The 125,163-nt window shown below is 37.9% G+C and overlaps 2 protein-coding genes across 2 annotated transcripts; one reads left to right on the top strand and one right to left on the bottom strand.

Moving 5' to 3' along the window:
• Positions 1-9,165: 9,165 nt before the first annotated feature.
• Positions 9,166-114,458, top strand: ctnna1 (catenin (cadherin-associated protein), alpha 1). The gene is made up of 18 exons (XM_042738128.1): positions 9,166-9,474; positions 11,484-11,592; positions 11,685-11,880; positions 16,554-16,720; positions 24,084-24,203; positions 29,324-29,593; positions 38,451-38,654; positions 72,598-72,678; positions 72,900-73,052; positions 82,358-82,450; positions 82,750-82,906; positions 84,135-84,335; positions 86,358-86,509; positions 92,300-92,410; positions 94,902-95,083; positions 98,318-98,423; positions 112,783-112,917; positions 113,633-114,458. The coding sequence occupies exons 2-18, from the start codon at positions 11,488-11,490 to the stop codon at positions 113,921-113,923; spliced, it is 2,724 nt and encodes a 907-aa protein (XP_042594062.1). The 5' UTR covers positions 9,166-9,474; positions 11,484-11,487; the 3' UTR covers positions 113,924-114,458.
• Positions 59,757-65,311, bottom strand: LOC109082060 (leucine-rich repeat transmembrane neuronal protein 2). Its single transcript, XM_042738129.1, has 2 exons — positions 64,654-65,311; positions 59,757-64,114 (listed from the first exon to the last, which is right to left on the bottom strand). The coding sequence occupies exons 1-2, from the start codon at positions 64,964-64,966 to the stop codon at positions 62,493-62,495; spliced, it is 1,935 nt and encodes a 644-aa protein (XP_042594063.1). The 5' UTR covers positions 64,967-65,311; the 3' UTR covers positions 59,757-62,492.
• Positions 114,459-125,163: the final 10,705 nt, after the last annotated feature.

Genomic DNA, 125,163 nt, shown 5'->3' with positions numbered 1-125,163 from the left:
AAACAGACCCTGTGTCCCATTCAGAAGGGCTCTTCCCTATGCCCTAATCCCTTCAAAGGGTTTACCCTCCGGAGTGAGAGCTTCGAAGGGTTAAAGTGTGTGACCAAACTACTATTATTTGAAGTACCCTTCTGCATCATCATCCTGTGCCCACATGGAGGTGCCATCATCATGGAAAGAATCAGCGCAAAGAATCATGGGGGGCCAAAGTGTCCATCGGTTGTATCATCGAAATCCTTAATTCCAAAGGGCCCTTTGAAGTAACCAGTTTTGAGCACTTCAGTTTGGAACGATGGCAGCCATGATTGTTTTCACTCCGAAGTGGCCTTCGGAGGGTAATATATCGTTTGGAACGCATGGAGAGTTTTGACATGCTTTGATCTAGCCGCCATGCGGTCACGTGGTTCATGGATCTCTCAATAGTTCCAAACAACTCTGTGAGGTCAACATATTTGAATGGGTTTAATCGGGACAGACAGCAATTTCACTATATTTGCAGCAATGTGCATTGAAAACTACGCTTTAAAATAGCATTTTATTACTGTGGATTGCTTTAACTACTCAGAACACCTTAGCAATTGCATAGCAACAGTCTTGCAACTTCCAAAAACACTACAGCGACTGCAAAGCAACATGCTAAATTGTTCAGGACATCTCAGCAGCTGTATAGCAATGACCTTGAAACCTCCCTGAACACTCTAGCATACTGATAGTTTTGACTGGGCAAACACACCTTGCTTTTCCTTCAGAAATCAGTGGGTTTGTGACGCTATTAACAAACCGACATTTCTAAAGGATCGTTAAAGATGAGACAGAATGTCGTAACTTTTGTGTTACCTGTGAATGAAGCTTCGCATTTGATTTCCGCTGTTCTGCACAGAGATTCTATTTTAGCCACCAAGGTCTGGTTTTAAAAATCACCTTTTCTTATAGTGTGAAAATCTACCTCTTAGTACCTGACATTCATCTATGCTCTGCTACACATTTTTACCTTTTGTGACTCGCTGAACTTCACGCTGCTCTGCACCGATGTGATATATTGGCACATCGACAGTAACAACAACTCTTGATATTTACAGAAGCCAAAAACAAACCACCGGCAAGCAGAGTTGCGCTGTACTTCTCCATTATATGAGGTTTCCTCACTGAAAAACATGTGTCAAAGTAACGAGGCAGAAATTGAACACTGCATCTCCTCATTGTGGTCCGGGAGAGCTGTGACATTGTGCTGTTCCTCCTGACCTATGATTCACACCGTATCTGTGCACTCAACATGGATGACTGAATAGTGGAAGGAGAAAAACAGGTGGTTCTTGCTTCACATTCTCCGATAAACATTGAAAATAAACTTTGTGATAGGAATGCAAAGATAGTTAGGGGACTCAAATTGTATCAATAAACTTGTTTAGAATCGCAATATTGCTTACTGTAGGGATGAAAATATTCACTGATTTGCATCGGCATAAAAATTAATCGATTTAAAAAAGTGTGCATCGGATACAAGTTGGCTTTTGTATCGCGATGCACCATTTCTAACATATTTGTATTGGTTAAAACAGATTTATATATATATATATATATAGGCTAATTACTAGATGCGGAGGGCATTTAAAGGGTTACTCCACCACAAAATAAATTTTTTGTCATTAATCACTTACCCCCATGTCGTTCCAAACCCGTAAAAAAAAAATGGCGCTACACTGATTTGGAGAGACACAGAGTAGAGGTATTGTTGAATAAAGTCATTATTTTTGTTTTCTTCGTTTACAAAAAGTATTCTCGTCGCTTCATAACATTACAGTCAAATCACTGATGGCAAATAAACTATACTGATGATGGTTTTCATACTTTCCTAGACCTCGACACTGTTATTTATTTGGCAGTCTATGGGACAGTCTCAAGCCTAACGGTTTTCATCCAAAATATCTTAAATTGTGTTCCAAATCGTTTCTAAATCGTATTAAAATCAGATCACACTGCATGGTGAATGTTGTGAATTGTATCGCATCAGTAGCTGCTTCATATATCTTTAATGTATGGTATCATTGTGTCGAGATGCACATCACATCTCTGAGGCATTATGGAGATGAACATCAAATCGATACTTTGTATTTCAGTGAAATGAAATCACTCAAAAAAAAAAAAAAAAAAACATCTTACACACTACACACTAGCTTATTAAAATTCAATACTCTTATTTAGCACACATTAAATTGACTAAAAGTGACAGGAACAACATTATAATGTTACAAAAAGACAGAATCCTGAACAAAATGTATCATGGATTCCACAAAACTTTTAAATCGTAATAATATTTCACAATATTATTGTTTTTACTGTATTTTGATCAAATAAATGCAGCTTTGGTGTGTATTAAAAACTTTTATAAACATACTTTTTTAATTATAGTGGATATTCACGTATATGAATATATAGATAAATAAATACAAAAATATATAATTGGCAGAAATGATCTATTTATGTCTAAATTTGCTAATTTAGTACAAATCAGGTACTTATGCAGATTGAAATTAAATATCATTTAGCCCTACCTCAGCTACTTCCTATCAACTGAATCTTTCATGACACTTTTCCTGTTGAAAACAAAACGAGTTTGTATCACAATGGAAAAGCCACTCTTTTCCATAAAAAGTATATGTATGGCGATCACTGGCTGTCAAATTCTAACTTTGGTTGGTTAATAAAAAATTAGTAGGTCAGGATTTGAACCCAGGATCTCCTTGCATAAATAGTGCCTCCTGCTGGTATTTTTTGCTCATGTCTTATCTCATGAACTATTGACTGCGTGAGCTAAACCATTTAAACGCCACAAGCTCTATTTCAGTCTAACAGAGCTTGCAGAGTCACAACATGCCCAGCCCTTAGATTTGTGAAACCCTTTTTAATCCTATATTTTACAGAAAAAGCATGTCTTTTGTCTTGAGGTGACTTACAGGCTCATAATGGCCCTATTATTCAAATAATGAACCCTAGAAGTCTTCTAACAAGCCTGCTTTTGTATTGATACTCATTGTCATGAAGAAAGCGCATGACATCATGCTATCGTAAATACAGCGTTCTTTGATCCTTTTCAATAATTCTCTGCCATTTGCGTCGATAATAGGTTGAAGGAAGCAAAATCCCTGTGGAGTGGGTTTGATAGATCTTGATCACACTGGGCCAGTGAGACCCTAAATGAACTCAGACTTCAATATATTCACAGCCGATGTATTAATCCGCACTGACTCACCAGGAGCCCGTCAGAAACCTTGCATTGACCCAGCTCAACAGGAAATGAGTGTCTCTCTTCAACTCCAATCTTTTTTTTTTTTTTTCTAAGCCACTTGACTTCTAAATAGCAAAATACCTTGAGTGACAGTTTCCGTGGCAGCCTAGCGTGGAATGCGGAAATGTGCAGAAATTTATGACAGAGACATGTTGTCATTTAAATCAGTCCACTTCCTACATTAGTCAATGAGAAACTCTGGTTCCTATTATTGGGAAATCAGCGATGGCTAGGTCTGTTGTTAATAGCTCCATGCTCTGTTTGCTTCTGTATATACGCTTGTGACAGAGCAAATGGTGTCTGTAACCAATCAAAGACACTTTCTTATCAGGAACGCTGACAAGGGAACCAAGGGGACATGGAAAATATGACAAGTCAAAAGACTCAATGCATGTGACCCCTCCATAAATAGCTCATTAACTCCTTCCTTCTAAGTCAGAAGGGATATTAAACAACCTATAAGATCATTATCTAGCATATAGTCTATCACTGTGCACCAGTCAATGCAAAATACAATTAAATATCTGTGGCACTGAGCAAGAGTCAATTCAGAATCCTATAATAAGCTAAGCAGGGGAAACGCTATTAACCTCTAGGGACCTGTAGGAGGCGCCACAAAAAAAATTGCAATGATGGTTTATATCAAGTTTCATCACAGTGTTTTAAACTCTCTCGCTCACCTACTTCTCAATCTAGCTCCCATGTGGATCATATAGTAAAATGGAACAGCTCCCAAGTGACAAGCTTTACAAAATAGGGCTGTGCGACAGATGAACCTAATAGCGGAGAGAGCCGGAGGCACGTTAGCGAAGAACAGGCCACAGTTGATAAGTCATTGAGTGAAAGTCTTATCCATGCATGAGAAATTATGTCAAATATTCCGTTTATCTCACAGACCCTAGAACAGACCGGCCAACTTCTATTAAATGTCACAGCTTAAATTGCTCATCACAACATGGTAGAACGGTATTTAAAGAGCATTTAGTTCAGTTCTTGTGAATGGATGGCTTAAGTTAGCGGGAAAAGAGCTGAAAAGTTGACATTTCCACGCTAAACATTTCGCGCTCCAGTTTTAAGTGCGCATAATTTCTCATGCTGCCTTTGCTTAGGAATGACATTTAGTTCTTTCTGATAAATCTGGGCTCTATTTGTAGGCCTGAGCCACAAGGTGGCGCTCACTGGAACCCTATCAAAGATTTCAGACATCAGGGCTTGATTCAGAAATGTCAGTTGGATGTTAAATAATGCAAAAGCATGTCAACATCGTTCCCAAAGGTTTGTCTGAACTGCCGAAAAACACCCAATCATTGCGTTTGCAGAATAGACTCTCTCCAAGGCTGTGTTTATCAGTCCACAATTGGCCTCATTATGAGAAACATCAAATCTCAGTGTGGACAGGATCACTTTATTATAATCATTAATTCCATAGTACTCTGTGTGCTAGTACTCCCAAGTTTCACTTGTATTTGTGTGTATGTTTGGGATGAAGCCCAGATTTTCTAAGGCTCTTGTTAGTGTGAAAGGCAGTACTGATCCATGTCTTCAGGGCTGGCTGTTAGTGATGTTCTCCCGAACACGGCCGCAAATGCTACTAATAACACAGCAGAGGAATGCTGTGACCATGGAAATGACTGTGCCATGTTGATAAGGGCTCCCACTGATGACATCATAGTAGTCTATGTGAGACTGCAGGATGACTCAGTAGGGTGTGGTGACTGAAGTCGTCATTACCGACCTTATCACACAAAAACCCCTTCCTGGGAAAAATTCTTCAGAGCCCCCATAAGGAACGTGGCATCTTTAAACTGTTGATTGCAACAGAGATAATTTATTATTCATTTCGAGTGACACAAATGTAGATTTCTTTAGTATAACAAGGAATAATTTATCACAAGCTGTGCCTTGTATTAAAAAATACACCCATATATACCTGTAACATATATTACGCTTACAGCCTCTTTATTAATATATTTATTATATAGGTTTATATAATATTAAACCTATGCAATAATAATCACTGAGTCTACAGTATGGACAGGTTCCTAAAAGCCAACGACAGTGAGCCTAAACTGGTTTGAGAATCAAAAGGTGTTTATCATACAACATTAAGGAATTGTCCATAAAATCAAACTCTTAATATAATTATGAACTGCAATAGGCCCAGCAATATGTAAAACGATTAACATGACATGCTGAAAAGGAAGCAGACAATTTTGGTTTCTAAAGGTCTCATGAATTTTGATGGTTTCATGCTCTCGGCAGCCAGTTATTCAATGCACAAATCACATTGTTGTTGGCACAAACCATGTTTATCCTAGCTGCGGGTGAACCCGTATTTAATGTAATCTGATTTTTTTTCTTAGCTTATGGAGTTTTGCATATGAGGTTTGACGATGAGGGATCTCGAGCAACCTGTCCATGTTGGCATCTTCTTAATTTGGCTAGCTTTAACCAAGTAACTGTTGATTTTGTGCCAAAATACTGTTTGAATGGATGCACAGCCTGTGATATCAAAAATATGGGGAGCACATTTCCTTCTTTTTTAAAAGCTATGCCTTTTTATTTTGCTGTCCTAACTAGGTATGATTACATTTGCAACATTAGCATTGATTTTAACTGATTTCCTTGATTGTATAAGAAGAGACCTGCAACCCAACACCTGAGAACCACTTAATATATATGAAGAAAGTAAAAGGATAAATTATGCAATGGAAGAAGAGGAGCTCATGGGTAAAAATGGCCACTTTTGTTAACTTCAGAGCAAGGGACATTACTGTTTTAGTATGCATTTCAACACAGCACACTCACACCTTAATGACTGGTCTAAGTTTGAAAGAACAAGCCTTTTAAGGATCCATATTAACAACAAACCTGAAGTTCTTAATTAATGTCTAGTCCATCCAACTAATTTAGTGAGCTTTTTCTTCCTCCAGTACCTGAAGAACAAGAAGTGGTTGTTGTTAATGGACTCTACCTTCCTTTGCCACTGAGTTTAGATTATTGTCTGTGCTCTACCACTAAAGCAATTTCCTCTGCGTATCTAATTGGTATTACAACCACTTGGCTTCTCCTGATTTGTCTGAGAGTTATTTATTTATTTTCATTCCAGGGAACTGCAGCAGTTTCCCAATGGGCAACAACCGTGAGATGCATAACCTGCGGAAAATATGAATTTCTAAGGGCGAAATTAACACAGCTGTCAATTACCCCAATGCTGTTTTATGTTCCCATAAAGAGAAAATTAGAAAATGCCATATGACACAGTAAAAAAACAGACAGACTAGATGCAAAAACAACATACCGAAGAGAATAAAACATCCGCTTTCATGCACCGTCATCTTTTCTGTATGGCCATTATGGGTGAGATGTGCTTGTTTATTTTTTAATACATCTGGCCCCATCCAATAACCTGCTTATTGCTCCTCCACTTCATTAAGCTCCAAGAAAAAAAAAAGAAAAAAAAAAACACTTGGGTCTGGCAGATTTGCTCATTATATTTCATAATGGTATTCAGGCTTGTAAAGAAAAAGTACTTGTCATCCACATTGCAGTCCCCTCCTCTGCCAAAATTGCTTAGCAGTGCATATAGTCTATGTCATATTCTCACACATCAGTTCACCTACCCTCCCCCAAATGGACTATCAAGCACATGAACACAGTCTTGTATGACACACAGTCAGTGGAGCTATATCATGCATAGATGTAATCATTTCCACTAGAGGTTAAGGTATGATTTTCATGATAGTTGTATTACTCCTTCACCAGAGTAGCCCCTCTCTCCCTCTGTTGACTGATGCTGAGGATAACTTGAGACCACCATTCAAACAGAATATGAGATTCATTCTGCTCCAAAGATGAATATGACAGTCTTGCATAAAATATAACTTCATTACAATTCCAGCTAAAGCCTATAACTCAAGGCAGAGAACTATTATGAATTCTTAGAAAATACGAACTAAATTAAAGCCGTCATATGACATTGCTAAAAAGAACATTATGTTGTGTATTTGGTGTAAAGCAATGTGTTTATGTGGTTTAAGGTTTAAAAAACACATTATTTTCCACATAATGTACATTATTGTTGCTTCTCTATGCCTTTTTGAAACGCGTTGACAAAGATAAGACAAAAGCAATAAAACCCATTACAAATAAGGCATTTGTTGCATCCAGTGGGGACATAATTACTGATTATAATGACTTATACTGTGTTTTTCCACATTGCAATCTGCTTCGATCCACAGCGCAAAGTTGATGTATTTCCTCAGCGACCAGCACGGATCAGCTCTAGGCATAACAAAGTGGATATCATCCACTTTTGGAAGGCCAAACAAAATAGTTTCGCTTTCACAATGAAACACACAGCATCTCCACAACATGGCGGCAGCGGCAACAACAATACTACAGCGAAAATAAAAGTTATGCCATCTTACTTTGTGTGAACATTTACATTTAGATTTTATCATTTAGCAGACGCTTTTATCCAAAATGACTTACAAATGAGGACAATAAAAGCAGTCAAAACTAACAAAAGAGCAGCAATATATAAGTGCAAATGACAAGTCTCGGTAAGCCTAACGCAGTACACGTAGCAAGGTATACACACACACACACACACACACACACACACACACAAAGAAAAACAAGTAGATAGAATAGAAAAAAATAGAAAGAAAGATAAATAAAGTAGAATTAAAATAGAATAGAAAGTGCTAGAGTTAGAGGGTCAAATAAAGATGGAAAAGATGTGTTTTTAGTCGTTTCTTGAAGAACATTTGGGCTGTGTTATGCAAATCTTCCCACACAGTGTTTAAACAAGGCGTTTTAGGAGGGCGTGGACAAGTCTTAACTTTTATAAAGAATATCTCTTTGGATTTGAGACTTTAGTCTTTGCAACTTCACAGATCTTCTTTATGCACCAAGACCTTGTTACACTCCAAAGAGAAAGAAAAAATTTAAATTGCATCATATGACCCCTTTAAATGACTATCATCCACTTGGCTCTATTGTAGAGCACTATGCCCTCCCCATATAAACTGCTGAAAATGTAAGATTATTACTATTCATGCTACAACTCGCCTGAGACTCACCTCTCAATAACTTCCTACATGAGTCAGACCCACTTGCGTTGCACTCACTGTGTTCTGAGGGAAAAAAATCTCATACCAGCTGCTCATATATTCACTGCATTTCTTATTCCCTCTTTTTTATATATAGATTTTTTTTTTTTAAAGGATGAATTTGACCATGAGATTAAGTATCATCATTAATAATGAGTAATCTAAACACAAAACAGTCTCCTAGCCTTTCCAGTCTGGTGTATGGTCAGCAAGCTGGTCTCTCAGCCTGACCAAACCGGTGTTCAGTTGGTTGGCAAACTGGCGACCCAGCTTGACCAGCTGAAATGTACCTCAAAATCTCCTAAAGTGACCAACAAACCATCTTAGGCTGGTCAGATATATATGTATATAGCTTAGATAGATAGATAGATAGATAGATAGATAGATAGATAGATAGATAGATAGATGTCGGTCTCCTTTTGTCACAAAATTATTGCTCATTCTTTGATTTTGCGTTTAAAAAAACTTATGTATTTGTCTTTCTTCATTTTACATTATAAATTTGTTGTTGCTTAGTTTGTGAAGCTATGATGAAAATGTAAAACAAATTTAGCCAACTGTTGTTGTAAAAAATAAATAAAGCACATGAACTGAGCTGAACTGAAACTGAGAGAAAGAGAGAGAGTATGCACATTTCCTCTTCAAATTTAATCAACAATCATGTAAAAACAAAAAAGTCTCTTCACCAATTTCGCCACATTTAAATATCCTTTCACACATTTGAATCTGATACCATTGTGTTTTAAAGTCCCCTACTGCGCGGAGTGCGCACTGAACTTTACTCGAGTATCGAGCCACTCCCAAACACACCTGATAACACTGACCGCCTGCTGGGAATCCGCCATCATCCTCCGCATTCAGGACACTGGAAAAAACGAAACTCCGTCTAAATACTTCACGAACTCGTACATTTATCACTCAAACGGGCTCTTTTAGTCAGGTTTTAGTGGTTTATATCTTCTGGCTTTGGTTTAGCCGCTGGGAGGGATTAGACCACGCGGAAAAACTTTACCACAGTATTTTAAGTGTCACCTCTCCATTTTGAATCTGACAGGAATTTCAACAGTTTGGGTGAGTATGTTTGCTTTTGTCTGGATAGTTTAAATGGCATTGTATTTTAATATAACTAATATAAAAGTGAATTTGCTTCATAATTTGCTCAATTTATGTCTATTTTGTGAATACAAGATAGCCAGAAAGGCGGAATGTGTGTTTGTGGCTACATTGTTAGCTCGTTTCCTAACTTCATGGAATGTTTGGGATATTTCTGTCTCTGTCGTTTCATATTACACTAAATGAACACCGGCCTGTTTCTTGTAAACGCTTTGTTAGTAATCTTTTGACGAATTTAGGAGGGCCGTGAAAGGACAATGGAGTCGAACACTTCTTAAGGGTATGAAAAAGAAACTATCCTGAAAACTTTGGTAGGGAATGCTAGTTAGCCGTTAGCTGCACGGCGGTTATCAGGACGAATGTGTCGGGAGTTTTTATTCTTAAATGTGTTTTTTAATCAAAACAGGGCCCGTCAATGTTATCGTATTTGTTGTTGTGGATGTTTTAATTTTTTTTAATCGAATATGGAGATGATAGTCTAAGGCATTTGAGAGAATAAAATCCATTCGAGGAGTTTAAGGCTCCGCCTAAACCACAAACTGTGGATGAGGCCCTTCCTGTGAGATCTGCCCTTAGCAGTGTATAATAATAGGCTACTGAATGCATACCGTTATTGAGATTTAGATAACAGTGTGTTTTCTATCTAAAATAACAACAAAGATGATAATATTTACCACTTTACCTGTTGATATGTAAGAGATAATGTACAGTCAGTTCGTTTATTGTGAAATAAACCCTCATTGGAATTATTTTATGGTAGCTGGCTGTACAATATTACGTTTTACAAGTGATTTATCAACAATGTTACATTTATATTTATACTACTAGCCAAATAAATAAATAAATAAATAACTATTACGTGGCCTAGATTCCATTTGAAATTATTTTATTAAGTGACCTGTACATTGTCTCAAAGATTACGCAAAGAAAAACGGTCTTTACAATGTATAAAACAATCGGTAATGGTTAACTGAGATACAAGATGGGGCTAGTTGCATTTTTGTAAAACAAGAGTGAGCAAACCTTGTGATGCAAGACAAGAATGTAGCACCGGGTTTAGTTGCCCAGATGACTCTATTCTGATTAGTTAGGCCATGTCCTAAATCCGCTATACTTTACTATACTAAAGCATATAACGTCATTAAAAACGTTGTTGCTCATAGCAGGTTTGTCTATAAGTTTAGAAGTAATTGTCAAAAATCAATTACTTTATGGAGAAAATTAAGTGGATATTTACGTTCGGAACCCCATTCTTGCAATCCATTGGAACGTAAAGAATTCTATTTGATGTTTTAATGTACACGTGTGTGTGTGTGTGTTCTTGCTTGTTCTGCCATTTAAAAAAAAAAAAAAAAAAAAAAAAAAAAATCTAACTAAAGAGTGATATTTCCCACTCAAATGAGCCTGTATATATGGAAATTATTCATTTAGTTTAATATCTTGTATTTTTTTTTTATTATAAAACTACTTATGAATTATTCAGTTTACTTGGGCCAAAGTTGAATGTCCCAACTTTTTGTAGGACACATTTGAATTCAGAGGTTTTATTCCCAGTATGTTGGTCATGCAACACTGACCTCGCCCACTTTGTCTGCATTCCCTGACCCATATAGCAAACAATGTCCATTTAGTCTGGCTGTCTAGTGCAGACAGACCCCTGCAACAACAGCAGAGCCCTCAGGGTAGGCTGATTATCCTTGTCCTTCAGTGCAAAATTGCTGATCAATACAACTGCAGTCACTGTTTGAATGGAAAATAGCAGAGTGGGCAACAGAGCTACTCAGACGGCATAAGTGTGGGTTGGTTTTGGTTAGCAGTGTCGATTGTTTACATCATTAGTGATTGCGTACACTATATATGAATCTGTCATGTGACATTTTATTTGATAAAAGACTCAGCCCCAGGCCACTTTTTTGTCTCTGTCTCACCTCTCCTCTTAATCCATTGATCACTTTTTCTCTCCTCAGAAACATGACGAGTATTAACACAGAAAACATCAACTTCAAATGGGATCCCAAGAGCCTGGAGATCCGGACACTGGCTGTGGAAAGACTGCTGGAGCCCTTGGTTACCCAGGTCAGACTGCTTTTCCAGATTTCACCCTCAAGTTGTTGCAATAATCACCAAAGGTCACTCTTTTCCTTAAATTTTTCTTGCACTATTTGCAGGTCACCACTCTTGTGAACTCTAGCAACAAAGGACCATCCAACAAGAAGAAAGGCCGCTCCAAGAAGGCTCATGTTCTGGCAGCCTCTGTGGAGACAGCCACCCTGAACTTCCTGGATAAAGGCGAGAAGATTGCTAAAGAGAGCCAGTTCTTAAAGGACGAGCTGATCGCAGCGGTGGAGGATGTCCGCAAGCAAGGTATGCAAAAAAGATAAGTGTGTTAACTAGGGTTGGGTTGACAATATTAAGTTTGATGAACCGATATCCGTTGTTAAATTCCAAGATCAGTTTTTTAGTTATGCTGTTTTCTGTTGTTTTTCTGTGTGAACACAAATCCATTACTTTAACTTGCCGTCTATCCAATAATCTTTTTTTGATGTACTGCTAGTTATAGCTTGAAATCAACATGAATGAACATCAGAAAGTATGTTCAAAGAAATGGTACAATGTACTGAAATGTTTCATGTCTCATGTATTCGCTCAATCAGTGATTTAGCCGCAGCAAGACGTCAGTAAAAACATAACGTTACATTTACCCCAAGAAATGCCCATAGCGCGTTAGCTAGAACAAATTACTCTGAGGAGCGTTTTACTAATAATCCATGAAATATACGGTAAAAAACTGGCAGCTGTGGTTGCCAGAATTATACCGTAAAAAATATGGTAACACCGTTTTAGGTTTAACGGTTTTACCTTAAATGTACAGTTTAATGTACACAGTTGATTGATAATCATTATTTCTTATTATATCTCATTATTATTAAGTTGAGAGACTGTTTTCCTAAAGAAAAATAGATGTGTACTGTACCTGATATATCCAAACAAATCAATATCAAATTTAGAGTTTTTGAATCTGAAACGAATGCATCAGTTAGTGCTATCACGGTATTAGATGTTTCACACCACAGTTATTGTGGCCAAAAGAATTCACAATATCAATATATATGCAATATCTATAGAAACCTTGAGGAACCAGCCAAATAAATTTTTACTTTTAGTTTTTCTTTTTACCCAATGAACATAAGGATACTGATAAACAGAGCACATGCATTTTCACTTCTTCTTCAGGTCACAGCTGACCTGAGACTCTGGCTTTCTCTGTCTTCTTTGAAGTTCCTTATGAAATGACAAGAGAAAATAGTGTCAAGTTCAACAGTATGATGAATAAATATTAACACCAAAACTGATACTTTAACCTGTTAACTTGCATACCTGTATTTTAATCTCTTTAACCTATAGTTAGTCATGCAGTTAACACTCTTCTAACTCAGTTTTAATGTGCGTCTAGAATGGCCGCAGATGAGGCTTTAAGTGCATGGCACTGCGACCAACTTAACATTTTACAGAGTTTAATGTAGCAATGTGGTCGCTCAGTTTTTCTAGATGTTTTATCCGTGTAATAGAATAAAACAAATAAATCACATGCTACACACATGTATTGGCCATGACTTAATTGCAGATACAAATACAAAAATTAGGCAAGTAAAGAAAACATTTATTTAAATATATGAACACAGGAAACCCCTGTCGTCGTCTTATTTGACAGGTGTCAATGTTAAGGTGCAATACTGACACCTGGGATGTCAGCCAGGTACTAGCGCTGGAGTAGGCTATTTGCATGTTGTGTTATCATAAGTGTCCTGTTCATTTTAAATATTTTGGTCAATACCAATACCGGTATATTGTCACACCCTAAATTAACACAATATCTATTTCATGATTTGAATATCACGGTTATCGGCAATACTGGTATATCACAACACCCCTAGCGTCAATACACAACCTCTACGTTACCTCTACGATAAGTTCAAAGTGTCTGCAGCCATTGAAACTATTACACGAAACGGTTGAGTATCCTAATTCGAGTAATGGCTTTAATCAGTGGTTTCATTTCCTGTTTTCATTATCTGTCTGCTTATCTGCATGTGCGGATGGATTTTTGAATTAAGAGGGCTTGGCTTGTGCTATCAGAGTTGCTGCTATCGTGCAATGGAGTGTGTACTCACCCCCCCCCACCAAGACTGTTGTCCTGTGTATCCCCTCACTCAATCTCAAGTTTTTTCACTGGTATCTCTGCCATGTGTCCTTACGGAAAGAGGGTAGAGAAGACAGGTTAATAGAAGAGTTATATCCCTGTCAAATTGCACAACTCCTCATTTCTCCATGCCTTGCTCCATGCATTTTTGATTAAAATCCTGCTGCTATCTATACGTGATCACTGCAATGCTCTAGTTAGCGCAAATTTTCGTTTGACTTAAGATGCAGTAGCCTCATCATATCAGCATGAGTTTAGAGGCCTACAGTTTATGGTGTAAATTTGCATGCCATTTTTGACACCGATTGCTAACTAATCCTGGGTATATGGCTATGCTCCCTTTGCTGAGTAGGGATTGTCACATTCATTAGCGAACAGCTTGCCCTGACTTGCTGCGCTGATCCTTCAAGATATTTTTATTTATGCTTGGTTGCCAAGAATGAGAAAACAAGAGCAAAACAACTTGCATATATGCCTGGAGTCTGCCAGTTGTCAAAGGTGATGTCAGATGTGGATAAAATGACGCTTTACTTATGCAAGACTTCAGCCCAAGTCTGTTGGCTTTTGACAGAAATAACCTGTAGCCATAAAGTCATCACCATACGTTCTCTTTCAAATTGAGTGGCTGACGTGAGCTTCCTTGGCCAGAATGCCCCCTTCTTCTGGAATTAGTGTGGCATTTCGCACTTCTGAGATGCAGAGTGCAGGCTCAAACCACTTATCACTTGTTGGAATAACATCTTTGCCAGTTTCAGACTAGGCACTCAGTGTTTATTGGCTTAGTTTGGACTGTAAAACCTGTCAAGCACCGGCCAGCACGCTGCTGTGATGCCGGGGAATGTCACATTGGTTTTGCTATGCTTTCATTAGATGTGGAATCCAGACGCTGTAGTTCGCTGGTGGCGGAGACTGTCAGCTATGCAGTTTTGCTTGACCATGCGTGGTTTGACTGATAATGCCACCATTGAGTGGGGTTAAAGCTTCCCTAGATTGAAAAGAGATCCCGGTACCCAGCTGTGGCTTACCAGCTGTTCTGCAAGGCAGGCAAACGTAATCGTTGCGTAATGCACGTTAGAAACCACCGAATTTTTGAACGATTTTCTCCCTAACAGCTCTAGAATTCCTGCTGCATGTAGACGTGCAACATTAGAATGTTTCCTGGGTAGAATGTGTCTTGTTTACCCTAGAAACCGATTTTGATTGCTTCGCACCTTTCGACGGGACAGATGAAGGATGCTGGGAATGATAATGCAGTCTGCCTTCCCTCCAAGGTATCTGGATGGTCATTGTGCCTTCTTTAGACATCCGCTTTCAACATTTCATCACAAGCCTCTGTGGTCCTCTTGTGAGCTCTACCTTAGAAGTGATAGATGTGAGTTTATTATGGGTGCTCTGATCACTATCAGGCCATTGAAAATGGTCTTATTGATTGCTCCCTCAGGAGGGAATGACAGTCCTAGAGATCTTAGTTCTTTGTGTGTGGTAGATGGTGGGGTGAATTTATTTTTAAGTGATGGGTAAAAATAGAAAGGTTCTTAGAGATGCTATTCAGTGTGTGGCAGCCACCGCTTGCGCAATAACCCAGAAAATCTTGTTGCTGGCATTCTGTGAGACTTGCTTCCTGTTACCAGGGAACACTGTGCACATTTTTCCAAACATCAACAAAGGAAGGAATGAGACCCCCCTCCTGAGCACAAAGCTCTTACTCACTGCCCCCTCAAATTGATTTCTCTTTCTTTTCATTGTCAATTTCAGTTGAGTCTAGTTATGAACTTGGCCATTACTTGCACTCTTGGCCACGTTCATTGCAGGCTTTTTTATTTTTATGTATGGCTTGAGTGGGATGTGGAGATCTGCATGAGTGCATTTAGTTCATTTGCCGACGCATTTGACAAAACCTGAAACTGTGTCGAATGGGAGGTTTGTGGTCGCACGGCAGTGCTTATTCATTTCAGTATTTTAAGCTGCTGTTAAAATGCTTTGCTTTGTCACATTGAAAAGGTTTCAACATGAGCCAACTGGGATGTGAAGGCAAGCGATGACACCATTTAGCAGGCGCATCAGATAAGACGTCAGTGTTATCCCAGGGACTCGACCTTCACTGAAAGGACTCGTTTGGGGTGCTACCATGTGTCACAGAGCTCTGGCTATGAGTAGACATGAATCGGGCCTTTGCTTTCACCACTATGTTTCACTGCTTCTGACTTGCCTCTCCATCTAGCATTTCACAAAATGGCATCCTAATGCAATTAACCCGTCACCCCCCTAACAACTGGCATTTATCCTTGAACATGAACACCCGCTGGCCTGGTGATTAGCTCTATATTTCACCTTGTGGTTCTTGTGTATAGTGGTTGGCTCTGCTCTTATGACAGACTGCAGCGTGGCTGAATCAGACCTACCACCTGAATTGTTAGTTTAAGTCTCACAGCTCACTTTGTAGCCCTTTGTTGCGGGGAATTATTGAAGTTTTTCCCCTGTTGTGCTCATTGTTTACTTGGGTTTGTGAGGACAGGTTGGCACTAAAGAACTTTCTGTATGTCATGTATTCGTGTTGTCTTGCAAGTGACCTTGGATGGTATTATCATGGGCAATTAACAAAAGCGGATTTCAAATCAAATCAAATAACGGACAATAATTAGGTCTCAGTCTTTAGCATTTCAAAAGGCCTTTTTGGAGTAATTGCATCTTCAGATGTTGAATTATCTGTTATGTCAACTTCCACATTGGGAAATGATCATTTCATTGACCTTGCTACTCTTGCATCATGAAGGCTATGGAAGGACGAATTAAAACTAATAATGAGACTCTGTCTATGACTCTTTTTTTTCTGTAGGAGAATCCATGAAGTTGGCCTCAGGAGAGTTTGCAGAGGATCCCTGTTCTTCAGTGAAGAGAGGCAACATGGTCCGTGCTGCACGTGCCCTTCTTTCTGCTGTCACTCATCTGCTTGTACTGGCGGACATGGCTGATGTGTACCAGCTTCTGCTTCAGCTCAAACTGGTGAGACATATATATACACACACACCATTTGAAAGGTTGGTTCACCAAAAAGCGAAAATTTTCATTGTTTACTCAAGCTCTCATACACTACCGTTAAAAGGTTTTGTCAGTAAGTTTGATACTTTTTATTCGGTCAAGCATACATCAAATTGATCAAAAATTACAGTAAAGACATTTATATTACAGTAAATTGGTATTTTAACTTGAATAGCCTAAAAAAATAAAATATATCATCTGCAATAATATCATAATTGTTGTTTTAAAGATGTGCAATTTGACATCAAGTATTTAGCAAAAACTAAACAAAACACCTACGGAGTGCACACATACATTACGTGATGAAGTCTAGTGGGTTAAACAGTGCACATGCACATTTAGAGTGTGTTCTTTCACTGTATGTTTCAGTCTATTAAAATGCATTAAGAATGATCACAAAATTCAAGATATGGGGACAGAAAGTGTGTGTGTGTAAATATATAATTTCATATAGTTACAATCACAAAAATTGCGTTGATTTTTACAAAACTCATCGTTCTGAAAAGCGAGGTGTGTTCTGATTGGTCAGTTATCCAGTACTTTGTGATTGGCTGAATACCTCAAGCGTGTGCCGGAAATGTTACGCCCCTTACCATATTGTGATGTCATGTCCCAGAGCGACTAGACATAAACATTAAAACCCATTATAAACGAGGCATTTGTTGCATCCAGTGGGAACATAATTACAGATTATAAATACTTATACTGTCTTTTTACGCAGTGCTACCCTACAGTGCTCAAAGTGTTTAAAACATCAGTGGCAAATTCTTTAAATATAAAAAAAAACGTACTTACAGGCTGTGATTTAGACAACAGTACTACAGCAACAACAATACTACAGTAAGAATGAAAGTTACACCTTCTTTCTTTGTGTGAACATTTGGGCAGCGTTATGCAAAGCTTCCCACACAGTGACGTAGAGATGTGGGGGCGTGTTAGAACGAGCCTTTTGGGGGCTTTTATAAAGAATATCTCTTTGGATTTGAGACTTTAGTCTTTGCAACTTTACAGATCTTCTTTATGCTCCAAGAGCATGTAACGCTCCAAAGAGAAAGGAAAAATTGAAATCGCATCATATGACCCCTTTAATAAAATATTAAATAAGATGTTCAATAAATGTTGGTATTAAGAGACTTATGTTTCAGATATTGCCTGATTTTGTTCCATTTCACCAACAAAAATTAATAATTTCAAACAGCTACATTGTTGATTCATTCAGAAACGAAACACCTTCATGTTGCTCATAGACACAAAACAGCAATTTAAATGATTCGGTTTAGTCACAGTGACTTGCTGCCACCTACTGGCGATTTTAATTTCAAATTTAAAGGGGTGGTTGATTGCGATTTTCACTTTTTTTTTTAAAGTTAGTTAGTTTGTAATGTTGCTGTTTGAACATGAACAATATCTGCAAAGTTACAAAGCTGAAAGTTCAATGCAAATATCTTTTAAAATTCTGGCAGTTTAATGCCTACAAAAATGGCTGGTAGGGAGTACAAGAAGTTACTTCCTGGGTTCGTGAAGTAACAAACCCTGATAAACCATGCCCTCGGGAAAAGGCAGCAAAGGGGGCATGGCCATGCTGCGCTGGTTTAGAGAAGAGGAAGAGAAGACTAGAGGTGCACATAAAAATCTATTCATATATGAATCGTGATTCTGTCTTCTAATGATTCTAATGGATTCACAAGTCTCAAAATCCATGTTCTAAAGCAGCGGTTCTTAATATTGTTCCTCACATCCCCCTGCTCTGCACATACTCTGCATCTTTTTCTCTCCCTCTCCCTCTCCCTCTCTCTCTCTCTCTCTCTCTCTCTCTCTCTCTCTCACTCTCATTCAGCTCAGCTCCAACAATGAACTGTTCGAATTATTCACTTATTTTCACATAGCTATAAGAAGCATTAAACATGAGCGCGTGTGCAGTTGCCGTACTGTATTAAAGCTTTAATCAGGATAAAACCATGTATTAAAAGCTAAAATAAGCATTTACAATTAACAGCATATCTAAAAGTATGCAAAAAAACCCCAAAAACATAGGTCTACCATTAAAAGCCATGCTTGCACAGGTTCTGCATGATCCTCTTCAATAATATTCTCTGCTTCTCAATTGGGCTCAAACTGATAAGTGATATTAACGACACCGTTGCTTACAATACAACCAGAGCACATGCAGCTGAGGTTAGGGGCGGGACGATTGAGGTGGTGAGGCTAGTGGCAGTTTGTTGGGCTAGCTAACCAATCAGAGCCCATCGCCTATATCTGAGGGAGGGGCTTCATAAAAGCAGGAAATGATCAGCGCGTTTCTCAGAGAAGGGACAGAGCGGTATGGAACTGATTATAGACTGCACCCAATAAATACAATAAGTACCACCCCTTTAAAGTATCTTTTAATTTTTGAAATAATTTCAAATATCAGTATTCAGTCTTATGTATAAAATATCTAAACATTCTGTATTTGTAACTGCAGTTTAAAGAACCCCATGTCCCTCTGAGCTGCATTAAACAGCATGTAAATACATCTAAATGCCACTTCAGATGCAACTTATGCAAAGATTAATTTTGTTGATACTGGTTTTATTTGTTTGGCAACAGCCTAAATGTCTTATTAATCTAATTGACTGATTAAATGTAACAATATGACTTAAAAGATGCACACTTTTAGAAAAAACATGGCTTTATTAAAGGTAAAATTGCCCATAAAAGGTAAAAATCAATTTAAACTTATATGAAAAGATGAATTTCTATCACTGATGTGAACTGACCACACAGAATATGAAGAATCGAAAAAATCCCAAAAAATATAGAGATGATTTTTTTTTCAATATCACACCCCCATAATAAGGCAGCACAATTGTTTTCAACATTGATAAAAACAAATGTTTATTGTTCAGCCAATTATAAAGATTTCTGAAGTGAATAATAATATGCAAATAAAATTTCTTTGGCTGCTAAAAAGAGAAATAAAATATATTTAAAAATGTATTAAAATAGAAAAGTTATTTTAAATTGTAATAATATTTCAGTGTGACTTTGTTTTTGGTCAAATAATTGGTGAGCATAAGAGGCTCCTTTCACAAACATTGGAAATCTTAAGCCCCTTTCACATTGCACATTGGTCCTGGAAAATTGCCGGAAAATTGTCGGATCGCCTCCTGTGTGAATGCAAACACATTCCGGGATCGATCCCGGGTTGGGGACCTAGTAACATTGCCGGGGTCAGTCCTGGAATGAGCTCTGTGTGAACAAAAGCCAGAACCAATGCCGTAAAGGGTGTCGTAGGGATGACGCGTGTTATCGTGCAACTCTTTTACCAGGTGTTTTGAAGGCAGATCAACGTTCACGACAAAAAAATATGTGCAAACTGTAATGAAGCAGAGATCAGGTAGTTCCTCACTATCTGCGCTGAAGCTGAGATTGTTCGCCAGCTTAAGTAAAAGTTAATGTGCCTAGCGTTTTCGACTCGTACATTACACGTCACATCCTGATGTCACGTGTCATAACGGGACCTTTACAGGCTGTGTTTGAACGCATGCACATATTCCGGCAAAATCACTGGCAGTGTGAAAGGGGCAAAATCTAGCGACGCCGGGACACATTACCCATGTATTTTCTGGAATCGCAGTGTGAAAGGGGCTTTACAGACCCCAATCTTTGGAACATTAATGTAGTTCCAGATCTGTGTGGAGATTCAGTGAACATCAGAAATGCTGTTTTCCATGATATATGATATATGGGCTTTCAGTCTTAAAAACAGTACCTATAAAAGAGGTCTGTATGATTCTCACCCTATACTACAAGTTTTTTGAAGCCATGCATTAGCTTTAAGTCATTTTATTCACTGTTCATCTCACCCTCTGCTGTAGCTCACAGATCTCTTTCATGCGTATGCATATTTATTTGCATGTCACGTTTCACTTGTAAGAAATGCCAGAACCTTTGGTGGCTGTCAAGAGTAAATGATGACACAATTTTCATTTTTGGGTGAATGATTCTTTTAACATTTTGATCTCTCTAGACATGCCTGGAGGGGTTGTGTGAAAATGGGCAGAGTTTGTGGCCAGCAATTTCAATTTCATTTTGGAGTGGCTTACATCATGCCAACCAGCAGAAACTCTCTGGCAAAGTATCAGGCTGGTCTTTTTGAAATATGACACTTTTTCCAAACTCATGTTTTGAGCTGGAAATTAGCCAAAACGTGTTTGTGCGTATAAACTGGTGCTAACATTTTCATTTGTAGTTGGCTGATCGCAAGGCTATTTTGAACTTTTGTGTCTTATTGTATCACTTAGACTTAGTCCACCACTGATTTTAAATTTCCTTTTATAACCCTCTTCATTATCTCTACCCCTCGTCAGTCTCTAGATCTGAGAAAAAGCTAAAGCCGAAGGGAGTAGCGCAGGGAACTGGCTTTGGTCCAGAAGGCTGGGTGAAGCACACAAAAAGATGCCTGAGTTTAGTCCTATTTACCCCCTTTATTATCTGCACTGGTGTCAGTGATTTTATTACCCTCTAGGTTTACTGCCCAACTCTTCTTGAACTTCCTCCAACAGTAATTATATGCACAGCAAACCCAGTTACTGAGCGTGTATATTAACACTTCATATTTAAAAAGAAAGCCCTGCATGGAAGCTGGATATTGCAAGCATTCCTGTAGCCTACAATTTGTGTTTCACATATGCCCAGGTTTTATATTAGATTTGTTTGCATTTAGTCTATAGGTTGTTGGCCCGAACTAGATTACATCCACTTTCTGTTTTCTGCAAGCAACGCACACTGTTTGTTGGATCTTTGTTTGTTTAGTGATGTAGTGTTGTGGGGTATAGTGGCATTTTTGCACAAAATGATTTCAGCCCCCTTCATTGAAAATATATATATGATATGATACAGGTGGATTATTTTTTTTTAGTGTTACAATTTAGATTTTTATGCCAGTTTTTTTTTTTTTTTCGCTTGAAGTTCATGATGGAAGTGGAAGCAGGAGCTTTCTTGTGAAAGAGTAGGCGCTGTTTTTCTTGCCTGTTTTCTTTGTAGGATTGTTCTGGGAGCTCAGCTTGAATGTTCAAATGAGAAGCTTTTTAGGTGTGCTTGTGTGACCATTAAAATATTTCTCTTGTCTGATTTTGACTAATGTACTAATGATTTGGCTAATGCATTTGTTGAATTAATTAGAATAAACTGTGAAAGGTAAAATCACGATAGAGTTGGACATTATTATTATTATTATTATTATTTATTTATTTATTTATTTTTTACGAGGTGCACTGAATATAGTTTAAATGTAGGTAGAAGGTTTTCTGGCTTACTGGTTGTCACTAATCATTTTTCAGTACAATAATTTCGTATTGATACATTTTCTATTGTACAGCTTTGTTTTCTTCTTATTTCAGCCCAGTGATCAATGCATTTATATATAATACAGGTGCATCTCAATAAATTACAATGTCCTGGAAAAGTTCATTTATTTCAATAATTCAACTCAAATTGTGAAACTCGTGTGTTAAATTCAGTTCACACAGACTGAAGTAGTTTAAGTCTTTGGTTCTTTTAATTGTGATGATTTTGGCTCACATTTAACAAAAACCTCAAAACAAATGGAATACTTCATAAGACCAATAAAAAAAAATCATTTTTAGTGAATTGTTGGTCTCCTGGAAAGTATGTTCATTTACTGTACATGTACTCAATACTTGGTAGGGGCTCCTTTTGCGTTAATTACTGCCTCAATTTGGCGTGGCATGGAGGTGATCAGTTTGTGGCACTACTGAGGTTGTATGGAAGCCCAGGTTTCTTTGACAGTGGCCTTCAGCTCATCTGCATTTTTTGGTCTCTTGTTTCTCATTTTCCTTTTGACAATACTCCATAGATTCTCTCTGGGGTTCAGGTCTTGTGAGTTTGCTGGCCAGTCAAGCACACCAACACCATGGTCATTTAACCAACGTTTGGTACTTTTGGCAGTGTGGGCAGGTGCCAAATCCTGCTGGAAAATTGTAATCAGTATCTTCAAAAAAGCTGGTCAGCAGAAGGAAGCATGAAGTGCTCCAAAATTTCTTGGTAAACGGGTGCAGTGACTTTCGTTTTCAAAAAACACAGTGGGCCAACACCAGCAGATGACATTGCACCCCAAATCATCACAGACTGTGGAAACTTAACACTGGACTTCAAGCAACTTGGGCTATGAGCTTCTCCACCCTTCCTCCATACTCTAGGACCTTGGTTTCCAAATGAAATACAAAACTTGCTCTCATCTGAAAAGAGGACTTTGGACCACTGGGCAACATTCCAGTTCTTCTTCTCCTTAGCCCAGGTAAGACGCCTCTGACATTGTCTGTGGTTCAGGAGTGGCTTAACAAGAGGAATACGACAACTGTAGCCAGAGACGTCTGTGTGTGGTGGCTCTTGATGCCTTGATCCCAGCCTCAGTCCATTCCTTGTGAAGTTCACTCAAATTCTTGAATCGGTTTTGCTTGACAACTCCTCATAAGGCTGCGGTTCTCTTGGTTGGTTGTGCAGCTTTTTCATCCTCACTTTTTCCTTCCACTCAACTTTCTGTTAACATGCTTGGATACAGCACTCTGTAAACAGCCAGCTTTTTTGGCAATGAATGTTTGTGGCTTACCCTCCTTGTGAAGGGTGTCAATGATTGTCTTCTGGACAACTGTCAGATCAGCAGTCTTCCCCATGATTGTGTAGTCTAGTGAACCAAACTGAGAGACCATTTTGAAGACTCATGAAACCTTTGCAGTTGTTTTGAGTTGATAAGCTGATTGGCATGTAACCATTTTCTAATTTGTTGAGAGTGTGAATTGGTGGGTTTTTGTTAAATGTGAGCCAAGATCATCACAATTAAAAGAACCAAAGAACCAAACTACTTCAGTCTGTGTGCACTGAATTTATTTAATACACAAGTTTCACAATTTGAGTTGAATTACTGAAATAAATGAACTTTTCCACGACATTCTAATTTATTGAGATGCACCTGTATATGTGTATGTACATTTTTATATTTATATATGTATGTGTGCATATACTGTAAATAACTCTAAATGAAATATTTATGTAGTATTTAGATGTTTTATTATATATTCAGCTAGTAAGGTCTGATCTTTCTCCCTCTCTCCAGTTCTTTCTTTTGTTTCTATCAATAAAAAGAGTAAAAGCTCACAATAAGTTCTAAATGTGAATATATCCCAGTAGGGCCTTTTAATAGAGTTTTATGGTGATTAAGAAATACAAAGCATGAACGCATGAATGATTTTCAAAGGTCACACTTAGAACATAGACTGTAGATTAAGACATTTTTCTTTAATGGTTTATTATACTTGACCCACAGGTTGAGGAGAGCCTGGTGAAGGTGCGCAATGCTGGCACTGAGCAGGACCTGGGTATCCAATACAAAGCTTTGAAACCGGAGGTGGACAAGCTGAACATGATGGCAGCCAAGAGGCAGCAGGTAAAATGCATCCACTCCTTGTACCCAATGTTCTCATAATCTGAGGAGATTTCATTAGTGGATGTACTGACTTTGAATAGCATTACATCCTCCACCCACATGTGCAATAAGGGGCTATGTAGCACTGGTTGAAGATTTGACGCGTGTAAGCATGAACAATCTTCTTTGTACCGGTTGGGGAGGGGAAAAGCAAGACTGGGTTGGAGCAGCTAGAGTGACAAAATCCATTTAAATGAAATGAGAATTGGGTCTTTGGGATTTTTTGTGGCTTATCAGGATAAGCAGTATTCACCAGTGATGGATTTCAGGATGAATTTTCCAGGTGAGCTCACTGATTAATAGAAAGAACGTTGTTTTGCAATAGAGAGAGATTATTATATCTTGACAATGCTAATTAATTCTCCATTCGAATATGTAGTGCTGTTCATTTTATTTATTCAGCATGATTTCCCCTCTCATGCTACACTGGGCCCTTTTAATATTATACTTTTGTGAATCAGTCGCATATGCTACAGCCTCACTCCCAAGGTCCAAATTGCTGTGGTATTATTTTTTATTTTATTTTTTTTTACTTCCATTTCAGGAGTTATGCTTTTTCCCACTGAGAACAGAAGTCATTTTCAGTGAGAGCTAGTCCACACTTGGGAGATCTCAGGTTTGACAGCAAAGATCGATCATGAAAGCACAAAAATTGTCTTTGCCCCCTCCCCCCCCATATCTTCAAAACATTTCACATAGATCAGAATCCTGTGTCATCTATATTCAAACTGGACACAAAGTGTTTTTTTTGGCTGTAACTTGTGTTTTGACAGACAGCAATTTGTGTCAATGCTGCACGCTGACTTTAAGTACGGGGCAGCAACAGCAACACTTTAGAGATTAGAGGGCGTTCACGCAGGACGCATTCCCTCTTTCAAACAGCTAGACGGAGTGCGTACGGAGCAGGCCATTGATTATTAACTTGACACGTCGTCTTAAAAATGTACCACTTATGGCTTGAAGAAAAAAAAAAAAGATTTCCCTCTAACTCATTTTTATGTACACTGGCAATAAAAAGAAAAGTAGAGAAATTACCCAATAGGTCTGTGCGATAAATCGAATCGCAATCGTGATATATGATGTTACGATTTTGCTAATAACGAAGCTTGTGATGTGGGTGTGATATTACTCTGTTCAAGAGCATATGCTTGACTGCCATCCTTGAGTGGCAGTCTTACTAACCAATAGAGTGAGCCCACCTCCGTTTTCCCCAATCAGCTCTGCTCTAGCCAACTGCGTAAACCCCACCATTAAAAACAAAAAACAAAAATGGAAAGTGGGAGAGAGAGTGTGTGTGTGTGATTATGGTGTCTACAGGGTCAGATTGATAGTTAGGCAAATGAATACTAAAGAAAAACTTATGTAATATGAGATTACTTCTGCTTCGAAATGACAGACACCAAACAAAAAAGGTGTCACAACACATATCAAGAGCTCCTTTATCGGTTCTGCTTTCAGTACTGGAGAATAAAAGATACATTCTTGGATGTTTTTATTAGTACATAAACATTATCTTGCACATTTTATCTTCCCAACAGGTTCTAATTTGAAAGAAGTGTATAATGCATGTTCGCTATTCCCAATTCAGAAGACCGCACACACCGCCTGTGTCTCTGAATGTTTCTCATACATGCTCCACTCTGCTGCGTCTCATGGAGGAGCCATTTAAACTTGCCGCACACATGCAGCCTGTCTCGTAATGCTTATTTATACTCTTGCACGTGTCTTTACCGCATGTCTCCACGAGCGCATCTGGCAATATGGACGAGGCCTGACACAGGCGCGCAACCTGTGTCAACTCGTGCCTGGCTCCGCGTTTTAAAATAAGTGTAAATTCAGTCTAACTGCTTTGCTAATTTCACTTGGATTAAATGAAACATTCAGCACATTTTCCACTTGTTCTTAAAATCCCAAATACTTAAAAATGAATAAATCAGCCTATAACCTATGTAATACTTTAATAATTGACTAAAGTAATACAGTTCCAGTGCTTCCCACACATAGACTTTACTTGGGCAGGCCGCCCAGGTATATCAACGGCCGTCCAAGTATATGGAGAAACATTTTTTCTTTTTTTATTTTTTATTTTTATCAGCCCAAAATAATGAAAGCATCCACGATCGATTAACTAGTGGGAAATCTCCCCTCATCCTACATAATTCGTATCTGCTCGTTCTGTGTGCGCGAGAACTGTTTCCTCCTGCTGACCTTCCCATGTGCCCTGCAGAGATGCGGCGGATATTTCACAGACAAAGACAGGCTCAACAGCGCTTGTTGGGCTTGTTTATGATTAAAAGTCACACGTTAAGTTGTTTTTTTTTTTTTTTTTTTTTTTTTTTTTTTCTGGGCATTATTGGTGTTTTGGTTACACAATTAATTATATTTAATTTAACTTCCAATTAATTCATAGTAAACTATTGTAGTTTCTGGCTGGGATGCTTCCCCCACAGGAAGGAACATTATTTGACATATATTATTCAATATATAGATTTTACAAGTATCAGTAAAATCTGTGTCCCATTCAGTGAAAGAGATACTGTATATGACAAAGTAAATAAAACTCTACCATTTAAATGCTGTAATTTTGCATACTTTACAATGCATATAATAATATTAGTATGTAATCAAATGTAATAGTAGCCTATGTAATTAAAATGAATTTAAATAAATTAAAATATTGTTAAAAATTACACCTGTGTTATTTGTCACATGTAGTAAACCATTTTTATGCCATGGGCAATAGGAGGATTTTCCACCTGGCTACCACCGCAAGTATATTTCAAACCTGTGGGAAGCACTGAGTTCTTTATTTACACAAAATAAACTAATCTTTCCTGTGAAATTCAATAATTAAGTAAATCCTGTAATAGTAGTAATACAATTATAATATTCCCTACTAAAATAAAAAAAACACAATAGAACCCTTCCCAAAACACAATAGAAATTTTAAGGGATTTAAGGGTTATAATGGGAAATATAGCTGCAAGCAGCAATTATGGGGCCATGCACTCCAGCAGCAAAATTAGGAGTTAAGCATGGCATGGAGCATCAGACCAAATGCAACAATGAGTAATAAAAGCAATTTTAGGATGATTGTAATTGAAATGGCTGAAAAATCATAAATTCAACCTCTAGTAATATGATTAAATTGCTTATCACTTTTGACCAACAGGTGGCGATGTAATCAAATCATCTTGGTGTGTTCTGTGTGAGGTGACAAAGGCAGACACAAAGTTTGTTGTCATAGTCAAAGCTTCGCAAAGATATAGCTTCAGACTCATTTTGGCGCCATGCCTAAATTTTGTAACGGTGCTTTACGAAAACAGTTTTGTCAGTCGACATGAAATGCATAACTTTTTGTCAGCACAGTCTGAATATGATCCGACTCGATTTTGGTGAAAATCGGACCAACAGTTGAGGAGGAGTTAGAAAAAGTAGGTTTTTAACATAACTCAAAATTGCGGACAGGGAGTTCAGATTCCCTCATCGCAAATTGGTATGTATGTTTTCTGCACGACCCAAGGAATACTTTGAAACCAGTTTCATTACATTAGCCTAATGCAATCAAAAGTTATTAGCATTTTTGGAAATTTCGTAATTAAAGGTTAATGAGTGGTTTATTACTCTTGGCCAATAGATGGCGCTGTTACTAAATTGTTGTACCGTGGTCAGTGTGAGGTGACAATGGCACATACAAAGTTTGCTGTAAATGTCAAACCTTTGCAGAGATACAGCCCTCAGATGCAGTTTGGCATCTTTCCAGCAAATTCGTTCATGCGCTTAACGGAAACCATTTCGTGTATCGACACAAAATCCATAACTTTTTGCCAGCTTGGTCTGAAGATGATCCGAGCCAAATTTGGTGAAAATCGGACCAACGATCTAGGAGGAGTTCGAAAAAGTAGGTTTTCAACATGAATCAAAATGGTGGACAGGAACAGAAAATGGTGCCCCAAACTTTTTGAGTAGCATGAGGGTATGGAGCTGAAGATTTTTGTAATTAGTTTTGTAATGATACGCTAATGCGTTTGTAAAATACAGCATTTTAGAACATAATTCAAAATGGCCGACGCCCAAAATGGTTGTGATGGGAAAACTGGGTATCATTCGATTTGGCATGATTGTGATTTTTGGCCAAAGCATTCAGAAGTTATGAGCAAAAATATGCATTTCTTCCATCTCCTGAAGCACTGCAGGTAGTGTTAGGTCATGCTTGTTATAACACACACCAAGTTTGGTCTCAATAGGCCAAACCGTTGCAGAGATATAACCTCACGTCCACTTTTGCATGCTTTTCGTAGAATTCGTTCATGTGCTATTCGGAAATGGTATGACTAATCAACTTGAGTTCCATAACTTTTTGCCAGCGTGGTCTGAAGATGACCTTGTTCAATTTTTGTGACTATCGGTTCAACGGCCAAGGATGAGTTTGAAAAAGTAGTTTTTACGAACAATTGAAAATAACGAAAAAACTAAACCTTACAAATTCAAATTTTACAACTTTCCCGCAAGCGGTTCTATGGGCTGCCAAAGACTTGCGGATACAATAGGTGCCTAATTATATTGCCTTTAATGTAAACTATAATGGTGTCTACTGGAATTTGATGGATTCTATATGTGGGATGTAATTTGGCAGATGGGAGACAATAGAACAACAATAATTCCTATTGGAACAATGCTCAAAACACACCACAAAAAGGAATTTTGTAATTGTTTTAATGGAAACCATAAGAATATCTGTGATGTTTTTTTATTGTTTTTTTTCAGCAGGGTAACGATACTCATAAGTTACTGTGCTGCACATTATTGACAATATTAAGCTGAAGCTTGACTTTACAAAATTAAAATCGTGAATCAAATCCCAATCACAATATCTGTCAAAAAAATTTCCCCCAAATCGCACAGCCCTATTACCCAATGTGCACACTTAACAGAAGTGATCGTATTTATTTTAGTTCCACATGGCACAAGTTTCTACACTGCATATTGGCCAGACTATGGTCATGATCTGATTCTCTCTAATGTCCTTATTATGACAGGCCTGTAACATCACCCCTGAATTCTCCCTCTTCATATGACAGGAACTCAAGGACGTTCATCACAAGGACCAAATGGCGGCGGCTCGCGGTGTCCTTCAGAGGAACGTTCCCATGCTGTACACGGCTTTGCGTGCCTGTCTGCAGCACCCAGACGTGGCTGCGTACAAGGCCAACCGGGACCTCATCTACAAGCAGCTGCAGAACGCTGTCTCCGGCATATCTAATGCAGCTCAGGCTGCCAGCAGCGAGGACTCCAGCTTCTCCCAGTCTGCAGGTGGAGGAGAGCTGGCCTACGCCCTCAACAACTTTGATGTAAGTCTTTGGGCTATTTGATTTCCCCCTTTTTTGGGCCAGTTTCTTTGATCCAGACAGAAGTAGCAAGCTAATAAGCTGTGTCAGTGAAGAATTGTCATTCAGCAACATGACCGAGACTAAAATGAGAATTGGCCTCCCTCTAATTAAAGGGAATGTTCTCTGTGAGCATTGTCATTTAGGGAATGGCCGCTTTTTTTTACCAGTTGTATTGGGACGGATGCCATATTGCATGCTGCATTGAGGTGCTAATCTCAAAAAGGGTAGAACAACAGGAAAGCTTTTGCACTTTTCAGTGAGGGTGTGAAAAGGCAGTGAATGGCTTGGTCCATTTTAAGGTATGGGATTATAGATTGTGAAATAATTAGAATTCATGGAAAAGGTTATATTGAAGAGTTATGAAATATGCAGCTCCTTGCAGACCTTAGGCTTGACTTAATGTGTTAAAAATTCTGTAATTGCTGAATCAATATTTCATCTCCATTAGAAAGTCTGCATAAAGATCAGGCTTTGGGTAAAAATGCAACAAGGCTTGATTTTTTTTTTTTTTAACTTTTGATCAGTTTCTGCTTTTGGGTTTGTGAAAGGCGCAAAGTTGTTTTGCAGCCAGCGATGAAGATGAGCATATTGTGTTAAGGATCTAACAGCAGTTGCATCACCCTCTGCAACTGCTCCACACAATTTTATCAACAAAGAGCATGAGAGCAGTGAGTTGTTGACAAATCCAGTGTGTGATTGAACTGTGACGAGGAGACGGTAATCCAGGATTGGATCAGATTATATTTGTATGTCCAAACAAAGCTGAGCTGCTGACCTCGGAGTCTTTCACAAGTTTGAACTTTTTGTTGCAGGGTTGAGTCAGGTCAACACCAAAAACTTATGGGAAATAACATGACAATTTGACAGTCTAAGCAGTACATGTATGTCCTGATGTTTCATGTTTTAAATAGTTCAGATCAGAGTCTCTAAATTTAATTTGAGGTTAAGGGTAGCAAGTGATCATTAGCTATCCTTCATTTATTTGCGCTTTGAACAGTTAGCCTCCTTCCGGAATAGGATGCGAACCATTAGTCTAACCATTTTTGGTCTGTTGCACTCTCAACATTTTAAACAATCAGTTAGTGAAATAATAAATTCAAATGATATGCACGAACTGAAATGTTGCCATAGAGATCTTATAAAAGGAATAAAGTAGGTTATAATGGTACCAGCTGTGTTTTTGAGCATAAGGTGCATGCACATATTACTTTTGAATTTGTTGGTCTAGCAAATGCAACCTGTACTTTTAAGTAATAGATATTGTTGAATAGTTTGTTCCTGATGGACATGGTGGGAAATGAACCTTTTTTTCCATTAGCCACAGTCACTGCTAAATGCAGAATTTTGGCAGCATTTTATTTTTTCAGCTCTGTATGCCTGTGAAAATGAGCAAAGCATTAAATCTCGACAAGGTTTTTTTTCTTTTGCAATGGTTAGGATATTTTCTAAAGAAGTTTTGGTATGTTACTTTTTAACGTTGAAAAGAAATGTAAAAAAAATAAATAAAAATTTGTGAATTGTTTTTATTTACCAAATTTTTATACTGGGGTGGGCGATATGGCAAAAATATCATATCACAATTAAAAAAAAAAAAAATCACGATTCATGATTTTATCTCAATTCTTTGTCATTTTGGTTTTACTAGTTTTGCAAGTTGTCTGAGCAGTACAGCCAAACAAATTTTTTCAAAGTTAGTGTGGACGAGCAACTGTTTGGTTACCCAAATTCTTCAAAACATTCTTCAAAATATCTTCTTTTGTGTTCAGCACAAGAAAGACATTAATACAGGTTTGGGACAACATGTGAGTGAGTAAATAATGACAGAAGTTTCATTTTTGGGTGAGCTAACCCTTTAATGACAAGCAGCAGCATGTTTAGTACTGTCCCTTTAAGACCTGCACGCATCTAATGCAGGGTTTTTCCTGCATAGAGAGTTATGAGGCGGCCGCCTCCGCCAAATTTTGTGCTACCTCTGGTTGTCGACAAAACTCAGGCAGGCAGTCATGTGCAAGCATCACTGAATTGCTTCCATTAGAGCTTTTAGAAAAATACTGATATTTTTATACAAGTTTACTTGATATTTATTTACACAGTCATAATTTCTATTAATTTAACAATTATTTACGTGATCTGATGATCATTAACTCATATTACGCGATCATTTCTCTGTATGAATGAATGACGCTTCGTTTACTACACACACACTGAAGCACTCGCGGTGACTTCAGCATCTGTCTTCTCACAAAATTAGGACATAAATACACAAATAACATCTCAAGAACTGCTCTGAGAGTCACTTCATGAGCATTTAACCATTTCATTTGAGTAAAACTAGCATCATAAGATATACACATAGAAACTTTCACTTTCAAATACAAAGGTATTCACAGCAACCCATCAAAATAAAAGTCTGTTTTAACTTGAATACATTGCAGCAGAAATATATTAATTTTGTTCAGCAGAATGTACATTGTACTACTGCTGAAATTATTAAAACTTTATTTTTTAAGGAATGAACACATTTCTTCCATGTTTTAATTTTAATAGTAAATCCCCTTTGTTTGCCAAAAAAAGTTTAATTTTCAATAATTTAAAGATAAATTAATGTTTTATACCTTCATTTGATAACCAGATACACAATACATAATTTCGGAGGAAAAAGAAAACATTTCATAAGGCTATTTTAAGAATAAATGTGAATATTTTTTTATGCACTCAAATAATTAGACATGCTACAACACAGAATTTGATAACAATAAAACATATGTTGAAAGAAAATAAAAGATTTCATAGGGCCCTGAACATGTAATTTTTGTCAAACGAACAAATCAATAAACTGATGTGACATTGTATAAATTGTAGGGATGGAACGGTTTGCAGAAATAAATAGAACCGTACGGTGCTCGTGTATAAAGTGCATGTGCACAAGTGAGACCTGCAGCACACGTTGATATCTGTGTTTAAACTGAACTCGTTTAAGCTTTGCCAGTTTAAACAATTAAGAACCAGAAGATGTGAGCTGGCACGTGCAGTGAGAAGATCTGTGCGTGCGCTCATCCGAAGCACATGAATGCGCCTTAGAGTGCGCGCAAATATTAAGCTCCCTTTGAAGTATCATGTTAAAATGTACAAATTCACACAAAAATGGTTAAAATGCCCATCTTGGTTAGTATCCTATAGCAGACATAGCCGGCTGAACGAAATGTATCAGTGCACCGGATCAGTGTATTCTCTTAAAGTGACAGTGCATTCTTAATATTAATCAAACTGTAAAAACAAATAAATCACTGCTCTTGATTGAATAGCTTTTGTAACTTTAATAAAGATTAATCTTTAACTTATACAGTCAAATATGCAATGATGTTTTACATTTCATTACTTTATTCAATTTCTGTAAATAAAAACTAATGTTAGACCTACCAAACCCCCCCACCCCGAAAATCACTGTTTATTTTATTTGTATCTTTCCTATATTGTATTTATTTGTGGTGTTGCTTGTAGTTAGATTATTCTTATTTTCTTTATTTTTATTTGACAATATAGTTTTTGCCTGCACATAGCATATACCGTGACTAAAACCGTGATACAAACCGAACCGTAAGTTGAACAGTTCCACCACTAATAAGTTCCATGATTTCAATTAATTCGACATGCTTTTTGATTAATAAAATGTAAAATGAAAGGATTCTAGAAAAATGAGAACAGAATTTGGGAAAAAATAAAATAAAACCGATTTCATAGGGCCCTATATTTAACACACGATTACAATAGTATATGGTTTGTATGTTATTTTAATGAGATTTTGGGTGTTTTCTTAACAATAAAGAATGTTTACATGAGAAATGCCAAGCTGGTAGCTTAGTATAAAAACTACAAATAAGTTATTAAAAACACTTGATACTGGTTTGAATTGAGATTTGAATAAAAGCTTACTATTCATTTTATAAAAAGTCTTAGCTTGGTGCTAATGTTAGCTCTAATGCACCTGTTAGCCTGCTGCGAGTGCATTTGATGATGTATCAGAAGAATTCACCTAAGGTTGGTAAAAATATATTTTGTTTTCTAGAAAGACACTTTAAGTGGATAAATGTATATTGGATCAATGCAATGTGGACCAGGAGCCTATAAGGAGTGGATAAAGATTTTCAGTTTCAAAAAATGTTTAATAACCTAATGTTATATGTTCAACTATACTACAAAAGGACCCCTTTTAGCTGGTATGTTTTATTTAATTTCACGTTCAACAGGTTTCTTTTTGTAAAATGTTATAAATTAACTTTATAATTGTCATTTTCATCAATCATATAATTATTATAGCACCTAAAATACATTGTGTGTAAAAAGTGTTTGTTTCAGCAAGTTAAAGGGTGGGTACATTGTGTGCGCATGATCAGGATGGTACCACCCCCACCTCATTTTGAGCCAGGAAAAACCCTGTAATACACAGGTATGCATCCGTTTTTATCAACTTTTTACTTTCACTTTAGACATAACCAACAGTGTTTATATGAAATCCTTGTATTATCCAGTATTAGCTCTATCAGACGCACAACTTAGTCCAGTAATTAGGTGCTTTGATAGGCTTTTTAGCGCATGCACGCTTCAGCTGTACACACTTAGAGAAAGCACAAGTCAGAATAGTGCTCGAATGAAATGTTTAACCAGCAACGCTTTAAAGCACATGCAAATAATGTACTACTGCGATTGTGAATAAGTGTAGTGTCCTGTGAGTGTATCTCTACCGCTAAGATAACATTTGATGTAAATTTGTCGTGTTGTACAGTATATTGAGACGGAGGTGCGCTGTAGCACGATACTATGATATTTCTTCAAAAGCAGATCGTAGAGACGTTTTAAGCATCCACGATCAAAAAGTGTCATATTTTATACACTCATTTTCTCCAAAGCTGACAATTTAGTTGCCTTGTCCAAAAAATAAAATAAAAATAAATTCTTCTGGTAGCGGGTGTTTAATTTCCACCCTGCTGATGGACAGCAGCATAAAAACATCTTACAACACTCTGCTGATCTCAAGTACAATTTGTTTGAATCTGTAGTTTTTGCGTTGACTGAAGCAGGTGCCTCTAATGAAGCATGAAGACGTTGGAGGAGTGTTTACAGACTGTTGCTCTTGATGTGCAGAAGATACTGTTTTTATTTGCTGCTTTGAAATGGATGCTTTCTGTCATAAAATAATGATGAGAGAAGGCTTTAAGAAATTAGCAGAGCACTTCTAACATCCCTAATTAGAGGGCATCTATTAGTCCAGCTCATATCAACAATTCTGTTATGATGTAGCATATATGTCTGCCTGGGCAGTATGAATAGTCAATTAGGTGAACCTCCTCAACATCCTTCTGTTAAATTTGCATCAATTCAGTCATCACCGGTACTTGTCTCCATCTCTTGTGGCGAGAGGGTTTGCTCATTTCTCAGTTTTGCACACAGTGGTGTCAGAAGTGGTGTCGCTCTGCTAAAGAGAGCACTCGCACATCAAATCAAACCCTATCACTCTGTTCTTTCACCGTTTGATTTTCTTTTTTTTAGTTTTCTGCAAAAGTGCGCACACATCCTTAGTTCTGGGGCCTTTAATTATTGAGGTAATGGGTTATTGTCTTTTTTCGTGAGTTTTTGTGCTCCTTTTGTTTCTCCAAACTGTCTCTGGGGTTGCTGGCTCTGAGCTCAGGGACTTTAGAAGGCTCTGATCTTCAAAATCTGCTGTCTCTTGGGCTCACATGCTCGGTTACCTACAAGGCATTTATATATATATATATATATATATATATATATATATATATATATATATATATATATATATATATATATTTATTTATTTATTTTAGTCTCTTTTTGCTTTCTCACTCTCATAGGATGAAGTCACCAGTTTTTTTTTTTTTTTCATCTTCCCACTTGACTGCGAATACATCTGGAAGTTGACAGATTAATGCAGAATTCATTAGTCATCTACAGAGCTGTAGGTGTAGCAGCATGAGTCAGTTTCTCTGTTCTCACTCTTTCTCTCCCTTCCACCCATCTCTTATTCCCTTTTTCCCTTTTACACGCTGCAATTATTCCTCATCATTCTACAACAATGAACTGACATCCTCTTTTTTTTTTTTTTCATTATTATTATTTATTTATTTTTTCTGCTTCTGACTGGAGCCCAAAATGCATTGTTTGTCACGTTTGTCGATGGACTTATCAACTGTATCAGTCCTCTTTGTTTTATGCTCAGGGTTGGATTCCACAGCATCAGGCTTTTGTCATTTGCTGTTCTCTTGTCCTTTTCAGCTCAAAACCATTAGGAAGTGATAATTTAATCATGTGAAGCCAGGCAGCAGGTTGCACTGTGAGACAAAATTGAATGCTGGCAACAAAATTAAGTTTATAGATTTTGCGTATGATTCATCAGATTGGTTATCTGCGAGAGGCAATTAATCTGAGCTGTTTTAAATGAATTAATAGTTTTCAAAACAATGCATTTGTGGTGACCCAAGGCTAACAGTGTAACATGGTTAATTGTAAGTGATGCAAATGTCCTGATTTTTTTCCCACTTCTTAGCCAATCAATACTCGGCACAAAGCACATCGAGATTTCTAGCAGCCTGCGGCTCTATCTGTACCTGCGGCTGCTAGAATTATCAGAACCCTTGGACATCCATTATATTGATTGTACTGTACTATGTGATTGGCCCAGTTTTTACACCTTGCTTGCTGCTTTTTTAGGGAATTTTAAAATGCTGTATAGAGCTCATCTTGTCAGATCAATCTACAGAAAGCTGATTTATTACTACCATACTACCTTCTTTCTTTAATGATTTTCAGTGATAAGACTCATCATAGTCTTATATTTGTATAATTGAATGTCAGCTAACTCTGTGTTGTCATTTGCCTTGAATAACTGATTACATTTTTTGGGTCTCCAGTTATTGTTGATGCAGGTGTCTTTTGCAGCTTTAATTGAGAGAATTAGATATTTTTCAAAGATAAGTGAAATCATAAAATGCTGAATACATACAAAAACTGAAAACAATTTTGAATTACACAATTAGCTCACTCTGTGGAGTTTACTTGCGTCTTGTTTTCCCTCCAACAACTATCTGCTAAACTCTTTAAAGGTTCGTCTCTAAACCCCTCTTTTCTATTTGTTGTGGAAGGCTGTTAAGTCAATTGCCCTTGTGGCTAACAGAATGAAAAAAATCACCAAGCGTCTTGAAGCATCACCAAGACTTGTTTCCCATAATTGTTGTAAAACCAGCTTTGCTTCCCTTAATCTTGGCTTTTTGGGATCTGTATTGCTTTGAATGCAACACAAAGGGCCCTGAGCAACAAAAAGCCCTGGTTAAAACTAAAACAATCATCAGAAAATATTGGCATCCATGTATAGTTTGGGTGACGCTATGGGAAATGTCACTTTAGCTTACAAAGGTTACAAAGTCAGTGCATCAAAACATTGCACTTTATATTTGTGTTAAAAAAAAAAAAAGCTGGAGATGTAGCTGCTCTATTCTTAGTAGTAGGCCAGACATCCTCACAAAAGAGAGGCGGTCCTCTGCCCAAACAGATGGCATCTGCTTAACTAAAAGAAAAAAAAAGTGGTTGTGAGTGTGCGCTCAAATGAGATGGGGAATGTCGGTACCTCAGATTATGTGCGTCCTTAATTTCCTGGTGACCGTGCAGAAACTTCTGCACACATGCACATTTTTTCCACATCGCTTCTTGCTGCTTAATTTGAAGCTGGAGCAACTTTGCAGTGAGTCAGAGAGAGAGGCTTGTTGCCATGCCAACATGACACGCAAGTAAAGGAGGTCAGATGAGATGAGGCTAATAAACTCAGATTCTAACAACTGAATTGTTGAATATTTTACCACGTATATGACAACAGATGGAGGGGATTGTCATGTTTTGAAGATTGACTCTGCCTGCCGCTGTTCCACCTTTTTTCTTTTCTTTCTAGGCAGCTATCACTTTTCTGGCACATTTGTCTCTCCTGTCTCTTTAATTGCACCCCACGTTGACAAGTTTATTATTTGAGAGCGGGAGTGTGATGTCCCCAAGTGAGTGTACCAAGCAGAGGACATGTAGGGACATCTCAAATGTCATCCTGGCTCAAGGAGGAAAAATAGCAGTGTTTTATATGCGCAACTGCATTTTGTTGCCCTAGGCTGAAATCCGATTGCTCTGCCGTTTAGGGTTAGTAGCCTTAAAGATGCATTCATACTAACTGTAGTGTTTACCAAAGCGGTTCTCTCTCTTGAAAACCCCACACGAGATGTGCAAGAGCCTGTGATCTTACATAATTTGCAGTTGAGCTTTTTTTTTCTTTTTCACTTGTTTTATTTATTTTTTCCCCGTTCGTCCCCAGTAGACAGTACAAATGGCTTTTAAGATGCCGTCTGTTACATAGAGTTGATTTAAAAGGAATTGCACAGGCAAGCTAATGCAGCCTCTGATTGAGCAAAAGCCATTGGCCTGAAATTGCATCAGGAGCCCCAGACCATCATCTCAGATCTTGTGAATTATTGATTCGTCCAGTTAATGAATATCACAGCTTGTGCTTCGGCGTCCAGGGAGATATATTCCAAAATCCTGTTCAGGCCTCACAGCCAATAATGACTGCCGTTTAACTGTCAAACTCTTGTGAAGTTGGATATTTGGTATGTGAAATCATAAATCTCACTCCCCCCGTTTTGCACAGAAATGCTGAATGGCAATATTTTAGTGCATTAATTCAGAGAAAGTGCTTAATCTTGCTGTCGTGCTCCTTCTACTTTTAATCATCTTATGCTTTATTATCTCTCTTTTTTTCCCCCTGCAGAAGCAGATCATCGTGGACCCGCTGAGTTTCAGCGAGGAGAGATTCCGGCCTTCTCTCGAGGAGCGTCTGGAGAGCATCATAAGTGGCGCCGCCCTCATGGCTGATTCCTCCTGCACGCGTGATGACCGGCGCGAGCGCATCGTGGCCGAATGCAACTCTGTGCGACAGGCACTGCAGGATCTGCTCTCAGAGTACATGGGCAATGTAGGTGCACGTCGAATACTGTTTTTCCTTTGTGTTTACTGCTTTTCCCCTTCCACAGTCCCACATCCCTGAATGGCGATGCTGAGTACCCACCTGCTATCTGAGACAGATGCTCTCCTGCAGGGAAGGAGAGGGGAGTTTTATTTCAGGGACAGTGCACGCATCACGTTTGCCGGGTAGTGTTGTATAAAGACCTCCAGTCTCTGCACAATTTGTCCTGTGCCGCCTAGCTTTTGGAAAGAGGGGTTCAGTACACACAAGCCCCCTTCTGTGATACTGATCTGTGCATTGAATTGTTTGACTGCTGTTGTTTTCAAATAATTCCCTTTGTTTGCTCACCAGTATTGGTTTTATTATTATTTTTTTTTTCAGTCTTTCATTTCATTTGTTTTCGCTTTGCTTCTCCATTTTTTATCTTGTAGTCGCAGATTCTTTTTTTTTTCTTCACAGAAAGTTCTGAGTAGTTTAAAGAAATGTTGGTTGAAAGCAACCGTTTTACACCCTGTGGCGTGCAGCACGGTGGGTGACATGATATGCTTGTGGTCCGGTGGGTAAATGAAGTAAGTTCTCTGACACATTTGGATATATTTTTCCCACACCAAGAGAAAATTGGCCACTTTTAGGCCAAACTGGTGTGGAGTGCAAAAGTTGATGGATAAATGCCATCATTCTAATAAGTAATTCAACAGTTTAAAACCCTACCTCATTTCTGCAGGCTAATTAATTATTTCGATTTCTAACACACACTGAATGTCATATCATCACTCTTTTTCTCTCTCAGTACATTTCCCTGCATGACAGATCTTTGTTTTAACCAACCTCTTTGCCCATTTTCGTCTCATTTCCAAATGGAGTAACTTTTCTGTTTCCAAGCAAGCCAATCAGATTTGTTGTTTTTGGCTGCCGTGGTACTGCATTCCATCTGTTTGTTGGAAATAACTACAAATCTATTGCTTTCTAAATATCTAGTAAGGGCTGCTCCCTGAGCTGCATGATTAATTTAAATAAAACTGAATTAAAAAACAAAAAACCTGCTTGTTTCAGAGTGAAGCATGGCATTATGTACATACACATAAGCAGATCATTATGCGCTTGTGATTGCAATGTCTCTTGGTTGTTTTTTATTAATTTTTATATTTAGAAATAATTAATTATAATTAATAACAATTATTTTGTAATAATAACGATGATGATGACATTGATGTAAATTATTTAAAAGCGCCCTCTCTCGAAAACCAACATATTTGTCAAATTTAACAGCCCTACAAAAAAGCAAAGCAAAAAATTAAAATTTATATATATATATATATTGATGTACTATGTGTATATATAATATCTGTGTATATATACTATCTGTGTATATATATATATCTGTGTATATATATATCTGTGTATATATATATCTGTATATTATATATATAGATATATATATATATATATATATATATCTGTGTATATATATATGTGTATATATATCTGTGTATATATATATATATATATATATATATATATATATATATATCTATATATATATATATATATATATATATATCTGTATATATATATATCTGAAAATTAATCTGCATTGTTAATCCTTTTGATCTTTTATTTAAAAGATTCCTAAAAATCTAACATTTTATTGGATAATAAGAATTTAAAATGGGGGGGTGGGTGTATTGTTATGCAATAAATGTTTTTCTCTAATACACATTGGCCACAATTAACGGCACCCTTTTATTCAATACTTTTTGAAAGTATTACATTTGCCAGTTTAACAGCTCTAAATTTTCTCCTATAATGCCTGATGAGGTTAGAGAACACCTGATGAGATCAGAGACCATTCCTTTATCACTCCAGACCCTTTAGATTCCCAGCTCCATGTTGGTGCTTCTTCTCTTCAGTTCACCACACTCATTTTCTATAGGGTTCAGGTCAGAGGACTGGAATGGCTATAGCAGAAGCTTGGTTTTGTGCTCAGTGACCCATTTTTGTGGTGTTTTTGAGGTTTGTGTTTGGATTATTGTACGGTTGGAAGATCCAAACATGGCCCTTTATCAGATTTCTAACAGAGTCAGTCACTTATTGATTTTTTTTTTTTAATCTGTTGGTATTTGATAGAATCCATGCTGCCATGTATCTAAATAAGATGTCCAGGACCTCCAGCAGAAATATAGGCCTACAACATCAAAAATACAGCAGTATATTTCATTGTATACATGGGGTACTTTTTATCCTTGTCCTTGTGTGTTCACCAAACCCATCTTGAGTGTTTGCTGCTAAAAAGCTTATTTTTTAGTTTCATCTGACCATAGAAGCCAGTCCCATTTGAAGTTCCAGCCGTGTCTGATAACTGAATATGCTGGAGTTTGTTTTTGGATGAGCTAGGAGAATTTTTCTTGAACCCTCCGAAAAAAACATGTGGTGATGTAGGTGCTGTTTGACAATTTTATTTTAAGGTTTTCAGTCCCCGAGACTCAACTATTATCTGCAATTCTCCTGCTGTGGTCCTTGGAGAGTCTTTAGCCACTCAAACTGACCTCCTCACCGTGCATCAGGACGATATAGACACACATCCTCTTCCAGGCAGTTTCGTAACATTTTCTGTTGATTGGAAATTCTTAGTTATTGCCCTGATGGTAGAAATGGGAATTTTCACTGCTCTAGCTCTTTTCACTAATTTGTGAAGGTTAATTATCTTTTGCTGCACATCTGAAATATATTCTTTGGGTTTTCTCATTGTGATGGATGATTAAGGGAATTTGGGCTTTGTTATCCCTCTTACTTATATTTCTGTGAAACAGGAAGCCACGGCTGGATAATTCCATGTTCATAATCATCCTGGAGTGCTCAAAATTGTGAATATGAATGGGAATATACTTAAGAGATATTTTACTCATAAGAATTTCTAGAGGTGCCAATAATTGTGTCCAACATGTATTTGAGAAAAACATTTCATAATGATATTTCCCCCCATTTTAAATTCTTATTATCCAGTGGAAGTTTTGATCTTTGTGAATTTTTTTTTATTTTTTATAAAGGATCAAAAGGATTAACAAAGCAGATTCATTTTCACAGCCTCCTTTGATCATATTTACCAAGGGTGCCGATATTTTTGGCTATGACTGTATATATGCGTATGTGTATATACACACACATGCAAACTGCTCCCCTTGTAATCAGTATTGTAATAAGTTTTTCCTGCTTGATGGCCTTACTCAAAGTTCAAATAAGTTCTTCGCCCCTAGCACACAGTAACATAATTTTTCTGTCACACGTTAATAGCGGTGTGTGGGCAGCCGAAGTGGTGTTGTGCCACAAACCACTGAAGATGATGTTCGGGGGGGGGCGATGTCTCGCAGGTGTCAGCGACTATTTATGTCAGTCTTACAAAACGTCAGGAACAGCAGGTCCTCTGCTCTGTCTGGAAGCACAGCAATGTTCTCGGGAACCTGAGCTGACGTGCTCCAGATGGCTCATTGCTGGTTCTGTGTAATTCCAGACCAGGATCGTGAGCAAGCGCCTCTGTCATTACAGTCCATTTTTAACACTGCGGTGCAAGAGCCTGAAAATGGTTGTCTGATAACCTCTAGCAAGAGGTTTGGCATGGATAAGGCACAAGCATTCAATAAAAGTCAAATTACACATTCGATTTCCAGTGCCATTTCAAGGGATCCTCGTGAAGAGTGCTCATGCCTGGAATGGAAAAATCATACAAGATTGATTCCAGCAGTGATAGTAATCACTAATATGCGGCTATCTGTGTAATAAGCTTGCCATGTCATCCAAAATTAGCCGTGCTACCATGACTGCATGAGAAATGCTAATATAATTGGACAGGACCTTTTATAGAAATCCCAGCTTATGTATAGACTTTTTTATGTCTCTGCTCAGATAAATGACATGGAGCAGTCCCATATGTCCCTACACAGATAAATGACAGAGCCATCTTTTGAATACAGATGAGCACCGTCCATGAGACGAACGTGTCTGCGATCGCTTTTTTGCTCATCCTTGGTGCTGCTGGTTTATTTTAGCCACAGATTCATCCAAGCATTGTCCGGGTCGTTTCAAAACAGGTTTTCTACTTGACTAGGTCCTCGCAGCATGTCTGCCCCAACACACAAAACACTGCTCCTCAGCCCTGAAGCGCAGCTGACATGACAGCGCTTTGGCTGCTCACTCGTTCAGACAGGAGGAACAGATGAGGGAGATGATATGCCCGTCTTCTCGACTACCTCTGGACTAAAGCCTCCTGGAGTCTCTGGATGCTTTGGCCGGCACTTTACCTGGCATTACCTTTTGCAAGCTCTCTTCCAAAACTTAGTGAGCTATTGCTTACATAGGCAGCAGTTGACTCGAGATTGACAATGTAAGGCATTCTTGCTGAATAAAAGCAATGTTCATTTTATTCAAATATTATTATGTTATATAGACCACCATCTTTTTATTTCCCTCTGAGAGAGGGTGACATAGAACTTTATTTGTGGATGGGTTAAAATGTTTATTTAATGTTTAAAATCTTAAGTTGCTTTAGTCATAGTGCTAACAAATGGGCATTTCTGGACTTCTAAGGCAGAAGAAGTCTTAACATCTTTTTATAGTCTTTCAGGATTTCCTTATCAGATAGAGATTTCTCCCTCAATCTTTCTTACTCTTTTATTCTTTGCTAAATGGAGGAATGTATTGGGTGCAAAAGGCTGGAATTTCGATTTGAGTAAGACAGATTCTGCTCCTCCTTCCTGTGTTTGAATGAATAACTAGTCTCACATCCAATTTATGCTCTGTCTGTGTTGTTAAATGAACTCTGAAGGCCTGCAATAATACAGGTTTAATTGGTGTCCCAAATTCAATTTTTAGCCATATGATTTCTCCTGGAATAAAGGAACTGCCTTGTTTGAAGTGACTTGGTTTGATAGAAGGACATATTGGCCAGACAGCATATGGGCTCTGTCACAGCTGAGTTTTGTTCTATAAACCTCTCTCTCTCTTTTTAGTTAGCTAGCATAGCAGTGGGTCCTTTTGTCTGCCTTTTACGTTTTCCAAACCACAAAATAAAACCACCAACTGGAACTTTGTGCTTATTAATTTTTTTTTTAAGCAAAATGATGCGTTGACATAATCGAATTGAAGAGAATGTCATCAAATATTTTCCTGCTTAAGGCAGTAATCAATTCATTCTAGTCAAATTTCTACAAATTTCTCTTTCGGATGAGAGGTTAGATTGGATGTGTATTTCGACAGCCTCCCACAAATCAGCTGTGTGAAACAGACTTTAATATTCTATAAATTAAATGAGAGGTCTCGAGAGGTTAATCTGAAACCCAAGTTCTGTAGTTAGAGCCTCTGGCAGTGGCTCTGGTTATGAATGTTTATGAAAATGTAATAAGAGGCATAATGTAGTTAAAGGCTGTTTCTGGGCATTATGTTGACCAAGCTAAGCGCTTAATGCATTAAGGTTTCTGAGTTTATAGTTCTTGAATGTAAATGATTTAAAGTTGCTCAAATTGGCATAAATTGTCTTTTTTCTGTCATCTCATGTTTAATATGCTTGCTTTGATTCTTGCCTTAGTCACATATTTAAATGAATTTTGAAGCAGCGCCTCAAAATAATCAAACCTCTATTCATAATTGATATAATCTTATGATGAATACTAACATTTTAATCACTGTTATGCGACCTGAATTTTACAGGTTTCATTATCTTTGAGCAGAAATGGTGCATGTAGGCAGAAAAGCGAAGACACGGTTTGAATTACAATGGACTGCCGCATCCCGTTTTCGGCTTAGGTTTTCAAAAGCGGTTTTCAGGCTGTTCAAAAATAGATTGTAATTAATTGCCGATTAGCACAGAGATTGATCAGGCCTTTGTTAGCCAGGAAAAGATGTGTAATTGTTACACAGGACCGTAAACCACGTGCCCCGGTTTGTGCTGTAACCCCGAACTCGGGCAGTCAATCTGGTTTCGACTTAAAAGTCCAGCCCAGACTGATTAGCCAGATGATTAACAATGCAGAGCACTGCTAAACAAACAAGCCTCTTCACTTTGCCGAGCACGAGCTCATGGTTTTGAGTGCTGTGGATCAAGTACGTATTTAATTATTCCACCCTCTCATGACTACTTCAGATAATGTGTCTGTTCTGAGCTTTTCCTCTGCATTTTATTAATAAAACATTTCGTACCCCCCCCTAGACTCTTGTTGTAGAGGTGATTGTACACAAGGCGAGCTGGCAGTAATAAGGTTTGACGTGAAAAGCTTTTGACATTAAAATTCTTAAACTTGAAGGCGAACATCTGAAGAATCTGTGAAAAGACAGATGCGAACTCTTCAAGGCCTTACGGAGGGGAGATGGAACAGGAGACCCACACAAACCCACACCTCTCTCTCTGTCTGTTCTCTTTCTCACGTTTTCCTCTTTGCCATGGGCATTCGGCAAGATTGACACCTGGTCTTGTTTCATGCCAATCCCTTCTGTTTTTTTTTAAGTTAAGTCTCTTAACTCGAACTGAGCCCTGTTTCTTTCATTTCTCTTCTTGTTCTTTCACCTAACAGTGTGCTTTTTAAAATTATTTTCGTCTTACCAGTCTGGAATAATTTTCCTTTTTCATAAATAGCAATAACATTTGAACAGTAAGAGCAGATCATTACCATTTGACCTTTTCGGCAGCAATTTTCTTCTTTTGGAAATTTAGTGTAGGGACACCTGCTTGTTAAAGCAGAGCCTTAATGAGTCCCTGCTAACCTGTTGGCCTACGGGTTTCCCAAATATTTACTAATGTTAATTAAGTTGGAGTCAAAGAGTTCCTTCAGCTTCTTTAAAAATTATTTGAAAAGCCAGGTCACTTTCAATGCATGTTTTCTCATTTACTTCAGGTTGCAAAAACTCAAAACTGACTTTGTCTCTTCCATTTTAACCTAATCTGAATGCGTAATTAATGGAATCACACCACATGCAGTGCATCAAGGGAGCACTTTACTGTCCCTGAGGCTTTTGCTAAATTTACAGCTCTCCATAAAAACGCAAATCTGTCACACATGAGCTGTCAGATGGTTTCCCCCATACCTGGTCCTTGATCATTTTGCTGTTAAAATCACATTCCCTGCTTTTCAGAGATGGATGAGGTACTTTTTTTTTTTTTGCTGAAGCAATTTTAATTGCATAAAGATTGAGACAGTTTGTCCATTTCAGAGGAAGCTTGCTGCACTTTTTTTTTTTTTTTTTTTTTTTTTTTTTTTTTTTACAATTTTGTTGTTTACAAATTAACTCATCCTCATGTTGTGCCAGACCTAAATGACTGACTTGCTTTTGTGAAACTTGATGGATATATATATATATAATTTTTTTTTCCCCATGCAATAAAAGTAATTGTGGTCCAGTGATATTTGGACACCAACACTGTTAAAAATATCTTGCGTTCTGCATAAAAAATATTATACAGATTTGGAATAACATGAAGATGAGTAAATGCATTTTCATTTGAGTGAACTATCCTGTTAAAGCAGTAGCCGCTAGAGATGGGCAGTGCTACTGTAGTCCACATGACAGTGATGGATCATGAAAACTTTTTTTTTTTTTTTTTTTTTTTTTTTTTTTTTTTTTTTTTTTTTTTTTTTTTTTACAGATTTCATGAAAAAATCAGTTAACCCTCTGGAGTCGATTAACGCGTATACGCGTTTTGGGGTATTTTCTCCTGATAACCCCGAAATTTTTTTTTTAAATTACACTTTCAGTTTTGATCGTACAGATAAGTGCAATACATCAATCGAATCTGTAAAGGGTCTACTTTTTTTTGTATACAGACATAATAACAACTAAACTTTGTGCACTTATAAAATAAAGATAACAAACAAGGAGTGCTGTCTGCAGCCTTTGTCTGCGCTGATCTTCAGATACAAATGCGTCATTAAAATGAACTGTAAACTCAGTGAATACTCAACGAAGAGACATGAGAGAGATATCTATAGAAAGCCTGACATGTCTACTTTTAAACCAAACAAGTGCTGCTGAAAACAAATATTCTGTGATAAAGTAATACATATGAAAACAACGCGATGTCCGTTTTTCACGTCTCCCTTCATTATCTTCTAATGCGACCACGCCCCCGCGCCGAGCGCGCTTTTGAGATTCAAATGTTTCACTGAAGCGCGCGGCTTTTGAATACGCCCACACAACAGAAGACAACGCAGACGAGACTGTTCTTCAAGTTTTTTATTATTTTACTGTTTGCTTCGCGATGAGAGGAATAAGACATAATTCACCCCAAAAAGATGTGATGTGGTTGAGGATTTGAGATTTGGATTTCCTCAGAAAAAAGAATGAAGCACTTTATTCAGCAGAGATCATAAACATGAGGTAAGTCTCTTTTTATTGATTTATATACTTGTACTAGTTTTCACATAACGTGTAAACATTTTACTAGTTAGACTTTTTCCAAAGACTTTTTCCAAACTATAATTCCTGACTAAATGTATAATCAAGTGAAAATATTATGAAGTTTCAATAACAATATACACTACTATACCATTCAAAAGCTTGATGTAAATAATATAAATGTAACCAATAAATGTAACTGTAACAAATGTAACAATCATTGCTGTTCTTTCAATTTATCCCCTCTAAAAAACCTAAAAAAAAAAATATTCTCAGCTCTTTTCAACATTAATAATAATAATAATAATAATGATGATTTAATAATAACAATAAATGTTTGTTTTGTAGAAAATAAGATTGTTAAAAGGATTTCTGAAGGATTGTGTGACTGGAGTAATGATGCAAAAAAATTCAGTTTGAAAGTCAGCTTTGATTTTTCCTAATAAACTGTTTAACTGCACTCACAAGTGAATATTAAATTATGTTGTGGGATAATTAAATATATTCTAAATAAACTACAAACATAAAATTATATAGATTTATTTGTCCTCACATTCTTTCTTGTAACTCATCCCTCTCAGTGACACAGCTGACTGAATGGCTCATTATGCAGCTCATTATGCAGGCCTTTGTCTTCTCAGGTGTGAATTCATGATAGTTGACGCCTACTCGCATATGACTTTTACCAACAAAAAGTGTCTTAGAAAATTTAAATCAATATATTGTTTTCTGTAAGTGAGTAAACAAGATGATTTTCACATCATTTAGAAAAAAAAAATTCTAGGCTACAAGCTTCCAGTTCTCAAAATATCTGGGAACCAATTTTCTGTATGTGTTTTATTGCCTTATTCAAGTGATTTAACATTTTTAGTTTTTCACTAACCACGCATAACATTTTTTTTCTCAAAAACACAATCATGTACATACATGCTGCTCACATATTATTATAGCCTAGTTTGTGCTGATTACAGTGAGATTAGACTTTAGCCATTTAGATATTTATAAGAAACTGAAAAAAGCACAAATGTCAGGGCATGACAAAACTTCTCCAGGCCCCAAAAATACCCTTAGACTCCAGAGGGTTAACCCCTTAACTGACAAAGATTGGCGACAGCCTCAGATTATTATTGTTTCTCTTTCACAACACGTTAAAACATCACACTCTTACTTGATCTGGACAAACTGTGCTTCATGAGAAAGATTAAAGACTCTTGCTTCGATATTTGACCACTGTTTTGATAAAACATTGTTGCAGTGACATTAATTTATGTCAGGAATGCAAAAAAATAAATCTGTGTATGTCATATTTGGAATAGAAGTTGACCACGCATTCATATTCAGTCATTTCTGCAGCGGTTTTTATTGTTCACATAGCTTTGCTGTGTCAGTAAGGGCTTATAGTCCAAAGATGCATATACATGGAGATTTATTGATATATTTACTCATGTTTACTTCATATTTCTTCAGACAGAATCATTTCTATTCATTTTCTACTGATTTACGCAATCTGAAGAAAATTAGTATGTTTACTCTTCCGTGCTCGCGCTCTGACTCAGAGAAACCTCATTCGCCAGTCGCTTGTCAATCATATATGCACATTACAACCCGCCCCATCTCATCCAGTCACACGTTTCCCTGCTCTTTCGCATTCAGTTCTATTCACAACAAACACAAAGAAACGTCTGTACCCATTACGATAATGTATGGTTTGTATGGGATTTTCTTGATATTTGGGGTATATACATTACAATAGAGAATGTGATCTGAAATGCTAATTTATGCAGTGATATAAAAGGCTATAAATAGCATAATAGTTAAACAACTAAATTTCACATGAGATCACAAAAGGAGGTTATTACAAACACTTGATGGTGGTTTAAAGTAAGTTTTGAGTAGAGATACACCAATCAATCAACCAGGGATCGGAATCAGCTGATTTTCCTCATGATCGGTTCAAATACATACAAAATTGTCAAATTGCCCGTCTTGTCGAATTTCCAGTTAAACACAGTCAATTTTGGAACGTGAAATAGTTGAGAAAGAGATGGTATGCTGTGTAACAGTATATTGGGTCCGTGGATAAACTCTTAACGGGACCACAGTCCAATATTCCTGCTGCTGCCAATATTCCACTTTCTGCTCTTGACTGAATACATTTTATAACTTTAATGGTAAGCATTAATTTGTATTTAATTTTTGCAATGAAGACTACAGAAATTACCTTTGATAAAAATGAACATTTGATTACTTTACAGCAAAGGGGTTAAAATTACCAAAAATGCTTAACCTTATAAGCTATTGTTCCCTAATGCTGAGCGCAAATGGTGAAAAGTTACCCAGAATATTACGCTGGAATCTTACTTTAGCTATGATTAATGAAAAAACATGAATCTCTGTTTTTGTTATGGTATAAAAGCCTGTCACATGGACATTGCTTTTTAACAGTGATTATCTAGCTGTGCAATACACCCTCTAGTCAAATGGCTTTTAGTGTTTGTCGCTTTTTTTATTTTTTTTTTGTGCGATCAGACTATTTGGCTACAAATGTTAAAAGCACTTTCTTCTAACTGCTGTAAATATGATGGCGAAGAGAAAGACTTAATAATCCTGTATTTATCACTTTAGCCAAAGACTTTTAACAGTAGACCTTATTATTCGCAGTTTAGAAGATTGTGCCCACTTTATATCCCATCCAAATACCAAGCCTTATGGCACACAAATGGCATTTTACTTTACCATAAAAGGTGAAAAAGACAGCAGGTAAATTACTTTTTTTTTTTTTTTTTTTTTTCTAATTTTTTTTTTTCCTCAAAGACATTTACCACTTAGTTACAGTAATTCATGTCGCTGTGTGCAATTTAGCACCTGAGCAGGTCTGGAGTTGACCTGTCCTCTTATAAAATTTAAATACGAGTAGATAAAATGCATGTTTGAGGGATGGAGGCGTGGCACGTAGAGGATTTATGCCACACTGTTTGCAGTCTGTCTCACTGACTGTTCCATGTTGGGATATGCGTGTGTGTGTGTGTGTGTGTGTGTGTGAGAGAGAGACCGAGCACAAACCACTGATGATTCCGTTATTTTCATTCATCGCTCTTATCCTCGTGGGTCTCAGACCACTGCTGTCGGCTGCTGCAGAGCTGTGGCATCACTCCTTGACTGACAGTTTCTATTAAGGCCCGTTGAAGTCTTAGTCATGTTGTAGAGCATTTAAACGACAGCCCAGATCTGTGTTGGAGGTTATTGTAGTGCCATTTTACCCCTTTCAGGATTCTAAGTGACCTCTGTTGTGCCTTGTCATTTGTCCTTGTTGCATATGTATTTAACAGCTTTTTGTCATGCGTAGAAGTAACATTCTCCTTTTTCTGTTCAAAAGATAGCACTGTACCACAGCACAAATACTAAACGGTCTTAACGATAACTATAATTATACAAAGCTACGAGAATACTTTTTGTGCACAAAAGAAACAAAATAACACATGTATTCAACAATTTGTCTCCTTCACATCACACTGGTGCCATTTTGGAGAATATCCGCTGGACGTATGCTGTCCTGTGTCAGCTGCGTCACGCCGATATGATGTTTCCGTTCAGATCAAATCACAACAGCGTAGGAAACTTTAACTGTTTAACTGATACAATTACATAACATGAACTAACAATGAATAATATATTTCTTTTCAGCATTTATTAATGATTTGTAAATGTATTTATTCATGTTAGTTCACAGTGCATTCACTGATATTAACAGATACAATTTCTGAGCACAATGTATTAGTAAATTGTTGAAATTAAAGGGTAGTAATGCTACTGTCCATTTCTAGTTAATGTTAACTAATGTGGTTAACCAGCAATAACAAATCAAACCTTATCGTAAAGTGTTTTACTTGTTGTAGTGCTCAAGCAAAAATTACCTTAATAATGGCAGATAGCAAATAAATTGTGCTCGATTAGTGCTCAAATGTTTTTGCTCTATAATTCCCCTGTCTTTTCTAATGCAGGTTTGATGAGCTGCAGTCCACACCGTGAGCTCTTGACAGCCTCTCTTTATTTTTCCCCTTCTCATAATGAAATGTCCACTGACATTTTGTTCCAACTCCAAAGCCTGGCAGAGCTGGTATCATAACAAACAATAAAGGGGTGCTTTACTCTCTATCCTCTTTCTCACTCTGCAATTTTTTTCATCCTGGCACAGAGAACACTTGAGTGAGCTCTATAGACTTCTGAAACTAGAAGTGATAACTTGGAATGATGGTTATTTTCAGCCACCGTCAGTGATTGGAAAAATGTCACCATCCTGTTCTTGTACACAATAATTGATTATGCTCATGAATCATGATTCCCCTAATTTACTCCAGCTTCTGTTCAATTGAAAGGATACATCCTTTAGTTGAGTGCTGTACTACAGTGAGGTGTCTGGACCCATACCTGGCAGAAGTTTACAAATCAGCAATGGCTTTGTTCGGTGAATTGTAGAGCAAATAGTTCCTGTCCTAGGTGCTGATTGATCAATAAAACATTCAAGTCATCCTCCAAAACACAATATTGTCAGGGCTATTAAGCAGTTAAGTTAGCTAGTATATGGGGATGTTACGATTGGTTTTCAAAAGCATCTCGTTGATTGCCTAAACAACTAGTAGAATTGTTTGCACTGAAACTGTCTTTACTGAAATCCTGTGTAATCAGACAGATTCTTCCGCTCTCTTGAATATATTGGCATTGCTGCACATAATCCCTAAAAAAAAAACAATAACAGTATATATTCTCTCTATAGAATAGTGATCTGTACTTTAAAGCTGAAATGAGGTCCTGTTTGACAAAAATTATTCAAAGAGTAATGACTGTTTGGTATTCTTAATTGATCAGTAGGTTGAAAGTAATTTTATATTATTTTAAAGTGTAATTCAACTGTAACTAGAGTTTTCTGTAGGCGAATGCATTTGATTGCATGATCAATTTGACAAAATATGCGTCAGTGCTTTCTGAAGCAGAGGTGCTATTTGCTATACGTGCTGTGAATTCGGCAGTTTGAAGGCACATTACTAAATAAATGTTCTGACTTTACTCTCATAGCCCAACAAACTAATAATGTGTGTCTGCATATGCATGGTTTTTGGTAATCAGCGTCCTTCCTAATATCTCACTGTGTCCTCCAAAATGTTTTTTTTTCCAGTGTTTCTCTGGCAAGTTTTGTTGTACATTCACGCTGGCCATAATTTGCCTTTTCTCTTTCTGCCTTTTTCTCTTCTCAGTAAGTGCATGCCACTGTCGCAGTCGCCTTTCTTGTCAGATACTTTTCCTGACAGTTAATCATAAGCTTTGTTTGAAAGGAACAAATCACTCTTATTTTTCTCTTGTTGAGGGGAAGGTGAATGTATTCAGTGAATTGGTATGTACTGAATGTATTTGAACCGTCATTGGGAACAGGGCCACATCTCCACCTGGTTCAGTGTTGACACATGTCTATGATTCTAACCTTGCAAAGACATTATTCCATCCTGTGAAGAGGGAAGTTATTTTACTTTTATAGAAGTTGATAAAATAGAAGTAGATTTGTTAAAAATAAAAATGTAAACTGACTTCATTAACTTTACGGTGATGTGCAGCATCCAGTGTAGACCATCTCAAGCTGTCATGACTTTGGCATGTGTAATTCAAACAATGGGTTTTAACAAAACAAGATATTTAAATTCATGAAGGATGTTCGCTTTGTCCTTTAAAGATTAAATGTCTGTCTCCTGCTTAAGGGTGATTGCGTGTTAACATGACTGAGACCTTGAGCTGCTTATTTTCTCTGCAGATTGAAATGAAAAAAAAAGTGCACGTTTTCTTTTAGTCCATTAAATGCATTGTGATTTGTACATTTAAATGACAGTAAAACCCCAAATTATGTATGCTAGCCCAGCAATGCTTAGGGAAAGAGAGCAAAAAGAGTTACTTTAAATGCAAGTGAGCGTGTTTAATGCCTTGTCTCCTTCTGGAGAAACAGGATGAATCATTGAGTGCTCCTCAAGCACAAAGACGTAGTTGCTTTAGAAATATTTGTAATGGTTTTCTGTTCCGCTAGGGACTGCAGTTGCGGTTTGCTGTTTAAAGCCACATTTAGACCAGCATTTAGAGTTTTAATCTAGGAGAGGAGGTCCTGGGAATTTGTATTACACACTTCCTGAAATGTTTTGTAATTGCATTTAATAAATATCCAGAGGAGCTGAATAAATTGTTTTCTCGCAGATAAATGAGGTTAGGCCAAGATTGATTGCCTCTGAACCCCCCAAAACAAATATTTCAATTAGTTTGACCCAAACACAAATGGTGCTACATGCATTCAAAAACCGCTAATTCCCATGAACCGGGTGATTTATCTTTTAGTTTAAATGCTTGGCATTATATTGCACTCATTTCTAATGACTTTAAGTACTTTTCCATGTTATATATTGTTTATCAATTTTTTTATATCCTTATTGATGTTTTTTTTTTCTTTTAAGTTTGAAGCAGCTCAGAGAAAAAGAGAAAAGATCTACCCAAATGTTTGTTTGTTTTTCTGTTGTTCATTTTACCAAATCTTGCCGTGTAAGACAAAGCTGTTTATGTAATGCGCGCAGACAGCAAGCCTTTGAATGCTTCAAAAACACAAATCAATGGCTTGCTCAAGCTTCAAAAGCTAGCGAGGATCTTTTGGTTTAGTTTTGATCTAGTGAGCATTTGTTAGAACTAGATAACTGTATTTCTTTTTTTCTATTTTTTTGGCTGGAAAACAATGTTAGAGAGGTGCCCCAGCTCTTTTTCTTACAAACCACCACAGAATGGAAATATTTTATATTTTTCCTAGGGCAGAGTGATTCAGACTAGTGGCTGTTAAATACTGCTGTCATGGATAATGGCATTTGCCCACATTCACTTTGGTGATGTAGCATTTCTGACTCTAAACTGGGTTACCCTCAGAAGAGGCTTAGGATTTTGCCATTGTGATTGTCAAGGGCATCATTAGCCTCATAGGTAATGTAGAAAAACACATTTTCTCCTGATATATTGTCAAGATCCAAAGAGAAATGGTTATTTATTGGTCCCACTGGTTTGATTCCTGTCACACTGGCTCTTTTACGGTCTTACCTCAAGATTGCATTGTTTCTCAGTGTGCCGTTACATGTCCATTTAGCGCATATGTTATATAGACACATGCTCAAGCTCTTGTTGTTCTCGGCATTCAGATAAAAAAAATCTTGTAAGCTGCTTGTTTTATGAGACATTTGAAGCCGTTGACTTTGTAGGATTGTTTTGCAAATGGCATATTAAAAGTTAATAGCCTGTGCTGGTCCTTGTGCGTATGTCACAGACGTATCGCGATGATAATGTGTGGCTTGTTTTCAAGGTTGACCATTTTATATTGGGTTCAGCACAAGGTCTGTGTTATTAACAGAGTTTTACAGTATCATTGAAGTGGTCTTTCTGAAATGAGCCTGGAAATTAACAGCACTAGGCTGTGGAACTGAATATCGTTGTATGGTTAGTGCATGCCATGCTTTATTAAAATGCCAACACGTTTGCATTTTCTTTTGTCACTGAAAATAGATTCTTGCATGATTGGTAAACTGTTTGAGATACTTCCCCTTTGGTGTGTGATTCCTTTAATTTGTGGAGAGATGTTAGGCTTTCGGTATGTAGCGTAATTTTTCTTTTGGACAGAATGGGCTCTAAGGAGCAGTCGTAGCATGCATTTTAATGAATTAAAATTGAAAGGGCAGGAGGTGAACATTTTAAGAAATTAGATTTCACCTTGCACAGCAGAACTTTCTCCCTGTAAGATTTAATAATGATTGAAGCATTAAGTCGTGCTCATGTCTTCTCTCATTGTCGTCTGGGATACACTTAAAAACTCTTGCAAAGGTGCCGCTGTGTCAAAGATATGCTCTGGTAGTTTGACGTATGGGCTTGTATTCAGAGTGGCCAAGGATCATTCCCCCAGGTAATTATGGTGCATGGACGGTTGCATTAATTTGTGTCGAACGTTCTTAATAAATCAAAAGATCTTGTCACCTTTTGCTGGTGACACCGCTTTTTCATTTTTATGGATCATCAGAGCAGACAGTCTGAAGGACGAGAAAAGATCCCCACTGTGAACGAGCATTGGTATTCAAACCCTCGAGGTTCAATAACCCACCTTGGAATCGGCCTCATGGCAGGCTTCAGCCTAAAGTTGACAGTATGAAGACAGATAGCATGCCATGTTTATTAACCGCTCTGTACGATTTGCCAACAGCGACTGGATGCCACAACTGATTGCTCTGTGAAGACAGATGAACGCTGCAAAGCTTGACATGCCCCATTCTCTGCCCCTCAATTCTGAGCCGAGGCTTAGTAACTACGTGCTGTTCAGTTTTGCAGACCTCTCCCTAGAATACTGAGGGATGGCTATCTTGCGTCTCCTCTGGTGCACGTTGCAGGTGTCTTCATAAGACCTGTGACGTTTCAGCGGCCACACTGTTATTCCTTGCTTGCGACAGGTAGGTGTATGAAATGAAAAGGTCACCCTCGGACACATAATGTACTGATCTGTTTCTAGTGACTTGTCACTGTTGGAAAAGTCATGTTTCTAAATAAACCGAAGAGCTGTAAGTTTATACAATTGAATTGAAACGGGAAATTAACAAGGAGATTAATATTTTTACTCTTGACAAAAAAATTTATAAAATAAATTTAGTCATTAATTTCATATTCAGAAAGTAAATTCATGTTTACGCTAAAATTGCATGTAGTTTTATTTGACAGAACTAGATTTTAAAAATGTATAAATTGAGTCAAGATTAAAGTCTTCATTAAAATATTCAAGCATTTCATCTTAATTAAACTTTTTTATTAAGATTTAATTATTTGAATCAATACTCACATTTAGATTTGACTTCAGAACCATTATTTTGTGCTTTTGTTCGTCATTTTAATTGTTTAAAATTGTTTGCTAATTTTTCTCATCTTCCTTAAAATTGGCGATACAAATAGTTAAAAAATGTCTTTTGTATTTTTGTCAATGAAATAAACACTGATGTGCAAATAGAACTTTTTATGCATGTGATTTAAAAAAAAAAAAATTATAGCGAGTTATGATATTTCGATTTGTTTCTCAAAATCTTACACCGTAAACTATATATGACGACCAAATAAAAAACTAGTTTGGCTGGACTCACTCGACAGGGTTTTGGCAGTTCCCTCCACTTGTACATCTCCTTGTTATGGGTTTCTGACTGAGCTTAATTGATTCTGTCTGGTCCGGTCCAAGATGTGTTTTCGGGTTCCAAGGAGGAGCAACTTTAAAACGTGGAAAGCAGTAAATGTTACAGAGGTATTTGCTGACGAGAATCCAGATCGATGCATCTCCCTTGGTAAGAGTTTTCAAGATTAATTCGAAGCTCATAATAAATGCTTCAAACATATGCAGCTCTTGAGTCCTTGAACCCATTTTCAAATGTTTGAAGCTTTTGAGTCTTTTGAGTCATTTAACCCATTTCGGTCTGGCTGGTCTTAAAAAGGTTTCGTTTTTGAGCGCAATGTACATGGAGGTGGTAAAGTGACTACTTTTCAGTACTTGAGTGCGATGCAGTTTCCTTGTGGCAGCATGGGAAGGTCATCCAGATAGGAGTCTATTGACATGTCAAAGAACAGGTATGTCAGGGTTATTAGTGCCCCACTCATGTTTCTTAACCAGTGCTGCTGTGGTATTTTAGCTCTGACTTCATTGCATTACTTTTGCTCTGAAGGTCACTTGCTACTGACATGTCAAAGACAGGTATTGTCAGGGTTATAGTGTCTTTTCCTTAATCTGGTGGATTAGCTCTGACTCATTGCATTAGCTCTCTGATGCATTAGCTCTGCGTGCACTTGATATCTGGTGACATTCTCATGAATAGGGCTGCATAAAGTTACTTCTGGTCAGAACAAGAATAATGAATGTCTTTGTTCGTCACACCCTGGATGGTAATGAACACGAATTCGGTTTGGCTGAACACTGTTTCCTTGGCAACCATGTGAGAGATAAATGGAGCGTTTTGTCATTTAAATCCTGCGTGTCCACATCTAGTGACGGTCATCATCATTAACAATGTAAAAATCAAATGATATGGCTGGTTCTTTTCTTTCTTTCTGGTGCTTTTAAGTATATTTAAATGCTCTTTAAACTCAAACTTGTTTATCTTTTCAGCACTTGTTGCCATGCATTGCATCATTGCATTATTATAATATACAGCGCTAAACATAACATTTAAAAGTCATTCCTTACTAATACAAGTTCCTCTTTTTTTTTTCTTTTTTTTTTTCTTTTTTTTTAACAAGGAATCAGCTAATATAGCATCACGGCATGGTTGCATATGACTAGATGTGCAAAAAAATAAATAAAAATAAAATAAAAATATTGTATCAGCTAAAAAAAAAACCTGTACATGTGACTTGTTTATCTTATTACCTTTACACAATAGAGGTTCTGGGGTTGACATGCACTGCTAGAAATTAGCACTACAACATTTAGTATCTTGACATCCACATCCAACGAAAAATGCTTTTATTTTTCGATAGCTGGTTCATTGAGATACATTGCGCCTCTTGCTATCATTTCCTTTTTGTTGACTGCTTTGATCAGGGAGTGGATGAGGGATGACTACTCTTGGTGGCTAATGGAGCTTCGGCCCTTTGCTTTAATATAGTTTATTTTGAGAGTTTTGTTTTGAAGAGAGGTGTCCATTCTTCCTCTGTGGTCCCTGAGAGCCCTGAGCTCTAAGGAAATGATGCAGAGAGAAAGAAGACTTAGACTTTCATAGACTTAAAAACAGAGGGAGCAAATTACCATTTGGAGCGACTACAGTGGTACAATAAGAAATCCTCTAAAAGTATTAGCCTGTTTTCATCTGTTCTCAGAGTTGCCTTTCCTTTTGTGTGTGTGCTCAGTGACTTCCTGCAGGGTTTAAATGAGCCTTCGTAATTGGGAACACAGCGTACAGTAGAGCACAAAGTTGAGACACACAATATCCTCTCACTTTCTTACGTTCATCTTAGTGTACTTAAATCTCGAGTTAAATCACTTCTGTTTTCATTTCCTCAGACGGGGATAGACCTCTACCACATAGGGCCACAACCAAATTAAAAAGTGACCTTTGGAGTTAATAGCTTTCCTTTCCCAAAGAGTGAAAAGCCTTAGAAAGCCATTGCATATGAAGCCTCTGTAGTCACAAAGCCTTTTCTCTTACACACTCCGTCTGGCCAAGAAATGGCTGTCCTCTATAAATCATGTTCCGCTTCAGCCATCCTGCTTCCCCCCACTCCCTAACAGCTTTGCTTTTTCTCTGAAGAAAATGCCTATAGGCACAGCATCAGTGAACCAGTGGTCAACAGCTGCCCGGAGGGAGTCGACCAATCGCTTAGCTTACGCCTGCAGTGAAATCATTCAAATCAATTCTATCGTCTGGGTTACAAGGCCTTGAGATTTACAAAAGATATAAAATCTTTAAACTGTGAGGCAGCAATCATGGATGACACACGCAATATTGTTGTTCAAGTGTCTGGATATATGAATGTTTTATTTATAGAAAAAGCATTAAAAATGGCTACATAAAAGCTGATATTCACTGTGCTTGATGTATTGGACTCCCAAGGTTAGGCATACAGTAACAGTCGGGGTATTATTTATGTGTTTGGTCCCCTTCATTCTGGACTGGAAATTGTTTTTTTTTTCCAGCTTGCCCTGCAGGACTTGTGAAGTGCACAGTATATAACACCAGCGGGTAGCTGTTGTGGCATATGCTTGCTGCCACCCTCACACTTTTGAAAGCTGCAGTCTTATTGAGTAAATCACTGGTTTCACTCTAGGCTTTATACTATACCTGTTTTTTTATTTAATATTTATATTTTAATGTTGTTGTTTTTTTAAATATATATTTATCTTTTTTTTTTTTTTTTTTTTTTTTTTTTGCAGTTTCTTGTATGGTTCTTTCTCTTCCTGGCCAAAGCTCAGATTTTGCAGAATTATTTTCTCAGAATAATACAGTTTTGGTTGAAAATCAGTAATATGGGTTCAGAGTGACTAACTTGCCTTTTCATTTCATTTATTTTTGGAAGAGTATTTCTAGAGCATCTGAGACCTCAGTAATTTCCCACTGGTGGTGTCATGCATCAGCACCATTTTACGTTCTCTGCTCACCGAAAAACTTCAGAGGAATGGAGATGACACTTCACGTGAGAGAAGCAATGGTCACATGCAATTCTCCCACAAAACTTTTGTGCTGCTTTTCTGCCACCGCCCACCAACCTAGTACTATTTAGATCGTATTTAAATCAAGAACCAGTGGGCTAGATAATCATTTTCAACCAACGTCAATCATTTTGTGTTTATAATAGCATTTTTGTGCTGATTTGAATACTGTTCTGCCATGGGCTAGAGTGGAATCTCGGTCGTGCTGTTGTGTTTGATGCCAGTCATTCAGGCAGGTTGTTATCTTGGTTTAGAAGGGCAGGTGAGTGCTGGGTTATGATAATGTTAATGATATCAGAAGCCATTTACTTCAGAAGGGCACCTTGCCTGAAGCCCAGACCAAATACCCTGAGTGCACCATCCTTAAAAGCCTTTCAGCCATCTCTGTATTCAACACGTTTGATACATGATAGAGTTTCTACAATCCTTTGTGTAGAAGATATTTAAAAGGAAGGCAAGTGAGACCTTGGGTACCTAAAGAGCATATTAGACAAAAACAGTTATAAATTGTAACATTTTTATTTAAAAATATATGTCTTAAGGAAAAAAAAAAAAAGATCTTTTCAGTTGGCCACATCTTTACCCACTATACAGATATGAAATAGTACATATTACAATACAAAAGGAAAAAGCAGGGTTTTGGGGAGAGGAGGGTGAGAAGCAGTCATTTTCGCACAAAGAAGTTTTTGGGTGTGATTTGAAAGGGGCTTTTTGGCCAGAGTGAGCAGCAGGACTTCATCGTATCACAAGATAACATTCCCCCCAAAAAACAGTTTACAGGAGTGCAAATGAATTCATGGTCAGTGGTTTTTGTGATTGCTTATAAGCTGATAGTTTAAACAAATTACAATGTCAGTATTTCATTAGAAAGTTGTTCTTTCTCACTGCATATGCCTAAACTATCAGATCAGGATGTGAGACTTTTTTTTTTTTTTTTTTTTGGAGGGGGTGCTGATGTTCATGTTGTCTTTAAACATGCAAGGTGTTTTGAGGGACGCAGAAAGCAAAGGTCAGCCTTTCAAATTCAAAACAAAGTAACACCATTGGTAGAGGTTCTTGGCTCAGTAAATGTTAGCTGCAGTTTTCCTCATCAGTCCAACAGCATTTGAAAAATGCATTTTGGAATGTTATTTCCTAGCTACACCTTTGGCTGCACAGAAAAGATCAGCTACACAGACAGACCTTCCCTTTCTGTTTGTTTTTACCAACATAAAATTGTGATTTGCAGAGTTGGAGTTAGTGAAAGAATTTTAGCAGCCATTCCTCACTCACGATATTTCACAGCACCCTCTAGAGGACAGATTTAATCAGTCTCTTCAGGCATGCTTAATTTTAGCATATGATGACTACTCAAGTTTTTTCTTTTCATTTTTTTTTTACTACCATTAGGTACATGACCAAAAAATGGGCTTTGATATAGATGCGGATTTCTCAGGTTTTGAGCTTTTCTCCAGAAACTTCTGCCTGGATATGACTGCATGTTTCTTTATTCTTAGACTTTTTTTTTTCTTTTAAGCAATGAGGCAATAAGCCTTATTGCAGCATAACTAGGGTGGCATTCAGAGCTTTCTAGCTCTTGCCTAGTTCACCGTTAGTCACCGTTTTGTCATGCAGTTCTTTTTTCCTCTGAAGGTTTCTGTACCCTGATTTAGCCTCACTCGGTGGCTGCTAAGATGCTCATTGACTTAAATTAGATGCTAACCAGTGTTTGTGTTCCCTGTACCACCTTGTGCATCCCTGCCCCCAACTCCTGATTGCAACACAAAGAGCTACTGCAGCATCAGCTTCTTTAGTTTGATGCTAATGTCTGTCCTCTCAGTGCTGCATACAAATGTCTCCTGACCCAGCCTCCCACCATCTTCTGCATGCTCTCCTGAGAGCTGCGCTATGCTTTTACTTCAGCTTTTCTCTATTTTCTGTTTCTTAAGTGTCCTTGGTGTGAACCTCTGGATATTTCTTGCACAGACAAAAAATTGCCTTTTTTGTCTTTATGGCCTGAAAGGAGCAGGGCTATGAAGTAATAACTCTAGTCTTTTTTTCCCCTTTTTAAGTACTGGCTGAGGAGGCTGAAACTTGTAGGGCAGAGGTTTTGGGTGACAGAATATTATATTCATTTTCCCCGGGCTTAATTGACTCAATGTTGAAGCTGTCAGGTATGGTTATGCTCTTTGCTGCATTCGAATAGTGCGAGGGCAAGTGTATGCTTGTATTTTTAGGAGGCAATTGTCAGTGTCCTCTGCATGCCTTCTTTTTCTAGCTCTTCCTCTCTCCCTAGGAAGTGGTTCTCGCTGGTGTTTGCTTCGTCGTCTAGCATCCTTTGATGGTCTCTACCATTAATTAATGATGTAGTGATCTAAGCAGCATTGTTCTATCACAGTGAGGATGTCAGTGTTTGGAGCCATCTTATGTAAGAATATATGCACAATGATAATTGGGCAATTTTCTTTGTTTAATATTGAGTAAATCCCTGCTGAAATGGTAAAAGAGGGAGCTTGTTAGGACATTTTGTTAGAACCAGTGCAGAGCCATATTGGACATTAACCTTTCCACAAGTGCCAGGCTTTAAGATTAAGGAAGCTGACCGAGTTTATTGAATTGAACCAAATTTGTAACAGTAATTGTTTTCAATTTAGAAAATGTGAGTTTAAAAAATATGCTTTGTGTCTGTCTGATTATTATCTTTTTTGATTTCCTCTCCCCAAAAGTGAATATGAGTGAGATCTATAGTGTTGCTAACGTGCACCAAAAGTCTTTTTTTTATTTTTTATTTTTTAATCCTTTTAAATTTGCACTGTTTAGCGTATGTAACACTATTTTTTCCATGAAATAAAATATCACCATTTATCAGAAGATATGTCATTGTATAAACGGTTTTCTGGATCACAGGGTTCCAGGTGGTTTGGCTATAGATTTCTCATCTCCTCTGTGCTGCAGAATACATAGTACACAAACTGGTGATGCGGTGACACATCCAACCTTCCTCTGCTGAGATTGATTGCCCCAGCTAGATATGAACCTTTGCATTTGTATTACAAAAATAAACTTGTGGATTTTTCTATATTTCCTCTCTTCAAATTCATCCCAGTCATCTCAAGCTTTCATAGATTTCCAAAGCTAACAATTTCAAAGAAATACTCCTCCTTCATACAAACTGAAAAGGGGAAAAAAGTCCAAAAGCAAACCCTGTATCTTTTGAAATGGACAAATGGTTAAACCCAGAAACTGCAGGAATAAATAGTTTATACTTCACACTCTTTGTAAGGCAGTTGCTGACATTTGCACTGCCCATAGCCATTGATGATCACGAGTGCACCCTCCTCATGACTGGGCTCGTACTCGTTATAGGGTACCTGTGTAGCCAGGTCCGCCATTGGCTGCCTCTGCTGGGTCCTCATCTGTCGCCGGTTCTGAATGGCCGAGCAATGGCGGATCCGCCTCAGAGTGGGAGGGCAGCATTTTCGTGATATGTACACTACTAAAATGATGAGAAAGAAGGAAAACAACAGAGCCATGGTGCCAATGATGACCCTCTGGGTCAGCACTGTGTTGTCTATCGCAGAGTAGTCCTCTGTAACATCTGCCCCCTCCACCGTCATGGTAGTAGCGAGGGCAGTGCGTGGGGGTTGGGTGGTGGTTGTAGTAGTGGTGACAATCGTAAAGCTCCCAAAATCCTCTGCATAGAAGTCTTGCGTAGGGGTCTGCATATTTCCGAACAGGGAGCTTGTGATCTCGGGGAGCATGGCCTCCGTGCTGGTACTGGTCAGTATGACCGGGGCTGAGAAATTTTGGCAAAGTTGGAATCCGTAAACGGCGTCCAGTATTTCCTCGCCCTGTGCGTACTCAGGACTGTGGCAGAGGATAGAATGCTCCCATCGACCCTTAAAGGTGCTCAGCCAAGTGGCCAAATTGCAGATCCGTTTGGTACATTCCCATAGGTTGCTTGACAGCCCAATTGCGTTTAGGGACTTCCACATATCCATGGTTTGGGTGTCGAGGCTGGTCAGTTTGTTGTTATCCAGCAGCAGGATCTTGAGGTTGGGCAAAGTCTCAAACACGTCAGGGGTGAGTACACGTATCTCATTCCCAGTGAGATCCAGTTTCTCCAGAGTTGTCCATTTCCATTCCATGGTGCATGTTAAATTGTTGATCTTGTTCCACTGAAGATAAAGGAACTGGAGGGCGACCAGACGAGGGAAGTGTGCCAAGTTAATCTTAGTCAAGTGATTGTGTTCCAAATGGAGCTCTCGCAGCTTAATTAACCCGGCGAAGCCATTCCGGGCCAGGCTACGGAGCCGGTTGTTGCTCAGGCCAAGGTATTCCAGGCTCCGGCAATCCCAGAAGGCCCGCACGGGCGTCGTGCGCAGCGAGTTTGACCTCAGGTGTAGGATCTGGAGCTTCCGGAGCCCGTGAAAGAGCTCAGGCTCCAGAGCTGTCATCTGGTTGAAGGAGAGATCCAAGATCTGCAGGTTGATGAGGTGGATGAAGGTTGTGTTTGGCAGCTTGGTGATGCGGTTTGAGCTCAGGTTAAGGTCCTTGAGCTTGTACAGCCCCTGGAAGGCATCCTCATGCACGGTGGTTATTTGGTTGTGGTCCAGGTGAAGCCAAGTGAGCTGGGTGAAGCCAAAGAACTGGTCTGAGCTGAGCTCACTGATGCTGTTGTGTCTGAGCGAAAGTCCAAGGGCCCCTTTATCCACACCGTCTGGGGGCGCCAGGAGCCCCTGCGTGTCGCAGTAAAACTGCAGGTCTTCACATCGGCATTTCTGGGGGCAGGTTGTGCATGACACAGGGAGGCACAGTAGCATGCTGATCAAACAAAGTGCCACTGGTGCTTGTCCCACCAATGGCCACCTTGAATGGAAACCTGGGTGGGTTTAAAGATAAGAAAATAAACCGGGGGGAGGGAAATCTAATCTCTGCAGGTTTTTTTTTTTCTTTTTTTTTCCCATTATCATGCGCACTCTCTCTGTATTTGTCAACATAGTCATAGCGATCTGCTTGTTGATTCAAGATTTTTAACAATGTTTAAGGGGAATGTTCAGTGACTTGCACGGATAGTAACGTTGACTTAAGTAATTTTAATGCATAAATTATTCATCCATATGTTTGAACAGGTTTCATTTAATTTTTTTTCCTAGGATGCAGTTTATCGTCATTTTTTCCCCATCCCAATTTCCTTAATCTTTTTTTTTTTTTCAGTCATTATTTAAGTGGCTTGTAAGTCCCCCCCACTTTCCCTGCTATAAATTACTGCTTGTTAAATATTACAAATCTAAGTAAAAAAGAAAAGCAGCTTTTTAAATATATAGATTTTTCTAGAGACCCTGCCAGCCACTGTTCCCCCTCCTATTCACTACATTGCCTATTCAGGTCCAGACTCTGTGAATAAAAGGGCTAACTTACCCATTCTTTTGTGTACATCGGAGGCTGCATTCAACTGTCTTTTTCCGCAGACTTTTGGAGCAGCCAGATGGAAGAGAAATCCAAATGGAAAAAAACCTTTTGGGTAAATACAAAAGGAATCAAGCTCTTCAGAAATAAAGTGCTGAGCCCCCCCAGTTGAACCAAATTCAGGCATTCCATGTCCTGGGATGCTGTTTTTTCTCTTTTTTTGGTCTGTCCTTTTGTCAGTCCTGCTATTCAATTCCCAGATTAAGAAAAGACCAGCATTATTTGCCTTCCAAGAATCCTTAAATTCAAAGTTGATGATTTGCATCCAAAGCAGCACCGCTGAGCAGATCCCTCTGTCCCTTAGCTGCCTCTTTCCTTTTCCACCGCAATGATGTCAGCTCAATTGGTTAATTGAAGATCACGCATTCCTCTTTCATTGCTCAAGGTCCTTCATCCATTACTTGTTGATGGCAGTCAGAGGCTGCACTTGCGATGCTAGTTCCGTGTGGCTCTGCTGTGTTGTTTGGAGTTCTCGGCACCGAGGAAGAGGAGATGCAGTGAGGGGAAAAGCAGAGGAGAGGAGCTGAGATGTTATTCTGTGCTTTTGTTGCAGCCACTCACTGCTACAGAGTGGTGGCAGGCTGGCGTCGATCATCAGTGCAGTTTCTCTCTCTCCTTCTCCCTCTCCCTCTCTCTCTCTCTCTCTCTCTCTCTCTCTCTCTCTCTCTCTCTCTCTCTCTCTCTCTCTCTCTCATATGTGTGCTTTGGTTCGCTCCCTAGCTCGCTCACTTTCCGCCTTGCACACTTGCCGTTTGATTCAACGCACCCCCCCTCCCTTACTTTTTTCTTCTGGTTCATCACAGTCAGAATATTGATAACTGCAACGTGTTGCGGCAGTTCACAGCCGAAATGAACAATTACATTAAATTTCCTCGTCTGCTTCCTGTCTGGTGTGTGTGTGTGTGTGTGTATGTATATATAAATATAAATATAAATATATATATATATATATATATATATATATATATATATATATATATATATATATATATATATATATATATATATATATATATATATGATATGTATATATGTTTGTGATGAAGCTGGGTGATTTACTATTTTGTAGTAGTACATTAAACCATATTAGGTGATTTCAGCTTGTTTTATTTGTGTTTTGGGTCTTCAATTAAGTATTGATGAATGAATTTACAATATAATTAAGTTGGCACAGGAAGCTGATACTTAATTTGATATACGATTTCATTCTCTCTCTCTTTCGCTCGTTCAGGTTTTCAACACAAAACGCGTCACAAGCAAACTGACGTCACAGAGACCTTTTATACTCCTGTCGATCTGCGGGGACAGAGTCTGAATGCTAGACTTAATAGAGCATTCACACTGCACAGCCTGACAGGAGATTTCACTAAACATAAGATGTAGCTGTTATACACATTTTTCTCTGCTTTTCTGTCCTTTGGCTAATTTTTCTTCATGTGAGTTTGCTGAATGTAATGTTATGGAAATTATACTGCTCCTTTTTTAATGAAATGAAGCCTGACATGTTGGATGGCAGCCTATACAGTTTACTGGCTAAATATGAGAAGGGATAGGTATTAGCAAATCAGAACCCATTTATTTATGTAATAATTAATTATTTTTTATGAATATGGATGGTTTTGATTCCAGATGAACATTATGTAATTTTTTGTATGTAATTTTACATGATATTTTATTAGTTTGTATTTGTTTTTAATAGCATGTATTTTTTATACTTTATTTTTTGACAGATTTTGTTTTAGTGCTCTCAAAATATCTACAATAAGACACTCGAGTTCACAGAGAAAAAAGAAAACAGTAAGAGAAATAAAAACAATTCGGTAATGAAAAATTAGCAATTAACGACAACAGTTACATGAGGTCTTACAAGAAATCGAGAAGTGCACTTTGGCACTTTGGAAGTCTAGCCATTGTTTGTTCACAGTATATAACAATCCCATTTCCTCCAATCATTTTCCCCTTTATTCTTCTGTAACTGGAGGGAGAAGGTCATTTTTTTCCATAGAACATATTTGACAGACAATACTTAGAAGATCCATATCAGGAGGGCTTCTCTTAAGCCAACATTTAGTAACTGCTTTCTTGCATGCAACTAAAAAAATCTTAAAAAGTTAACCATCACATTTATTTAAACCCTCCGGTGTGACCCATAGAAACATAGTGGGAAATGACACATCTATGTTAAAGCCTATTACCCTCAATATTAATTGTCCTCCCCTTCCCCAAAAAGACTGAATATGTGGACTTAACCAAAAAATGTGGGCAGGGTCATCTTGTGCAGAACGACACTCCCTCCAGTAAGGGTGCACTTTCCCAGAGAACTTAAAGGGATACTCCACCCCAAAATGAAAATTTTGTCATTAATCACTTACCCCCATGTCGTTCCAAATCTGTAAAAGCTTCGTTCGTCTTTGGAACACAATTTAAGATATTTTTGATGAAAACCGGGAGGCCTGTGACTGGCCCATAGACTGGCAAGTAAATTACACTGTCAAGGTCCAGAAAAGTATGAGAGACATTTCCACCGGTAAGCCTCCAACCCCCCCCCCCCACCAGGGACATGCTAAGTAGCCTACAATGACATCACAAAAAAAAAAAAAAAAAATCACCAGAGGGGAAAAAAGCCCGTATTTGCATTAATATTTTTTAATAACTGCTTGCACTTGCTTAGAATAAATGGACTAATATTTGAACCCCTAGTGATCAATCAAGTGCTCAGTCATATGGCTAGAACACAATCACATACACACTCACAGAAATCATTACGACCGTCTTTTAGCGTATCACACACAGAACCAATATAGCTCTCAGTCAGTTCATAATTATATCATCATATAGCCCTAATTTCTTAATGTTAAAGCATTAAGGGATAAAATAACCGTAGCCTACGACCCTCTGTAATGCAGCTCTGAAATGAGTTGTATTCTGATACTAAAAGGTTTTACTTTATTTAAATAGAACAAATACACAATTTCTCACAAAGTGTTGCTGAACAGTGAATCAAGGAGCGTTGCTTTATGAACACGGAGAGTCCTCGCAATGAGCTATCACACATAACATTTCCAAACGTGTTTTTTATTATGAATCTGTAATAAATAATATATACAAATGACAAAGGCAAATTTTGGTCAAGTTGTTTATTTTCATTGAGCTATTTACTATCATTGTGTAGTTTCTAAGCTGAAAAGCAGTAAATTGTGCTTCATTTCAGATCTGCTTTCCGCTCCGGTCACGAAAGCAGATATGGCAGTGCATAAACAGAAAGCATTCTCCATTCTAATGTTTATAACTGTATAATTGAAATTTTAACTTCTACGTCCACTATTACCCAGTCTCTACTGTAGTGTCTGTGTCCACAAATCACAGAATGTACTGCATTGCCTACATCACGTTCCCATTCTGACGACCATGACCTCTTGATGTGATGACGTAGATGCAAAGTAATCGGTTTAACGTGTTTACATGGCAGGACTTCAACTCTCAAACCATTTACAATTTCTTTCAGTTTGAGGATTTTTATTCCGATTGAGGTGTTTATATGGAGCATTTTCATTCGGATTGGACTTTTAAACCGATTACAATGCTCCATGTAAACGCACATACTGCCTTACAAAGACAGCTGTTAGTGAAAACCTTCTTCCGAGATGTTTCAGATAACTTTAACGCTAACGTTAACTAGTTTTAGCCAGTGATACCATGCTGAAGCACAAGATGACATTAATGTTCTGCTTGAGCAGTTGAAAAGTGTAACTTAATGAAAATGACGACCAGGAAATGAACATTTTCGTCTTCATTGTGATTGGGGTTGAATGCTTAGGGACATTTTGCTCTGTTTTGGTTGGATTTAGAAAATGGAATAAAATAAATTACATTGCCTATCCTCTCAGGATACCTGGAATTAGTGTTACAAGAACCCTAGGCACATAATTTTTCTATTTTCGTAGCATAAACACTATTAAACCGATGCGAGCTTCGGATCTTCCAATGTTTCTCTATGGCGCTGAAATCTAAAGATGTCAGAGTTCCGCTCCCTGTGCAACTGATACTCGACTGCCATTGGCTCATCTGCGTTCGAGGGGAGAGGCTTACTGATAGGTCAGTTCTGACAGGTTCTGAAAGTTATCCAAATCCCCATTTGATGTAATTTTACAACGGGTAGTAATACCATTACCTGAAATAAGGTCATAAAACACAAGACTGTCAAACCTGGAGCTTGTAGCCTAGAATTTTTGCTTCAAAATGATGTGAAAATCATCTTGTTAACTCACTCACAGAAAACAATAGATTGATTTAAATTTTCTAAGAAACTTTTTGTTTCAAACGGGCATATGCGAGTAGGCATCAACTATCATGAATATTTGTGTGATTCACACCTGAGAAGACAAAGGCCCGCATAATGAGCCTTTCAGCCAGGTGTGTGACTGAGAGGGAAGAGTTACAATAAAGAATGTGAGGACGAAATAAATGTATATATTTTTATGTTTGTAGTTTTTTTAGAATATATTTAATTATCCCGCTTCATTCTTTTTTCTGAGGAAATCCAAAACTCAAATCCTGAGGTAATCGTCAGCACATCTTCTTGGGGTGAATTATGTCGTCTTCCTCTCAGTGCGAAGCAAAAAGTAAAATAAAATAAAAAACTTGAACAGTCTCGCTGCTTTGTTTTCTGTATGGGTGTTTACAAGCGGTGAGCTTCACGTGGAACATTAAAATATCAATACCTGGTTCAGCGCGTGGGCGTGGTCGCATTAGATATAATGAAGGGAGATGTGAAAAACGGACATCGCATTGTTTTCATATGGATTACTTTATCACAGAATATTTGTTTGCGGTAGCACTTGCTTAGTTTAAAAGTAGACATGTCAAGCTTTCTATAGATATATAGAGAGAGATATATCTCTCATGTCTCTGTGTTGAGTATTTGCTCATTTTGCTCTCTGTGTTGAGTTACAGTTCATTTTAATAACGCGTTTCTAAATGAAGATCACCGCAGACCAAGGCTGCAGACAGCGCACCTTGTTTGTTTTCTTTATTTTGTAAATGCACAAAGTTCTGTTGTTGTTATGTGTGTATGTTTTTTTTAGTGGAGCATTTACAGATTTGATTGATGTATTGCTCTTATCTGTACGATCAAAACTTGGTGTAATTTAAGTACTTTTCGGGGTTACCAGGAGAAAGTGCCTCAACACGCGTATACGCTTGAATTGACTCAAGAGGGTTAAAGACAATTATATGTCCTTCCATTTTGCTGTATAGTTAGGACAACACCACAATACTAATGGTCTTAACTGTGCCGCCAGCTGGTAATACCTCAGGCACGGTAATGCCATGCCACCCCTCTCCCTTGGTAATTGCGGGGCTGTGAATCTTATTTGCGGTCTCCTCTTGTTCCATATAAATCTAAATGGCATGTATTTGTATATGTCTTTATATCTTATATTACTACTTTATAATAAACATGTTTCATTATTTAGTCAAATTTTTAAAATTTCAGACTTATAACTCAAGACATTGCAAAGAGATTTTCTGAAATCATCCTCTTTAAAATAATGCAGCACTGCTTTTGTAACATTCACTGCTTTCAGTAAATTTCAAGACAATTATTGCTAGATGTCAGACTGCCTGCTGTGAAAAATTATTCATGTTATTATGTGTAAGGGGGAAGTTGTGGCCTAGTGGTTAGAGAGTTTGACCCCTAACCCTAAGGTTGTGAGTTTAAGTATTGGGCCGGCAATACCACGACTGAGGTGCCCTTGAGCAAGGCACCAAACCCCCAACTGCTCCCCAGGCGCCGCAGCATAAATGGCTGCCCAATGCTCCGGGTGTGTGTTCATGGTGTGTGTGTGTGTTCACTGCTGTGTGATGGGTTAAATGCAGGGCACAAATTCTGAGTATGGGTCACCATACATGGCTACGTCACGTAATTGTTGGTCTGTTGTAGTTGGAATCTTTGCATTACGTGATTTATTTCAGAATCTCACAGTATTAATTATATTTAGGACCTCATGTCAAGTTAAAAAGTTAAACTTTTTTGCAATTATATGTCAGATTGCAGTCTTCTGTTTATGAATGCAACCATCTGTATCTAAACATAAACGTGACCCTAAACCAACCCATTTATACGACTCTTTCTTCATCATATGAATCTTTCAATTCACTGTCTTGTTAATTTCCAAGTGTATAGGTTTTTGTTTCTTCTGTGCACATGGTCACTGTAGGTTGTGCTAAAATTGCTTTTGTGCCATTGTACCTACTGTGCTTAATTTGAACATCTGTGTTACTTTTTTTGGGGTGGTCACTTTCTAAAATGACCTGGGCCATTTTGTGCATGTATGATTTATTTGTTTGTCATTTTTCTCCATAGGTCGTATTACTTTTTTACAGATACTTTTCTCACTGGTGTGTAATCTACACTCAAGGGAAGTCTCTGCTGAGGAGGACTGTTTAAAATCTTCTTTTTTTTTTTTCTTCCACCAGTCTGTGGGGAGATTTGTTCATGCTGCAAGCACAGCTCTACCTGACCATCATTAACTTTATGTGTGAAAACACCACACAATCTAGTGTGAGGAATCAAATGACTGCCCAATTAAGTGGAGCTGCTTGGAGCAAAATCAATATTGAGTGATCCAAGTCATTTTACCCTCTGGGGGAACATGCGATCATATAGGTAATATCTGTCGAGCTTTCTTACTTACTCTCTGGATGAATGTACCATTTGAGCTAATCTAAGTAATTTTTGTTAAACTCAATGTGCAACCCATCTGTAAGTTAGTGATTTAGAATTGACAGTGCCTCACCATTATTACGCTGGAGAGCCTATGCTGTTCTCAAGTGCTTTCATCCAACTGGCACAGAATCAGAAGGGGATTAAGGCCGATAGAGTTCACTTACCACCTCTATCGTGTACCACCCAATGGGATGAGGATGTAGGTGGGGCCGAACCTCCAGTGCCACTGCCATATTTCATTGACTGTCACGCTTTTGCTGCTTGTGCCCCTGTGACACCTTCCCCCAGGCTTTTCCCTGTGCTGGAGATTTACCTACCCACTGCACATGAGCAGTTTGTCTGGGGCATGTGAGAGAGATCTGCTTTCCCAACGCTAGCCAACCTGACTTGAAGCGCTGGACAAGTAAACTCCTTGTAAAGTGAGGAAATTGCTCAGATTTATCTCCGACACTCATTGTGTTGGTGAACTCTGCTTGACCAGTCTTAACTCCTGCCTACCTGCCTCTGAACTTTGTGTGTTGTTAAAAGCTGTCTTACCCATCACATAATGGGTTTTATTTGAAAATCTAAATGCCTTGTTTACATTTTAATCCTTGAAGGTTGGGGATGGAAGAATCGGACACTAGTTCAAAAGAATCTGTCGCATTTTAACTAATCTTTACATGTGCCTTTGCCCTACATCCTCTTTTTTTTGTGTGTGTGTGTGTGTGTACTTGCACTGCAGGAGAGCTATTTGTGTCATGAATTATTTCACGGACTGCTTAAGCCTGGCTCAAGAAAGTGACAGACAAAAACTCTGGATTTTTGAGCTGAAAAATGTATTGGTGAAAGAATGTGGGTAGGTGCCTCCTGACAGTACCACGAGTCACGTTAGTCATATGAAACAATGAACGCCAAAGGGGGTAAAAGAACCTAAACCCCTACAAAGTTTTCAAGAATGAAATGAAATGTTTGCCACAGGGGATCATAACCATCAGAGTAACTCATGCTGTTTTGCTTTTTTCTTCCACTGTAGAAAATGCATCTTATCCATCTTATCTTATAAGTTTGTCTTGTCCTTTCAGTCCTCAGCTTTAACTCCACCTGTCGTTTTTCTTGTTCCCAGCGAGCCTGACTATAACAAGTTTAAATGAGACTAAGTAAATTCTCCCCGTTTGTTTTTATCACAGGCTGGACATAAAGAGAAGAGCGATGCCCTGAACACGGCCATCGACAGAATGACTAAGAAGACCCGTGACCTGCGCAGACAGGTCTGTTCACCTTGAAGCAGTGCACAGAATCACATTTGTTTTGATTATAGGTGTCAACAAGAATAATTTACGTCCTTCTCTTTAATGACATATCATGACTGTCTCTCTTTAGATTCACGTTGTTTACATTGCATACTAAAAAATGAATATACCAAACCCAGGTGCTCCGAGTGATCAAACACTAGCTAAGGATTTGTGTGTTTGTGTATTCATCATTTCAGCTGCGGAAGGCTGTGATGGACCACGTGTCGGACTCTTTTCTGGAGACCAATGTTCCACTGCTGGTATTGATCGAGGCTGCCAAGAATGGTAATGAAAAGGAGGTGAAGGAATATGCCCAAGTTTTCCGTGAGCACGCCAACAAACTGATTGAGGTAGGCACCTGTTTTTTGCTCCATAAAGTGCCAATTACTGTCCCTCGTCTGCTGCAGATTTTAAATTCTGGAATTGTTTCAAAACAAATGATGGAACATTATTTGTACTCCTCCAGACTAGCTATTCTTTTGTTTAACATGGCATCTCGAAGAGAGCACACATGATTGGTGATTGTAGGTTTGTTGTCTTTGATTAAGACATTTTGCATTAATAAATCAGATAAGCTCTTTAGGGGATTTATGGTAGAAGTCTGTGCTGAAATGCACAGACCAATTCTGATCCAAAATTGATTTTGTGCACTGTATCTGATTTGCTTTTGTTGGTTTTGTCACTGACATGAAATGAAATGCAAGGCGTTTTGCCAGACTAAATTAAATGTAGGGATGAGTCAGGATAGACATCTTAACCGATTATGGTGGTCGAACATAGTTTATCTAATGTTTTTTTTAGACTTTCATATTTTAGGATGCTGTGCTTGAAAGGGGATGATTTAAGAGGCTCTGCTTGCTCCGAGAGGGTTTTGGTATGCTGACAGCATGCTTGAACGTGCTGCAGAGAAGTTGCATCTCTAAATTCATCCCCATCAAAGCATCGCTTTTGTAACAAATTTGCCGCCTTCAACAGATTTCAAGACAATTGCTGTCAGACTTCAAATCACTTGCTGTGAGCATCGTTTCCATGATTATGCATAATCTGTAGATATTGTGAGAACAATGAGAGCTCTGTGCAATAGAAGTTTTTAAATATTTAGCCTTATTTGTTAGATCATTAGTTTGTAGGGTATCTGTCAGTTCCCCTATTGACGAGCCGCACCCTGAAATATCCTAATTATACCAGATACTAGACGAGTTTCTGGTTTGAGAGTAATATATAGCTTTACAAATCGCTAATTAAAAGTGCCTTATGCCACCCACAAAAACATAAAAAAAATGGAGGCTGTCACTTCCGCAAGTAGTACAAACTTGAAGGGGAGAAACTTTCCATTATGATTTCAGCATGCAAGCTGATGTAAACATAGAATACATTTTTAATCGATAGTCAGCACCATCACTATTTATGTGGGAATGCAACTGAAGTCCCTGTGTCTTGAGCCCTTTTATCTTTTATGCTTCATATTTTTTTTTTTTTTTTTTGTGAAGTGTCAGACAGGAGTCAAACTTACACTTTGTAGTGCAAGACAAATGCAGCAAGGCTGCTGGGTTTACAATGCCACAGCCAGGGAATCACTACATTTGTATGGGCAGTCACAACTGTGAATCACATTTTAAGCTCAGCCAAAGAGTGAAAATCCTCAGAGCCCAAGGTTAAGTGTTGCCTCGGTGGGGAAATGCGAAACAGCTGGATATCCGGTGTCTTATTGATGGACTTCACGAGAAATCTGCATTGTCGTGTCTGTTTGCGGTGACTGTATTCATGACCGATAAACAGGCCATGTCTCTCATGGTGTTTTATTTTCCAGATAGATGTTTTTCATGCTGAATCACTGGGGGCTTTATATCTCATGCTCACATTGGCAGGGCCAGTGACAAGCTGACAGAAATGTTAGCTATCCTCATTAGTTTTTCAAATCTGTTCATCTTAGTCCCTGTGGTAGCACGTCATCCACCGACATTTCAGACTGACCTCTCCCCACAGGGGGCAGGCCCGGCCCTCGTGTGACATGCTGCGTTCAGGGGAAGACTGGTGAAGGAAATCAAAGTGAAGGGAAAAGGAGGGATAATGAGTAAAAGCCTCAGAGTCTCACTGGGGGCTAAAGATAGTCGAACACCACACGTCTCCAAAAAGTCACATCCGTCTCCCTCTCTGCCTCTCTCTCATGTTTTTCATTGCCTTGATTTGACACCAGCCAGTGGTTGCACCATATGCATTCCAACCTTAATCCAAACCCTGGATTACAAGAACAAAACATGGGCTCATTTTGATAATTGCATCTGAGGGGCGTTTACAAACGATTGTGGTTTGTGTGCTTCCCTCACTTGTGCCGAGGCAAGGTCTGTTTTTGTCTTTGAATATATTAAATGCAGTCTGCTATCTGTTCATATTTGATAAAATTATTTGGATGATGTATGTGTGAAAGTGTAATTGCGCATCTGAGACTGCACAGGTAGGAGGAACCTTTTAGAAACTATCAACAGCTTATAATTAGACTTAAGTTATATTACTTGATGAGCATTTTATTTGTATATTTTTTAACAGCAACATTAATAATAATAATAATAATAATAATAGTAATTTTTAACATGTTTTTTTTTTAAGGTAGCAAAATCAGTAAAAATACTCAAACTTTGCCTAAAACATCAATTACCATTAAAATGACTGTAACACACAGCTTCTCGTGACTGATGTCTTTAATATACAGTAAAGCAAATTGCTAATGCATTAAGCCTGTATTCCGGCTGTGTGGGGGTCAGCTTATGCTTGACCTTGTGTTGTCTGCTTTGTATGGTAGAGGGAAGGTAGAGGGGTTTTGAATATGTAGGTTAGGGGGAAAACTGCATTGTCTGAAATAGCTGGAGCGTCTCACTCCTTGTTGGTATTCAATCTGTTGCAAGGAAATGTATTCATGTGTAGTAGGGATTGTTCCTTGAATTCATGTAGTTGCCTTCTGTTACAAAATGAACACAGTGGGTTGAAACAATGTGCCATATATGGGAATTCCTCTGTTTGCCGATGGCTTTCATCACTAAGGATGGTCTAATATATATTTGACAGGCAGTGAAGGTGTGCCTTGCAGTGAGAGATGGTTGCATAGTTATTTTAAATAATTTTAACCCCTCTCAACTCTGTGCTTGGATTTGCTCTTGTCCTTCAGAACCGTTAAATAATGACCCTGAACTTTTATTTTGCCCAGCATAATATAAAATGAAGGTAAGAAGTAACTGAAAGTACAAGTATGCATGTAAAGTGTTTTTTCAGTTATTAAAGAAGTCATAGCATGGTCACGAAAGTCCCGCAGATTTTATTCAATTCAGTTCTATTCAAGTTTATTTGTATAGCGCTTTTGATGATACAAATAGTTGCAAAACAACTTTACACAAAATTAAGTTTCTACAATTTTTAGTAGTAGCTTATCAGTGGTGACTGTCAGTTTGTGTGTATATAGCAGAAATGTACGGAAAAATCAATTAAAGACGTAATCAAACATATGATGAACAATATTAACAGCAATTATTATATGTTGCAATCAAACATATAGCTAAATTTGGTAGTTTTGTATGTTGTTTCTGGGTTGGCATCATCTGAGGGTCCTCTGAGGGGTTGGCATCATCTCTTCTCAGGTGTTCTGGATCCAGACTGAAGCTTGTGTAAATCCTAAAAACAGAGAAACAAATAGAGACATAATTAGCATAGCTGCTTAATACAACTAAGCAAAATTGATTTGTTTAACCCTAGCTAAAGCATAATAATGTGCATTTGATCAGGTATAACTGCAGATTATGAGATGCATTATTTGAATGCTTGGCCAAAGAGATTTTATAAAATGTAAAAAAAAAACAAAAAACATTCATTTATAATATATTTGCATAGAGATTTTATATATATATATATATATATATATATATATATATATATATATATATATATATATATATATATGCATATATATATATATTGCACAACTGTTTCCAACATTAATAAATAAGCATATAAGACTGTTCTGAACAGAAATAAAATTCAGCTATTTTTAAAGGATATTAAAATAGAAAACTATAATATTTCACAATATTACTGTTTTTTTTTTTTTTATCAAACAAATGCAGAATAAACTTCTTTAAAAAAAAAAAAAAATGGAAAAAACCCTGCAATATTACTGATCCCAAACTGAACAGCAGAGTTTGTGTGCCTGTGTAGTTATAATTATAAGATTATTCTTTAAATGATAACCTGCTTTTACAAATGTGGCCCACTTTCCATAAACAAGCAAGATTTATAGTTTAATGCAGTTTTTTTCTTGCTCTGTTTAGAGTTTAAATATGGATGTAATTATTGCTGTAGGGAGGCCATTTAATTTCCAGTACAATGAAGCATCCATGGCTACGACAGAAATGGAACTGCAGCCAACTCTTCCCTCCCCTCACTATCTTTTTACTCCTGCAGAAGGCATGAAGTCGACACTCTCCAAGGGCTGTAAAAAGTGCCAGCTACGTATCTTTTGCTCGCTCTCACTCACTCTTTCTCTCTCTCTCTCTCTCTCTCTCTCTCTCTCTCTCTCTCTCTGTTCAAGTTGCTTTATTGGCATGACATTTGTGTTACAGTATTGCTAAAGCATTTTAGATGTGTAAAATACAGAATATGATTACATCATCAAAGTAAAAAAGGAGACAAAAAATTTGTAATAAATGAGAAAATGAATGAATTTAATAAAATAAAAATAACAGCAGACAGTATTTTTAATATTAATAATGATAATTAAAATTATCTACAATGAAGAATATCAAATAAAGCAAATAGATACAATGAATTAACCATTTGGTACGGTGTGTATGCATATTTTGCTGCTAGTTTGACTGCCATCTCATCCTCTCAGAGTATATAGCATAGTTTCACTGAGTCATCCAGAGGAAAAAAATGAACAATACAATACTTCATATTGTGGAAAGAATATTTGCCTCGTAGTGGTGTATTTGGGGCAGACAAGAAGAAAGTGTTTCTCATCCTCTGTTTGATTTAAGTCACAGTGTTTGCATAGTCGCTGATCTCTGGGTATCCAGGATTTTTTATGTCTTCTTTTCTCTATTTCCAAGTCATGGTCGCGGAGTCGATATTTTGAAAGGATTTGTCTTTTTTAATTGTTTGATAAGTAATTTGCCAGTTTGGTGGTTCTATTTAGGGCCGAATAACACTGGAGTTTGGTTTGGAGGTCAAACTAGTTTTTTTTTTTTTTTTCATCATAATTATACTTTAGATTTTTGTGAATGTCTTTATGAATGTTGGGGTTGTGGTTGGAGTCAAACTCGTCTTGATTTTCTTTCGTTAGTTGAAGCATGAGTGTACTTGGAGAATGAGACACTGTGGGGATTCATTGGCAAGGAGGGCAATATATTGAATAGATTCAGATTGACCTAATCCTAACAGATGATGCCAGAATTGAACAGCTCTTTTTTGTATTTCAATGTGTAAGGGGTATATGATACCTGCAGGCATTGTTAGAAGTGCCTCTATTTACCCTTAGAATGTTTTTTGCAAATTCCAATTGTTCTTTCTATTAGACTTTTATCCCAATTTTCAAACTTTAATACTGGTCCCCAAAATTCACTCCCGTACACTAGAATTGGTTTAATGATTGCGTAATATAATTTGAGCTGTTTTAATTGGTCATTTTAATTGGCCAAACTATGATTTTTATGGCATAAAATGCCATCCGGGCCGTCTCATTCAAGGCCTTCACAGCTAGACTGAAGCCCCCTGAAGCGGAGATGTCGATGCCCAGGTAAGTGTAGCTTGTGCTGTGCTCTAGGACCTCTTCTCCGTAACTGGACTGGAAAACCATGACTCTGGTTTTGTCCAGGTTGACTGTCAGTGCCCATTCTCTCTCTCTCTCAATAGTGTTCTCTGATACCACCATTCATTCAGATAGTTTCTTTTGTAGAGGCTTTTGCGTCGCAGTCAGTACCTTTGGAGACCCTCCTGACAACCTACATACATCCCAAGAGTACTCCACCGTTACCTATTTGTTAATACCCTTTTTTTCCCCCCATTTTGAAAGCCACTTATATTGACTTTGAACTTCTGAGCTTGCAGGAAGAGCAGGAGCTTGGCTGTGAGTGTCTGTTCTTGGTCGCAGAAACAGTGGCGGTTCGGTTTTTATACCATGAAATGCATCATTCTTGAAGCAGGATAAAAATAGAACAAGCTTAGATTTATTGCCTCAAGGCCTTGTTCTCAAAGGTTCCTGGCTGCTCAAGGAACACTGAGATTGTGCAGGGACTAAACTACATGTGCAACAGAAAATGAGAGAGAGACAGGAAGCACGAAAGGAGAGAGAGAAGACTGAAATGAGTGTTGCAGTTTAATAAACGTTGTAGATTTTCTTAAAAGGGTCATCGGATGCTACATGCACAAGTAGTTTGAACTGAAGTGTGTGTTGACAGTGTGTGTACACAACCACCCTATATTGATAAAAATCCACCCAGTGTTTTTTTTTTTAATCTACTAAAATCTTTACCCCTTTGGGTGACCTCATAAAAACAGGCCCCTCCCACGATAGTTTGATTAACAGTGGCGTTTCAGCACAGACTGGACTGGTGTTTTACCTAAGACCCGCCCTGAGTGAGCTGTAATCAGTCCACCATTGTTTCACCGCCGGAGCAGATGTAGACAAGAATGACTCCTAAACGAATAAGGTGTTCTGTTGTTGGATGTAATAATGAACATAGCAGTCATCATTTACTCCCGACATCTGAGCCTCTGAAGATGCAGTGAATTACATTTGTTTTTGACAAATGCTGTTTTTCGATCTCTCTAAATGTGTCTATATTCACACAAATCATTCATGATCCAGCTTCACCTACAGAAGAAGTGAGTATAAGCTTTTCCTAATAATGTGCTAATTAGCAAGTTTCATGATGAATGTGGCTAAAGTAAACAGTCTCTCAGAGAGTGGCTCGGAAGAGAGGGGTGGGGTCAGCGGAGCTCATTAACATTTAAAGGAAATGCTACAAAATGGCTTGCACTAAAAAGAGCCATTTTTGACAGGGTAAAAAAGGTGTTTTTTACACTACAATTGAGAAATGTTAACCAAACTATGTTAGACTTTTCATTAAGACCCTAAAGAATCATATCAACTTGTAAAAATGGGCATCCGATGACCCCTTTCATTTACTTGAAAATAGTAGTTCATTTGTTTTCCTTTTGCAATCTTGTATTTTGTCTTAAATGCAAAATGAACACAATATTGAGCTTTTTAAGGGGCAGTTCATACCAAATGTGCGAATATTTTTTTTTTTTTTTTTTTTTTTTTTTTTTGCATTTAGAAAAGCTAGACAGAGTACAATAAAATTGAGCAAAACCGCTTTTTAAAACACTGTTCATTCCAATTAAACTTTGATCATGTAAATATGGTAGACACATTGAGTTAAATGACACAATTTTGAAGGTGTATAACATTTAAGAAGAAAAGATATTCCATGTGGTGTCACATAATGTATTGAGGCACTGATCTTTACATGAGCCATATATATGTAAAACTGTAGATTTTATTTTTCTTCATGGACCTAAGTAAATTGCTGTTGCTGTTAATTCTTTTTTCTTCTCTGAATTTAGCACGCATTTCCAGTTTATCTGTGTGGGAATATCTAACAACCAATGTGATAAGACCCATAATCTACTAGAACAGGAAATAAGAATCAGCTCACAATGAACGTTTGTTCCTCATCCTGAATCTGCTTGACATTTATCTGCAAATGAGCCCTGCAGAAGTTGTCAACAAAATTCTTAGTCAGTTCCTTATTTTGAGCTTTAGGAACAGAGAGTGGATCCACTCTGTTGCGTACTGTATGTGCTAGGCAGCTTGTATAAGAACAAACTCACCCCTTGGTTGACCCAGCAGTGCCACAGAGGGGTGAAATACCAGCTGCACTGATGGGATGTTACTGCAAGAAAGAACAGCCTCAGGAAGAGGATGAGTACTTGAATGGAAATGACTCTGAAATTATACAGAGCTCCAAGCTATTGATTGACATTTTGATTGTTGCAGGTCAAACTAGTTAGTGTTAGACTTGCTTAAATCAGAGATGCTATTAAAATGCCTTTGTCGTAACACTCATTAGCTGGTGGCAGAAAAAAAATGGAAACTGGTCTATTTACTGTCGGAAATGCATTGGCCAAATAACAAGTAAATAAATAAACTGTGATAATTGTAATGGGTAAATGAATCATTCTTTGTTCATTTTTATTAATTTATTTAGCTAGTCCAGTAGTAATTAGCACAAAACTTGTATAAAATGCCATCATGAGCTTATTACAAGAGTAAAAACCCCCCTGGACAAGTCTGGTGTTAACTGCTTTGCTCTCAGGCACCATGGTAATGGTCAAGGATCGCTCCCTGCAGGGATTGAATTGGCAGCCTTCTGGTTGCAATCTTCCAGAGTGGCCAATAGATATGCAGACTAGTGGCCCTTAGGACATTTCCATCAGATGTTTCATGTCAAGCAGCTTGTGTATCATATTTTACTGTATTAACAAAGGTGGGCTTGAGATTTTTCACTGACCACTTTAGAACCCACCCCCCCAGCCCAGGTACTGTGGAATCAAATCGGATGAGATTTAGCCACTGAATGTTATTGCACATACTGAAGTGTTCCTTGTTCAAAGTTTTGGCATGTATACGTGTTTTTAATGCTTGACTAGTGTGTTTGCTAATGGCACCCTGCTGTTCGAGAGATTCTCAGTATGGTGCTTAAGGGAGAGAGAGTGAGTGGAAGAGCGTCGGCTGTGGTACTCCTGTAGTCAGTGGGGCGTTTTCTGTGACTGCGCTGAGCTCTGTTCACATATACACTCCACTTGTGTTCTGGATTTCCAATTCCTGGCATAGCCAATTCTCGCACATTACGATAAGGTAGAGTAACTCCAAGCAGTCCACCTAAACAAATATGAGTGAAACTCCTGGGTAACATTTAATTAAAACGACTTTTGCCTTAAGAAATGAAGCTACTCGGCAGTGTGCCATGCTTACTTCACTGTATAGAGGTGCTTGTGCAGCCAAAGTGAGGCAGCGGAACCCTAAAAATCTAATTTCTTGCCTCAAAAGACTGTCCGCTGCAAATAGATGCAAATACCGTCTGTTTGCAGAGAATGTTTGGCGAATCGTGAGTAAGGAGGGAGATTTGTGGGTCAAAATGACAGTTTACTCTCTAACATTATAAACATCAGCAACAGGCAGTGGGTTTGCTTGCCTCAGCACTCTGGATTTCAGCGGCTTGTGGAGTTTCTGAAAGTGTCAGGAATATTTGCCTCTCTCACTTTCCTGAGGTAACAGCCGCCTGGCAGAACAGTGATTTAATGATCTCTAGGAACCACTCCCTGACGCTGTCAGCCATCATCCTGTGAATTATATGAAATATATTCCCTATGTGGGGAGACGACCAGACCTCAATTTCAGGCTTTGCTTTTGTTTTGACTTAATCCTCTGGGGCACTTTTTTCCTGCTGTATTATTTTGCCATTTTATCAAATAATCAGATCAACAGCTGACAGCAGGTGTGTGTTAAATTAAAACTGTTTGTTTGAGGGATGGCAAACCTAATTTGTTTTGTTCGCTGTTCATTTGTCATATGATAAAAAGCTGAATTATTTTTCTGTTGTAGGTAGCTAACCTTGCATGCTCCATCTCAAACAATGAGGAGGGAGTAAAGTTGGTACGAATGGCTGCTTCCCAACTGGAAACACTTTGCCCTCAGGTACGTAGCATTTCGCAGATGCGCCTGCAGTATGTCCCTCACTCCACTGTGGCTTTGACTGCTTTTTAATCTGAGCTCCAATGACTATTCCTTCATCCTGGGGCTTTGAATTTGTGTCTTTCCATCAAAATAAACATGGTTTAATCTCAGTCGTAATCTGAAACAATTGTAAATGTGTTTTTAGAAGGTTGTTGCGGGGAGGAAATGGGCTCAGATAATCAATCTGCATATGTATAGATGTGATTTTTGGTTCTTGTATGTCTTAAAGCGGATTAATGGGTTGCTTGTGGTAATTGCAGGTGATTAATGCAGCCTTGGCCCTGGCTGCCAAACCCAACAGCAAAGTGGCCCAGGATAACATGGATTTGTTTAAGGACCAGTGGGAGAAACAGGTGCGAGTGCTTACTGACGCAGTGGATGACATCACTTCCATTGACGACTTCCTCTGCGTGTCTGGTAAGCCCACAATACAACGTGTAGAGCTGGATCTTGGCTCTTTGTGTTAAAAGTGATGGTTCACCTTCAAATTACAACCATGCTCATTTTCTCTACCTTTGTGATGCTTAGCAGAATATTCATTTTGCTCTTTTCAAAAAGTACCATGATATGGTTAAAAGACAAAAAAATTAATTATTCACTGAAAATCATTTTATCTGGTGATGAAGTTGAATTTTTAGTAGCCTTTACGCCAATCTTCAGTGTCACATGATCCTTCAGAAATCATTCTCATTGATTTGGTCCTTAAGAAAAAAATTGTTTTTATCAGTGTTAAAAACAGATATGCATGCTAATTTTGTGGAAACTGTGATATTTCTTCCAGGATTTTTTTTTAATGAATGGATAGTTCAAAAGAACAGCATTCATTTGTGCATGTATTTTACTGTCACTTTTGATCTATTTAATGCAGCTTTGCTGAGTAGTATTAATTTCTTTCCAAAAATCTTGGTGCACAGTTGCTTTAAGTATCCTAACCATATTGTCTGTTTCATACATTTCATTTGTAAGTGTTTTACACACTTTCTGACAGTAGTCTTCAGCAATAACACAACCTCACCAGATGTCATAAAGAACAAGCTTTTTAAACCGTGAAGAATGATTTCAGCCTACTTCAGTTTAATGATAGGCTGCTTGGCCCCTGTCTAGCTTCATGCAGAAGAGGTGAAAACCTTTTATACCTACATCTCTATCAGCAACCGATGACACGGGTCACTTCTGATCATGGGCTGTTTAGTGGCCACGCTTAAAGAAGTTCATTAGCTTCCCAGGAACAGACAAAAGCTCTTGAGTATCAATTCACTCCTGTGGAATTGGCATTCTATCACGAATGTTAAAGACTTACCATCCCTCTGTCAGACGTGGCCTTTAAGAGTTCTTGTTAAGCTGTAGGCTGACTGACTGCCTTCACCTCCTCTCAAGGACAGATTACAGTTTACCATGTTGATTTGCATATCCCAGGCACCCATTACTAAACTGTCTGAGTGTTTAATCTTTTTTTTTTCATCCACCCTTGTGGTTCCCGTTAATGTTCTTAAGTCAGGGACAATGTAAATGCAGCATGAAGGATGAGGATTTCCTGTCTTCATGCTTTGCATTGTGGTTAGCATTCTGTGCATTCTCCTGTGTTGTTTTCTTAGTTATTTTAAACATTGCTTCTCTTGTGTATTTTTCTTTCTTTTTGCTTTAGAAAATCACATTCTGGAGGATGTTAACAAGTGTGTCATGGCTCTGCAAGAGAAGGATGTCGATGGCCTGGATCGCACCGCTGGAGCCATTCGAGGTAGAGCTGCCCGTGTGGTCCATGTGGTCACATCTGAGATGGACAACTATGAACCTGGGGTCTACACCGAAAAGGTTCTGGAAGCCACCAAGCTTCTCACTGATACAGGTATAAACCAGAAAACTATAGACCTGAAATTATTATTATTATTGTTATTATTTTGCCATAAATATCTCTAGCTACAGCCAATTTTTATGTAAAATAAGCCAAAATCTGTGATTTTTGTTTTTTTAGTAGCGGTGGTGGAAAAGGCTATGTATTAACAACATTTAATAATAAGAAACAAATAATACTGCTAAATCAAAACTCATAAGCATAATTGTAGACTGCTTATGATTGGCATTATTTGGTGAAGTAATATAAATGTTAATTTATCATTGTCTAACAGCTGCTTTGAACATGCATCATCCAATCCTAACTTAGTCAAAACTATCCATTTAATATTATTTTTGGCGATTGCACTTGTGTATGTGTGACTAATTTCTATTTATAATCCATTGTTCTTGTTTAATATCTGAAAATGCTGCACAGGCATCCAAAAATAGCGCTGCTGCCATCTGGGTCAGAATTTCCTTGAGTGGGTTTGTAGGGTGTTGGTACAAGACTGCTGATTTTAAAATAAAAGTAACTTTATCGACTTCCTCGCGAGGTTGTGTAACATGGCCGTGGCCAAAAGTGCTGTCTAGATAGGCAACTCACTAATTTTTGAGACACTGCCTGTGACCAGTATCTGCACTCTAGCTTTATAAGGAAGATAAAGCATTCTATTACTCTTTTCTGGTAGATAAAATGTAATATTACTTTCATGTGCGGTTACATAATAGCATTCGGATGCCTTCAGGAACCTTTTTAAGACTAAAATTACCTAGATGGTTCGTTCCTCTGGGACAAAGCATATGATTTTCCTGTTCATTTGCGGACTTCCTCTTGGGAAATGCTATGTCACATTTTGTGTACTCTGTTCAGCTTTGCGCTAAAACAAATAGCTGGGCCATACTGACAAAGAAGAGGATGTTATTTCACTAACGATTGCTTTAATTATTGTTAAACCTCATGCCCTGTAAGCCTCAAGGCTTATCGAAAACCTTTTGTTAATGCAAATTCCAAGTATTCACTCTTTTCCAATGTACATTTTCCTATTCAATCTGTTCCTGCTACTGTACTCCCCAGTGCAGTCCTAAATTGTGAATGAGTATGAATGTAGATGTTTTCAGCGACTATAGGGAGGGACTATTATTTTATGGCTGGGAGTTGGTGCGTGGCTGGAGGGCCTGCTTCAAGAAGTGGTTGGGCAAACTGCTATAGATCATGCTGAATCAGGTGAATCAGCCAACCAAATTTCATGAAGGTTTGGTATCAGATGGCCCAGTCTGAATAAATATTCCTAGTGCTTGTTCAGCCCAAAATTTAGCATGAAATGCAGCAGAGAAACCATATTCTAGCCATCAACGCTTTTTGCAATCACCATCTCAATCCAGTAATTTTTTTTAACAGCCAGTCTGTTTGTTTGGTTTACTGCTTAAAAACTTCTCATTTGGTTCATTAAGCACAAAGCTCTAAATGTGGTCTCCAGGCCGGATGGTATGCATTTGTGTTTATTTGGCAAGTCGTTGTCATTAAATATCCTTTGGGAATAAATTGGTAAATACCATCCACCAAACACACAGGAAGCAACCCTCCAAATTTCTCCAGTTCCCATAGCCGTTGAATGCAAAGAGAGTTTGTGTGGCTTTGAGGTCTTGCTGCCACCTGTCTTGTGATTGATTCGTTTAAGAGTGCCTCTGGATAAAGTGTACTCATCTGCCGTTCTCGCAGTCAAGTAAAGCCTGATTAAAAGTTGCCTTGAGCAGTCATTAAAATCCAGCAACACATCCACCATGAATTTCTGCGTTTACTCAGCTCTGTTTCAGGCATTCCAAGTTAGATGGGAGGAAGTGTCGATTCAATTCAAATCTAATTTGAATGATATATTTCTACAGGCGCAATGTCTTGATTGAATTGTACTTCAGCACACTTATATTTGCTGAGTTGAAATGCAATTGTTTCCAGCTAAATTAATCAGTTTTTTTTTTCTTCTTGGTTTGCTGTGTTTCTGACCTTGCTGTTTGTCCTTACTGTGTGTGTTTACAGTGATGCCACGTTTCACTGAGCAAGTAGAGGCAGCCGTGGAGGCTCTCAGCGCCAACCCAAGCCAGCCAGTGGATGAGAACGAGTTCATTGATGCCTCGCGTCTAGTATACGATGGTGTGAGGGACATCAGGAAGGCTGTGCTTATGATCAGGGTGAGCAGAGACCTTTAAATAGAAAAAAGTTTCTCTTCCAAATTTTATAAGGTTTGCCTTGAAAAATTCTCATCCTCAGGTCATTTTGAACCCTGTACTGTTTTCATTCTCACTCGAAACACTTGTTAGGTAGTATGCAGAACATGTAAGCTCTTGTTTTCCATACAACTAAAGGGCAGATTACTATAACAAAAATGCACCAACTAAGTACATCAAAACTCGTTCGGAATTAAAGGGAAGAAGAGGGTAGGGTTAATGGGTTAGGGTTAGCTCTGTGACGATATATGTAACTCAGAATAATACTGCACTTAAACTGAACGTGTGCATGAGAGAACACCCCCCGAAAAGCCTGGTATGCATATATGGTGCCGCTTTATTAGAAACTAATTGTGAATTTGTTTTAGGCAAATGGTGACCTAATTGAACAGGTTTCCCCCTCCATGTGCTCTATTAACAGAACTGTAGTTGTCTGAGGGTTAATGGTCTTTCCCTGAGCTGAACTGTAACATTGGACAGATGGTTGTTAGCTTGCAGTGAAGCGTTAGCTAACAGTCTTACAATAAGCAGACAGCAGTTCGCTCTTGCCGCGCAGGGGAACGCACAGACCCTTAACTCCACTTTGCCGGAACAACTAGGTTAAAGGCATTAATTGAGGCAAATATCGTCTTTCGTAGTTCCAGACTAACGAGTTTTCAATTAATTGCGAAGATAATGTATACTGAATTTGAATAATTGGCTTGTGAGGAGGTGTGTTGGAATGTATTAGTACCTTTAGTTAAAGCAAGGAGTGTGGTCACGACCTGGATAATGAAGCCAGAGTAGCATTCGATTAAAAGGCCTCTGGAAATTGGTCAGCACATACATGCACTCGTATATTGCTATTGATAATTGTGATCACATCATATTTCTTTGCCACCTTTGTACCTGCATACTTTGTTTGAATACATCCACCAACCTTTTCTTCTCAAATGTCAAGTAGCGAGACGATTCGCATCGACTCACTAGTTTGATGCAGAAGAAACTATCTGACTTGCTCCAAAATGTTCATTTATAACAGAGGATTTAAATTAGAATAAACACAAAATTGGATGGGGGATCCTTTACTCTTTATTTGCATTATAATATGCAATTGATTTTTTAGATAGGGGATTTAATTAGCGTTTTCCCCTTTATTTTCAAATCCTAGGAGAGCTGTAGTGCCTCATTCATTTTTCACTCCAGACATCCTTCTCTAGTTATCTAGATTGATTCAATGGTTATAACAGAAGGCCTATTGGCAGAAAGGATCTATTTGTTTGCTGTTGGTTTAACATGAGTGTTGAACATGCCCTGATGCTGAAACGCTTTATGCCTGCATTGGGTCGAAAGGAGAGGCGTGATCTTTGCTATCTTGTTTTGTTCCTTTCCGACTGTATAGTATTTTTAAACGCTTCAGGGCCCTTGTTCTGAGACAACTCGTCCGAACCGATAAGAAAACCGCCCAAAGGTCTGGCGTTCGCTGGGGTTTGTTAGAGAGCACTGTTTTAATACATCCTGTAGACATTGAGATAGGAAAAAAACAAAAGTACTTTAATGTTTGACTTTCAAGTTGCTTTCCTCCACACGCATGCCATGTCAAGCTCATACGTTTAGACAGAGCTTGAGCGCTAGCCAATCAGCAAACACTAGTGCCCAGTGGGCATCAACCTCTCCGCTGCACAGGAAATCCTCGATCGGAAGAGACAAGTGTGCGGCTTAGGCTACTTAAGATGGACAGAGTCTTTAACCTCAGTAAGTACTGCACTCGTAGTCCTTGCCGGCCGGCCGTCACCTATTATTTGACAGGCAGGCAGCCCTCGACTCCTCTGTTGAGGGATGTCACTGGTACTAATGGCCCTTCCGTAGCACAGATCCTCATAGCTGCTGAGCGGTTACTGTAGCCTGCAAAGGCACCTCACCTTACCTACACTGCTTCAGGCATCTTAGACTGTTTATTCAAATGCCTGCTCACTACCTGCCCTAGTTTATAGATGTGATGCATTCTCTTGGATGGCAAGGTAGATATTTTTGAGATGTCTGTGGTTCCATCACTCAGCACACGGTGGATCTACACAAATCTATACGACTGAGGTTGTGCAAAATTTAGAATTCCCAGAATTGGCATCCTTGTAGTTAAAAGGTTGGAATTTGAATTTAATCGGTGGCTTCACACAGGCAGTTGAATTGAAATTGAAAGGAAGAGGAATTTACGGAAATGAAATTCAAGAGAGGTAATGCATTCTTGGAAATGAAGTGTTATATTAAGTTGAGCAACGAAGTTAATGTGTTTAATGTCATGAAATATATAAACTAAATGCACGTTTTAAATAGAAGCTTCTATTCACACTACTGTTCAAAAGTTAAGCAAGAGTAAGCATGTTTTTGCTCGCCTAGGCTGCATTTATTTTATCAAAATAATAATAATATTGTAAAAAATTACAATTTAAAAATCACATGATCTTTAAGAAATCATTCTACTGTTGATTTAATGCTCAAGAAACAGTTGTGATGTTTAATATTTTTGTGAAAACCACTTTTTTTTTTTTAATTCTTTGAATAGGAAGTTCAACTGAGGAATATTTATTTGAAATAGAAATCTTAATCTTTTTGAATACTACTTTATACTTAAATTCGGGAGTTAAGTAAGATTTCAGAAAGCGTATTCACAACGCTGCTAGTGACAAGCAGGGCTTGAAAATGGAATAAAAATTCAGTCGGTTCACTCCGAGCAGAATCGATATTTTAACGTTTCTGTTCCTGCGTTCCTCTGATATTATTACTGTTCCGAAACTGGTTCGGGTGGAAGAAATACCGGTTAATAACGTCATTTTTTTTTTAAACAATTTTCTTTGCCTATAATTTGCCTTACAATAATAATAATAATAATAATAATAATAATAATAAAGTACAGCATTTTCTTTATTCAAAAAGAAAAGGAAAAAAGAGAGATCTGGTAACACTAGCCAATAACCCGCTGCGCTTAGTCACAGCCAATACAGCATCATCTTTCCTAGATTTTGGCCAAATGTAGGCTACTGAACAAAAACAAAAAACAACAACAAAAAAATCTATCAACACTTTAAAGACATCAGAGCGGAGTTTGCTTTAGAAACACCTGTATTCTACTTGCTTCTAATTCCTCACACACATACACCACTCGAACCTTCCGTAAAATAATCTTTCATGAAGTTTGGAAAGGTTGAAGCGAATTACAAGGACATTCGCGACTTCATTGCACAGGATGCGCTGTGAGAGACACGCGCTTTATTTGATGTTACACTTGAAGTGTGCTGCCTTGCCCATCTGTATTTTCCTTACAAATGCTCTATGAAGTCATTTATATGGTTTGGAATGCAGTGGACTTATAAATTTAAAATATGAACCTCACTAACAGAAGACTGCTTTCAAATGCTAATGCGCACTTTGTTTGTGAAGACTGCTTGCGCAAGCGGCTGTGCGCAACTCTGTGTAAGTGGTTTAATGCACTTGCGTCTCAAAATGGTTTTATGACGCAAAATTAATGTAAACACAGCCAGTTATGTCTTAAGGGATTAAACGGACAGGACAAACCACATAACTTCTTATATTACAAAAGAAATCCATGCGTGAATGCAGCTTAATAGATCTCCCGCTGTCTAAGATGTCATAGTAAAAAACAACAGTAAAGATGAAGAAAAATCACTCACAGTTCTTGAATGGAAAACGTTCAGATAATCTTAAATACTGAAAGCACTCTCTGTTTGTTGTTTGTAATAGGTTTCTATGCTCCTCTGTTATTTGCTACAGGCTTGTGTTTTGAAGTTATATTTGAATACAGTTCTTAACATACAATTGTTTTAATTATTTTATTCAATTTGTAATTATTTTAAAAAGTACTTAATTTCTTATAGAAGTATATTTAAATGTAAGGATTTTAGATTCTCAAGTCGGTAAACTAATTAATTAATAAGGGGGGGAAAGTAGACAAAGAATCGTTCTGGAATCGGATTGTGACTCCCAGAATCTGAATCGGAATCTGAATCGGATCGTGAGGTGACTAAAGATTACCACCCCCAGTTATGAGATGAGCCTGGGCACTTCTAAAGTATCATCCACACCTCAACTGACTTTGTTTGGCTGCATGTTGTTTTGATGTCATCTTCAGCAGGCAGAGTTTTGGGATGCTTGAGGTGTCTATTATTGGAGCAGCTGCATTGTGAGCCAGTCAGAATCTCCTCATAAATGGATTGTACAGACAGTTGGATAAGCACGGCTTGCAGCACTGGCGAAATACATCCATATCTTCACACATCTCATCCTTTCTCCTATCAAGCTGAAATACATTTTCTTGTCAGTGAGGGCTCTTCCCCCCTGCCACCCCTCCCCATTCTCCACCTCTGCAAACAGGTCCCTCTGCTCGCAAGTGCATACTAATAGAGCAGTAGAGCTATAAGAGGCATGTTTGGCATTCAGTGCAGGGATTAGAGAGAAAGAGTTAGTTCAGTTCAGTACAGGAAAAATGTGGTGTACCCGCTGCATTGGTGCACCAGATCATTTTGTTTCTCTTTACAGCAGACCAGTATAAACATTTCACTACTAAAACTTCCACCATTACATTTTTGCTTCAAAATGCATAGGTAGGTTTTTATGCTTAGAGTGCTTGCTAAGGATAGTATCACTATTATAATTATTATAATTTGAGGTTAGACTTTATTAAAATTACTTAGGCCAAGTGTTAAGCTTCAACACCTCACTTTTTGTTGCATTGAAGGAGCTACTCGGACCTATCCAGGGAATCGAATATTATTAGAAATGGACTTAGCAACCACATAGCAATGTTTTTGGGATAGTTCACCCAAAAATGAAAATTCTGTCATTAATTACTCATCCCTCACTTTGTTCGAAACCTGTTAGACCTTCGTTCATCTTTTGAACAAATATTAAGATATTTTTGATTAATTCCGGGAGCTCTTTGACCCTTCCATAGACAGCAAGGATTCTAACACGATCAGTGCTCAGAAACGTAGCAAGGACATCGTTAAAATAATCCATGTGACATCAGTGGTTCAACCGTAATTTTATGAAGCTACAAGATTACTTTTTGTGCACAAAAATAATGACTTTATTCAACAATTCATCTCCTCCATGTCACCCTGTAGTGCAATTTTGGAGAGTATCACCTATGTAAACAACGTATGCTGTTCTGTGTCAGCAGCACCGTATGCAGATACATTGTTTACATTGTGTACGCTTTGATCTGAACGTAAACAACGTATCCATGTATATACGTTGCATACATTATGTATGTGATACCATCTAAAATGGCACTATAGGGTGATGCGGAGGAGACAAATTGAATAAATTTATTTTTGTTTTCTTTGCACACAAAGTATTTCATTTTTGGGTTAACTATTGCAGAGGCAATCATTCACAACTTATCAGTATTGAGTGGCATCACTACTAACATTTAGAAAATGTAACATTTTATTTACAATATGAGAAAGGTTTTAAAGAATTTGAAACCGCTTGCCTAAGCGAACTTTCCAGACAAGAGGAATAGCAAAGTGCACAGCAAAAATGTACTAGCTCATCTAAATGTCAAATGGCATCACTGTTTGCTAACAGTATACCAAGGCAAAGGTATTTCATGCTACTTTTTAACCCAACGATAAAGAACTTTGCTGTGAGTATATCAGGGCCTTAAGCTTTTGCTGCAGTCTCTAAGTGACTTGAGTTGTTGAAAGAGCTTGCTAATACTTTTCTTTATCTTTTCTATATTCTAAATCCCCACAGACCCCAGAGGAACTGGACGACTCTGACTTTGAGACGGAAGACTTTGATTCTCGTAGCAGGACCAGCGTGCAGACAGAAGATGATCAGCTCATCGCCGGACAGAGCGCTCGGGTGAGAGTTGGGGCTTTTGTAGTTCACAGCTTTGGTTTCATGGTCGGCCAGTTTATGGAGCCACTAAGGGATGTCAAAAGGTGTCCAACTCGATCCTGAAATTACAAGACAGTAAGGTTCCTTTGCAGATACTTGTATGGAATCTGTCCAGGGACGTAGTAATTTCTATCTTTTTCAGTGTTTCTATAATAAAACTTTATCACAGTCTATTTAAAGAGTCGTAGACAGCGTTGCGAGGTGCTAAACGCTCTATTCACAGGTCAGATTTGCAGCATCACGGCCAAATCCACCTTTGCTTCACTGTTAAGCTCCAATAGCACAGAAACTCTGAATCAGTGTTTTTAAGATTCTGTACTGATTTCGTGTCAACAGCGCTCCTGATGTTGCCACCAGCGAAACAGACATCAAACCTCGCCCCCTCTCTACCTCCATTCCTCCCCTCTCTCTCACCCACTCCCTTCACATCCTCCTCTGTTGCCTTGGTAATGCTTATAAAAATACATCCCTACATAGCTGGAAGGAACAGTGAATATTTTTTTATTATTATTTGTTATTAGTTTGAATATATTCTGTAGTCCACAGCTATGGCGATGGTAGACACTGCCGATGATTGGCATCCTGTTTCCCTTTTTAAATTCAGCATTGTGAGAGAGAGGTAACGGGAACCAAGTTGTGTTTGGGGATATTGTTAGTAAGAGTGCAAGCTTTTCCTGCGAGCACTTCTTCAGAGGTCCTTGCGTGACAGCACAAATGGAAAGCAATATGCGGGCCAAGTTTTTTTTTTTTTATGAATGCATTTAAAAATTTGGGATTTTCTTTTGTCAATAAGAATTGTTCCTGGTTGTGTAAGGCTGTCATTTATTCATATTTACATATCTGCTGTGCCATTCAAATATTCTTTGTTCCCCAAGCTCGCACAAATATAATTACAGACCTCTCACCATCCTTTTCCATAGTGATGTGAGCATGTTGATGAAAACTAAAAAAAAAATACAGAAAAAATATTCTGCTCTAATCGTCTAGGGGATGGCAGGAGACTTTAAGAGCTCAAGACTTGAACAGAAAGCTCTAGTTAAAGATAAAAGCGCTGCAGAAGACTTACATTTTCTGTTGTGCATTGTTGTTGGTGGGGAAGGTAGTTATTTTTTTTTTTTGGGTTGTTGTAGAAAAGGGGGGTGTGGGTTTTGTTTTTGTGTGAGTGTGTTTTTGTATGTGTGTGTTATATGTGTAGAGTCCTGTTCCACCCCCCCAGAGGCTTTTGATTTAGTCCCCAGCTCCAGTGGGAATCCCAGTCACTCTGTTAATGCACTAATGTGTACCACGTGTGTGCCGGTGCTCCAAATTTAAAGAGAAAATTGAGTTTGAGGCTGAAAATTTAAATTCTTTGTGAGAATTTTCCAGAAATTTCAATTAAAGCAGTCTGTTTTTTTTTTTGTTTTTTTTTTTTTTTTTTTTAGGTAATTGTTGTTCAGCATGTCCTAACCAGGTGTGACATAGCATATATCCAGCGACAAATAATTTTATACACACGTACATTTATATACATAAATTAATACATTTTTATATATTACAATTTTTTCATTCATTTTTTTGTATACACTACTGTGTTTGGGGCAGTTTTATTTTTTAAATATTTTAAATATATTTCTATTATGCTCACCAAGGCTGCATTTATTTAATAAAATACAGTAAAAACAGTAATATTGTAAAACATTACATAATGAACATAAAACATAACTTTTCTTTTTGAATATTTTTAACAAGTAATTTATTCCTATGATGGCACAGCTGAATTTTCAGCAGCTATTATTGCAGTCACTCAGAAATCATTGTAATATTCTGATTTGGTGCTCAAGGAACATTTATTAATGTTGAAAACGGTTGTGCTGCCCCCAACCTTTTGAAAAGAATATATATATCAGAAAATTGAGTTTTGCCGTTTGGGATTAATGAGTGGGATGCCTCAAATTGACTAAAAAATGCCTTTGTGCCTGTCAAGCTATTGCATCACAGCTAGTTGGCATGCGTGTTATTTAACGAAAAAGATGAAGCTCGTTTTCTGTTCATCTTTGATGTGATGAATGCAGTGGCACATATTCAACTGGCCGCTCATTCGAGTTTTGTAGGGCTATTGAGGCTGCAGAAGGCATTGCTCAGCATAGTTCTGAAAGGTTGTGAACCTTTTACAGAATTAGAGGAATGTTTCATAGCCCATACGCCACCAGCCAAAGCTGTAAAATCTCTCCTGCATGCTCGGGCCAGGCCGGTCATGCAAGAAATGAGAGGGAGAAAGAGAGAGCGAGAGAAGGACAAAGGAAGATGTAAGAGAGAAGCAAAGAAAGAAGCAGGAAGGGGGATTGAACATCAATTTTCTTTTTTAATTGCATATACTTTGTCATCTCTTTACCTCATTAACAGTCATAGATCAGCGTATCGTGAGCAGATTTATGAACGGTGTGTTATATATGAGTTTTTTTTGTGGAATTGGCAGGCCATCATGGCTCAGCTACCCCAGGAGCAGAAGGCGAAGATTGCCGAGCAGGTGGCCAGTTTCCAGGAGGAGAAGAGCAAGCTGGACGCCGAGGTTTCCAAGTGGGATGACAGCGGAAATGACATCATCGTTTTGGCCAAGCAAATGTGCATGATCATGATGGAGATGACAGACTTCACCAGGTGAGCTCAAACTGCCTGCTTCCCTGCTCGAATGCCTGTCAAAGACCACACATACACACACATCTCTTTTAGACTTAACTCAATAGACCTTTCTGGCCATGCACTGCTGCTCCGGTTTCACTGCGTCCCGGCTCAGTGCTTCAGCTTTATATTGGTTTGTATGGCAGTTTGCATTGGCAATGAAATGTGCACAAGCCTTTTTAGAGGGAAATCTTTTCGAATATTGAAAGAGAGACTGGTGAAATCTGTTATTTTTTTTATGCCTAATTTCCCCTGTCATTTACCTAAATCGGCCATCAATTAGTAAGGTCTAATATTAACTGAGACAAGCACTCAGTTCCATCTCATGGAGCCTTTTTTCCCTTCTCAGCGGAACCAAATGAGCTGTGGATTTTTTTTCGAAGGCTTTTTACCTGCCTCATTTGCTTGCCTCATTGTCTTTCCATCATACGTGATCCCAAAAGAAATGGTTCCAAAGGGAACAAAATCTTTTGACCTCTTAAAAAAAAAAGACTTGATTTATAAACAAGAAAGGGCAGGAGCTGCTGGTGCAAGAAAAGGTCACCTGAATTCCTCCCCTGTATGCTGACAGAATCAGGGAAAAGGCCATTTTAGGTGTGACAGAGCACGCTCATGGGCCGCACACCTGAGAGTGACTGCCATCTGCTCTCCCAGAGGACACTGTGTCTGTCTGTGTGTGTGAGAGTAAGAGAGACAGAGATGGAAAATGTCTTGGACCATCGCTTTTCCCTGCCTATGCTAACCAAGACCCCTTTTTAAAGTGGATCATGCGGAGGACACTGTTTGCCAATATTGCGCACACAGTAATGACTCTAGGTTGGCTGTCACTCAGCCTTATCTCAAGAATAGGGGAAAAGCAGCTTTGTTTGCTGCTTCCTCCTGTTCAGGAACAAGTCTCCATTCCTCCCCAGTGCAGTGAACACTTGAATACTGATGTCAAATTTTTGTCCACCACAATTCATTTCTTAAATATATAAAAAAAACTCTGTATTATGTGTACACTTCTTACTATATAAATTTACACTTAGGTGTACAGTAATATTAATATTACTATATTAATATATATAACAAATAAACATGGGGAATGCAAATTATACACACATACACCTAAATGGGGACATTACATAGACTTACATTGTTTTTTATGTAAGCTAATCCTATCCCTACCCCTTACAGAAAACTTTCTACGTTTTTACAATTTGAGAAAAAAAAAAAAAAAACTTTATTTTTATATCAGTTTTAGGATGTCCCCAAAGGGAGGTTTTTGAAGATTTTGTCAGGTTTTGCTCACTTTTGGGTAAGGGTTTTTTTGGAGAATTTGTTTGGTTTTGTTCACTTTGCACTTGTTCACAAAATATGTTTATGTAGCTGAAACACACACACACAAACACACACGAACACACGTGCTATGGGGTATATGAAATGGATAATAGCTAGATAAAGGCATTTATTGATAGCTAGATAAATGCATTTACACTCACTCACACACACACAAACACACTCTCTCACACACACACACACACACACACGTGTATGGGAAGAAAAAATGGATAATAGCTAGATAAACACATTTATTGCTGGTTCACAAATGTTTTTTGTGCCATGACAGAGATTTACATAATCAAAAGCTATAATTTCTTATTAATAACATATATTCATTATGTTCATTAAAATGTTTATCAACTATTTTCATTAGTGCCCTAAACATAATGTATCTGTCAGCTGTTTTGTTTTAGGCAGGAGAATGGTATTGTTTTCATTGACGGTGACACTCATACCTCTTGTTGAAGGCCCCCAGAAATCTGTCATTGTCTCGAGTAAAAAAGCAACAAGGCTGCAGTACATCTGTCAGTGTGGTTGCACAGGTTTGGTGGCATTTGCATGAAAAATGGCAATCAGTGCTGATGTGTCACCTGCAGAAATGTGCAGCTGAGTGAAGGTCTCGGCAAGTTAATTCAGTCCACGCCCAAATTATTGCCCCTCGACCTTGGATGGGTACACAGTCCCATGAAGGTTAATGCTATAAAGAGGAAATTGATTTCGGGAGCCTTTATCCAGCCTCAATATCTGCAGAGAAGCGGCTTGCCACCAATTCTGCTTATGTCCCTTTCTGCTCATGAATAAAGCATGTGTCGCCTGGATTCGTGTCACATATTTTGGAGCCACCTGTCTGTGCATGCTGTGGTCCAGTGCTTGAGCAGTTATATGACACACACACACACAATTGCACTACCCCCATCTGGAACCAGTATCAGTGGCTAATTCATGGGTACTCAATCAGATTTGCATATCTGAGTGTGGGATTTTCAAGTGAGATGAAGTCACCCTTGCTCGGCAGTCACCTTGTAGTGACCACACTCACCTAGGGCAGAATGTGGGTGGGCCTCCTTTGTGTTTCAAAATGTTAGATGTGTTGGTCACTCTTTGGGGGTGCGTATTCTTTTTGAGATGGTGTCTCTAGTGAATTCCTGCGACTGCTTTGATAGATGCAGTGCTGCCAGGAGTACCCTGTCTGAACAGCACAGAAAGAGAGAGAGAGTAATAGGGAGGGGTGAGTGTAGAGGAAGAGCAAAAACACAAAATTCCATCTGTTGTGGGTTGGATTGTTCAGTTTAGCCTGAAGAGAGCAGCTTTGAATCCAGGTTGCGCCACTTGCCAACTGTGCCCCACAGTCCCTTGTGGGCACACAGAACTGGCAAATGGCTGGCCTGATTGTAACCGGGGAGCTGTGGGGGGGGTGAGCTGGGATGGATGAGGCCAGAACTATTAAATGAACTGAAGTGGCAGTGACCCCAGGAAGCTGACCAGACATCACAGAAGTGGATGGGAGCTGTTGCTAGCGCACACCATCTGTCTGTCTATGCATATCTCGTTCATTCGTACCCCCCTCGAAGTCTTCAAGCTACTAGTGAATGGAAACGTGTTGGAGAGGGATGTTCCTCCTTAATGAGATTAATCAATTGGAAGCGAATTAATCTCGTCTTGCCCAAAAAGCCCTGTTCACGCTGCGCTGTTCCTGTGAGTGTGAGGCTGTGAAAGAAGAGCCTATTTTTTTTCATCAACCTTGTCAATTTGAGCAGCCCTTCTTATCTGTTAAACGTGTTGACGTTTTGACATGCATCATCCGTGCTCACACATACTCACTAGCACGTCACATAAGACTGTACACAGAACAGTAACTGTGAATGAACCTGCTGTGTTTTTTTCCCCCAGGGGTAAAGGACCACTCAAAAATGCCTCTGATGTGATTAGTGCTGCAAAGAAGATTGCCGAAGCCGGATCAAGAATGGACAAGCTGGGCCGCGCTATTGCGGATCAAGTAAGTTGAACTCAAGTGTTTTTGCAGGAAAAAAAGATCTCTTCTCTTGGTGAATTATCCATGCTCTTGTTTTTCATTTAAGAATCTTAATCCTTATGAAGCACTCCAGTGAAACGCAATGGTGCATAATTTATCTCCCAGCCAACTCCTATCCCTGACTTTTTCTCAGCACCTTTCGATAATTGTGACAGAGACCATGATGCAAAAGACGGCACTGTGGGTCTGTAAATCCAATCCCTGTAGTCCGACACTTATTTTCATGGAAAGCTTTTCTTATTCTTGAATCTGAGTGACAATGACAGGTTCACAGGCTTCTTGAAAATATGGGAACATTTCCATTAAACATCAAACTGGCATATGTGATGTAAGGGTTCTTTTAGATACATTTTTTCTTCTCAATATTGTTGTTGAAAGTGATATTGTGAGCTCGGGAAGGGGGTTTTACATGGCAGAATCATCACCCATCACTCATCCCTCCACGAAGGCCTCTCCTCTCAGTTTGTCATTTAATTAAAAGAATACATCACGCTGTGCTAACATCAACATGCAGCATGCAAACTACCAGTTTGATGTGTCAATAGCACTCGTAGTGTGTGTTTTTAAGAACTACATGTCATTTTTACACTTTGAACTGCATTAAGCTGAAGGGTTAGCGAAGAGAACTTGTGAAGCTCAGGGTCACGCTAGATGTTGATTTCTTGAGTTCATGCATTTGCAAGCACGTTTTGCCCATGCAGCGCAGTTCAGCACTCAGGGAGGGAATGTAAAGATACATAGCGTTATCCTATTTGCCGCATGGTTATGGCTGTTAATTAGCCATGCCTGTGAACATATGCAGTGTGCTTTCAAAAAGATTCCTTTAACATAAACTTGCATAATAAGCAGCCTTCATGCAAACCGAAGTTCTGCACTTTTGATATTTTATTTAGATTGCACTTTGATCCGACGTGAAGCAGCTCCACTTTTCAAGACTGTAGTAATGCTACCTATGCCGACCCAACTGAGAGGAATACTAAATGTCCAGTTCAGAGACGGTGAAAGCTTTCATAGACTGCCACTTCCTGCAAAGTCTTTGATGTTGCTTATTCAGTGCTGTGAATACAATGATATCCCCTGCAGAAAACAGATGGGTACTGTGCAGGTGCTTGTGTGTGTGTCTGTGGATGCATTTGCTTATCTGCACAAACTGGCACATAAATGAAAATGCATTATGTTTTTGTAAACGGTGTCCATTATACTGAACCTGCCAATTTGTGAAGTAATGGGATTGATTTGCATGTAGGACGCATTTAAAATGAACTTCACGACACGTGCCAAAGACGGGCGTGATGAGATTTCACTGGTCATAATTTACCATTTTTTGTATTATTCTAATTCTTGTTTTTGTTTTTTAACAGTTTATTTAAATGTATCATTTACTAACAATATTGTAACTAGTAATAAAAAATAAAAGTATTACTACTATTACTGCTACTAATATTTTAACAGTTTTTATTATATACTGTTACATTTTAATATTTGAATATAAATTTTTTTATTTATGTAGATTCTCATTCATATTTGTGAAACAAGCAAGACTTCATCTCTTTGCTGGGTGAGTGTAGGGATTGCTGTATGCATTAGCAAGTGCATTGGTTGTGGGAGGAGATGCATCTGTTCTAGTGCGACCCCTGTTTTTATACAGGTGTGAGCAACTCCTGACATCCAGCTCAGCTCAGTCCTGATTGGTCCCCCCTCCTCTTGTCCTGCCTACAAATAGAGGAATTGAGGGCAGTAGGTGAAGAAAAAGGGAAAGGAATGAGGGATGGAAAGCCCCAAGTGAGACCTGAATCCATTAAGTGTGATTCGTCTTTAATTAGCAGCATAATTACCGGGTGGCAGCTTTCTTTTTCTCTTTTATGTATGTTTATGCCAAACTATATTAAGACTGCTCCTCACACCTTCTTGTGCAGACGAGGCTGCTAGAGGCTAACTGCCGAAAAATGAACAAAGGGAAGCAGTTTCTTATACAGAAGGATGAATCATCAGATTCAGAAGAGCCTGCGGAGGGATGGAAAGCAAATAATCATGGCACTCCTCCCCCTACTGTCTGTCCTCCTTGCTCTCTTTGTCATTTCAAAGCCCTGCCACAGAATACACAGCGGTGGGCTATAGCATCACTTCTGACTGCTCGTCAAGTTATCATGTCATGTATTTTTTTGTTACATCTGAGATTGCTAACAAACACCAAAACAGAGCCGCCATGTGTTGATAGGCCAAAAATATCAGTGAAAGTTGAATATGCCAAAAACAGCATTCTTTAGAAATCTTGTACAGGTAAACAAGATGATGCATGGGGGGGGGGGGGGGGTGCAATGTTGAAAGCATGGGTTGTATTGCGTAACTCTTCACAAATGCATCTTAGCAGCAAGCTCGGCTACTTAAACCTAACTAATCAAAATGAGGATGTGACAAAACATACTCCTCTGCATCTGGAGGCCAACCAAGGATGCAAACAAGACAGCGGTACCCAAGCGGATAGTGGGTGTTCGTTGATGAGTACAGAGGGGCCTTTTCAAAATCAGCGGGTAGTGCATCTTGTCTGAGAATCAGGCATTCTGAATCCATCTCACTACATCTAGCTGTTGTATGTAGATTAGTGTTGGGCGATATGGTCATTTTTCAAATCGTTATATCGTCAGCCCGTGAGATCGACGATACACGATATTATCGTGCATGGGTGGAGCAAGAGAGGAACTCTCTGCACTTGTCATAGCATAACTATTTGAGCCTATGGAATCACCAATAATCAAAAAAATATACTTCCAAACATACTGATAAACTAACGTTAAATATAAAAATACTATATTTAAAACAGCTAGTTCATATATAGTCGGACACAACTGTCATACCGCGCGTCCTGTGACAAATTTGTCGCATTTGCGCACCGAAGTTATCAGTCTAAATGTTCTGCAAAATCAGTCAACGGTGAAAATCAATAGTAGATTTAATTTATAGACCAACAGTTTATCACTAAATATTGGACATAAACGAACACTTTAAATATAATGTATTTAAAACAGGTAAGTTCATATATTTGGAGTAAAGTTCAATTGAATGGATGCATCAGTTATACAGCGCTTCGGACCGTGCGCCCCATGACGAGCCCGAAGCAACCCCAACAGAAATGAATGAGATGCATTCTAACATAACTGTGGTATTAAACTCCGTTAGTGAGGGCTTGTTAAAAATATTGTATAGACCGTTCAGATTACTTGTAAGTGTGATTAAATACCTTATATCTGCAGATGATGTAGGCTATGTCTGTTTGTGGATGGAGACTTCTTCACCGGCTACAGGCTCTAATCCTCATTTGGACGCGTGTGTGAAATGCGGTGCTGGAGTGAATTAGCGAGGCAATTTGATAGCCGAATTATAATAGGCCGCCAAATAAAAATAATTATAATTTAATACATAAATACGAGAATGACCCTAATATCATCTTGACTATCGACAAAGACATCTGCTATCGTCAATATCTCTATCGTCGATACAAGGTTTAATAATCAGTTAAATGGCTGTAACAGAGCTTGATTAAATTTTAAAGAAATGAGTGTAGATCATAGATGAGGAGAATGCAGGATTTAGGTCATTGCCACACAAAGGTCTGCACTGCAGTTTATTAAGAATTTACGAGCAGATTCTGCAGGGGCAACTTGGGAAGATTTCTTCTGAGCACAGGGCTGAGCAAATAATGCAGTGTAATTGAGATTTATAATGCAAATGTGTAAGCCACCACACTGCCCATAAATATTGTGCCTTACATGCTTGCACATGAAGGCATGAAACTGGCACACACAGACACGTTCATGGAATACTTGGTGTGTATATTTTAGCGAGGCAGACCTGTGGGCAGCAGCACGTGCTTTATGCCAGTGATGTATACCAACATACATGGTTTTCCAATTTACATTCAATCAGGGAAGATTTATGGTGATCCATAGGCACCACCACAGGTTGCACCTCCCAGTTCTGGCCTCTGGCTGCTTAACGTTGACAGGCCTGTAAATTTCCTTCTCTACAGTAGAAGAGCAAAAAAATAAAAAATCAAGATGCGATCCCAAGGGTTGGGTATCGATTGGGTTTTTTACAATACCGGTGCCAAATTGATACTTTTAAAACGGTACCAGTGCCTGAATCGATACTTACAAAAAAAAAAAAAGAGCCACAAAATTCCGATTGAAGAGCGCGCTGAAAGACGGGGAGGAGACGAAGTCTGCCACCGTTTTCATATGAAATTTAAATGGGACTGACTCTGAGGCGAACACATTTATGTACAGTTTATGGAGCTATAGCCCCGCTAAAAATGGCCTAGTTACACCCATGATTCTTGCATCTATTTTGGAGAACCAGGACAAATATTTCAATCGATCGCTCAGGCATTTAAGTGGCACTGAAATGAGGCACCGAAATCTGCGTTCTGATTCGGTTCTAGTACATACCAGTTACATGGGTACCGTTTGTAGTGTAAATGGTGTAAATTGCCTTGCAGACATATTCATTTAGAGGTACTAAGACTTTCAGCCAGTTTCCTCATTTTACTCCATTACAAATGTTTTTCTTAGTTTTTTTTTTTTCTTTTTCTTTTTTTTTTTTTAGGAAATGTTCCTAACCTGAATTGTGCTGTTTTTAAGTATTCAGCATCTGTGTTCTAGCAGCTCTAAATATATACAGTTGGAAAAGCAATTGAATTAATGACACGATTGCTTTCAACATGTGAATCATTAAGGTAGCTACAACATTTCCTTAAATTCCCAAAGGTGGAGATTATTTAGATACTGTAGATAGTGAATTAAGGCTTCCCACAGTCATGGCAATACCTAAAAAAAAAAAAAAGTTTATTTTTTATTTTTTATTTTAGACTTTTTCTGTGAAATATTTGTCTGCTCTTGTGTAGAGTAAAACTTGATTTTAAGCCATAGTTTTTGGTTTGTGAATGAATTGCTCAGTCAGTTCTCTTCAGCGATTTAGTAAGAATGGTTCACAAATCAGTTTGTGATTCTTTAGCAAATTGGTCTATCTAAAATCTTTCAAAAATCTTTATTATGTGATCTCAGAGGTCTTGGAGAGCTCATTGGTTAAAGCAATCCTGAGAAACTGAAGGATTGCTGTGGAAAAACTTAGGTGTGTGAATCGGCACTGGTTTCACAATTCAATTCGATTACGATTATCATGTCAATGATTCAGCTCAATTCGATATCACGATGCATCATGATTATATCAAATTTATTTTGTGCATTTTTATTAAATTATATAAGCAGGCTACTTTTTAAAGTAATTGTTCATTGATAATATTATTAATATTATATACAAAATTAATATGTAATTGATTAATTATTGTTAAGAATTAAAAGTAAATATAGCTTTTAAAACATACAAGCAGATCTAAAGTAATAAAGGGGGGGAAATACAATTACAAGGGATTAAAAAAAAGCACTTTCATTATCTGAGAGTGCTTAAACTATCCGAAAGTTTACAGATAGGCTGATCATAGTTAGTAATGGGTTTTTCTGTTTTTGCCATTTGATTATTGCTGATGAGATCATGGACAGTGGCAGCTTTAATAGACTGCATTCACACTAATGCACAGATCTATTTTGACATAACAGATGTTTTGTCCTGTTCTGAAAACATAACTGATTGTTTACATCAATTTCTTATCATAAAAGTAGATTCAAGTGCATTTAATCGCAGCCGCAAGCTTCAGGACAAGCACAAAGCACACGTGAAAGTCTGTCAGTACGTGAGTTTTGTGCATCTAATACATAGGCATTCCAAACAGCATAAATGAAAGCACATCTAAAATAAATGACTAAAATAACAGCGAATGGAAGCACAGTCAAGCAATACGCATGTGTCTCACAGCGCATATCCTGTGCAATGAAGCCCGCCACGAAGCTCAGATTTAAAAATAGAGAGTGCATTTTTAATACTCGCATGAAAAGCGTGTCAGAAGGCTATAATCGATTATGGTCTATTACTGCATTGATGCAGAATTGTCCACATCCGCATCGCAAAATTGGAGTTGGTATAGACCCCTTAATCGCCTTAGTCGCTTTGGTGTCTGTGCTCTAGCTGGAGCCAAAACATAAGGAAGAACTCATAGCAGGCGCGCTAAAAGTTTGAGATTTTTACTTTACTTTAAAAATGCCGTCTTGTTGTGTTTTTGGATGCCAGAATAGAAGGAACAGCAATTTTGGTTCAAAACTAAAGTTTCACCGGATCCCGGCCGACATTCCTTCACAGAAATCAAGAAGAAAATTGTGGTTGGATGCAATACAGCGTACAGACTAGACAGAGACGATCATAAATAATGCTCGTGTTTGCGGTGCACACTTCATATTAGGTAAAATAATCTATGCATATGTACTGGTGTGTTGGTTTTATCTAGTAAAAATCAGCAAGTTTATGTTTTATAGGTGAAAAGTCGCCAACCTTCAGCGCACTAGCTAGCTTAAATGTTAAACAAACATACAGCGATAGATGTGTGTGCCATCCTTTGAATGGTCTCTTAAAATAATCCACATTGCTAATCATAGTTAGCCCAGCGATAGGTTAATATAGACAATAAGCCTTGACAAAATTCCCCAAACCACCCGAAAGTAATTCATATGTTGTCTAGGAAATATCCAAAACCTGGTTAAAATGTTTCCAATGAGAACAAGATACAAGAACTACACCAGGCTTAGCTAAAAATAAATAAATAAATAAATTAGGCTACTGTAATGTTATCCACTCGTCATTATATTTTGGTCAGATAACCAGTTTGGTCAGTGAACTGAGTGATCAACTGAATTAATTGATAAATGTATGCTAACTTCCACTTTTTTTTATTATTATTTTTTTTTTGTCACGGTCCCGCAGAGTCAGTGACTGTACATATTCGGCAGTTCCGAACCTTCTTCTGCATCCGTGTTTAATAAATCCCTCCTAAAACGTGCTACATTGCGTCCGCGCCTCTTTTTGCCTCCAGCTAAGCCCCGCCCACCCGGAGACGTTGCAATGTTTCCAAACTTTTAAGGGGTCTATAGGAGAGAGAAAATAAATCCATAAGTTTAAAAGAGTTCAAAACTCTATTCGAGTATCCCAGTGAGAACTGTTGGTTCAGTTGTGTGAAAGTTGATGCAACATCAAACCACCCAGACATACAGGAAAAGTTGTCCATCACACTCTGCTGTGAAAACAAGAACTCTTTCAGTCTGCTTAAAAGACTTGGAAGAAAGTTCCTCTTTCAAGCAGGACAGTGACCCAGAGACCAAATAAATAGTTGCATGGCTCAAGAACTAAAAAGCTCTACAGTGCCTTGGATGTTGTTTTGATCTCAGTCCAGTTCCATGGCACAATTTAACAATTGTAGTGAGTAGGCGTTATCCAGCTGACCTGAACAACCTGAAGCAGATCTGTCTGTCAGTTCTGAATCTTTTTTTCTTTTTTTTATTATTTTTATCAAAATAGCTTTCGCAGTTTAATGAGCTTAATTTTAGACATTATCACCATGTTTGGAATGTATCCATAATGTCTTCTAGTTACTTTTAGTCAAATGACCTTCAGTAAAAATATAACCGTGCTAAATTTCAGTGTAGTATTTGTAATTTGGTGAAATGTGAAAATCGTTTAATGGTCTCAGTCATAAACTGAAATAGGTGCTTGTAAATATGCTTTGGAGCAGACAGTCCTATTAATAACTGTTAGGGAAGTGGTTGTTGTCTATTTGGCAGGCATATTGGAGGCTTTTGCTGTCATGCTGTGGCTATTCAATTGCCTTGGTGATCAGTGATGCGATATAAGGCACATGATTCATGTTATTTTATCAGAAAACTTAAATTTGAGTTGTTGATCTGAGAATGTTTTTGTCCCATTACATCATGAGTGAGTTTATAAGTCTTCTCTCTGATACTAGATCAGGATTTTATTAGACTAAGATAGAATTTGCACTTGCAAATATGATTCTTTTCTCTTTTTTTTTTTTTCTTCTTTTTTTTTACTTTGGGTAATTGGTTGGATAGGAGCAAGATCATCAGTCTGTTTCAAATGCCACTTGATTGATTATCATGGTCCATGATGGCTTTATATTTAGCTGCTTAAAAAAAAAAAAAAAAAAAAAAAAAAAAACGCCAACAAGTGCACCTTAACGCAATATAAAACACATTAGCCACATGAAGGGACGTTCCTCTTTCCAAGTGCATTAGAGTTCTCTCTATTAAAGAAACTACAGATGAATCTTTTATCTTGGTAAAAAATGACTTTGATATTAACAGGTGCTTTTAAAATGAACCTTCGATTGCCTTGGGTGCTTTGCCGTTTCCAGGTTGTACATTGAATACTGATGACTGAGTAGGCTGAATTCCCTGTGCTTCTACTTTCCCTCTGTAGAAAGACGATTTACATAAATGTTTGTGTTTTTGAATCTGTGAAGGATATCGGTTTTATTGCTGTTGCATCCACCACTTCCCCCAGATCAGTATTTCAGCATGGAGCTTGCACAGCCAGTAAAAACTATCTAGAATGAGTTCACAGCTGAGAGATGCTGGGAGATCAAGTTTGCGGTCCAGAAACTTTTCTTCGAAGGGTCACAGTCAGTACGTCAAATCTCCACCTGCGCTGTTCTCAAACTGTCTCCAGCAGATGTTTATAGAAGATGAAGTTTGCTTACTGCAGACGGTTTTCTTTTTATGTAGATTCAGTTCTTCCTTCAGATGGACTAGAGGAGTTTTGTGGCAGATGTGTGTTTTTCTGTGCCTGTTTTTACGCTTCTGGAGATTTACTTATATTTTTCTTATATTTTTTGCAGCCCACTTGGCACCTTTTTTCCTTTTGAGATATTTTTTAACCTCTGGAGATTGTTAGATTTCTTGCAGCTTGGAACCTTTTTTCTTGTGCGCTATTTTCCCCACTTGAATTATTTTTTTTTAACCTCCAGAGACTGACTTTTTTATATTTGGTGAAGGTTTTGTTTATAGTCAAGATAGCTCTCTTTAATTTGGAAGTGAAAATTAAGCCGTTTAGGAGTGCTTGAGTTAAATGTGATTAGCGTGTCCCTCTTTAAATTTCAGATGCTGGCTTAATGTCTATCAGTAACAATTGGTAACTCTTTCTGTGGTTTGGGACACCACATATGAACACCAGGTAATCATATCTATGGAAATTCTCATGCAGAAGACCTATTGGGTGGGCATAACGATTTCATCACTGCTCTAATCACCTCCATATGTCATCTGCTCTGTTTGTTAGAGAGAAAACACACACCTCATTCCATCCCCTCTTGAGAGGAGTGCAGCGAGCAGTGTATCAATATCTCCTCAGGCTTTAGTGGGCATAACCCACAAAAGAATGCATTACCCAAGAAGCTCCATTTATAATCAGGGCTGCTCTATATTAAAATGCTGCTATGTCAGTGAATACGGGAAACTGGCATTTCTCCTCCCTGATGTGTTGAGAAAGGTCAGAACCCTGCTCATGCTGTTCTACTACTGCCGCCCATTTAGAATGGAATTCAGCAGGCCGGATGACATTTTCTGTGATGTGGCCTGACCTTCCTACTCACTTTTATAGCAGGATATTTTTAACGTTGAGGTGTGAAATCTGTTCTTCTGCACATCAGTCCCAATAGTTGCTGCAACCTTGTTTTTATTGATTTGAATGGTTTTCTCAGGGTATGGGGGGGCGTTTGGGTATAGGGCCGGGTTTTATAATTGAACTCAGCCTCCATGCCAGAGGACAACATGGTATTTACACAGTAATGTACACATTTGCAGAGAGAATGAGAAAACAGTGTTGTTGTTTTTTTTTTTTTGCTTTTTTTCAGCATTGCCACTTTCATGTGGAAGTTGCTCACTACAGCAGTTACAGATTATACTTAAAGACATAGTTCAAACAGAAATAGCCCACTTGTTGCTTTAAACCTGTTTAAATCTGTGAAATGTTAACCTCTATTTAGATCCCATTTCCAAAGATTCTATGAGATAAATAGTCAAAGGCAAATATGTTTTTTTAAGGTAGCTGTGGTGTTGTTTTAAGTCTTAGCATCTTTCCCAGCTTCATAAATTTTGTAGTATGCATTTGAGTTTATCTAGGTCAGTTCAGTAGCTTTAGTTCACCTCTTTCTGATGCATGTGATAGAAACATAATGGCAACACCTTTTCTATCACCTCGTGTAACTAAGGTGCTAAAAAGTGCCTCTTTTTAACACTTCACTTGATAAAACTCGATGTCATATTAGAAAAGCAGTGCACTTTAAAGACAGCTCATTACTTTTCAACATCACATGCATTATTAGCTGGCATATGAGCAAAAGATTTCTTTTCTTTTTTTTAATAATTCCTGTAAAAAGGAAACTAAACGTCCTCTGAGAACTAATACAATAAAAAAAATAATTGCCAAGAAACTGCTGCACAGAATCCAAAGTCCGTGACCAGGCAAGGTAATATCCCATAAGTGCTTGCATGTACATAACTTGAGGGGTTGAAGTGGGGCTGAAGTTGAATGTAAGGTTATGCTACAGTATGTACTCTAGGGTTATATGCGTTTCCTAAGGAGAACACTCTTCTTAGAAGTTGCTTATTTTTAATGGAGTGATGGGTAAATGCAGAATAAGCTCTTGGTCCGGCCTGATAAGGGACTTACTGGACACTGCACTTCTCCAAAAAAAAAAAGAAAAAAAAAAAAGCTGTTTTAGCGCATCCCTTCACCGCAAAGTGCCCCCCAAATCAACAGCATCGGCAGAACCACATGTGATCTGCATGCATCCCTTGCAGGTGGAGGAGGAAAATGTTTGAGGATAGCATGGAGGACTTTTGTTTGACATGCGCATCATGTATTCACATGCGTCTGGGTCAAGGCAGGCAGGCAGGCTGCATTTCCTGTTCAACTTGGATGAATTCAGCAGCTGAGCATGCACAAGTGATGCTTTCAAAGGGCCGATTCGAGCTGTCTCAAATAGGAGTCGAGACTCTAATTAGTATTCTTAGCAGGTTTCATTTTAGCAGGGCTCTGTTCTGATTCACCACCGCTGTCCTCTCTCTCTCTCTCTCTCTCTCTCTCTCGCTCTCTCTCTCTCTCTCTCTCTCTCTCTCTCTCTCTCTCTCTCTCTCTCTCTCACTCACTCACTCACTCACACACACACACACACACACACACCCTTTCCCCTTCTTCCACCTCGTTCTGCTGTTTGTCTGACTTCCTCTGCAGTAAGCTCTCTAGCTCTAGGGAAGAAAAGCAGCTCTGTGATTGATAAAAATTTGGGGCTTTCTTAATGACTGCTGGAATAATGGGTGGAATAGTAAAGCAGATGAGAGGCAGACTCTCCTGTGCCCCTGCTGGCTCTTTATGATGAGCTGGAGAAAGAGAGAGAGGGAGAAGTTCTGCCCAGACATGCCCAGACATCCTGACTTCTCGCTGGGGAGTGATGATGTGCCCAGCTGGATAATCTTTACTACAAATCCCAGAATGCTTTGAGCCAGCTGGAATGGAAATAGCGAATGCCAAAGCAGTCAGAGCTACACCGCTGAATATTCCAGCAGCGCTGCTGGGGCTCACAGCATAGCCAGACTTGTTGCTGGATCAACACGCCAGATTTAGGGGTGAGAAGCCCTTAAGGGCAAGAAAATTCTTGCTTTGTGTTGCTGTGAATGTAATCCTCTCCTCCAACCCTTGGCACAAATGCTTTTACAGTGTCCTGCAGTCATAGAGTCAGCTAATACTGTAGGGAAAGCAGAGCAGACTTTTCCTTGGGCCAAGAAAATGACTGTTTATAGCATATTATAGCAGGAAGTGTGCACCTAAAAATGAAAATTCCCATAAGTTTTTTTTTTTCTTTTTTCCCCCCTTTTTTAATTGTTAGTGTATGTAAATATTTGTATTTTAATTTCATTTCTTGTTAATATACATTTATTTATATACACAATTGTACACACAATTTGGAAACAAGTAGTTTTACATTCCATGTTGTGGCTGTAGTAGCATGTAAATCTTTCACTTTAACAAGCAGAACTTAAGGAAAAATACTGTGATCAAATGGCAGCTAATTCTCAGGCTGTCTTGAAAGACGAGCAGCCTGTTGCCCTCTTCATCACTCTCTTCCTGTTTCTCACCAGTTCTTTCTTGGTATCCCACTCTCTTTTCACCCACTTGTCTCCCATCTTCCTTTGTCTCCCTGTCGCTCTGTCTTGTTTCTAACAGCCTGTGCCTGTCTATCTGCCCTTCTCTCTCAGTGGGGTGTATAAACAGAATAATGATTATTAAAGTATGGTGAAGATGGCCTGACTCAACTCTGTGTTCTGCTGTATCTCTAGTTGAATCTCCCACAGGCACATCTCTGCAAGTTTGGCTTTATATTTGGCCTCAAACATTAAAATGGATGGATACCGAGAGCTCATTTAGCAAATAAAATCAGCAAGGTCACTCTTGTTTAATCTTCCTCTGTGTTTTTAATTGAGGTATTTCGAAGAATTTTTAGGTATTGTAATCTGTATTTATTGCATAGACATGGAAGACCATCTCGTTTTAATTTCTCTTTCATACTTGCATCATTTTGTCATGAGAACTTCACATTTTCTAGGTTTTCTTGCCCCATTTTTATACATTATGGCTAACTAAGCACTATTTTAACTTGGCTGAATACTGAGGTCTTAAATTACGTGCACCGGAATTTTACATAAAATCGTAATTGGTGCATTTTGAGTGGCAGAATTATGCACTCTTTCCAGCCATAAGCAGCTCAAGTATGCATCTGCATTCTAGCTGTTGTTTAAAATAATAGAAATTTGACATTTTCCCAATTGCTTTATGGCATTTGGGGCAGAGTTATTGAGATGAAGGCATTGTTGGGAAGCTGGCTTGGTGTAATTATGTGCAGGCACCCCCAAGTCCTGCTTGTTCAGAGCATTTCAATGCAGAGATGTTGGGCCAGACTCTTTGAACATTATAACTGTGAAGAAACTATTGTTACCTTGGAGACTGATGAAACATTGTGAGGTATTGATATTGGATGGTCAAACTATGAGGAAAATAAGTACTGTGCTTTTTACTGCACCAACGACTGGTAAATGGAGCTAGTGATGTATTCAGTCGGTTGGCAGCACTGCAGTGCAGGTTTTTGTTTTACACATATAGAAATGATCAGGACCGTTGGCTAGTCAACTAATTGATTAGTGAGCATGACTAATTTCTTGTTTTATTCCGTGTTGCAGGCGAGGTGCTTTGAAGGGAAAGATGCAAATTCAACATCTTTAGCGTGCTGACAGTGTGTGTTGTGCTTTTGCATGCTAAGAAGATTTGCAGTAACTGTCATCAAACTAAATCCCAAGAAGTTGCCTTCAGATTTACCCACTGCAACTGCATCCATCAAATGAGCACTTCAATAAGTTTGAAGAACATTTTTAGTTTTTGTGCCATGAAATAAAGCCACTTAATTATATACAGTAGGGTGCCATTAACAACTCTGTCTTGATGTTCCGGCTCTTTACTACTTAGCATCAAATTTTCACCCTGAATACATATCTGTGCAAATAGCTAAATTAGTAAATGTTGCAGTTGAGAATTGGTAATAAACTAGCTGCTGATGCGAGATCAACTATTGGGTGAGAAATGTGCAAATTGTGACTCTTGAACTGTATTTGTTTATACTTCAAAAATATTCCTTAAGAGCAAGCACATAGAGGGCTGTTTTCTTCTGATGGATGCGCAAGGATTTTGTTTTTCTTCTAGTAAAATAAGGACAGTTTGGCTGAGTCCTCGGTGGGCCTGATCACCTGCCATGATGGGGAACCGAGTGAATTTGACTAGCACATGCAGTTGGACAGGTGACTGTGGAGCATTAGGGTATCTGCAGGCAACAGTCAAAGATCCTCAAAACAACCAGCATGTTGAACGTGCTTTTCACTTTAGATATCAGTCGAAGTATTTCTGTACAGACGCTTGTCTGACTCACCATCCGTCTCGACGTGTTTTCTTGTCAGGTTTATTAAATGGTGCTTCTGTATCATTAGGCCCACACAGAGTCTACGCCTCAAAGCACCACGAATGAATTTGAAAGCCCATCTTTCACAAGCTTCTACACGTTCCTGCCCCTCGCATGTCCGTTTTTGAAATAGTCTGGCTAATTTAGCAACTCTTATAGTAGCACTTTCTGCTCCATTTAACACATTTTAACATGCTTAAATTTTACACAGTTTTTTCACCATAATCAGTGTGGAAAAATTATTGTTTGACAGAAAGTAACTGCTGTTTTTCTCTCTCTCTCTCTCTCTCTCTCTCTCTCTTTCTCTCTCTCTCTCTCTCTCTCTCTCTCTCTCTCTCTCTTTCTCTCTCTTTCTCTCTGTAGTGTCCAGATTCAGCGTGCAAGCAGGATCTGTTGGCCTATCTGCAGCGTATAGCCCTGTACTGTCACCAGCTCAATATCTGCAGTAAAGTCAAAGCAGAGGTGCAGAATCTGGGCGGAGAGCTCGTGGTGTCTGGGGTAAGTCCTCATTTACTGAGAGGGAGAAAAGGACAGACAGACTTGTGCCTCTGTGGTGAAAAACCTAATTATCTGAAGCAAAAAAGAATTACTGTTATTTTCTCCCATCCGTACCTCTATGACAAGAACAACTCATGCTGCTAAGCTAATTTATTTTCCTGTTTTTGTTTTACAGCTCAATAGTATTTCCAGCTTGCCTATTCCCAGCCTTTGTTTTAAACTAAGTTGCTATTTGTTTAATTTTAGTTTGTTAATCTTAATTACTTTGTTGCATCTATATGGGTTTGTATTAAGACTGTCTTTAATCAGAATAGCTGGATGTAAATTAAAGGACATACATTTGGGGTTAAATAAAGGGTTTCTGCAGTCTTTGAAAACCCGAAAAATGTAAAGTTGTGGAAATAAAATCTTTCAAAATTCTGTAATATAAATTATAAAGATGAAAATATTTAAGTGCTTGTGTAGAGTAGAACGTGCCTGCGACTAGAAAATTGAAGACATTTGCAGGTTATTAATTATAATAATTTAAATCTATTTGTTCAGAAGATATTGTCTGGTATACAAGCTGAAATCTGTCTGTCATCTCCATCAAATTCTATAAAAGAGACCTCCATATCCAATAATCATAAATGGCTAAAAGTGTCATGGAAATGCTAATTCACTGTAGAACGTGTGGGAACTACTCTAAAGGTCTCAATGTCTTCTTAACTTGCAGGTGGATAGCGCTATGTCTCTGATTCAGGCGGCCAAGAATCTGATGAATTCTGTGGTGTCCACCGTGAAGGCCTCTTACGTGGCCTCCACCAAGTACCAGAAGTCTCAAGGAATGCAAAACCTCAACATGCCCGCCATCTCCTGGAAGATGAAAGCTCCCGAGAAAAAGCCACTGGTCAAACGCGAGAAGCAAGATGACGGTCAGACCAACAAAGTGAAGCGGTCCTCTCAGAAGAAGCACATTAACCCTGTGCAGGCCCTGAGCGAGTTCAAAGCAATGGATAGTATTTAAACAGCCTTTACCGCATTTCAGTAGATTATAGATTGAGCCTTAAAATCAGTCACATTTAAACGCATTCCTGTGACTGTCACCAATATGCCTTTTTTTCAATAAGCAGTGGCTGAGTGGAAAGGTCTTTATAGCAAAAGTGATATTTTTACACATGAATGCATTAATCTGCTCAATCTTTACACTAGATTTCTTCCTGAGGACAGGTAGGGGCATACATTAAATTTTGGGCATTCCCTCACAGTTTATATGTACGTTTCCCCCTTTTCTACATGACTGTTGTGTATTTTTAAAAACATTTAAGTGTATTTTACAAGAAGACTTTTATATATTTCACACTAAGGGCTTTGATATTGCCCACTACTGTCTGATTTTTGTTTTTCCTTCCATTTTTCATGCCTATGCAAACTCACTGTAACACTTGCAATACTTGTTTTGGTATGAAACTATAAAAGAAAAACAGGTTTTGATTTAGTGTCAGTCTCAAGACCAAAGTCTTTGTATTTTGCTGTGCCTAATAAACTTTTTGATAACTCTTGTTTTATCCTTTGATTAACTGTAAAATAGACTTTAAGTTTGGTGAATATTAATGCTTTATATCTTTGAGTAATAATGCTTCATGGAAAATAGTGAATTGATGTGAAACTCTAGAAACAAGCCAAACTAGTTGCTTGTCGCAGTCACTAGAGTTGCCTAAAAAGAACGATCTCAATAATGCCCTCAGTAATCTCAAGGAGCAGCAGGGCAAAGCTAAATGCGAATGAGAGGCTGAGAGCGAGCAAGTTCAATCTTCAGCCCTGTATTTAAATTCAGAAGACTGGCCTTAGGCCTCTCTTCTCCTATTCCTTCCCGTCCTCCCACCCCTCCATGACTCAGACACTGATTAAATGAATCAACACACCTCTTATTTGGAGGAGTGGAGAACTCTTGGGCTAAATGGGTGTGTATGGACTGAGCCACTGATCACCACCAATGATAAATGGGATCAAGTGCCCCAAAGGAGCTTCCAAATCACAGCGATCAATATTCCTCGTAAGGCCTTGTTAGTTAATGAGTTTATCATATATCTTTAGGTAGGAAAACATCTCTCAGTGCTGCTGCGTTCATGCTAATTAGGTTTTGCTTGAGAAAGTGCAGGATGATGCTTGATTCATTGCGAGAAGTGAATGACTTCAAATGGAGTTGCTCAAAGATTTGAATGGTCAACAGGGAAAAAGCTTTTCACATTAGTCAGAGCAGTGGGTGGTAAAGTGTTGCTTTTTGAGCAGCATTCTAGCCATGTATATACATTTCTATTACGCATGCATGTGTGATGACTTCTTTGAAGTAGCCTTACGCCACTTCTAGCTTGATCCCGGCGGAAGAGCATTTACTTGTTTCTGCATTTATAAACAACAGTGTTGAGTCGCCGGAGGTTGTGACAGATGGCTTGAGGGATGTTTTTGATTCAGTTTGTGTGTTTATTGCAACCTAATTGCATGTCAGAGGTTCCTGTGGATTTAGTACTGGTTTGGGATTTTTCTTTCTTTTTTTTCTGTCTTTCATTTCTGAAAATGACTTTAGTGAATAGTAGTTTGCTACAGGAGTGTGTTTTTTTTATGTTATGTAAAGCTTTGGGAGTTCACTGCTGATTGCTGTTTTACATGTTTGCATTCTTGGTTAAAATAAAAAAAATAAAATGAAAACAACTACATCCATTGTCATTTGTTACCAAATAGGAATTCGTTGTGGAGGTGTTTAAAAAAAAAAAAGCGAGGTCAGTTTGACATCAAGAGGGAATACATTGGATGTCCAAAAGCACAAAAGAACCCTCCTCTCTCAAAGTCATATTGGTCAACGCATGATTGTCAAAATGCGTGACTGCACGTAAAAATATGCAACTTAGTTACATGCAAACTTATTTCCTTTTCTACACACCATGTTTTATGAGCTTTAAGATATTGACCCTATGAAGCCTGTCGCGAAAAAGTTTCAAAAATTCAATTTTTTTTTAAATATGCAACAGTTCATTGAACCCCTTTATTTATTTATAATGAATAAATAGGAATGACCTGCCCAACTCAATCCGAGCAGCTGAGTCCTTAGCCATCTTCAAGAATCGGCTTAAAACACCTCTTCCATCTTTATTTGACCCTCTAACTTTTTCACTCTCTATTCTAATTCTATTTAAAAAAAAAAAAAAAAATTCTGATCTTTTTGTATTCTATCTATTTTCTTTTCATTTATTATACAATTATAAAAAAGACCTCTAACTCTAGCTTGCTCTATTCTTTTTCTATTCTATCTGTTTTCTTTTTATTTATTATATTATTTAAAAGCCCTTGCTACGTATACTGTGTTTTCACTAACTGAGACTTTGCTTATCCATTTGCTCTTTTGTTGTTTTTGATTGCTTCCATTGTCCTCATTTGTAAGTGGATTTTTATGAAATTTACTGATATTTTATTTAATGTATTTTTTTTATGTTTTTGTTTAAGCGTCTGCTAAATGACTAAATGTAATAAGCTTTAAGAGATTTATTAATATTATATATAATTTTTATTTTTAGGTTTATGGCCTTAAGGTTGACCTTTTAAAGATTATACGAAAAAAATGTTCTTGCTGAAAAAAAAAAAAAAAAAAAAAAAAAAAAACATCAATCAGACAAAAGAAAGTATGTAATGCAGCAAGTTTTTCCATTTCAGCAAAGTTTTTAGGTTGATGATTTATATGCCTTAGAAAGTAGACCACAAAATATGATACAGGCTTTATAGGGTTAATGCACAACATTTAGACTTTACAGTAAGGTTCAAGTTGTTAAATGCATTATGTATCATGAACTAACAAAAACAACACAGCATTTATGAATCTATCTAGTCTAATATACTCTAACATTGCAAGTTAATTAACTGTTCACGCATGGATCATAAATTAATTATGAGCAACAGCATTTATATATATATTTTTTTACCTAGATTAATGCTGAAACAAATCTTGTTTATTGTTAGTGATACCTTACGCATACATTAATTCACTAAAGTGTTGCTGAAACACTTTCTATAAAGCTGCTTTGAAATGATTTGCATGTTGAATCCACTGCTTCTAAAAATGAACATTTAGATTAATATATTTATTAAAACTATAATCTGTGGATTTGCAGCATTCTGACATTGCACCGATCTAGTGTGTAGATGTCTTCAGGCAAACTGATTCCCTTCTGCGAAATGCCCAAATGAGCTTACTGCGATAATGTGGTGAAACGGCTTCATATTTCTAATATAACTCGAGCCTACGCTTTTACATTGTTAAATTTCGATTAATGACATCTGTTATCACACCTGAAGGTGATCTATATCAAAAGCCGCTATGGCTTTTTTTTTTTTTTTTTTTTTTTTTTTTTTTTTTAGTGTTTGAGTTCTGGAATTTTATTTATATTGCCATTGATTTTTATTTTTATGTTTGCCATCCAGCTAGTCGCAGGTTATCAAACACTTCCCGAATTAACGTCTGAAGAATATTTCATCATAATTGACATGACTCCAAGACCCGCAAGAGAGAAATACTTATTTTCTCCTTGCGATTAGTCAAATCAAACTGCTCCCTGTTGTCGAAGGCCATCAAGCGTTGCCATGCACCATATTGTACATGGAATGTCCACATACATGTTCAAAATTGTTATCTTGTTTTGTTTAGCCAACAAATCCACTTTACATTCGAACAGCTCATCCATAATGACACGTTTTTGATATTTCATTCTAGTGAGGAAAAGTATTGAGTGTCAAAGCTCTTCTCAGCCACGTAATGCACCTTTTCCTCAACACAGAGATTTTCAGATACGGAGTGATGTCCTCTCACCCCCCGTTTCTCTCACACATTACTCATACTGTCTGTGGTTGACCTTTCCCTCCAGACATTACGGTTCTCCAAATAGGAAATGTACTACAGTGAGGGAGGCAGAGTGGACAAGCTCTGTACAAGTTCACCGCTGAGACAAAGTGCTTTTACACAGGGTGTTGCTGCTAAAGCAGAGCACGAAACCTTGAGTTAAAGATGAACTCGTTCAGTGCCAACTTGAAGACGTCTGTTAGGGAAGCTCAATTGTGTGAATTAATCACGAGTAGGATTGTGTAATTTGTTGTTTGTCACAAGATGTAACTGCTAATTGCTTGAGAAGCACAAAATAAACTTAAGGAAGTTAATTTCCGATGTTCCATTGTTCGGTTTTCTCACAGGTTCTTAACACCTTCCTCTTCTCTCCACATTTTAGCAGCCCACATGCTCGCATTCTGTCAGGCTTCAGCTGTCAGCTTTTATTTGGAGTATTTGATTCGAGATTCATTATAATTGCTGCATCTGTCAAGGATGTGCAGTGGGTTTGACCCTGACCTCCTGATTTCCCTTCATTCCTTCAAACAATGGGCACCCTCAAATGTTTCCTCCTGTTGTTGGAAGGTCATCTGGGTGTTTCATGCATGCTGTTTGATGCCAAAAAACCTCTCCAGTCTTAACAGGGGTGCATCATTTGGAAATCTAGCTAAGGTCAACTTTACCTGCTGCTGGTTTTTTGACAAGTGAGTTTTTTTTTTTTTTTTTTTTTTTTTTTTTGGGACTCTCTTTGGACTGCCTTTCTTGGACAGTTCTAAACTTTCTGATTGCTTAGGGGAAAGAAAAAAAAAGAGAGAAGTATTTTTGGCCAAATTTCAGTTTTAAACTTGACGTGCAACAATATAACCTTGCCTCGAATTCTTGTTTTTTCTCTCCCAGGATCCGTCAGCCAACCCGATCACATCTAAAATTGGCATGACATGATTGGTTGAAATGTGATCAATCAAACAACGTGTTTTTTGACAGTTCAATCAATTGTGAAAGTATTCTCACGGCTTCCTGTTATGCTACAACAAATGATTCCGAGGCTTGACGCGTATGAAAAGAAATGTCTTCGAGGTAATACCCTTCAGCTGGTCATGAGAAGACAGGCAGCAAATTTAAATCCAGTGGCTCACACCTGAATCTCTGGCCATTAAATTGACTTAAAAAGGATGGCTGAGAGATTTTGTTAGATAGTTGTGCTTGGTAACATCCATCACAACAATACTGTCTCTCACAATATACAGAAAGACTCTCCTTTTGAACACTGGACATTGCTAAGGGGGCAAGGTGACTTTAACTGGCACCATGTAACCTAGTCTCGCATAGCCAGACCTTCAGACTGAAGGTCTGGAATTCATGGCAGCTTTCATTGGCCAAGGCCCGCCCATGAGGCCATTTGACCGACATGTCAAACAACCAATCACAGTTCCCTTCGTTCAGCGGCACGTTTCGAGGTGTGGAAATGTCGGCACAATAACAGACTGGTGTGTAAGATTCTCTGACATATTTTAAAGATTCTATGCTGCAAACTTTAAATATTTCACATACTTTTAAAAATCCATCATTTAGTTGATCCTGATAAGTGCTCATTGTCACAGTTGTAAACACTACAGCTTTCTTCTTTCGTGAGGAGGTTTGGCGCCACGGTATCTTTGTTTGCAGGCCTAACGTTAAAGAACGCGACACACGTTTTGCAGAAATCCTGTAGAATTCAACCAATCCGATGATGACTCCGACACTCCTGAAGTGTTTCCACTTTTGTGTCCCATATGCATCAGACATTTAGCCAACGGTCCGTGGGCATGACGTCTGAGGCTGAGACTACATGTAACCCAAAAATGGTTTCTTCAGTGGAGCACAAAAGAGAAACATTCCTTTTAATGCAATTACAATGAACTTCCAAGCTTCAAAAAGCAGAATACATTGCACATTGCATGTCTGAAGTCAAACAATAACTTTGTACAAAGACTTGAGACTTCATCGTTAGTTGAACTTGGATGTGTTCAATTCATAAATCATTCAGAGCAGTCTTGTAAACTAAATCAAGTAATTCATTGAAAAGGTCAGGCTCAAACTAACAGTTCATTCACAAAATGGATGTTGCTACTTCTCTTTAGTTTTTTTTATTTTTTTTTTTTTTTAATCATACTTAACAGGCCAAGTCCTCATTCACAAAGGGAAAAATATTAAAGATTTGCATAGGTTCCTCGTTTTTTTTTTTTTTTTTTTTTTTTAATGCAATAACAATGAACTTTCAAGCTTTAAAAGCACCATACAAGTGCAATATGACTTGTGCATTTCTCAAGTCAAATGATTACTTTGAAGACTTTATAGTCTGCTCCTGAGAATTGTTAACCACAGTGATTGAATGACTTGGTGACTTAAAGGGTTAGTTCACCCAAAAAATGAAAATTAGGCCATAAATTACTCACCCTCAAGTCATCCTAGGTGTATATGACTTTCTTCTTTCAGACGAATCCAGTCTGAGTTATATTAAAATTTTTCTTTGATGATCTTTCAAGGTGTTTAATGCCACTCAGAGGGTGTTGCATGCATCAGTCCAAAAGAAGTTAAATAAAAAGCGCCCATCCATAAAAAAAAAGTGTCTCACACGGCTCCGGGGGGAGAACAAAGGTCTCCTGTAGCGAATTGATGCGTTTTTGTAAGAAAAATATCCATATGCAAAACATTATAATCACAAAGACAATTTTTAATATACCTCCAACTGGATTCGTCTGAAAGAAGAAAGTAATATACACCTAGTATGACTTGAGGGTGGGTAATTTATGGCCTAATTTTCATTTTGAACTAAACCTTTAAATACATGAGTCCAATTCATGAATCACTCAAACCAGTTTGTGAACTTAATCAACTGATTCATTAAAAAGATCAGATGCAAATAATGATTTGTTTTCGAATTAGATGTTGTCACATGAACTTGGGTTGCCAGGATTTTCAGTGAATAATCATCATAAACAGTATTGTCTGTTCCTTACACAAAGCTTTAGTATGTATTTGAATGGCAGAATGTAGAACACACATCATTTGGACTATATATGTCTTTCTTTTTTAGTTTTGAAGGTTAACAGACCCAGTCCTCATTAAACTTTCATTACACTGAAAATAGTGACTGGAATATACATTCAAATTTACATTTTTGTGCTGCGGGAATGACTTAAGAGTACATAATGACAGAATTTAAATTTTTCTGTCATTTAACTTCCAAATCAAATGACTTGTTAGAAATTCCTGTTTCTGAAAGGTTTAACTGGGGTTATGCCAAAGGTTGCGCTGAGTCAGATCCATTTACTTAAGCATCAACACATTTTTTTGTGAGGAGCTTTTCTTTCTATTCGCGCTCATATTTCTGTAATACGAACGCTGGGAGCGGTGTGCCATTAAATTAAGGGAGTCAGCATCCATAGCATTAGCAATCAAAATGTTCTTACTGATACACTTCAGGGAAAAACAAACATTTTGTTATGTCTAAGCAAGCTGAGCCTGTGTTTGTGTTGGTTTTTATATCCAATCCCTTTCCCTAATATTGATTTAGCTGAAAAACACTGTTATCTATACTATATCAGATGTACCTTAAAAAGCCTAGCTCTTTCCTGCTAGAGCGACCAATGAGAAATGGTCTCTCTGTGTTTTGGCTATAATTTGAAATGGTAGGAGAGGTGGGTGTTTCTTAACGATCAGACTTAAGATTTTCACCTGGAAGATGATAAAATGAATGACATCTCATTTAAACTAAAATTTAAACTCTTAAACTTACATTTAAAGAGTTTTGTCAAGAGACCAGAATATTAGAGATTTAGGGACAAGTTTTTAGATTCGGACCAGCAAGAAACCACTCTGAACACCATGGTGGCAGTAAGTTTTGCACAGGCAGGCACCACTCACATTTCTATTTGAGAACCTGTGATGCAGTCTAATGTCTCAACCAATGTTCCCTTTCGATTGCACAAACCAGAAAATATTCTAAACAGAAGTCAGACTCAAAAAATGTGTTGGAGAATTCTTCAATCAGCGCTACAGGAATGGGCAGCGTTTCAACTGGAGTCCATCTGCATGTCCATTGATTTTCAGTACGGAACGGAAGCTGTGGGCAATCTTGTGCGGAAATACACAGTGCAGATAAATTCACAAGATGAAGAACATCCTATGAAACAGAGTTCATAGAGGCACCAAACAGAAACTGACAAAAATATTCAGAGTATATATTTTGTGTCTTGTTTTTCAATATCCTACAATTCTACAGAATTGGTCCAAAGTCAATGTCTTGGGGAATATATATATATATATATATATATATATATATATATATATATATATATATATATATATATATATATATATATATATATATATATATTCGTAAACTTATATTTTAAACTTATATTTTTTAACTATATATATGGGCCATTCTACAGAATTAATGCAAAGTCGGGTCTTTTTGCAGTTAATTTTGTTATTTTTATTTAAGTTTTTTTTTGAATATTTGTCCTCTATCCAAATTTGACACTACCAAAACACAGTAATAATAATTTAATTAGAAGGGTTATATTGACCTATTAAGATTTTGCATATATCTACATTGTAAATATATTTTGCTATTTAATTAAAGTTTTTTTTTTCAGAGGAAAATCAATAAAAAACATTTTTAGCAATATTTGTTAATTCTTAATAATAATTTTCAATATTAAGTGTAATTCATGAGATTTGTTGTATTTTGAATCCAACTTTTCTTTATAAAAGGCAAAAAGATGATCATAGTGATTTAAAAGTTTAGGATTCATTAGTTTGAATATACATTGAACCAAATCTATCATAACATCTTAATTGATAATTCAGTATACTTTATTTTTGACAAAACATCCCATGTTTTGGTAGTGACTGCACATTTTCGGTAGTGACAGTAAAGCTTTGGTAGCAACCACATCACATTACAGAATTTTAGCTTGCATATTAAAACATACTAAAATACAAAAAAATAAATAAATAAATGCATAACTGTACTAATTTTGTTTATTTCCCCCAAATATGAGGATTATGTGTTCCCTTTTGTCACTACCAAAACGATGGCATGTTTCGGTCATGACTGATTTGGTAGTGACAATTAAAAAAAAAAAAAATAATAAAATTAAACAAACAAAGATGTCACTACCCAAACTCCACCAAATGTTTTGGTAGTGACAATCTTAGATACTTTTGAACCTAGCTAAAATATGTTAATCAGCACATGGTTAGCTAGCACAGTTCTGAACAGTTGTACACATATAAAGCTAAATGATATGTAAAAACTTCCAAAAAAGTGTGCTTAATTGCAGAAAAAAAGGTGTTCGGTAGTGACGACACAGGGATATTTCCTGATCATAAATTTAGGGCTATAGTTAAAATCAGCCAATTCGAGTAAAACATACACTGTTTCGGTATTGACATGAAAAATGTGGCACATTTTTGACACTTTTTTTTTTTTTTTTTACATAAACATGAATAATTTACAAAGAAAATGAAGAGTTCAGATGCAAAAGCCTCTAAGTGCCATCTAAATTTTCTTCTAAAATGAGCATTTTTATCAGGCTACTATGTTTAGGTTCAGTAATTTTACTCTAATGGCAATATATAGGTAATTTTCTATGCAATTAAAGTGAAATAACTAAACATAAACATAGGAGCCTGATAAAAATGCTCATTTTAAAAGACGGCACTTAGAGGCTTTTGCATATGAACTTTTCAAATACACACTCACATACACACACACACACACACACACACACATATATATATATATATATTTAAATATCATTTTCAGAAGTTGAAATTTGGGGGTTATGGTTTGGGACAGCCACCTCCCAACTGAAAGTACCCAATAAATTATGATTTCATATATTAAGCTAATATTTTAAATATTATTGTGGGTTTCAATGGATAATAGAAGGATCTTAGTAAACATCTAAGATCTGGGCCCGTATTCACAAAACATCTTAAGGCTAAAAGTAGCTCATAACTTGCAGATTTAGGAGAAAATTATAATAATGGGTGTGCTTAATGTAGGACTCCTAAATTTTTGCTCTAAGAGTATTTCACAAAGTGTTTTAGCACTAAAACTAGCTCCTAAATCTGTGAAACGTTAGTAGTGAAGACTCCTGAGTCGCTAAAACCAAGCCACAAACTACCCTAAAATAGCTGTTGCTGGCAATCTGCCTCGGAGCGTAAACATTTTAGAAACATTTGATGATAATGACCTTTTAAAAAGGTATCACCTTTATCCGAACTCTAAATTTCCCTGTAATTATATCCTTGTTTTCATTAACCAGTTGGGCAAGAGGTAACAGATGTTCTTGCATCCAAGTTTTTTTTTTACGATTGCATGTCTTACTATCAGCCATGAATATTCTACTCTGTTAGAATATTCTACGAATATGAATATGAATATTCTACTCTGTTAATTAAAAGGCTGTTTATATACATATACGCTAAGTGTTTTTGAGAAGCACATATGTAAGAGGCTGACAATTAGCTAAACATATATATGTTTAATTAGTGACACTTAGTCTGCATCTTAAAATCTTTATTTAAATATGGATATTAACATTTTTATTTTTTTTTATTTTTATTTTAAACATTTATTTATTTGTGTTCTACAATATTTCCATGTATAAATCTCTGAGACTATCAGCCAATCACTGTGTGGTTAGTTAGTAAGCATGCTGACATCCTCCATAGCAACGAGGTCAACCTCGCCTTACTCTTAGCTTAAGACTTCTCTCTATTCCTTAGTAAAAGATTGTCTCAGCAGCTTTGTGAATAGGTTTTAAGAGGAAACTCTTAGCTAAAAACTTTTACTGCTATTTAGGAGCACTCTTAGTGGTAAGATAAAATGCTTTTTGAGTACGGGCCCTGATGCTTAAATATTTTTTAAATGTGTTTTTTCGGTTGTGGGACAGAAGTTTGGACCAATTTTGCAGAATGGCCAGTTTGACCATGCTTAGGCATTTCAGAGTGCTTGACTAGGTCTACAAAATGTATACAGTAGCCTAATAAAGAAATGAACTGTCCTGCATATGATAATTTTTTAATATGTACACAATTTATTTGTAATGAAATACTAGAAAAATAGGTTTCTAAGGGATCACTGATCTGAACCAACATAGATGTTGACTATCACCACCTGTGTGTTATGTGGAAAGCTAAATACTCACTGCTAACACAATCACATTTTATTTATCTATGTTTTTGAGAAAGAGAGAGAGAGAGAGAGAGACAGAGAGCATTATCTCTGTTGCTTGCTGTGCCCGGATTTCCACATGCTAGGTGATTTAAATGTCTCAGGCTGTGGGGTAATGGGGGGCATGGATAGGTCTTTCCTGAAAATCAGTCAAAACAGCTAT

Source organism: Cyprinus carpio, chromosome B14 (genome assembly GCF_018340385.1).
Source record: "Cyprinus carpio isolate SPL01 chromosome B14, ASM1834038v1, whole genome shotgun sequence".
Taxonomy (NCBI): Eukaryota; Metazoa; Chordata; class Actinopteri; order Cypriniformes; family Cyprinidae; genus Cyprinus; species Cyprinus carpio.
Note: the sequence above shows the minus strand (reverse complement) of the source record. Positions and strands in the feature narration are given on the sequence as shown.

Coding starts and splice junctions, on each gene's coding strand:
- ctnna1 (XM_042738128.1), top strand. CDS start 11,488: ATGACGAGTATTAACACAGAAAACATCAACTTCAAATGGGATCCCAAG. Junction 38,655..72,597: donor TCTCAGAGTACATGGGCAAT/GTAGGTGCACGT, acceptor TTTTTATCACAG/GCTGGACATAAAGAGAAGAG. Junction 84,336..86,357: donor CAAGCTTCTCACTGATACAG/GTATAAACCAGA, acceptor GTGTGTTTACAG/TGATGCCACGTTTCACTGAG.
- LOC109082060 (XM_042738129.1), bottom strand. CDS start 64,966: ATGCAAATCATCAACTTTGAATTTAAGGATTCTTGGAAGGCAAATAAT. Junction 64,115..64,653: donor CGATGTACACAAAAGAATGG/GTAAGTTAGCCC, acceptor AAACCCACCCAG/GTTTCCATTCAAGGTGGCCA.